The 130,908-nt window shown below is 38.2% G+C and overlaps 6 protein-coding genes and 1 long non-coding RNA gene across 13 annotated transcripts; 5 read left to right on the top strand and 2 right to left on the bottom strand.

Moving 5' to 3' along the window:
• The first annotated feature begins 28,970 nt into the window (after positions 1 to 28,970).
• cmss1 (cms1 ribosomal small subunit homolog) lies at positions 28,971 to 67,489 on the top strand. Of its 2 annotated transcripts, XM_032568798.1 has the most exons (11): positions 28,971 to 29,307; positions 29,701 to 30,015; positions 60,241 to 60,371; positions 63,504 to 63,575; positions 63,689 to 63,827; positions 63,920 to 63,979; positions 64,092 to 64,194; positions 65,157 to 65,217; positions 65,297 to 65,384; positions 65,465 to 65,553; positions 66,788 to 67,489. In XM_032568798.1, exons 3-11 carry the CDS (start codon positions 60,321 to 60,323, stop codon positions 66,869 to 66,871), a joined length of 747 nt encoding a protein of 248 aa, XP_032424689.1. In that variant the 5' UTR covers positions 28,971 to 29,307; positions 29,701 to 30,015; positions 60,241 to 60,320; the 3' UTR covers positions 66,872 to 67,489. The 2 variants fall into 2 exon arrangements, with proteins under 2 accessions (XP_032424689.1, XP_032424688.1); XM_032568797.1 differs by lacking the exon at positions 29,701 to 30,015 and having other exon boundaries at positions 28,972 to 29,307.
• Positions 32,193 to 37,518, bottom strand: LOC116723704 (filamin A-interacting protein 1-like). Of its 4 annotated transcripts, none has more exons than XM_032568794.1 (3): positions 37,362 to 37,518; positions 36,407 to 36,706; positions 32,193 to 34,875 (listed from the first exon to the last, which is right to left on the bottom strand). In XM_032568794.1, the coding sequence occupies exon 3, from the start codon at positions 34,615 to 34,617 to the stop codon at positions 32,422 to 32,424; it is 2,196 nt and encodes a 731-aa protein (XP_032424685.1). In that variant the 5' UTR covers positions 34,618 to 34,875; positions 36,407 to 36,706; positions 37,362 to 37,518; the 3' UTR covers positions 32,193 to 32,421. The 4 variants fall into 4 exon arrangements, with proteins under 4 accessions (XP_032424685.1, XP_032424682.1, XP_032424684.1 ...); XM_032568791.1 differs by having other exon boundaries at positions 36,407 to 36,684; XM_032568793.1 differs by having other exon boundaries at positions 36,542 to 36,684.
• A 136-nt stretch (positions 67,490 to 67,625) lies between the features above and the next one.
• tmem30c (transmembrane protein 30C) lies at positions 67,626 to 72,636 on the top strand. The gene is made up of 7 exons (XM_032568796.1): positions 67,626 to 68,129; positions 68,330 to 68,446; positions 68,618 to 68,725; positions 69,901 to 69,991; positions 70,073 to 70,219; positions 70,326 to 70,538; positions 71,544 to 72,636. The coding sequence occupies exons 1-7, from the start codon at positions 67,932 to 67,934 to the stop codon at positions 71,729 to 71,731; spliced, it is 1,062 nt and encodes a 353-aa protein (XP_032424687.1). The 5' UTR covers positions 67,626 to 67,931; the 3' UTR covers positions 71,732 to 72,636.
• A 49-nt stretch (positions 72,637 to 72,685) lies between these two features.
• dcbld2 (discoidin, CUB and LCCL domain containing 2) lies at positions 72,686 to 95,180 on the bottom strand. Its single transcript, XM_032568795.1, has 15 exons — positions 94,816 to 95,180; positions 89,444 to 89,665; positions 86,903 to 87,040; positions 82,451 to 82,502; positions 82,286 to 82,358; positions 79,786 to 79,919; positions 79,648 to 79,688; positions 79,281 to 79,496; positions 77,496 to 77,620; positions 76,912 to 77,056; positions 75,988 to 76,137; positions 75,806 to 75,899; positions 75,681 to 75,730; positions 75,467 to 75,601; positions 72,686 to 74,517 (listed from the first exon to the last, which is right to left on the bottom strand). Exons 1-15 carry the CDS (start codon positions 94,916 to 94,918, stop codon positions 74,129 to 74,131), a joined length of 2,067 nt encoding a protein of 688 aa, XP_032424686.1. The 5' UTR covers positions 94,919 to 95,180; the 3' UTR covers positions 72,686 to 74,128.
• Positions 95,181 to 96,462: 1,282 nt separating this feature from the next.
• atp6ap2 (ATPase H+ transporting accessory protein 2) lies at positions 96,463 to 101,349 on the top strand. The gene is made up of 9 exons (XM_032568164.1): positions 96,463 to 96,621; positions 97,431 to 97,561; positions 97,670 to 97,798; positions 97,893 to 97,988; positions 98,096 to 98,233; positions 98,933 to 98,986; positions 99,080 to 99,229; positions 99,319 to 99,438; positions 100,519 to 101,349. Exons 1-9 carry the CDS (start codon positions 96,489 to 96,491, stop codon positions 100,711 to 100,713), a joined length of 1,146 nt encoding a protein of 381 aa, XP_032424055.1. The 5' UTR covers positions 96,463 to 96,488; the 3' UTR covers positions 100,714 to 101,349.
• Positions 101,350 to 102,720: 1,371 nt separating this feature from the next.
• LOC116723666 (uncharacterized) lies at positions 102,721 to 104,207 on the top strand. Its single transcript, XR_004340025.1, has 3 exons — positions 102,721 to 102,868; positions 103,618 to 103,707; positions 103,918 to 104,207. It is a non-coding gene; the product is annotated as an uncharacterized LOC116723666 (long non-coding RNA).
• Positions 104,208 to 106,310: 2,103 nt separating this feature from the next.
• Positions 106,311 to 127,579, top strand: LOC116723352 (uncharacterized). Of its 3 annotated transcripts, none has more exons than XM_032568179.1 (23): positions 106,311 to 106,489; positions 108,670 to 108,744; positions 109,812 to 109,877; positions 109,977 to 110,086; positions 110,636 to 110,866; positions 111,856 to 111,983; positions 114,125 to 114,240; positions 116,189 to 116,495; positions 117,024 to 117,184; positions 118,865 to 119,005; positions 119,087 to 119,120; positions 120,866 to 121,078; positions 121,193 to 121,638; positions 122,697 to 122,824; positions 122,993 to 123,109; positions 123,240 to 123,356; positions 124,193 to 124,294; positions 124,381 to 124,553; positions 124,647 to 124,696; positions 124,800 to 124,843; positions 125,263 to 125,331; positions 126,097 to 126,247; positions 126,373 to 127,579. In XM_032568179.1, the coding sequence occupies exons 2-23, from the start codon at positions 108,691 to 108,693 to the stop codon at positions 126,511 to 126,513; spliced, it is 3,099 nt and encodes a 1,032-aa protein (XP_032424070.1). In that variant the 5' UTR covers positions 106,311 to 106,489; positions 108,670 to 108,690; the 3' UTR covers positions 126,514 to 127,579. The 3 variants fall into 3 exon arrangements, with proteins under 3 accessions (XP_032424070.1, XP_032424074.1, XP_032424073.1); XM_032568182.1 differs by having other exon boundaries at positions 106,327 to 106,401; XM_032568183.1 differs by lacking the exon at positions 108,670 to 108,744 and having other exon boundaries at positions 106,312 to 106,489.
• The last annotated feature ends 3,329 nt before the right edge of the window (positions 127,580 to 130,908 follow it).

The following is a 130,908-nucleotide window of genomic DNA, read 5'->3' as shown; positions in this document are numbered from 1 at the left end:
TGTAGTTGTGTGTTGAGTGTTTTTACTTATCTTAAGTTCAGCAATGATTTTAATTGCACACAGTGTTATTTATCTTACTCCATTTTACCTTACAATATCCCCATAATTTACCTTCTGTTGGACGATCATTTTAGACAACATTTCTGTAAATTGGTGGCACATTCTCTCTACTTTCCTTTCTATCATTACATTTTGAAGTGTGGCCAAATCAGTAAAACATTCATCCTCCCTCGTCAGTTTAACAGCTACATTAACAGGGTTGACGCCTGCAAATGAACTAGAATTATCATCCATTGTGCTGCAGCTCTCTTAGAGAACATGTCTAACTGCAGGCTTGTTTAAAAATTTGATTTTTTTTTTCTTTTTTCACCTCTTTGCTGTGGCACCCAGCCAAGAATGTGCTTTCCTCATCTCAAGCATCTTTCTGATAGGATTACCAAACACAAAAGCAGCAGGAGTCCTCTTGACACCGCAGTGAAACTAGGCCCGAGTGAGTAAACAAAGCTAGCCAAATTAACACGGCATAATCGTATGAATTAGGTGGAAAAACAAACACGCCTTGGTGAACAGATTTCCCAGCAATCAGCTAGCACTGAACAGCATGATATGTGAAAAAGAGAGCAAAGTCTACATTTTCATGGTGTTGATTTCACCTCAAAGCAGCTGCTCCACAACCAAAACTGAAACACAAAGAAAGTGAGCAATTAAATAATAATAATAATAAATACTAACCATCTGCCCTTTCCTTCCATTCTGATTGCTGAATTCCATTCTGAAACTTGTTCACTATAATGGAAATGTGTTAAACCTGTACCTCACACCCCTGGCAAAACACTGACCTTACTCCATCTGCTCTCTGTACAGATTGTTTAGACATATTTCCAACATGGAAAAACAATAATTAAAATAAATCAGTAAAAGACCAGCACTAATATGCACCATGAATGGGCAGACATGCTTTCCTGCTATATAGCAGGGTACGTAAATCCTCTTCTATAAGTCTGTGCTAAAACAAATATACATAAAGTTTTAATATTTCAGTGACTATAACGGCCTACTAGTGATTATGGTTTATTATATCATCAGCACATTGAACAATCTTTACCTCAGATGGATATTTTGGACTATTAGAAACAGGTTGCGCTACCTGTTTTTAATGAAGCAGAGAGGAGTTTGAAGTTAAGTGGAGCTGCTAGTAATTATTCTCTATGACAACTTGCACTTCTGTTCCCTGCCAAAATGAACACCTGGCTCTTGGCTTGTTGCTATAATAATAAAGGAGGGGAAAAAAGACTACAGCTGTGCTATAGTTGTATTTAGCAGCTAGATTAATAAAAATCTCCCTCAGGCTGCAATAAAATTGATCAGACAGTTTATTGAATGTTTCTGTATTTCTGTGTTTTGTTTGTACCCATCTGTGTAAAGATGTTTTTTTTATTATTATTATTATTAATAATAATAATAATTTTCCACTTTTCTGTTGAGACAATAATTACTCAAAAGATTAATGGGAAAAGTAAATGAATGCTTCCTGTCAGCCAGGGGAGAAACTGTCATTATTTAGACATTAAAAAAAACACAGACGGTTTAAATTAAGCTCCAAGGTCATCGAGGCAGCAAGGTAACAATACGAGCCTCATATTAACCCAGCCTTTTATAGAAATTTGATAAGCTCAGGGATGTTTTAATTTCCAGCTCAAGCCTAAAAAGAAATGCGGCTGTTATATTGCTACAGGAACCGAAACGAGCTTTCCAACTCCATGTAATTTACAGCTGAGTGAGCGTGTCATTTTTATTAAAATTTTATTTGTCTGTTTTATTTATTTTGGCGCCAGAAAGAAGAGAAAGAAGCAAGTTATTGTTTTAGTGCCTGCACATAAAGCAAACAGACTAAAGGCACGCTCATTTTCAATTTTCAAGGTGCGGTTCCTTGCATGATTAAATATGTTTAAAAATAGGAGAAAAATAGAAGACTGGCATTTTGACAGGTATCGATTTTATTTATTTACGATACACTTTAAAAAAAAAATCTTTTGCATGATGATAAAATAAAAATTTGCATCAGGGAGTTTCTTTACCTCTTGTTTTTGGCACAAAACATTTTACAAACTAGTGTTTTGTCCTTGCCAGGTCATGGACAAAATAATAAAGGAAAATCTATCTTTATAGGCAAGACAACAATCAAAATCTTCTTGTTATTGCTGAGCATCTTCTTGCATGTTTCTGCTGGTATTTTAAAGATTTTTCTTTGGTGATGGAGTTGGACAGCCTCTTTCTATCATCTTATCTTTAGGTCCCTCCACATCATACTCAGGTTTCCTGTCAGAACCCAGGACTTTGATCGGTCTTTGCAGTTTCGCTTTGCTGGACAGCGATCCGAGAGGGCAATCCAGGAATCTGCAGCTGCCTCCCTCCTACTTTGGTTCAAAGTGCACAAATGACCACTGGCACCACTAAGGCTTTGAATCTCAACTTCTTGGCTTCCTTTTTCAAACCATCTATTTGTCTTTTTAATGTTTCTGTAGGCGTTTTTTAATGTGCTCTTGACTGATACGCTCTGCATCTGTAGCTTTGTCTAAAGCAGCGTTTCTTAACCCCTCTCCTCAGAGCCCAGTGTCCTTCAAGCTTTAGCTGTTTTCCTTCTGCCACCCATTTGACTTAAATAACTGAGTGATTAGAAAGCTTCTGGAGCATTCAGTGGCATACTGAGCAGGTAATTTAATCCTTTGAATCAGGTGTGCTGGATTAGAGAGGCATCTAGAACATGAAGGACAGACGGCCCTGAGGACCAGGGTTTAGAAACACCGATCTGAAGGATGCAAATGGTTTTGCTCACTTATGCAGCCAGACGATTGTTTTTGTTTTTTGGGGTTTTTTTTATCTTTTTGCAGATGTAGTTTGTAATATTTGGCACATTAAGGGTGTGAAAAGCTCTGAATGATTTCAGCAGGAGTGTGTACAAATTTTAGATTGACAGTGTATGCTATGCTAAAGGACTGACTTGTTTGCTATCCATTCCTTCAACCTTCCACTTTTCAGTAGAAAATTGTTAGTTGATAATGATTTAACCAAGAAGTTTTTGAATGATGCAACAGGTATTAGATTGCTCACTCCAGAGCCAACACTCGCTCTGCTTTCGGTTTAATTCGTGTAATTCTGCATCCCAACCCTCCCTCCCGCACAGGAGGGAAGAGCTGATTGCAGTGCTCTTCCTGTCTTTTCCAATAAGCCCAGCTCTGCCGCTGCCTCTCTCGGTCAAACACATGTGCGGAGTGACTGTCAACCCGCCAAGGCCCATTTACTCCAGCACACACAGCATCCAAGCTCCCAGTGCAGTCTGCATCACAGCCCCTCCCACCCCGGCTTACTCTCCACTCACATTCACATTCGGAGGCTTTGAACCTTGAATTGAGCTCACCTCCAGCCTCTGCCCCACAGCACCGTTTCCACTCCCCCATCCCGTCCCTCTTCCCTATCTCACGGCTTCCCCCTCCTTCCCTGGGGCTCCTCTAGAGGCGACGCAATAACATACTTTGGAGGAAACCGCTTCCCTCCCCCAGAGCAGCCCAAACTGCAAGCATATTCCCTCCATCACAACAGCAGTGTAGCAAAACTGCTGTCACGCCGAGTTTGCCATGTTAATGTGGCTGTAAGCAACACCAGCCTGGCCTTAAAATACAGTGATACTGTTTTTCAGGGAAGAGGAGGTGTTCTGGGAGGCAAAAAAAAAGCAGGTCTCCTGTGGCAAAGGAGGAAAAGTTTGGGGGAATTGGGGTATACAGTTAATGCACATAAGGGAAGCATTTCCTCTTCTGACTGCTCAGAGGAGAGCAAACTGTGTACAGAGACGCTGATGCAGTTGCTCCACACATTTTACTAAATCTACCCTTTCAAAGGGCTGAGACAAGAGGCTTCAAAGAGCTCGATTGACACCCAGTGAAGCTTTGAACCGCGTCCTTGGACTGCCACGTGGAAAGGCATTCACTCCCTTTAATCACTCACTTACAAACAGCATGTATTAACACAGACAGATAGTCAACATGTCAACATTGTTAAACCTACACAGCTTTCTGCTGAGGCGGCTGACAGGAAGAAATATAACAAGGATCTTGCCATCAAATGGGCACCTACCTCCCGCAGCACTGGCACCACGTCGACGATGTCTGCAAAGCCACAGAAGCGCCAGTAAGCCAATTAGCTTTCACTTTTTCTGGGTCAAAAGTTCTTTGTTATATTCAGTTTCTTTATTCAAGGAGAAAGTACAATGATTTGTTGTGCGCCTAATGTGAAACAGAGTAGCAATGCAGTGTTGTTTTTTTCTGTAATTTACTAGAAACGTAATAGTTTTCACACAGCGATTCCAGTCAGTTTATAAAAAACAAACATCCTTAAAGTGATTGCATTTGTGCAAAAGCTTCAAAGTGTTCAAGTTAATTTTTTTTACACAGTGATCAGGTTGATTAAGAGGAAAATAAAAGAAACTACAAAGGTTGGTGTCACCAAGTCTATATTTATAACATGATGTAAAGCTCAAAAATATAAATTTTACATAATACTGCCTTCATAAGACAGATTTTAGATTGCCTCTATCATCGCTATAGTACTCAGACTTTACCTGAAACTTTGTTCTTTAGACAGAGTAAACTGAAGCTGGATTCACACTTTACAATTATGGGCTGTCGTGGCCAAAATCTTTTGTTGTGAAAGATGATCTCTAGTGGTGAGCTTAAATTGGTGGTCTGTGGTGGTTCAGCTTGATAGATGCACTGACTTAGAGTTCCCACCACTATAGACAGCCTATGACTAATATCTGGCCGTATCTAATATTTCCTGGGAAAAATTATGTCCTGACATGTTCCTCTATGCCACATTCTTCTTTTCCTCCTCCCTCTTTTCAGCATCTATGTCTAACAACAAGTGCATTAACAACCGTCAGCAACTTTTTACTGCAGCAAGTAGTGAAGTCAGGCAACTTCTATGACATGTTCAAGTCCTGTACAATTATTTTTTGATTTGCAGAGTCTGTGCTAGGTTTGATACTGGGTTTTTGTGACAACAAACAAACCAGACTGGGTTGATGTGAAACAGAGGATAATTGTGTTAATTACCTTAATTTTATTAAGGTAATTAGTGTTACCTGGATTATTATTTTTTTGTGGGGAAAGAAAAATAAACTTGAGTTGTTAAAACTTGTATGCTTATCATCCTCCTGTGTGACCCTAGAACAAAAGTAACTTTCCTACTGAATTTATTGCTAATTAAATTAAGTAGTGGTTACAACTATTTGGCAACAATATCAATATTTGGCAACAGGATTTCACTTTGGAAACAGCTTTGCAACATTTGGCAACAGTGCTGCACCAGTTGGCAACAGTGTCTCACTATTTGGCAACAACATCTCAATATTTGGCAACAGAATCTCACTTTGGCAACATCATCGCAACATTTGGCAACAGGACTTCACTGCTTGGCAACAACATCTCACTATTTGGCAACAGCGTCTCACTATTTGGCAACAGCGTCTCACTATTTGGCAACAGTGTCTCAATATTTGGCAACAGCGTCTCAATATTTGGCAACAGCATTTCAATATTTGGCCACAGGGTTTCATTATTTGGCAACAAGGTCTCACTATTTGGCAACAGCGTCTCAGTATCTGGCAACAGGGTTTCACTATTTGGCAACAACGTCTCACTATTTTCTTGTTGCCAAGCTTTGTGATGCTGTGGCAGAATGTTGCAACAATGTTCCAAATGGTGTAGCACTGTTGAAAATTGTTGCAATGCTGTTGAAAAAATGAGAACCTGTTGAAAAATAGTGAAACACAGCATCACACAGGTTGGCAAAAGAAACTTGCTATTTGGTAACAGTGTGTCACTGTTTGGCAACATTATCCACTGTCTGGCAACAGCATCTCACTATTTGGAAACAGGGTTTCACTATTTGGCAATAAGGTTTCACTAATTGGCAACAACGTCTCACTATTTGGCAACAAAGTCTCACTATTTGGCAACAGCGTCTCACTATTTGGCAACTGCGTCTCACTATTTGGCCACAATGTCTCACTATTTGGCAATAACATCTAAATATTTGGCAACAGGATATCACTTTGGAACAACGTTGCAACATTCTGCCACAGCATCACACAGCTTAGCAGCAGTAACTCGCTATTTGGTAATAGTGTGTCACTATTTGGCAACAGCGTCTCACTATTTGGCAACTACATCTCAATATTTGGCAACAGAATCTCACTTTGGCAACATCGTCGCAACATTTGGCAACATCGTTGTGCTATTTGGCAACAACATCTCATAATTTGACAAAACACAGGTACAAAACACTGGAATGAAATGGCTTAATTACCTCCTCCTTGTGTAGATCAGTTCTCCAGAGCCTTGCTAATGACCTAATTATTCTATTCAGGTATGGTGCAGTAGAGGCACATCTAAAAATTGCAGGGCAGTGGCCCTCCAGTACTGGAGTTTGACACCTGTGCTTTAGAGTGTCTTAGCCAGCCTCTGCTTGCATCTACTGTGAAGGCATCACATGCTGCATTCATAGCAGCTAGAAGGGTCATCTAGCGATCGTATATACTCTCCATCTCAATGCTGACAAAAAATTCCTCCCTGGAGTTGAGGAAGAAAGTGTAGGATAGGAGAAACTCCAACACCCTCCTGTTGTGGGTCGCAAACCATTACCTAAAGATGTTGGAGCAATGGAAACTGGCATATGTCCTCTGTCTCTTCTGCTTTCTTCTGCCACAGCCTCACTCCTCTTCTTCTTCTTCTCTTTGGCTGTTCAATTTCTTGTCCTGCTGTTGTCAGAAATGTAAAGCCGTGTTGTGCTCCAGCTACATTTTCTATATTCTTGAAAGTTGATGGTTTATGAGATCCACCTTCAATCTATTTCAAAAAACTGGATGATCATTGGTTCACCTAATTCTTTACTCATTTCCCTTCATTGAAGAAAGTCAGAATTCACCTTAGGCAAGAAAAGATTTAGGGAAAAAATGGTCCAATGGAAATATATAGAAATATGTTTAGCATATAATGACAACTTGTTTAAGCATTTTGCATGTTCAGACTTAAACAATAAACTTATGCCTAAATGTTGTGGAGGTAAACAGAGACCCATATAATTCATTTTGATCAATATGATATAAGGAATTGAAAATGCTAGAAACAGCAGAGAGTTGTGCATAATTACCAAAGAATTTCCAACTTGTTCAAAGAAATGAGAAACAGCTTTTTTGTTGTGCACAAGTGATCCAATAATTTAAAGACTGAACAAGTACAATTATGTTCTGATAAACGACTTACAAAAAAACTGTACCAGGGTTGCCAATAATTGTATTACTGGAGAATTTGTTTCCCCCACTGAATAAATGTTCTCCAATTAAAGGCCCCATTTTTTATTTGTGTGTGTGAGATTATGTTATTACAATGAAAGGTTAATTTATTTGTAACTTTTTTTGTACATATATTTGCCAAGGGCAGCTGTGAAGGCTTAGAGCGGTGTCTCAAATGAAATCCACAGTCTTCAACACATTGCACCACCACAATAACAACGATGTCAAGCTGTTCAGTTCTTAAGATATGAAAGCATGTCAAAAGTGGTTTTATAACTCTCTTCCAAAATAATGAAGGACGATGAAAAAATGTATTTAACAAACTTGTGTGGATTGCAAAACAAGTTTCCCAGATTTATTTTGCGTCGAGAGTCACAGTTTCCTTTTTAATACATGTTAATGTAGAATTTTTGCAATGAACTGAAAAATGTCTTTTATTCTCTGTCTTAAATTTTTAAAACGTTTTCATTAGAGGAAAAGCAAAATATACACAGTTGAGGTGTTGAGGATTGCTCTCCTCTTTGTGCCCTCAAAATGTTGGCAAAATGAAGAAAAAAATAACGGTGACATAACCCAGTAAGTTGATGGTGTGATGGAAAATACACCATTGGTAATTCATGCTGCTGATGAATAAGTGATCTGTTTCAGCCTTGAAGCCCAGCCTTAAAGGCACAGGGCATATGGGGAATGAGGAGGGCACAGATGCTCCTCAAGGCCAGAGGGCAAACTTAAAAGGGACACAGAGACATGGAAGAGCAATGAAGAGAGAATATGAGTCAAAGAGAAACCGGAGCTGTGTACTTTTGATTTCACTGTTCAAACTTACTCTTTGAATCCGACTTCTCGGGTGTTGCTATACTTCGGGGTGTTGTGATGTGCTCGAAATCTGTGTCTATATTCTGACCTTTGATCAAACTAGTAACCTCAGCGATCAAAAAGTGCTCTGCTGTAACAAGGAAGCACACTCCGAGACTCAAAGCTCTACAAAAACCGCTAAAAACACTCACAATCCCAGACAGGATGCAGACGTCCACACTCACACACACGTTTGGCAGTGAGCATCGAGAGGATCTCAGCACCATCTGCTGGTGGCTTTGTTATCAAGCTGCTGCACAGAGTCTGAGGGCAAATAAACAAATCAGTTCCCTAAAATCGTTTTTTTCCATCCTCTCTGCCAAGCCTGCCTCTCGTTCCATTTAACACTTCCTTTAAGCCAAGAAACTAATCTGACTTGATTAGTTACAGTTTGCCACTGCAGCAGTACACTATCTTTTATCATCCGTCAAAAGGAAAGAAGGTGGTTTTGATGAAAATTTATCAAGCACGTCAGAATGGTGGCTGCTCTTAAGAAAAGGCTGAAAATTCAAAATCCCAGAGAGAATAAATTAGCTTTGCTGTTTATTACAAAAAAAAAAATCAATTCTAGGTTGGTATTTTTTATGTTTTCTTCTAAATTAGAGCCACTGAACAAACTATTGTAATACAATAGATAATGTACAGTACCTTCCACATTAAATGGAACCAGTGGTAAAATATATATATATAAATAAAATAAAAAATATCTGAAAAGTCACGGCATGTCAACAACATAAATTAAGTTACATTTTGTTTTAAAGATTTGAGTACATTTCTTTAGTGCCAATTTTCTTTTTCTTTTTTCTGTTTTTTTGCTAAATCACTGCTGGTAGAAATACAGAGGTCCTCATCAAGTCCATTGAACAGGGACAAAGATAAATGGGTTAAATGCCGTTGTAATAAACCGGAGAAACAGGAAATCATGCAGCAGTACTAATTAAACATTCCTGGAAACTTTGATACAATTAAAAAGTAAAGCTTAAATACAAACAAATGCTTAAGTTTCATGGGAACTCTTTAGGCTGCAATTTTTATCAAAAAGGTTACCGTGGTGCCCCCGGGTGCCAACAGAGGTTAGGGACCACAGTCTCCAGCACACAGTTAAAATACTTGAATACTTGAGACCCTCTCAAAATGCGTAGAACTTCATATACATAGTTCAAACATCAAATATACCTTAGTATGCATTAGTACACACAGTGGAAACCATCCTAACATTAGCATTAGCATTGGAAGTCTTAGAGCGATATTAAGATTATATTCTGCAATCATTGGCTATCCCATATCTCAACTCCAAAGGACTCCATCCTTGCAGATATCAATGATTGTGCCCGTAAAGTATAGATAGACAGACAGACAGATAAATAGATTTTTTTTTATTTTTTACTTTTCCAATGTAGGTCAAGTCCCCAAACCTCTTCAATTATTAATATCCAACAGCGCTTCTTTATGTAGAATTGTCTTCTTTTGCAATTGGAGTGCCTGTAAAATAAAAACTTTTCTTCTCCAAGTTTCAGACATTTACTCATTTACTTAGTCATGAGACATCAAATGTCTCGTGACTAGCTATTGTTGTTAAAACAACTGCATCCGTCATTGGGGCAAAGTCAATGACTAGGCATTATGCTGTGGTCTGCCAGTCTACATAAAGGACCGATCGTATGAATCTTATACAATATAATTAATGATTTGTTTCTGTTTTACTAGCTTTTAATGAAGCAATATTTCCCAAAGGTGCTCATGAAATAGCAGGACTTTTGCAGAATGGTGCATCCATAAGAGAGACAAAGATTAATTGAAAGAGTTTTGAACTCTACAGCATGACTTGCAAAAATAACTTTTGGTTAGTTGTTGTAGAACAGAAACAGACAAAGGTGAATTACAGTAAATTACTAGCAGCATATCAACTGGTAAGAGAGTCAACTTGGGCAACCTGGCAGCACTGAATAGTTTTGCTTGTCCAGAACCGCTGTGTCTTGTTTCCATTTGTAAAAAGCTGCCATTAGGCAAAAAGCCACGCCTTAAGCAAAGTTTCTTTAAAAATACATAAATAGACAATGTTGCCTGCAGTTTTTACAATACAAATCAGAGGGGAATAGCTGAACATGTAAAAAATATTTTTATTTGTTAACTTTCCTCTAAAGTTGTCTTTTGACATTTAAAAAGTTCAGACATGATATTTAATTTTCAGGAAATTTTTCTGCGCTAAAAGGGGATAATAACTGCCATCAAAAACAAGATGTACATGGATGTTAATTGTTTGGAGACAGGAAACAGTCATTCAGACCATTTTACTTTTCCTTCAGTATTTTCTACAAATAGAAAATAGTTGCATAGTCTTCTCAGCACACCCCAAAGATTCACATCCCAAGAAATTAAATCTAATTTCAGAAATACTCCTTTCTCAGTCTGAGTTTGATTAATCTTGGCATTGACAAGACATGTGAGGCGACTCACTAAGAAAACATTGTTGGATAACGTTCACAAGGAAATTAAAAAATCTATTACTGCAGAATCTTTCAAATCAAAGACTCCCACGGATTATATTTCTGTGCACCACATAGTTTAGATTTTTATGTGTAAAATGTATCAAAAATCATACATTATTTTCCTCTTGTGTCAAAAGATTATGCACAATCAAGTGTTGGTTCCAATGAAATGCACAAACGTTCGCCAATATAATGTGGCAAAATCTGAAAACGTTTGAAAATTATTGACAGAAATTGTTCTGGGTGCTTTAAGACTTTGCAAATGTTTTAGGCTGCAGTCGTTCAGCTTGGTTACTATCTTAAATTATATCAGCTGGCCTTATGCAAAGCTTATCAGTGCTTGTCTATTGGAGTTGGTACTTATACTCAGCGGATGAAGATAATGATGGCTTGTTCTGATCAGCATGTCCTAGTCACCCAACATCTGAAGGGGTACCATGTTAATTGAGCCGACATCCAATCCTGTCACTTCAGTTGTACGTTTCTCTTTTATGTTACACTTCTCTCTTCACGGTTACGTGAGGCTCATACTCTGGCACAAATTTGTATCCTGAGAGCTCAATGCAAAACTGTAGCAAGCTATGAAGACCCGCAGAGTACAGCAGCCAGACAGAACTTCCACCAAATAACGTATGTTGTTAAAACCACAGCTAGGTCACTTAAATTCAGCTGCTCCCAGAACAGAAATCCAAAAGCTGCTCCATGTATAATGGACTTCCAGCAGTCATCAATGTTCTTATTGAGCAAAAAAATAGAACCTCTTTTTTTCACTACCTAGCTTGAACGCAACAAGATCTCACAGCGCCACTCCTACTGGTCAGACATTTCTTTGTTGTGAAAGAACCAAGACTTTGTTGAAGGGACCAAGACTGTCTTGAAAACATAGTATGCTCACATTACAGAAAATCACAAATAAAGAGAGATGCCTTTTTGGTAGATCTGAAGTAATTCACAATAAGCACAATCCCTGTGGTATCTGCACTTATGATTAGCCCTGGTGTGCGTCTGTGATTTTAGGAAAAAATGTATCATGAATGCATGCTGCTCTCAGTGGCAGCAGATGGTTGTACAGTGTCTTGCGAAAGTAATTTAACGCCTATGTGTTCTGTGAAATGTAAACATATTTTAGAAGATTTAAACTAAATAGTTACAAAAATTAAAAAATTGTGGAATGCATTTTGTATCCAGTCATTACTCTAATGCCCGTTCATATCCTCCATTGCAATCAGTCACCACCAGAAGTCAATTTATGAAGATATTGTATGTTCAATTGTAAAACAATATATCAGGCTTTGAACATCCCACGCTGTTCAATCCCTTTTTCAAAAATGGAAAAGGAAGGCAATATGAAAGGCAACGTTCTCGATTTAATGTTCGATCTACATTCTCCTGTATGGTCATGAGCACCAAAATTAGTTTCTTCCACAGAGAATCTAGGCTTTCCCAGGAATAGGGTGAGAATTTGGTCACTCAGAAGGGGCTCAGAGTGGAGCCGCTGCTCCTCCACCTCCACCAGGGAGACGTCCACCACTGGTGAGTTGTTCTGGGGACGTCCAACCAGGAGGAGATCCACAGGAAAACGTCGTAGGGTGGGGCTATTGACCTTACTCCACCAACACTTTTCCCTTTATCGCAGCGATGCTCAACTGGACTACACAATTGGAATTGTTTATTATAGACACATACTAAGGTGTTACGATGGTCCTGTCAAAGTATATGACTAAATCGAACTAAGAATCTGTGGCGAGATTTGAAAACTCTGATGTTACTAACTGTAATCGAACTATTCTCCAAAGAGGAATGAGAAAATATTTCTGTCTGTAGATTTGTAAAGTTGGTAGAGAGATACTACAGACATGCAGCTGTAACAGCAGCAAAGGCAGTTCCACATTGGTGAGGTTTTTATAGATAAAATATGTTTAAAACTGTATATCATTCTACTTTAACCTCTGAATATTAACTTTGTGTTGGTGTATATCGCAAAAAGTCCAATTAGAATGCAGTGTTTTTGGTTGCAATGTAACCAAATGTAAATATGTTTAAGGAGAATGAATAGTTTAGCAAGACACAGTGTGTCTAGAGAAAAATCAAAACCAAAACAAAAAGGAGATGCAAGACAGTGCTGCTAATAACTTTAATACCCATGGTGTGACATTTTATACCAGGCTGAGAGCAACTCCAAAATATTCTTTTCATTTTTTATTCATGACCTGCGGGACATCCTCACTTGGCCTCTTACTGCTTAGCCCCAAGTCAGGCACGCTTCTGCTCATTTTTGCTCTCTGCAGCATTCTCCCCATTCTTGCATTTTTTTTCAACCTTTAATCAAACTATGTGTGATATCTCGCTCAGCTCCTGCATTTGTGACTGATTACTTATTTGCATAAAGCATATAGAGCAGTGAGGGGGTGGTGGGATGGAGAGGCATTACTGAGAGCATTAGCAAGTATGTGTTTTGATTATGATTAACCATAATTACGCTTTGAAGCAAGACGTGTCCATTTGAGAATTTAGCCTAATTATGCAAATACTGCCAAGATTAGTAAATGGATTGCTTTTCTTCCACGAACAATTAGTTTAAGATTTATTTTCAAACTTTAACCTATTATGTCTCACTAATTAGCCCCCCAAAAAACTCCACCTTAATGGTGTGAAAGTGAAATTAGTCAGGAGGTGGTAAAATATTATTTCCACACTGATTGCTTTGAAATGACTGTATGATTCAAGCATTTTAACCAATTTGTTTCAAATGTTACCATAATATAATTAATGTGAAATAATTGTCTGAGTTTGCAAAAAGCAAGACACTTATAGGGAATGTAATGGTGTTTTAGGGTGTTGTTAGTTCAAGCCACAAGTTGAAAGGATTCAGAGACTGCACAAATGTCATGTCTAATCATGTCTGATAAAAATTAATATTCTGTGATGTACCTACAGAACATCACAAAAAAGTTATGCTAGAATTTATTTTCACTTCTAATGGTCCTATTATTGGATTTTTGTATTTGTTTTGTGATTAACACTTATGCTAAATATTGCAGAAATGTATTATTGTGAGCATAAATTAAAAAAAACTGCTTCACTTATTTTTGTTCTGTAGAAATGTTTAGCAGTGCCGGAAAATGTGACACCGGTAATTTCCTGTTAAAAAATGAAGGTGCATTTTTGTCCATTGTATAAGTGGGTTGGATCTTTTTTTTTCTTCTTCATCTGATAGTTTACTACTACCACACACAATGGGGTTTTTTTTCTTTACTGATTTTATACATTTTAACCAGAACACAGGGCCTCAAAAAGGTATTTACACCCCTATTTGCAAAACAGCTTAGAAAGAGGGTGTCTGCAAATAGTTTTCAAATAGGCCTGATGAATTTAAGTTTCACTGGACCATTCAAACACATAAATATGTTTTGATCAAAACTACTCCATCATACTAAAAGCTGCACTTGTTAGAGTTTTAAGTCTCAGTTTTTTTTTCTCCCCCAAATTGTTTTATATTTCGTTCCATCCATTGTCCCATTTTCTCAGACCAGCTTCAAATAAACTGGACTTCAGTTCCACCACCATGTTTCTTTAAGAACTGAAGAGCAGCGTTAGAGGTTCATGTCATGTAGCATTTCAGTTTTAGTCTCATCCTAACAGCGAGCCTTCCTCAACATGTTTTCTTACCCTTTCATAATGTGTGGTAAACCACAAATAGGTTTTCTAATGACTTTTGTGAACACAAGCCATCTGTATGCCACTCCTCCATAAAGGTAAGATTTGGGGAATACACAACAAGTAGTTGCAAGAGGTTTGCAGTGTACTGCAGTCTGAGCTACATGTGAAAGTCTGAGCTCTTCTGCTCCTCAACTTCTACCTATATAGTCATACATAATGCTGATGCTTCTAGAGAGAAAGCTACCTCAGGTGAAAAGTCTTGGTCTAAGTGACATAGGAGGATGTTTCTTTCAGAAAGTTTTACTTATACTCCAACTCCTGCCCACCTCTGATGCACCCCAGCACAGCAGAGAACCTCTGCAGGGGGATGAACTCAGAGCTGTTGTGAAAAACTCTTGACATGTTGAGAGTGGACAGGAGTGGAGAGAGGACCATCCTGGTGTGATGTTTCTGTCTTCCTAAGCACTACATCAAATCGGCAGCCGCCTCAAGAAACAAACTGACGCATGTTTGACAGAGATTTAGCAACCCCAGATACTGACACCTACCCTGAGCGGTTTCTCACCTGTCACAGGAGGGTGGATTGTAGCAAAGGTGCTGCAAAAATAGAGTGATGTTGGAAGTGGCGCTGCTGCCATCCAAGAAGAAGTGACCGCACTGCAGTAGGCTGGCAACCAAATCTATACCCGCTTGAGGTTTCTGAGCAAAACGAGAGGTTTCATCTGTACTTTAAGGAGGGCAAAACCTAATCTATCCAGTTTGATTTGTGATTTGGTGCAAGACTCCATTGAAACAAGTTGTTTTACATACATCACACAAAAAGACATGACATTTTTATTCTCATTTTTTAAACATTAGGCTATGCAAAACATTTCCTCTTAAGTTCATTTAGAATGACCAAATTTATATAATATTTGCTAAATGTAAGAAATATTAAGAGAGATTATTTTTATATGTTCAGAAGAATATTTTTATTGCTTCCTTCAAATTTAGAACTTCACATAAACTAAAAAATTATTAGTGGAAAGTAACTTGTTACTTTTACTTGTGTTTCTGTAATTAAGAACAATTTGTCTGTACTTTGTACTTTTTGGGTTGTTTACAAAACATACATTTTGTGTTTACCAAAAAAAAAGTTAGGTGGGTCATCCAAAAGCACAATAATCGTAAGCAGAGTGACATATTAGTGCAAATGGACAAAAAAGTCATAGTTGTTCAGTTGCCATCTCAGCTCTATAGACTAATTATGGACAGATCTGAAAGCATGTGTCGAGTGTGGCAGCCTAAATATCTGACTCGGTTCCACCAGCACTGTCGGGAGGAATGGGTCAAAATTCCAGAAAAATATTTTGAGAAGTTTGCAGAAGATTATCAAAAACATTTTACAGCTTTAAAGATAAACTGTCACAATGCGGTAGGAGCAAAATGCAGCAAAGCGTGGCTCATGTTAAGCGTTTAATAAAAAAAACAACTATAAGTATAAAAGATCACAGGAGCCAGGACAAAACACATCAACCAGGAGAACACAGGGAAGCATGGAGTAGATGGAAGTAGACATGAGGATCTGACAAGTAGTGGGGAGAGAATGAGAGGCTTAAATACTGAAGGAGGTTGAGAACTGGACAAAGACCTGAGCTGATGAGGCTTATTGATTGCAGGTGAGAGTGGTTAGAGCAGGAGCCAGGCTGAGGGGCGGGACGAAGGTGACACATGGAAGCTAGGAGGATGCACAAGGGGACACAAAAGAGTGAGGGAGGAAGCACATGGAAGATGGGAGTAAGTAACACTAAAGAAGTATTAAAACTAAAGAAAAACATGATAAGCTAGAAAAAGACAAAGAAAGGAGAGAAAACTATAAAAGAAGGCTGATCTAACAATAATAGAAACTAAGGAACACAGAACTAGAATAACTAGAAGGACTAAACAAAGAAATAACCTAACTAGGATCACTACAAGTGATGGGCATAAGAGAATAACTAAACCTAGAGTAACAAAATAACTAAGAAACAAACTAGAAACACTACAAGTGACTGAAACAAGGAAAACAAGAAGACAAATTTAACCAAAATAAATTAAATGAAATAATAAAACTGGAATGACCCTGAAAGGTAAAATTAAAGTGAACTAGAGAAAAAGTGAAAATCAGAAACACACCAAGAATAAAATCTCAACCCAAAACCCCGAATCCTGACATAAATGTATTCAATACTAAAGAAAACTATGTAAGCTTCTACATTTGAATAAGAATGTATAAAAAGATTTTTAAAAAAACATCTATCTTTTTTTGGCATTTCTATTTGTGGTACATGAAAACATTTTGGTTCTAGCTGGTCTAGAACAGAATGTTTTAAATTATTATTATTATTTTTTCATGTTATCCAAAGAAGAATAAAAATTATATGCCTTTCTGTACAGCATGCCGTATAATGTCTGGTTTCAGCTTCAGTTTAAAAGCAGCATCGTCAAAAGAATTTGAATCCTTATCCGGGAGGAATCTGTTAATACGTATGATTAATGTATATAAAAATAGAGCAATAAAGTTCTGGACTGCACTTAACTGATTTGGTAGCCTTAGTACTTGTGATCATTTTTTTTTCTCTATAGTTATTTATTCTAATAACATTTCAACAACCAATACATTGCAGTGTGCCTCGGGCCATGCAGCTACATTTTATGGATGGATTGCTTCACAATGGAGAATATAAATTCAGAGGTTTGCTTGGATTTGTGTAAATGTCAAGCCTTAGTTGTTGACAAATAATCAATAAAGCAAGTGTTTGAGGCGTTTGGTCTTTTAAGGCCCGAGTTTTTTTTCAATAATGTTCAGACAGAGTTCCACAACAGGAATGGATGATTACTAAGAACCTGACAGTGAACTCACAAAACCTGCTCTCTCGATTTATTGGGTCAGACGTGCAGCACCAAGTATCAGTCCCTGAATATCTTCGCACTATCTCATTACAACCAAAAGGTTAATTGTTTTTATTGCGATTTAATGTGGTAGACCAACTTAAAATATTAAATGGAGGGAGATACATAAATGGCTTTCCTTTTTTATTATCTCTCATTATTATAATAATTCTTTTAATCCTAAAGGACCTAAAACAGATTTTTTTTCTTTAGTTTCCATTGCCTTTCCAGGTTTTTAGAGATTTAGTATCCGACAGTAATAAACAAATAATATCTCTCTTTATTTATGTATTTCTTTCTATGTTTACTTGTTACATCAGGCAAAGCTGGACTCTTTCAAGATTAAAATAATTAGCTGTTTATAAATTACACAAGCTGTCACTTCAAACTTAGGCAAGTTTTTAAGTTCAGCAACTTTTATGTACTAAGTGGAAACACACCAGCAGATGTCATCTTTAGAACTTCATAACAAATATCTGCTGAGATGCATAAATACACAACTGAACCAAGGTCCTTTTTGACAGGTGGATCCCAAAAGTCCCCTCTCACCTTGTTTTTCCTCTCTGTGTCCCTTCTGAGATGTACACACAGAGAAAGAATTATTTGTTTGTGCATCCCTGAGCCTTTAGCATTGAAACACTGTGACTTTAACAATGCGTGTGAGGACAAACTGGCTTGCTTGGCTGGGTTTTACTTCGTACTTAACTACCGCTGTCTGCTTTAAAAAGGATGTGGACTTTTTAAAGCAAGTTTAAACAGTCACTGTTTAAACTTGAATGTCAGCCTGGCTCTTTAAGACTCAGTTACATGATTTTTAGACAATTGTGTTTAACTGGATAGCATATAGCTGAGCTGAAATTAGACCTGATTTTGGTGCAATGTGTTAATGCAATGTGAATGAAGCCCATTAAAATAACTCAACTGTACCGCAATTAAACAGAAGTACAACTATTATTGTTTCATTGCCTAATTGTGTCCTATATTTTTTTTTTTACTTGATAAGAGAGTCAAGAGGATAGAAAACTGCACACTGAAAATGGGGAATGGATTATAATTTAGGAAAGCTCTAGGATCTGACCTTCATGGTTGTTCAGGCTCAAGTGACCAGCTGACTGTGGCTCTAGTTTCAAGCTCTTTTAGAAAGAGCAAACATTGTAAAACACCAGCTTCCACAAGGATTCGTGATTATTTGCAGTTTATTCTCCACATGACAGTCTTTGAAAATTAAGAAGAAAATTACAAATACTTTAATGAAACACAAACTACAATTGTTCTGGATGTGTCCAATAGAATAGAATAGAATAGATTTTATTGATCCCCAAGTGGAAATTGATTAAATGGCAATTTAAGCAAAGTTCCCTAAGCTTTGCCTTGATCAGGGAGGTTTGTCTTTGAATTTTGATGCTGGTACTATTACCACCAACTGGCACTGTAAAAGTAAACTTCTGCAGAATTATGAAACCTGTATCTTTCAGCATTTGTTTCATGTACTTCATAAAACAGATGCTGTTTGTTCTATGCTATCTATATATATATATATATATATATATATATATATATATATATATATATATATATATATATATATATGGCTGCACAGTGGCGCAGTTGGTAGCACTGTTGCCTTGCAGCAAGAAGGTCCTGGGTTCGATTCCCAGCCGGGGTCTTTCTGCATGGAGTTTGCATGTTCTCCCTGTGCATGCGTGGGTTCTCTCCGGGTACTCCCACAGTCCAAAAACATGACTGTCAGGTTAACTGGTCTCTCTAAATTCTCCCTAGGTGTGTGAGTGTGTGTGTGCATGGTTGTTTGTCCTGTATGTCTTTGTGTTGCCCTGCGACAGGCTGGCGACCTGTCCAGCGTGTACCCCGCCTCTCGCCTGGAACGTAGCTGGAGATAGGCACCAGCAACCCTCCCGACCCCATTAGGGACAAGGGGGAACAGAAAATGGATGGATGGATATATATATATGAATGTACCAATTTCCCTTACGATTAATAAAGCATATCTTTGTATTGTAATAAATTCAGCCAATAAGATGGTGAGAATGCTTACAAGCCCACAAGAGAACTGTCGCCATAGTAGTGTCAATGATGACGTCACAGGCTTTTTTATGCATCATACACAAGAATTGTACTATATAAAGACACACAGTTCCATAGAACTTTACCCACTTTTCACTGTGCGGATTGTGCGGAAAACATTGTTTTGAGCAAAACTTGTCTGAATAAACCAGAATGCAGAAACCAATGGTCTATCACCTCAACAATGAGCTCTTTGACATCTTTCAGCAGGAGATCAAGGAGCTGCACCAAGATGTTGCGGCCATTACGATGGAGAAATTCCACACAGAACGCTACTATGAAGACCTTGTCTCAGAGGAGAGGGAGGAGAAGCAGGCCTTGCTTCTGGAAATTCAGGAGCTTAAGGAGAAGTTGGAGAAAGCTGAATCCAAGAACCAAGGCCTGGTGAGCAGAGATGAGACAACGTACTGCCCCACAATACATCAACTCCAACAAGAGATAAAGGAGATGCAAAAGAAACACCGTCAGGAAATTGAGATGCTCACCATTGAGCATGAAATTGATGTCGCTGTGGCTCAGAAAGAGGTAAAGAAGCTCCAGGAAAAGCTGAAGACTGAAAAGAATCTTGGTGCAAAAAGGGAAGTCATCAAAATTCCCTTACAATTCTCTAGCAAAAGTCAACTGGAAATCCAACAGCTTGAAAAAACCATCCTAGAAGAAAAAGCACTAAGGGTCCAGGCAGAGAATCTGTTAGAAATATTGGACCAAGAACTGACGACAGAACAAGAACTTAGAGCCCAAATTGAGGCAGACAAACATGAAGCTGTGGAAATTGCAGAACAACTGATTAAAAATCTTGAGGACGTGGAGAACATGTCCAAAGAGGGTCCCACTGAGATCACTTCAGATGATAGGGACAAGATTCAACTGGAAATCCAACAGCTGGAGAAAACCATCCAGGACGAAAAAGCACTAAGGGTTCAGGCAGAGAATCTGTTAGAAATATTGGACCAAGAACTGAGAACAGAACAAGAACTTCGAGCCCAAATTGAGGCAGACAAGCATGAAGCTGTGGACATTGCAGAGCAACTGATTAAAAAGCTTGAGGACGTGGAGGAAACATCCAAGAAGACTCCATCTGAGATCACTTTGGATGATCGGGACAAATTTGAACTGGAAGTCCAAAAGCTAAAGAAAATGCTCCAAGAGGAGAAAAGACGAAGGGTCCAAGGAGAGACTGAAAATGCTGCTCTCTTGAAAACTGTAGAGTTTCTTCAGCAGGAATCAGACAAAAAACTGCAGAAAGAAAGGGCTCTGAGAGAAGAGACAGAAAGAGGTAAGCTGGAGTTCGAAAAGGTAAGTGATCAACTTTACCAGGGTTTCGAGAAAGCCTGTAAGATGTCGGAGACGCTCTCGGCTGAGACCGTACTCCTTACCAACAATCTTCAGGCAGAGAACAAGAAACAAAGATCTATGCTCAAAGATATCCAGGAACTCACCCTTGTGCTGGAAAAGGAAAAAACCCTTAGGATCAAGGAAGAGAACTATGAGATGGAGGCCATAGAGATTGCAGAGGCTTTGCAGAGGGAAGCAAAATATAGAACCCGGAAGAACAAAGAGATGAAAAAGAAACCCCATCTCATCAAAGTTCAACCGTTTTAAAGTTATGTGAATAGCTCCTTGTTGTTGTTAGATTATTAGTACTTTAATTCATGTAAAAATAACTCTGTTATGTGTTTCTGTTTCAGCTCCTTGTTGTGTTTGTTTCTGTTTAGATGATGAAAGTCTTACATCATCATTCTATGGATTCAAACTTTAATGTAATATAAATAGCTTCTTGTTGTGTTTGTTTCTGTTTTAAATGTTGAACTTTTTACATCATCATAGTATGTATTCAAACTCATAATGTGATGTAAACAGCTGTTGATTGTGTTTGTCTTTTTTTTAATGTTGCAGGTTTTGTGTCAATGTTGCATTTTTATTATGTCCTCCATTTTGTACAAACAAACGCTAAAAAACAAACAAACAACAGAAAAACAACTGAACAAAAGTGGAAAGGTTGGATCTATTCCACCTCTTAAATAAATGTAAATAGCTTCTCGTGTTTGTTTCTCTAAAGTTGAAAGTCTTGCATCATCATTCTATGTATTCAAACTTTAATGTAATGTAAATAGCTGTTGATGTGCTTGTCTTTGTTTTAAATGTTGCACATAAGTTGCATTTTTGTTATTTCTTTTTATTATAAAAAAAAAGCAAAATAAAGGAAGAAAGTGTTTTATTTGATCTGAATGTACGGTAATATAAATTTCTGTTGATGTGTTTGCCTTTCTTTTAAGTGTTGCAGGTTCTACATTTTTATTATGTCTTTATTTTTATTTTTTTTTAAATGCTGTTTACACTACAGTAAGAAACAAACAAACAAAACAAAACAACTAAACAAAAATGCAAAGGTTGGATCTATTCCGCTCCTTTACAGTAATGTAAATAGCTTCTTCTTGTGTTTGTTTCTGTTTAAATGATGAAAGTCTTACATCATCATTCTATGTATTCAAACTTTAATGTAATGTAAATAGTTGCTGATGTGTTTGTCTTTGTTTTAAATGTTGAAGGTATGTTGCATTTTTGTTATTTCTTTTTATTTTAAAAAATTGCTAAAAAAGAGGGGGAAAAGGTATTTTTTTGTTTTCTTTTCTGTTATTTATGTGCATTTCTACATAATTTCAACCACCTCTGGTTTCAGGTGGTATTGTTACCAGATTTGTATTGTAGACAACATCTGATTCACAACCCTCTACCTCGTGAGTTCAATCAAGTATCGCATGTGTGGAAAGAAGTACGACTCTCAGTTTAAGGTAACCTCATAGATCCTTGGGGGCTTCAAAATGCCAGCACGTCTTCTGAGGTTCCAACAGAGAAACATGTCGTTCTGTAACCTCTGCGCTGTTGTTTGCTCCTCAGTGCATTCTCATTATTATTCAGTGTGTGCCCTTAAAGCTTCTATCAGGTGGTGTGACAGTTGGTGAGGCTGACAGTAACTGGAACCTTTGTGATAACGATGTCTGCACTGAGGTACCTTCTGTCTTACCTCTAACCTCCTGACACATCTACAGGAGGGTATTTACTTGGTTATCCCATCTGTGACTATAGACGCAGATGTACACGATGAATCCTTGACAGTTCCCTCCTATATTCACAGAATACCTGTATAGCACTATACCCTGACTTCACTGAAATAAATGTTTATATTTGTTACATTATTGTCCTGCTGTACAAAAAACGGCAGGTTTTAATGGCGCAAATGCATCTTCTAACAAACATACACATGCAAACGTTATGTAAATCATGACTCCTTACTCAAACTCTTAACTAGAGCTATGCAATGCTGAATAAATAAATAAATAAATCCAATGTTAGTTCCATATCAAGATATGGAACTATCTTGGTAATTGTCACCATAGCAACCCAGCTTCTAAAATTGCATTTGCTCTGTGACGTCACGCGAGCAAGATCCCGCCCCCATTTCCGTGATGGCGAGCAGAAAGATGATGGCTGACCACCATTGTCAGTGTAACACGGCATAATCTTAAATGTACGCCATACAAGAAAATGAGACACACTGCTTTGCTACTAATTGTCAACACAGAGACAAATAGATAACAAACATGGTGGAAAAGTTCTAATAATCGTAAAATAAACATCAGGCCTAAAAACGTGAAACTGTAACAGATCGAAAGTTCTGTTTTTTGTGTGGGAAATGTTTGGGTGTTTTTTGGTGTTGAATCCTGACACTCAATGGACTGTTGTCAGTTGCTATGGCGACGAGTCTGCGTGTAGCAGCTGTCACCGAGAGCGAGAAAAAAAAAAGTGGTTTTGAATTGTTGTTCTTCAGCGGTTTTTCTGCGTTATTTTCCATTTTTCCGTGTTGAAATGTCTATATCTCCAGGTTTCATTTAGTTGAGGGGATTCTTCTACCGCGGCAGCGAGGCAATGGATAATGTGAATAAATGGCATTAATAATACAACTCTTGATTTTAGTCATTCAATGGCATTGATAATCTCTACTTGAAGTCAACACGGAAACACACCTGCCAATCACACGTGCTTACCTGGATGTTTAAAGTGCCCAATTGATCTAAAATGATCGTTTTTGTTTTTGGAAGACATAATACCCAGAGAGAATATTGACAGACAGGTTGACCATGCAAAGTGTATGAAAAGAGACTCCTTGGTCAGTATTTAAACCCAGGAGTCGTTCGCTTCAAGGCAGAAGCTGTGTTACTGAGAAACTCTTAATTCTGGTTTGAATTCCTCTAATCAATACTCTATTAGTATGAATTAAAAATGTAAAACTAAGCATTGATAGTACACTAACATAGAACTTAGGTATTTGAATGTATACCTTATCACATTATTACAAAGCTGCCATTTAAGTCAATAGTATAAGAAAACACAAGGCCTTAACAAAATAAAACTCCAGAATTACCCTTGTACTCATTTGGTACAGCTTGTTCTGCTTTCTAACTAATTCAGTCAGTAGTTTTCTGACCACTTGGGTGCAATAGTGGAAGACATAAATTTCATTTTTAGATGGTCAAATAAAACCAGAAGATTGAAAAGTAAATAAATAATGAAAATAAAATATATCCTCACAGGCAAAAGAAGAGTACCCCATGCTAATAAAGCCGAACATTGTGAAGTGCACATCATTGATTCCAATGTCGAAGCACTTATTGAACTGGCAGTACATCAAAAGTATAATACTTTCTTCAAAAACATGGAGGAACTTGATGTTCCACAAGATTCCCTTGATTTCTTCAAATAACAAACCTGAATAGCACACATAAGTTGCTGTCCTGCCATGACCCCATCAAGATATAAACACACACAAACACAAACAAGAGCATCAGCCATAAATTAATATTTGCCGATTGTTTAGAATGCAGAACATCTCCATACGAGTCAGGCCCAACCAGATGCTCATGAATACAGTTGTATCTTGGAGACCTGCGTGGGTTACGTCTGCTGAAGTTTTGGAAAGCTCAAGGTCACTTGCTGTTTATTTGTTCTTGGCACCATTCTTTTTTTTTTTATTCCAAGTATGGCAGACCCTTTTGTTCAAATGCTTCTGTGCTGACATGTACTGCACATTATTAATTAGATTCATTCGACTCATCTTTTTCTGTCTTGAAAAGGGTATTCCTTGTCATTTGGATATGTATCCTCCTGGAATTATTTAGACAGCAGTGGTTAAAAAAATAAAAAATAAAAAAGCATCACACAACTTCCTAAACAACCAAGGAGATTATTAAAAATTCACACTTTTTCAGTGAAAGAAAATAGAACTCAAGGCACATCAAACTCAAAGTGCTCGCCTTTGTTGAAGAAGAATGGGTTTATTTTTAGCAGTGAAACCACCTGAGAACAGAAAGAAAATAGCTACCTTTGTGGATATATTGCAATTAGCACTGAACTTTTTTTTAAAGACATAATTAGTTGATGTCTGCTCTCTCTTGCTCTGTCCCCTCTATTTTTCCTCCATCCCAGCAGATGAAAATCTCTTTGTGAAATAGATAAAGAAAGGAACCAAAAATAACACATCTTCTTGTGATCATTAAAATGAGAAAGTGGAGGAACAGCTGCTTACAAGAAAATAAACACATTAACACCAATGTTCCACAGAGCGCAATCACAGATGCTTGACAAGGCAGCTGCCTGGTTTTAATTACAGTAATGCTTATGTTGTACCGTGTTTCTTCTTTTATTCAACTTTTCTACCCTGTGTTGGGGTATTTCTAGCACATTGGTCTTTTTTTTCTCAGTTTTGCATCATTAGATAACTCAGATTACGACTCAAATATAGTTTGAATGAGTTTTCTTGTCATTTCTGTCAAAATCTCATTCAATAGTTCGATTCTTGCTTTTTAGTTTTAACATCAACATCTCTCCAAACATAAAATAGACATGAAGATAGAAACATTCAAATGTGTTTTACACCCATAATAAATTAATCTTAAAACAAACCTTTCTATATTAATGAAAGAACATTAATTCCTCTTTGAAAATGTTCACCAGAACCACAATTTTTTTTCCCTTTCTTTCAAATTCTTTTCAAATCTAAAAAAAAAAAATTACAATTCAGTGCTTGTGAACATTAGTATATAATTTTAACTTCAGTTAACATAGATAATGCTGGCAAAGGCTTTGTGATTCATCTCAGCTATATTTTTTGAGTGAAAGACAAGCAATTCACTGTGATTGGATTGGAGATTTGTTGTCCCCTGTGTCTCCCGCCCCGACTTAACAGATGTCCTACATCAGTGTTGATTCCTTCTTTTTTTTTTCAGGTTAAGATTTCTTAACCGTGCTGTTGTTGTGAAGCAACAACTGCATGTTATAGCATTAGCAGTGTAGTTAACCTGAAGTCTCAGAAGGCATTCGATTTTCTACTGAGAGTCAAAGTTTTGAAGTTACAAACTGTAATTTATTATTATTATTATTATTATTATTATTATTATTATTATTATTGAAATGCCACTAAAGAAGAAACTCCAGGTTGGAAAATTGGAAATTCCTCAGTTTAATGTTCAATATGACCATCATTAAACAAAGACAAAGCGGCAGCAATTAATTGTTTATTTGCACCTATGGCAGCTTATATCAGTTTAAACCAGTAGCACACAGAGTATTATGCAAATTGAGACAAATGTGTGAACATATTCCTGTAGTGTTGGAATACACAAGATGAATAACAATGTTGTGACAAACTGTGACAGAAAATGAGGTGGAGTCACTTTTTATTTATTTATTCGACTAGTGTTGTGTCTTGAAGTCCAGCTACTTCAATTATATTAATGTTCACGTCGCCAGCACCATTATGTGTGGGACGTTTTTCACATTTGCTGCACTTGGGCCTCGAATTCATCCAGTCTTATGGCAGTCTCAGACTTTGTCAAAATCAGTTTGAAGGATAAACACTTATTTTCCAGGGAGCTAGCTTTATCTCTCATTAAGGAATGAAGACATTTTTTTTATATAGGAGCACAACAGCAGCAGGTATTTAACTTATAAATCCAAAAATGACCATGAGTTTATTGGGTTCAAAAGCATAAGGAGGCCAGAAGCGGTTAGGCACTGTTCTAGATGACCAAAGAAAGGATCTGCCAAATAACTATGAATATTAAGCACATTAGCTCTTTTAATATGGACTTTATCTTTGTGTACACAGTTGATAGAAAAAAATTAAAAGTTTTATATTTAAAGTTGTTCTGAAGACTGTTAAAACCTTATTGCTTATTGCAGCACTTTTTTCTCCTCAGAATACATGGCCAAACAATGGGAAGAGAACATGACAAATGAGCCAGAGCCCAGAGTTTTGCAGGAATGATTCTTAATTACAAACAAAGCTGCCATTTAGAGTCCATTGTCCTTCCTGAAAGTTTGCAGACCATAGCACATTGTGTAAAATACATCCTTCCTTTCTCTCTTCCTTTGTTTTTCCCCTCCCATTTTTGTGGCAACACTAGCCGAAGAAGCATTTTGAGCCCTTTGTAATTTCCACAGTAATCAGTATGTTCCCTTTTTTTCCCCTTTTTTACAATAAAGCTTTAATCAAACATCTCATGCCCTCTTTCAACCAGAAATGCGTTATTCCGACAGAAAAACAAAAAAACGTGCAATTACACCAGAGGGATCTGTCCCTCCTCTGCAGCTATACAGCTGCAGAATGGAGGGCAGTCTTCCAAACAAATACTTCTGTCTTCTCCCATACTTCTGTGTTAGAAGAAAAAGGAGATGTGTTGGAAGGCAAAGGAGCTTCCAGCTGAAACTTTAACAACAGAGGATGTAAAAAATTTGCTTCAAATTAGAAACATTCTGCAAACATAGAGCAACTTTATTGCTGTGTTTCCCTTCAGAAAAGCCTCAGGAATAACATGGAGAGCTTCTCTCCTCCTTTAACTTTTCACAAATTTGGAACAAACATAGAGAAATTTTTGTCAAATTGCTTAGAGTGTTTTTCTCTCTTCGGCTCATCCCACAGATTTTCTGTGCAAGGAGTGATGTTAAGCGAGAATATTGGTTTAGTGAACCATTTTTATAGTAATTTGGCCATTTGCTTTGAATGATTATTCCGCTAAAGCGTCTAACGATGACCCATTTTCAGCAACCTGGCAATGACCAGTGGACTTTTATTTTTGTTGGTATTTCAAAATGTTAATGATGCCATGTACTAAAACTACCTCCTTGTCACCATTATCCACTTGACAACAAAACCCGTGTAATTTAAGTGTCCTCATCTGATTTAACTGATGTCCATCCACCTGACTATCTGTCTTCCTGTCTACGGCTCTTGGCTAAAACATGTGAAACCCTATCAACACACTAAAGTACACACTCCCCTATTACTACTGCTTTTTGTTTATTCTTCTTCTCAAAGTAAGGCTGGATGTGAACATCAATTTCCAAGTTTTGCAACAGAATCTCAATTGGTCCAGATGTTGTCTGAGCCTCACTAAACCACTCAATTGTAGCACCTGCTTTATGTTTAATGTTGGTGTCCCTTTGTAAAGTAAACCTCCACCCTATTGTTAAATCTGTTGCAACTTCTAACAGGCGTTTCTTCCGGGATTATCCTGCATTATTACTATCATTGTGTTGTAAAGTGGGAATGATGTGTTCAGAGTTACATACAAAAGTGTTGTCTTTCAACAACACTTTTCATCCTCTAACTCTTCCATTATGGAAAGATTTGTGGAATGCAGAACTAATAATTGTCCAGTTGACATATTCTTCCAGCTTAACTGTGGATCTCTGTAGCTCTCGCAAAATTACAATAGTAGTCTGAACTGCTTTTCTGATTAATAGACAGGCAGCTCTCGGTAGGTTTGCCTTTATGCCATAATATTTTACTTTCAGAATAATGGATTTAATAGTGCTTCATGGAATGTTAAAAGCTTATAATATTGCTTTATGACCTACCCCAAAAGCACAATGATAGTAAAAAAAATCTTGGGATGGGAATAATATTCGTAAATATTGCAATGACAATATCACTTGTGATGTAAACCTTATTCTAATTTTTTTCTCATTCTGATTGTTGTCATGTGCAGTCTGTGAATGAACATTTTGAATGTAATTTGTGTCCAGTGTGACCATCCATTTCATTTTATTTTTGTTTTAAAGTGCCATTCTAACCTCTCTTTCACCATTATGCGCTATTTTGTTTTTACATAAAATCCCAACAAAAGTGAGATTTGTATTTGAAATTTGACGAAAAATAAAATGGTTCAGAATTAATCAATTAATTAATTAAATATTATTATTATTATTATTATCAATCAAAAGTGTATTTGTTTCTCAAAAGAAAAAAGACATAAATAAGGCTATTTATGTTCCTTACAAACTGACAACAAAATATAAGGCTTTAAATGTGTTCAACTTCTGCTCTTCATATTGACTTTTTACAATGCTATTTGATTTAGATTTATATCAGTAAATGCCACAGGTACAAAACACTGAAATGAAATGGCTTAATTGCCTCCTCCTTGTGTCGATCAGTTCTCCAGAGCCTTGCTAATGACCTAATTATTCTATTCAGGTGTGGCGCAGCAGAGGCACATCTAAAAGTTGCAGGACTGCGGCCCTTGAGGACTGGAGTTTGAGACCCTTTTGAGCCTACCTTAAATTACTGTTTTATTGCGTAGGAAGTGTTTTACGCAAAATCGTTTGTAACGTTTACTGTCCCCAAGCTCGCTTCATTAAGAGTCTTTCTATCGAATGCCAAATGTGATTTTTTTTTACACTTTCGATGGTATTACTATCGATATCACTAAATCTATAACGTAATTTACTAAACAGCGTTTTTACTATGTGATTTTCCTTTTCAAACGCCACGTCATCTGCTTTGACCGAGCTGCCGTGAACATCTCACCGACATGCGTTCGTAGCGGTCTATTCGGATTGGCAGGATCACTAGCACGAGAAATATGGGAGACGATTTAGGGGACGACTGGTGGAAGCATGACGGTAATTATATCAACTTTTCGCTTCATTCGTACGGTATGATGTGTCTAAGCAGTGGTGGCATATCCCGGCTGGCTCATCCTGTCACGTGAAATCTGTTACAGTGGCTAGCCTTAGCTAATAGTGCTAAGTGCAGCTTTACCAACAGCACATAAAGCCATTATTCGACACGTGGAAAACAGTGAGCACACGTGTATTTTACGTTGCTAATTACAACGAAAAACTACTCAGGAACGCTGGTAGTTCAAGTGGTTTTAAGTAGAGGTTGTGCGAAACACGTGTTTCTTCTAAGTCTTTGCAGATAATGCTAACACAAACTACGAAAGTTTCTCCAATGTCGGTTCTCATGTCCTCCGCTCTCATGAACGAGTTGGGGTTTTTTTTTCCCCCACACAGATATTAGTGCTCTGGTTCTGCTCTTCACATGTTAAACTTCATATATCAACAAAGGAAGTTCCCTGCGGCTACTTCTTGCATTGCTCACAAGCTCGCTGCATACCAATAGATGGCAGCCATGTAGTCAACACATCGACCTGATTGTGTTGGACAGCTGGGTGATGTGATGTGAGGAGGATATTGAAACATGAGTCCGGAAGAGTTTTTATTCAGGATAGGTTAATACGATACATTAATGTCACACATGATCCTTGCCAAAACAAGAGACTTGATGAAAAATAGCAGAACATGCAGGAAAAAGTTACTCCAGTCAAGGTATGATCATAAATGTAATATCTTTAAGATTATCAGCTCTTAACAATATAAACACAATAGTATATACTCATAAACAGCCAGTGAGAAGAGCAAAATCTTTGCCATGCTTCCATTTTTTTAAGATTGACATTTGATAAAAAATGTTTCAGTGCTTTTATTTTAACTTAATTTCATGATTTATGCCAGTAAACATATCTGCAGCTTTCTACATGAGCAATATTACTGTCAGATTTTTGTTGAGCTTTTCTTTTTTCTTTAAGGTAACATTTCCATATGATATTGGCATGGTTCCAGGTACCTGCATGTTGTAGTCACTCTTGCTATTTTTTCCTTTTAAAGATGCACAAACCAGTTGTCAGAAATTAAATCCAACCAGTTTCCTCCTGGTCGGTTCTGATCAGTGTTTGACAGGTCAAATACCGTCAATCCCATGTCTTTCATGTCAGTAAATTAACTAAAACTTAGAACTTTGTCCCTTTCATCATTTAATTTGCAATTTTATTTCGACATCAGAATGTTGTGATTGCAAAACACATAAAGAAATACTCTTCACTCTAAAATTTTTTGTTGGATTTAATATTACCTGCTTACCTACCCACCTCTATTACATAATTTGTTCCACATTTTCTTTTATTTGTTTATTAGCCCTTAAAAACAAAAATTTTCAGGCATAGTAGCTTCTGACATTAACGATATTATGGTCATACCTTTGTTCAGTTTTTCATTTGAAAGCATACTTTCATGTAAGGAACAAATATAGCTTCACTTCAGCTAAGGAATAGCTGACTTTCCCGATGGACCTGGTATAAACATACATCACTGCCCTTTATCAAATGGATGAGGGAAGATATCAAAGATGCATGCTTTCTGTGACCCATTAGCTTTACTGTCATCCTTTCTTAACCGTATTTATATGACAATGCTCTTTGAAACAAAATGCTGTAAGTCTGACAGCAAACCGACAAAGCAGAAAATGAGACCTGAAGTCTGTTCATAAGGGCATATAATCAACCTTGAAGTCTCATGAATGAAGCAAAGATTTGCAATACCCCATGTGTCTGACGTCGTTGTTTCATGTGGGTAAATGTTCACACTAATAACAGAGATTTTCAGAAGAGTTTCAGGCAATACCCTGAACAGTCGGATATCTCGTTCATCCTCGCCAACTAAACACACCAGGATAGTTAACTTCTTCTAAATCTGTTACCATAATCTCCGGGAATGCTGCTAGATTCCTTTTCAAAAGTCATTACTTTGCAACTGGATCAAATAAATTAAATATGTTTAGTATACCTTTGATGAATCAGGACTTTGATCGCCCATCTACTAACCCCCTTTTATGTAACTTTGCAGTTATTTTCCACTTGTTTGAAAAGGTTTCTAATTGTTGCTTTATTTTTGATTTAATGTTGTAGAAAAAATCAAATGACATTAATACAGATACCAGACTGACAGATCTTGCTAGAACTCATGTTTTTTTTTTTTTTTTTTTTACTTATTTCAAGCTGAAGGCTAAGATCAGATCCTCTATTTCTGGCCCATTTCAGCATTGTGTATTCATATTTTGATAGAAGAAATTATTTTCTACTCCATATTTAAGTAAATGTTATTGAATTGTTTTAATATTTTCTATATTTTTAACATCACAGTTTTGAAACTTAAACTTTAAGTTGCTATCAAGATGGCAAATTCACATAGATGCGTTGTATTTTTATACAAAAATTAAAATGTTCTTTGAACATTATTCCTGAAAAAATATCTTGCTAGAAAAGTCTCAGCAATAAATAAATTCTTAGATGGTATTCTCAATTTGTTTTTGTCTTTATTAGACATACAATTCTCACAATATGGCAGCCTTTTGTACTATTTAATAGAAAAGTGTTGTAAAAAGAAGCAAAGTTTTGTTTCTTTCAGCCAGTTGATCAGCATTGCATAGCAACAGGTGAGGCAGGGGCTTACTCTGTTCTTTAAAAAACTGGAGAAAATTGTGGTCACTCTGGGGCTCCCTTATGTTTAATTAAATGCTTTTTTTAACTGTTGGTACATTGCAATAAAAAATTATTGTTTCAAAAACTGACACCTTTCAAATTCCTGGTACTCTTGATCCCAGTAACTGTTCTGTATTAAACTAAAGAGCATCCCACTATCGCTAAAAGTACTCACAAAAGTGAATGCAATGGGGGAAAAAAGCGTTTAATTTGCCAGAAAATAATGGTTAATGAAGCAAAGAATTACAATAAATGCATTACATATTTAGTTAGTGACAGTTGTACAAGTAGCAATTAAGATATTTTTAAAGGTTATAAGAAGCAGTAAATGGGTTTAACAAAGGCACTGCTGGGAGACTCTGATGGTTATGTGAGAATAAACAAATACTCATTTTGGTATTAAATTACATCTTTGCTCCTAATCATAAAGACCACTAACAGTGATGTTTGAGTGTGAGGCATGAGCATTAGCAGGGGAGATGGTGATGCTGCTTGTGATCTTGCCAACACCTTTCACGTGACATCCATTGGCAATTACTTGAGTCCTTTGCTCATGGCGAAGGTAGTACGGCCCAACAGGTGGCGGGATGCTTTGGCCCATACCATTGAGAGGATGGATGTATGGGCTCCCCAGATGGATGTGGATCTTGCTATCCTCCGTTGTAATGATGCTGGGACTTGTATCACTGCTGTTGGACATTTGACGCTGCCAGCTGTTGGACCTCTCAGGAGTCTTGCAGAAGACAGCTGGATTTGCAGCTTCTGTTGGCTCAGGAGAACATGTCCTGACCGTGACGATCTGAATGGGTGAGTTGTTGTCAGGTGTTGCAGAGCGGGATGATTTTGGACTGAGCACTCGAGAGATGGGTGTTCCATTGACTGGGGAAAGGGTTCGGTCAGGACTTGAAGATGGACTCTTAGGATTAGCCACAGGTGAACTCGAGCTCTGAATGATGGTAATTCTCTGCTTTGGTGAGGCCCCACTTGTTGGGATAGTGGCAGTGCTAGTGTCTCCAGAAGGGCTGGTAATCTCAAGCGTGGCTGTGCTGATCATGTGATGTGGTGTAACTTTAATTTGTAAGGGCTGCCCTGGTGTGTGCGTCAGCATCATCACCTCTCCGTTAACTGTTTGCTGCATATCCACTTCTGCATGGCTGTTCATGCTGTTATTTGCCGTGTTGAAGTTGTTGATGCTGCTGACAAGAGTGCTTTCTCTATTTGTTACTTCAGTATTTGGGTTTAGATGCTTGTTGGTGTTCACCTCACTTAATCTCTCAATGTGCATGTTGCGAGTTGAAATAAGGCTTTCTCCAGAATCAGTTTGCACTTCTTTGGTGGTCTGATGAAGATCTGAGAAGTGGTTATTGGTTCCAGGCGTCCAGTTCTTCATTTGCCTATAACCGTTGAGCTCTCTCGTCAATTTCTCCATCTGCTGGGCCAGCTCTTTGTTCTTGGCTTCTTGCTGGCTCAGTTTTTTCTGCAGTGTTGACTGATCCATCTGAACCTTGCAGATTGACTCCTCCGTCCCCATCAGCTGCTGGAGTTTCTCCTTCAGGGTATCTATTTCTCTGGTTAGGAGTCTGGATTTGACTTGCTCTTTTTGAAGATGGCAAAGAAGAAGATGCTCCTTGTTGACCTCTTCTTTTTCTCCATGCTTGTAGCTGGAAAGTTCCTTCTTTGCCTCCTCTAGCTCTTCTGTTAAAACTTGTGACCTTCTCCTTTCATCATTCAACCTCCTTTCTAGGGCCTCTAAGTCTTCTTCCACTTTCAGCAGTTCTGTCTCCAATACCTCCTTGTTCTGGAGTCTCTTCTGCAGCTCATCAAGCTCTTTAGTCAGCTCTTTAACTTTGTTGTCCTCTGTTTGGCACAAATGGGTGGTGTTGCTTGTGTACTTCTCTGCTTTTTCCTTCCTGTTCTCAAAGAGGCTTAACTTTTTTTTCATTGTGGTTATTTTACTCTGCAGCTCCCTGTTCTTCTCCTCCTCTGTTTTTAGGCTGTCTCTGAGCTCATCCTTTTCCTTCATAATGTCCTTAATCTTCTCTTCTAAATCAGCCTTAGATCTTAGTGCCAGCTGCCTTTCCTCTCTCAGCCTCTCTGTCATCATTGCCAAATTACCTTGCTCATTTTTCTTGCTCTCTTTCTTACTCACTTTTTCCTCTGCCTGTCGGAGCTTCTCTGCCATACTTTTTCTGTCCTCCACCAGAGCCGCAGTCAGCGCTCGGAGCTTGCCCAGGTCTTGTCTAACAATCATTTCACTTGTTTCTAGCCGACCCTCAACAGCCTCCAGCTCTCTCACCCTAATTCTCAGTGCATCAAGCTCCCCAGACATCATCTTGCTGTACTCTCTCTCTTTCTCCAAGTTGCTCTTCAGAATACTACAGTCCTGTTTGCTTTTGCCCAAAGCTTCCTCCATCCTCTCCATTTCACAGATTCTGCCGTTGAGCTTATCCACCTCAAACTTTAAGCCACGACAGTGCCTGGTCTCGTTTGTTAGTCTGCGGTCAAGGTCTCGACACTGGTCTGCCATCCGTATCAGCTCCTCGTCCTTCCCTTCCATTTCCACCACCCTTTTCCTCAGCACCTCCACCTCTGTTAACAGGCTCGGGACCGTCATGGAAACTTGGTTGAGCAGTTCTGCAGTTGCAGAAATGTGAGCTGTTCCTTTACACTAGGTTGATCAGTGGATGGAACCCCTTCTCAATATGAATCATGGGGATAGTCAAATCCTTGATTGTACACTTCTGTCCTTCCACGTCAATTAAATGTGATAAGATCCTTCAGCTTGGTTAACTCCTCTTTTACAGTTGATATTGCTTGTTCATTTTTCTCTTGATTTTGCAGTATCTTTTCTCCTTTCAATGAGAGCTTGAGTCTGTAGAGGTAAAAATATACATTTCAGATAGGCTTTAGAGCAGTTATCAGTATCAAGGTAAGATGTATAGCAATATGAAATGATCTTCCTGTAAAAACCTTTGGTGAAAATCCCACTGTATTGTGGTCTTACCACAAATACTTTCAACAAAAATGCAAACCATGATCTAATTGCTTTCTTTTCAAAAATAGAAGCTTAAAAATGACCTATTGAGCTATAACGATGTGATCTATGGCATTTATGTATTAAATTTAATACAATACATAGAATTGAACATAAAACACAGTATAAATATCTTGTTTTTTGTAGTGTTGTGGAAGGTGGTAGTGCATGATGGCAGTTGAACTATACTAATATTTATTGCAGCAACTGGAAAATGGGAGTTAAACAGTTTTTAGAGCAAGATTTATTAATGCTACATGGTTATATTAAAAGATTATGAAATAATCAGCTGTGAGCACAGAGACAGTTTAGAGACAGCTTTTGTCATTCTAATGCGAATCTGACACAATTACTGCTGAAGCGGTGTTTTTACTTTTTTCTTCCTTTTTTGTCATTAGACAGATTAAAAGGGAAACCAGAATATGAATTTTTAAACATGGTGCTCACACAGTTTTGATTGACTGCTGTCCCTAAAAATCCTGACAAAAGCAGGTTTTATGTCTGGGCACCAGTTTCTTAAGGGCCGGAGCTTGGCTTTGATGGACCACAAAGAGCAGGTCCTAGCTAATACAGTTTATTACTGGAACATGTGTGGTGGATAAAACAGACATGTTGATCTTTCCAACTACAGTTTTAAAACAGCATTCCAGCACTTTCACTCTCCTACCTGTTGCTGGGCATTGCTAGTCAGCTGCCTGACAACAGACCACTACTCTTATCCATTGTATAAGCTACAAGAAAGACAAATTTATCTGTTTGGAAATATGTCCAAATGTGGAAAACATCAAAAACCACGGTGTGGAAACCAAATGAAAACTAGCCATTATTCTTATTGAAGTAACACTGTTGTACAGTTACAGCTGACCAGCTACAAGCACCTTATTGGAGGGTGGCTACTAGCACAGACAGCCCAACTACCAGCTGGTATTAACTTGTTATACTTGTGAGAGAAGCTCTATTCTGTGCAATAAGCCCTTAAAACTACTACAGAATTCAGAAGTTTATTTTTGATTTTGCTTAAGTCGGTGAATAAAATGCAAAAATATCGAGTAAATGGTAATTTTACTATAACTGTAATTGTTTTGGGAGCAGCTAGATAATATTATCCATATGTTTTACAATGCTTTGTGTATATGCCGTCTGTGGCATATTCACTATCATATCGGAGAAAATCTAATATCTACGTGAGGCTGATTTGTTCATGTTTTTATCGCATAACTCTTAGCCTTTACTAGTCTGGTCATAATTACCTTTTTGGCCTGATATATTCCATCATTCTGTGACAGTTTGCTGTTGTATAAAAACTGTACAAATGCTGAACAACATCATCCATGATGGTTTTTCTATAATACATGCAACATGCGGTTACCTCAGCATGTTTCTTTATTTTGGGGTATTTCTCTCTACTGAGCATATAATCTGTAGGATCTTCTGACTTGCCTGGCAGATGGTCCCTTAGTAGGGAGTGTTAGTTAATTAAGAAGTTCTCTTCTCAAGTACCCACAGCACTGCAGCCAGTTGCCCTCCCTCTGTGGACCTCGAACGTTACCAAACTTGCAGCTTGGAGAGGCAGGAATTCCCCGTTGTTCTTGAAGTAATTACAAACTGGCTACTTCTCATCAATAGATGTCAGTCCTCAACATTTCCCTGGATGCAAACCAGAATTGAACTTGGAATAGAACCAGAAAGTTTGGAAAAATAAGTACACGCAGAATAATTTTCTTTGCTTTTTGCTTTTTTAAAACTCGTTGTTTGTCCATTTGCTGCCGGTGTTCAATTCTAAAGCTCCATAAAGTGCTGGTATTTAGTTCTACTTTTGTCTTTGTTTTTGTAAAAAAAAAAAAAAAAAAAAATAGAATACAAGACCCTGCTATTGCTTATAGGTTGGAAAAATCTCAGTCAGCCATGTGTTCTGAAAATATGAGACTTTTTAGCCAAGGGTAAAATGTGTCTGCTAAATGAAATGCAGGGCTGGTCAGAAAGGACGGCACAAATGTTTTTATTAGCTAGCTGCATACCTGAACCTTCACTAAAGTTTCTCTGAGGTTTAATTTGGCATGTTAGTTGGCTGCAAAAATGCTCAAGCAGAACATTTAGATCCCCTAAAGTGTGAAGATATAGTTCGGTGACAGCTTAAATTCAACTAGAAAATTCATATTCTGTTAGACGCTTTGATTAACTTGTCCTTATCAAATCTTTGCAGTTATTTACTTGTCAGCAGTCCATCTTAAACTATCTTACAAATATAGCAGTTTTTTAAGGAACAACTGAGTCCAATGAAAGTTTGCATGTTTTTTGCTGCATAAATGTGTCTAGTTTCATACCTGCACAAAGAAGTCGTTCTTTTTCCGTCTTTAAAATCCCTGGAAAAGGCTGTTTTCCCGGTGATGTGGACATTCCATCCGGAAAACCAAACATTATGAGAAGTTCTCTGCAAACTGACTCTCACTCCCAGTAAGTCTGTGGCGCCCATTACATCATCAGCATGTCCTTATATGGGACTGCACAAGCTCTAGAGCTCTCTGTGTGTGTGTGAGCATGTGTGTTTTCTCTGGACTTCAGCCCAATGCAGATGAGGTCATCGTACAGTCATGCCAAAGAGGCTAATGGGAAGGACAGAATGGGCTTGTGTGCATGCACATGCAACGAAAATCTTTAAGCACAGTTAACATTTGAGAGGATAACACCTTCTGTTTACAGATTAGAGATGGAAAACACCTAAAGAATGCTGCGTTAAGCGCCAACCCCTACTGTCGCTCATGTAGAAGCATGTGGATTGTATCATGTTGTGTATTTGTGCCGAACTCTCATATGTTTGGAGAAGAGAGGCATGTTTTCTGAGTTGAGCAGCTTTGCCTAGGGCCTGATAACCTGACTGGAAGATGACATCAGCACTTCATCGACTCGCAATTACATCCATATGTTTGTTCTCTGTCTTCTCTTTCTCAAACTTTTCTTCAGCTCAGTGTTTGTCATATTCTTTATCCCATTCTTGCAGTTGCTTTTAAGTCTTGAACTTTCTCCATTTGTAAATCCCAACTTCTGATATTTTTTCCCGTGCCTTTGTTGTTGCAGTGTGTTGGATGAAACATTTTCATCCTCATGAAAATGGCTCGTGGTATAAAGCAAATTTGGGTTCTCTGTGGAGCAAAGAGGAGTGATTATGCTCTCGTTACTCCCACAACCTCAAAGTCCTCTATGTCCCAACAAGAATCCAAAATATTATAATTGACTTGTAATAATCTTGCTTGTTTGAGGAGAGTCCAGAAAGTTTAGTTGGAGAAACACTTCATCATGGGGCTGATCATTTTTCCGTCTGAAGGCACATAGTTGTGTGAGCTGTCTCTGGGAACTATATTGTCTTTTTATTTGTCGAACACTCAGAGGTCCGTGTTTGTCGCAGGGTTATGTCGCAATTGCCGATTTACAAAACACACATTCATTTAAGCTTCTTAAGAGGTTTATCCCCTTCTTATTTGTCTTTACAAAGTGCGACTCTACTAAGCTGATGCTTAATACTGGTATCAAGGTATGCCAAACTTTCAAAAAGTAATATTTTCAAAACAATTTTGAGTCTTATATTTTTTTTTTTTATAGATTCTTGTAATGAGATGCCAAAAAATAATTAAGGTTCTGTTTTTTATTAGCTTTATTGAGTTGATTAATGCAGTGCTGCACAACCCTCACCTGTTGTCACATGGTGCAGGTCAGTTTACTGCAAGAAGTTACAGTTTGTAACCTACAAGCAGCAAATATGTTAGATGGTTGCCTGTAGACAAGCTATCGCTTGTCAATATACAAAGGGCAGAACATAAAAAGATCATGTTTTACACATTAATCAGTTGAAAGCTACTATTAAATTAACTTAAATTTTGGTAACAAGATAACATTAAAAAATATATAAATGGTACTAATATGACTGCAATAAGTTTTTTTTTATTAGGAGTGGGGAAAAAGCAGTAAAATGTCCTACATTATCATCTTACTTTTTGGCTGGTAATTTTACTCTATGTTACACTTGATAAAGCCAGAGAACATTCTGATTACTGCTTTCTTTTCTAAAGGATTTCAATCTATTTGCATGGCACGATGGAAAATTTCTATCAGTAATTAGAACTTGATTTATTGGTAGCCAGCCCTTGCCTAGTTGCTATTCACCGTTTGGGTTTTTTTGTTTTTTATTTGGGAAGCTTCTGCTTCTGCCTTGGTGTCTAATTAACTAGTTATGTAACAGTATTCTTAGAATGGCTGGTTTCCCCCTTAATCCTTTAATTAATTCAAGGCAACTGTAGCAGCTCGTTAGCTGGTTTGACTGCATATATTTGCTCTTCCTCTGCTTTTATAGACCTCATCCGTTTCAGATACATCCAAATGCATGTTTGCATGCTCAGACAGAATTATTCCTACACTAACCCAATTAACATAAAACAAGATCACTCCTTTGTCCAACTGATGAGTAAATTAAACATTTTCCTTTGACTTGATGTTTGAAATTTCTCTACAAAGAAAAGCTCTGGAGGAACGTGGTGAAATATAGATATCTCTTGTTAAGGAAAGTGAAAGATATTCCTCATTCTTTACACTTTTTCATGATCTTTATAGATCCCTTTCGTGTAAATGAAGGACTGACATTTGCACCACTTTTCCTTATCACAAAGAAGTATAAACCTGTCTAAATAATAATAATAATAAAAAATACTCTCAAATATCAGCGATTTGTAATATTCCATTTCTGAGTGGAGGACTGCTGTGTGGTCCTGCTTTTATCTAGTTAATGGTTTAAAATGGTAATCTGGTTAGTGGTTGATGATTTAAAATCAGAACCGCTATTGTTCTGGAGATCCCACAGTCTCTCCAGTTGTTCAGTGACTATTGTGTTGCTTCATAAAAAAGACATACTACAGCTGCAACAAAAAGAAGCAGCTCAGCTCGATAACCTTTTTTGCTTCTGTTAATTAATTACGGTGCATATCAAAGGCTTTTAGGTAGATTTCTCCTTTCCCCAATTTGGCTGTAAGAAAGAATGAGGATCTAATCAAATATTTTTTTATTCACAATTTGTATCCAGGTATTTCACCATTGCACATCAGTTTATGACAATGAAACTACTTTTATGCTTTTTAAAAAACTTTACCAGAGCTTCTTAAAGCTTCCTGGAACATTTTCTTCTGCCTTAAAGGAGCATCATCAAATATATTACTGGCATAAAGAGCCTGAATGCAATGTTTCTTGTACAATTGCCAGGTTTTCCAGTCCAACCTGTTCTTTCTGTAATTGATATTTCATACTATGATATTGCAATATAAATAAAGTATCTGTATACTGTGGGGATGATGCTCTTCAGTTTAGCATGAACACATTTCCTTAAGAAGTTGAGATTATTGAATCTACCTTGAGATCTTTGACTTTGAAATGAAATGCAAAGTTTCCCCTTTGTGGTTATGAACCCGTGCATGGTTGCTAGGAAACAACTTGTGGAAGACGGCGAAAATACCTCTTTAAAATTTATGCCATAAGTGAACTGACCTTATGTTTAGTATTGCTAGTGAATGATGATTTTATTTTTTACTTATTTAAAGTTTATTTTATCAGAAAAATCCCATTGAGATTTAAGGTGTCTTTTGCAAGAGAACCCTGAGAAAATGTTTTAATCTGCTGTAATTTGAGGCTCTGCCAATCTCTTATAGAAAATGTTGAATGTGTCCTGGAACGTGTGAGCTTTAGTGTGTGTGATATATAGAGCAGCTGTGTGTCTCTCTCAAGGCACAGTAAAGTTTACTGTAGAACGAGAAAGAACCAGTAAATGTTTAATCTCCTCTGTTTATCCAAACAAGAATATTCTTAGTCATCTGTTATGCTTTTGCTGTGTTTAAGCATCTGGCTGTCGTCCTCTGGACCCAAACTTAACCAAGATGCTTTTTAGCTTTGTGGGAGCTGCAAATAATTGTTTGAACTTCATTGGATCCACATCTAAGTTATTTTTTTTCAAAGACCCCAGTTTCTAGCTATTCACATGTTAATGGATTTCTGGTTTATTTTGATTTTATTAATACTAGGTATTAATACTAATACCAATACTAAGTTGACTGGAAATAATTGCTTTTTTTCATACTTGCTTTATGGATGTTAATGTAAATTTGATTCTACCCCAAGTCCCGGCTGCTTAAAGAACCAAAGGGCTTTGGTTGTTTTTATGTTTTATGAATGTGTGCATTTAATGTCATACATCTGTAGCAAGCAAAGGGGATGCATTGATTAGAAGGCCACATCAAAAGGGAGGTAAAAACTTGACTGATTTAAAAGAGCTTTGTGGGAGCTGGATAATGTCTCAGAGGAGGAGGTGATTCAGAGCTCTTATGAACGAATCAGGGCAGAGATGTGTTTTGCATGTCGAGCATATGTGTTTGTGGTTATTGCTCAGCAACACACTGGTTTAGAGAAGACTCTGATAGATGAGGCTGGAGCAACCACAACGCTGCACTGGCATTGTGATGCGCGGATGTAATCGTCCTTTGACACGCAAAAGGGATACTGTTGAATAAAGTGACTGTAATGTGTGAAGGGAATGGAGCGTATATTTTGCAGCTGAAACGGGTCATCTGTTCTGCACATGGCACTGAGCTAGGCTGCTGCTGCTGTAGAGAAATAAAACAGAAGAAGTACTCATTTTAGGATATGGGTAAGATGCTTGAAGGTGATTTAAAGAAGTGAGACTTCTTTCTTTGTTTCTTTTCTCCATAAAACACTGGTTTTCAGTATAGGGAGCTAGGTTAAAATGTAGACTTTGCAAAATACAAATGCAGAATTTCAGAGGAGAAACGCAGAGGAGGAGATGACTGAAATAACATGCTGGGGATTTTCAGCCAGTGATAAATATTTGGTATCCTCCCACTACAAAGATCCATATTTAGTTCAGGGTTGATCCAACAAGTTCTCCCTCCTTAACAGGGCCTTTGTTTGGGGGTAGATTCCTACTCGCTTTTGTCTGATTCGGTTCTGGTTCCTGCAGTAGAAACGCAAAGGAGAGAAAACTACCATAGTTACTGAAAAGGTTGCTGCAATGAAAAGGTAAAATCTTGAATATGCAAAGCAGGTAGAGACATACCGCAGAAGGGGGTTTTACAAAGTATTGACTTGGATGTGTTGACAAACCTTTCAAACTAGTATTTGTAAAATTACTTTGAAAACTTTTTGTTTTCCTTCCATTTTACAACTGTGTACTATTTTGTGTCAGTCTGTCACATAAAATCTCAAAAACTGTGGAAAGACAGACTCATTGCCTTCTGCCTTCTTTATTGGGCTAAACTGAAGCACTTGTAGCATTTAGTCGTGCATGTTAGGTTTCCACATTCTATTTAAAAAGACAGAATTCTGGTGAACTTAATCACTCTACAAGCATGGCTATTTCAAGCCCTTAATTGCATGTGTGGCTGCGGTGGATCAGAAAAGCCTTTTCAGTTTGGCACAAGGTTGCAGACAACAAGTCTCCGTCCAAGGCTTCAAGCCCAGCGCGGGTCCAGCCTCTACATGCGTAGATTACAGAGGAGACTCGGGTAGTAGATGAGCCGAAGCAAACCAGAACCTTCAACCAAACGTCCCCGTTGTTGGCCCTTTTTTTAATTAGCTGAGGAGGTCCAGTAATCAGAATCTTGTTGAACCTGGACGTATGCTTCGGCTAACTCTAAATATGCTCTGTATTTAGATAGCAGATAATTTCTGCTCACCAAAAAACCCTCAGTCCATTTTCCAGTTTGGAATAAGGCCGAAGTATGCACTGTGTGGTGTTATTAAATAGCGTAGGAGAGCGGCAATTTAGGTTATGCATGTAATTGTATGAGTGGATGTTTGTGTGTTTACAAGGGAGCGCTTTGCCAGATTGACCGCAGTGTGTAACCAAGTCCAGGGTTTAATGGACTGTGCCTGAGTGGGGTAACTATAAGCTCTGTCTTGAGGTCACATTCACTGTCTTGCAGAGATACCACTGCTAAAAGCCTCTATCACTCAGCCATGACCATCTTTACTGAATAAAAAGAATCTAATCCTACAGACGTGCACATCACCGAGCTTAGCTTTGGCTTGTTTCATTGTGCAAATGTTTAAATCCTACGTCCATTCCTAAAATCCTCAGATGATAATGATGGATGGATTTTTCTACAAGCCATGGCTCACTAAAGTCTATTAATTCTGTGGGAAGCATATGACATAAATATTGTCTTTGCTTGGGTACATATTTCATTTTTTTACCATTTCATGCATAAACCTCTGTCTGTTCTGCTCCAGCAGTGTAGTCAGGCCATTGCTCTCACAGGTGAAATTTGTGTGGCTCCTCTTCTTCTCCAGTAGGGCCTCATAGTGATCTGCAAAGCCTCTCAAGCTTTTACACCATTAGTTTTCATGAACCCCACTACTTGCCATATTGATTGGGTTAAGCCTCCACCAGCACAAACTCAACTCACCTTTAGATAAAAAACAAAACCAGTCAAACAGCAACATTTGTGATAAGATTATAGAGTATCTTCCCTTGATAGTACAAGATTTAACGAATTCAGTTGCTGCTGAGGTCATGATTGGTGAAATCAGGCAAATCATCTAAAGTGACTTCCACGTTATGGTTGGATTGCTTTGAAGGCAGATTCTCTTGATCATTTCCACCAAAACCAAAAATGTTCTATGTATTGGTCCCTTACATGTCTTCTCAAGCATAGTATTTAGAAAGTTGTCCAGGTGTATTTAGCAGATACCTACAATTAATCAGAGCTTTATCTTCTCAAATTATTTATTTTTAAGAGATCTTGTTGAAAAAAAAGTAATATCTTTTGATGAGGTTAATGTTTGTGCAGAAAGGAAAAAATAGTGAGTTGTAATCTGTCTTGTATAGAAGATTTTTTAGTTACATTTTATTTTAAAATCTGCTGGATGGTAGTGTATTTGTAGATTTGCAGTATGAATGCATAATATCAGGAAAAGAGTGGCTAGGATATTACGCAATACTGAGTCCAAACACCCCTTTAAGACTGTGATGTTGGAAAAATAGATGTTGCAATGACTTTGGCAATTCGGTATGTAGGGTGGCTTTAATTTTCAGCGATATGTGAGCCAAGTTATTTATTACTAAGATACTTTCACTTTCATATTTTGCAGTTAGTTATGACTCTTAAAGAGAAAACAAAATTGGCTAACATAGTTATCAGCAGGTCAGAGCTTTAAAAAGTTGCTAATCTGAAATTGACCATGCTAGTATAATAGTGTATGCTAACGCTTACTGTGTACTTTCAACTGTTTCTATCCAATATGTCAGTGTATAAAATCTGACATTATTCCATTGCCTCTAAACCACTTACATTTAAAACATTTTCACATTTGTTTTAAAGAAATAACAAAAAATTAAAATAAGTAGTGTGCCATGGTGGCGTAGGGGATAGCGCGACCCACGTTTGGAGACCTTGAGTCCTCGACGCGGCCGTCGCGAGTTCAACTCCTGGACCCGACGATATTTGCCGCATGTCTTCCCCCTTTCCTGTCAGCCTACTTTCATATAAGGGACACTAGAGCCCACAAAAGACCCCCTGGAGGGTTTTTAAAAAAATTGTTCAAATAATCTAGCTGTACAGATCTATCTATAGTGATAAGAGATCCACCATGTGAAACACCTGTAGAGCAACCTAACAAATTTGTGCAGTAATGCAACTACACTATATGCTCTTTTGTCAGACTGTAATACATTCATCTCATTAGATTTGATTATTCACTCCATATGGTGCCTTGTTTCACACGACTGGCTGCGGGTACCTCAGCAATTGATTTTATTGTGAACATCCTGTAAGTGGTCCTGCTGAGCCAGGAGGGAGTCTCTCTGCAGGAGGGCAGAGCACCATCTCCTTTCTGCTGAGTCCATAGTGGGGCCCCCAGGAAAACCTAATCTGTCTTCTCTGATTTCAAAAACAGCGGTTACCTCATCTCTGGCTTGGTGTGAGAACAGATTTCATTACATTATTACATTACTTTGTGATGGCAGCAGTTACAGAATGTTATTTTTCTTTCTTCCCCCCCCCCCAGAATATATAACATGAACTAAAAAATGAGTGAACCGTCCTACTTGAATCTCTTTCTAGAATACTTAGAAAGAAAACAAGACTTGTTTTCTCTTGAGTTGCTGCCCTCACACTTCTCTCTGTTGCCTTGCATGCTTCGGTTTTTAAAACATTTTATTTAGGAACCTGCATGACGAGGTAGCAGGTCACTGAAATGTAATATTTTTAGAATCCACTTCATTGAAATGAACATTTTTGCTGCTGTTACCAAACTGGAAGAACTGGAAAATAAGGAACTATTGATAGTGTCATTTGGCAACAAGAAGGTTGTGTCCCAGTGACCAGTGAGGTTGAACAAAGCCATGCATTAAGTGGTTATTGTGTGACTTCTATGAGTTATGGACTAACTAGTGCTCTTGTCATAACAGTTAGTGTTACTGAGATGAATAGGCCTGTCTGTGCCTAGCATTCATTTGAGCGAGGCTCATTTACTTTCTGCACATTTGCAGCAACAACTATTAGTCTGAAAGAAATAAAATATGGGATTCCAGATTTGCTGGATACTGGGTGTGTGTGTGTGTGTGCGCGAGACATGTGTGTAATTGAAGCAAATTTCATCAGATAAACAAATGTCTAGCAGCCAACTTTCTGAGATCATCCAAGAAGGCATCCAGATTCATATTAGCAAAGGATGAGGTCATCTTTTTCTTCTCTTCAGCTTTACTGCATTTGTTTAAGCTCCTGGCCAAGAATGCCTGCTGTTTCTTAGCTGTTCATCAAGGTTTTATAACATGTTTTATTTTATTTTGTGGTCTGTTACATGTTTTAGCTGCATCTTAAACTTTCAGAATGAAACAAAAATATGGTTCATACTTTTGAGTTCTCTTCAAATATGTAACCTTTATTTGCATTTATCTAGCCCAAGGAGCAACCCTGAGTTTCTTTAATCAAGGTGAGAACGGACATGTCATGTAGAAACTCTGCAAACTAAAAGCAAGATTTGTGCCACTAGCTCCTACATAAGATATACTCAAAGGAAGGTGTCTGTAAAAGTGAAACACGTGCAACCTTGAGAAGATCGGAAAGTAAAGGCCATTCAAAAGCTTGGATAAGGTTTTGAAGGTGAGGACAGCAGCTGGTGTCAGAGTTTCAAGAGCCACCGTACTCAGACGTATCAAGACAACAAAATATGTCATTAGTCTCTCACCTGGGTTAAAGAGGAGGACTGAATTGTTGCTCGTCTCTTAGATGAAATTAAATGTATAATTTAGGATTCAAGATCCCAGGAGGAAGGATGGGAGCCACAGAATCCTCATTGTTTTAGGTCCTGTGTGAAGTTTCCAGTCAGCGATGACTAGGGTTGCCATGTCATATGTTGCTGTTGTCTCAGTGGGGATTAGCAAGCTGAAAGTCAGCCCAGCTGTCGACCAGGAAATTTGAGCACTTCATGCTTTCCTTTGTCGACAAGCTTTATGGAGATGCTAATTTTATTTTTCAGTAGGGCTTGGCTTCTACCCACTTATCGTTGTTGATTGGACAGCAAACCAACTAGACCTAAAGCACATATAGAATCCATAAAGTATTATAAAGAGGAATCGGAGATATATCAGACTTAACAATGAAATTGAGCTGAAAGCCACTATCACTATCAAAGCAAGCTGCTTCCACTTGCTTCTTTAAGACGTAATCTAAGCCTAAGACTGATCACCTCCATATCACACTGCTGTTATAGTCCAATTTTCATAAAAAATGAATTTAGGCTTTTCATTGGTTGCAAGCTAAAATTAATATAAATGACAGAAATGGTCAGAGACCAAGGTTCTTGACAGGTAAAGGTCATCTTGCCCTCTCTAGCTTGGAGGGAAGTTCCTCCCTTAAGTGAAGGAGATCAAGTATCTCAGGGTTTTGTTCATGAGTGAGAATGGAGTGGAAGATTGATAGACAGATTGGTGCTGCTGCAGTAATGCGGACGATGCAAGGGGTTGTTGTGGTGAAGATACAGCAGAGCCAAAATTTAAGATTCTCAATTTACCGGTCAGTCTATGTTCCTACCCTCACTTACAGTCATGAAGTTTGGGTCATGAACAAGATCCCAGATACAAGCAGCCGAAATTAGCTTCTTCTCTCATGTGGCTAAAAGTTCCCGTACAGATAAGGCAAGGAGCTCAGTCAACCAGGAGTAGAGACACTACTCTTTCACATTGAAAAGAATCAGATGAGCTGACTAAGGCATCTTTTCTGGATGCCACCTAGAAGCTTGTTTTGGGGGTTGTTTCTGGCATGTCCCTAAGGGAAAATGTCCAGTACCTGCCCAATAATATGCCTCTCAGCAGACCTGGGAATGCCTCTGACTTCACCTGCGGACCTGGAGGCAGTGACTGGGAAGAGGGAAGTCTAAGCATCTCTGCCGAGACTGCTGCCCCTGCGACCCGGTACCGAATAAGCGGATGGAGCCAAGTGCATAAAGAAATTAAATTAACAGAAACAAATACTTGAAATGCATCCTGAACCTGATAATGAGTTTCACTTACTAGAACAACTTTACCTTAATGTTTTAATGTATTAGGATGCATCTGTAGGTGGAGGTGACAGACATTTTTTAGGTACATTCTTCACCTTTGGGCACTTTGTAAATTAATCAGGAGACAGTTTGGTTTGTTAAAGGAGCTTACATCAATGTTGGTCTGGTTGATAATGGAAATTGACAGAGTAGTTGCATAATTTTCATGGCTTTTTAAGAATTTAAATTGATTCATATATATTTATTTTGCTACCATCAGTTCTACAGGAATCATTGATAATTATAGGTCCATTTAGAATAGAATACCCTGCAAATTGATTGAAATACAGGCATTTGTGACACATAACCTTCACTGTATGTGTGATGTGAACATTAAATGACTTCATTATTTTTGAACAAAGTGAAAAATTATTCCATATTGATTCCATGTATTTAGACAAATGTAAGAAGAACCAACTTCTTGTGTTACTTTGTTTTAAATAAAAGCTGTCAAACATTTGAAACTTTATCCCTAAATAGTTTAAACTCAACATTAGTGAATTTCCGTCTTTAGGAGTGTTATGCTGGTTTTGCTTTAGCTACACTAAAACAAGAGCATTAAAATAAACACGTCCAAAGTATGAGGTAATGTAATACCGTCTGGTAAGTTTATGTTTGACACTTGCAGAGTACTCTTTTGTAATAGCCCTGTTGGGATGCTTGTTTTGTGTGGCCTAAGCATTGTTGGTGGTCTTTCCTTTATTGCATTAACAAGTCTATAAATCAGATTGTAGCCATAATTGTGGAAAGAAACACTGCAAACATTTGGTTGAGAGTATTGTCATGAAACATGGTCCACATGGTTTTGCAATGATGTAAGTTGTTGTTCTGAAGGAGGCTCTTTTTTTTGTTGACCAAGACCCCATTAAAAGCACGCTTAAAATTAATTGGACTTATTGTGCGGCTATATTTAAAGTCCGATGTTTATTCTAACACTTAGTGGTAGAATACACATGCATTACATCATAGGGTTGCATTCACGAATATAACTAAGCTTTATAAGGAGACTTGTGAAAAGTAGAAACCTTTTCGTAGTTTCATATTTTCTCCAAAACACTTTCATTCATAATTTCTTTTAGAATAATAATACATGTTGGATGGCAAAAGACCACGCTGATGGCCTGTTTTCAGTGTTAAGCTAGATCTAGTCCTCTAAATATGCCCATATTAAATTATAGAATTAATAATATGATTACATTTTTCAGAGTTATTACAATTCAAAGAAATTAGTAGCCTTACAATTTCACTGAACTTGAGGAATAGTTTTCTTTTTATGTAAATCTGTAAGATTTAAATCGATTGTTGAATTGTTTTGATTTGGCCCATGGATGCTGTCACAGCTGGTGGGGGCTGATGTTGTTTATTGAAGTAGATGGAATATGGTTGTTTTGGAGCAACGGAAGGACACATGGACATGAATGCACAAAGGAATGTTCAATGTATGATTGCATGATTTCATGATTTTGACAATTTGTAATAAAACAGACAGAGTTTGGGGAAGAAAACGGCGGTCGTTCTTCGTTCGCTAAAGCTGTTCTTGTTTACAGGCTTCCCACTCGGAAGAAAGGAGAAGAAGAGACAAAACAAAACAAACATCAATTGTTACAACTGTTTCAATACAGCTGAGACATGTAACATAGGTATAAAAAATATTTTTTCTGAGGTAACAGCCTGCGATGTCATCGATGACATCACGTCCGTCCCTGACTGTCACTGATGACATCAGACCGACAAAACGAACGTGATGTCATCGATGACATCGCAGGCTGTTCCTTCAGAAGTACTTGAATAAGACGACCACGTGGTAATGTGAAGGCCTGTGAAGGCCATCGCTCCACCACGTGGACGCGAGGGCCTGTGAAGGCCAGGGATCCTTCAAGGACCTGGCCTGTGAAGGCCCTCGCACCGAATGTGGACGCGAGGGCCTGTGAAGGCCAGGGATCCTTCAAGGACCTGGCCTGTGAAGGCCCTCGCACCGCCACGTGGACGCGAGGGCCTGTGAAGGCCAGGGAACCTTCATGGACCTGGCCTGTGAAGGCCCTCGCACCGCCACGTGGATGCGAGGGCCTGTGAAGGCCAGGGATCCTTGAAGGCCCTGGCCTGTGAAAGCCCTCGCACCGCCACGTGGATGCGATGGCCTGTGAAGGCCAGGGATCCTTGAAGGCCCTGGCCTGTGAAGGCCCTCGCACCACCACCTGGATGTGAAGGCATGTGAAGGCTCTGGCCTGTGAAAGCCCTCGCACCAGCACCTGTATGCGAGGGCCTGTGAAGTCGTGTAAAAGTAGTCGAAAAAGTTGAGTACCTTTCTACCGTTTCTACTCTCTGCTCCTTCCATGCGTTGCTCTAGGGTGTCCCTACGCTCTTTCAGGTCTCATACTGATGTTTCCAGTTTTGTTAGAGCCAAATTATAGACAGCGTTTCACCAGGAGACCTAGAGTGAGGAGCCCCGCCCCTTTCCCCCTTGCGCCTCAGACAGAGTTTGGGGAAAAAGATGGCCGTCGTTCTTCGTTCGCTAAAGCTGTTCTTGTTTACAGGTTAGTAGTGTGAAGCTGGTGGAAACTGTCCCCGCTAAAATGTAAATTTACAAGTTCATTCGGTGCTGATTTCGTAATTACTTGCCAGACGTGTTTAGACGTTCGAGGGAAAAAGAGTGATTTTGTTTCATAATTACGGTTTGTAGCTATAACGGTTGTAAAACAGCCGTTATAGAAGTTTGCTACATGTATCTAAACTTCGATACACTCTCCGACCCAACCTTATTAAGATTTCGGTGGTATCCTGACGGGTTGTGTTATCTTTTGATAGGAAGTGTTAAAGTTACTCTGTTACATGTACCGGAAATCAGTTCTCATCAGTTTCAAACATTTATTATAGACGTTACCACTTTTTCCCTACTACCCGGTAATTGATTCTACTGTACTAGCTTAAGCTAGATCTAGTCCTCTACATATGCCCATATTAAATTATAGAACTAATAATATGATTGCATTTTTCAGAGTTATTACAATTCAAAGAAATTAGTAGCCTTACAATTTCACTGAACTTGAGGAATAGTTTTCTTTTTATGTAAATCTGTAAGATTTAAATCGATTGTTGAATTGTTTTGATTTGGCCCATGGATGCTGTCACAGCTGGTGGGGGCTGATGTTGTTTATTGAAGTAGATGGAATATGGTTGTTTTGGAGCAACGGAAGGACACATGGACATGAATGCACAAAGGAATGTTCAATGTATGATTGCATGATTTCATGATTTTGACAATTTGTAATAAAACAGACAGAGTTTGGGGAAGAAAACGGCGGTCGTTCTTCGTTCGCTAAAGCTGTTCTTGTTTACAGGCTTCCCACTCGGAAGAAAGGAGAAGAAGAGACAAAACAAAACAAACATCAATTGTTACAACTGTTTCAATACAGCTAAGACATGTAACATAGGTATAAAAAATATTTTTTCTGAGGTAACAGCCTGCGATGTCATCGATGACATCACGTCCGTCCCTGACTGTCACTGATGACATCAGACCGACAAAACGAACGTGATGTCATCGATGACATCGCAGGCTGTTCCTTCAGAAGTGCTTGAATAAGACGACCACGTGGTAATGTGAAGGCCTGTGAAGGCCATCGCTCCACCACGTGGACGCGAGGGCCTGTGAAGGCCAGGGATCCTTCAAGGACCTGGCCTGTGAAGGCCCTCGCACCGAACGTGGACGCGAGGGCCTGTGAAGGCCAGGGATCCTTCAAGGCCCTGGCCTGCGAAGGCCCTCGCACCGAACGTGGACGCGAGGGCCTGTGAAGGCCAGGGATCCTTCATGGACCTGGCCTGTGAAGGCCCTCGCACCGCCACGTGGATGCGAGGGCCTGTGAAGGCCAGGGATCCTTGAATGACCTGGCCTGTAAAGGCCCTCGCACCGCCACGTGGATGCGATGGCCTGTGAAGGCCAGGGATCCTTGAAGGCCCTGGCCTGTGAAGGCCCTCGCACCGTCACCTGGATGCGAAGGCATGTGAAGGCCCTGGCCTGTGAAAGCCCTCGCACCAGCATCTGTATGCGAGGGCCTGTGAAGTCGTGTAAAAGTAGTAGAAAAAGTTGAGTACCTTTCTACCGTTTCTACTCTGCTCCTTCCATGCGTTGCTCTAGGGTGTCCCTACGCTCTTTCAGGTCTCATACTGATGTTTCCAGTTTTGTTAGAGCAGCCTTTGTCTCAGCAAACACACTCTAATTTTCTTTCCACAACTCCTTTGGTTCATGCAGGACTTCGGCTACCGTTTCATTAGCTTCGTTAGCTTTTCTTCTCTAGCTAGCTGTATTGTTAGCCTGCTGCGGGTCTTTCTTCTCTTTGGGCGCTTTTTGTTCAGTTTATTGTTTACCAACGGTGTTTCTTGTTGGCATCGTTTTCTTATTTGCTGTTTTTTTTAAGGGGATGTCCAGAAAATTATGTAATTTGTCAGTTAATCATCAATTTGTCAGTTAATCATCAATCTCACTGGAGCCTCCACCCAATGCAGCCATCTCAGAGCATGGCACCACTGGAAGTCTTCAATACTTATTTTAACTAATGTATTTTATTGTTTTGGAAAAAATTTTAATTTGATATTTATTTATTTTTTTGCCAATGACTCTTTCATAATTTTTCTTATTTTAAGAATTTTTAACTGATTTTAATTATTTTCAGTTTAATTATTTGTATAATCATTTTCATTTTAATTACTTTCTAATTACTGGTCAGTGGTTTTTATAGTATTTGCTAAATGGCTACGTGACAACAGACGAACCTCGGACATGTGAAGACAGGGGGCATTTTATAAACCTCATTATGATTTTTATCTGGATAAATCGTGTTCAGGATGCCGCAGCCTCTCCTATCTGTTTTTCCTCACAGCAATTGAACAGTTGGGTCTGCAGAAAAGTATTAAGAAGCCATTTAACCACAAGCTTAAATAGGTCAAGAATGTTGCAATGTCATTTCTAACAATAAAACATCTTGAAAAGTGAATGCTGTTAATGAAATGTGTACAAGAAATGTGTGAATAAAGATGAACAATTTTACAAATTATGCCATAAAGTCTTTTGTGTTCCAGTTTATGTTTTGCTTAAACCTAAGAAATGTACATTTTTGATCACACCAGAAACAGTGCCCACCTTACATTGGCTTCCCTGTGTTGTCAAGGGTTTTCCTCATGTAATTCTTGTAAAAGCTTAAAAGCTTTGGGTTATTTACACAGCCTTGTATCTCTGATTAGCACCTGCTGTGCAACCTCCTCTAGAGCTCCTATCACACTGTGCCAGCCAGCATTGGCTTTGCTCTAACACGTGGAAGCTGGTGTTCCAATCTAACGTAGGGGATTAAACTGCACAGATCAATCTTTCGCAAAGAGAAGGCAATGGAATTTATTTTACATACTTAAACAGGGAGGAATTGGAGAATAATTTTATAAATCGGATGCATACTTCAACTCTTATTGCAATGGAAATCAGTATATCAAAGCAATGGTCTCTGACCATCATACACTAAAATAACTGGCATTAACTGTACAAACATATATGATCAATACTAGCTACGCACCGATAGGAATATTTGAGCCGATATCGATTGCTTTTACTATCCTTTGCAGAAACGCCATCAAGAGTTTGTATTGACTGGTAATTGGTTTTTTCACTGAGGAGGAATTGTAGCTCATACTTTGCAGAATTGTTTCACACATGGGAGGTATTCAAACTTTGAATGGCCATGATTAAGAAAATGCTACAGTATCTCAGTTGGATTGGAAGTCCAGAGTTTGACTAGGCCACTCCAAATCCTTTGTTTCATGTTTTTATGTGAAGTAATGGCATTAAAATCCTGAGTAGCAATTATGTCTCCATTAATTTTGATAAGTTGGCCAGATCTTAAAACTGCAAATCACTGGACCATCACCACCACATTGAATGCAGATATAATGTTGTTTTTCTGAACTGCTTCAACTTTTACTTCAAATGTGACTGGACACTCACTTTCTAGTAGCCCATGGAATATTTTCTCAAAAGTCTTAGATCGTCAAGAGGTTGTTTTTTTTAGCAAATCTGAGACAAACTTTTGGTTATTACAGCTGATTTTTGAACACAAATGATTTCAGGACCGAGGCCTAAATTATGACTGCACTTCTCTGAGAGCAGAACTGTTGAAAGATTGTGCCTACACTTATTGTCACGTTTATGTTGCAGAAACAATATAGGGACCATTACTTTCCCCTGTTGTTCTGTGTAAACAAAATAATTAGCTTCTCCAGTTTCATTACTGTTTCAGATTATGTCTGAGCTCAGCAGCTTTAAAAACAGAATTTGAGACTATTTGTCAGAAACAGACCCAATCAGTTGCTTCCTGAAATGACTTGATTGATCCTTTTTATGCCCCTTCGGCATCATTGGCCATCCATTAAAACTAATCAGCCCTATTGATTTCCTATAAAAGATTACTGGGTTCCCCATTTTGTTGTATGTGATTTCTCTCTACACCCATAGACTTTTATTGATCTATGGGTATTTGAGCTGTAACCTCTTTGGACTGAGTGAGACTTCAGTCCTATAAATGTTTTTCTGACTCTACCATTTGGAACACAAAGAAGACACTGAAAGTTAAGGGACTTATATTGCCTTTAAATAGATTACTGTCATTCTTGTGAGAACACTAGATTAGTGGTCGACCGATAGTTTTTCTTTAGCCAATACCCCACATTATAAAGTGAGTGCTGGCTAATTTTACTTGGCTGGGTTTTTTCCACTTACTTTCACATGAAACCTGCAGTTAGAGACTGAAATTAGCTAGTTGGAAAAACAGCATCTGAACTCTATTCATGGTGACATTTCAAGTGGCTCATGCTTGTTTTCACAACAAGAAAGGCAATTAGCTGCCAGAAATCCCTTTTTTTGTCAATAAATGTATATTTACATGTATACCTAATATTTGTATGTCTATATTTTTGTATTCAACAATAATTTTAGGAGACTTAGGGTTTGGTTTCATTTGGCGAGTAATTTTGAAAAGTTTCACACTTTCATTTGGTTTGGTTCACTTTTACACTTTCAACAGCGGCTGTTTTGGGGTGGGACGACAGAAAGGTCCCTCGTATTTTCTTCTTTCCTCTCAGATAACAATGTGAGCTTGTTGGGAAATTCTCTGAGATAATTTTAACTTAAACATTGAAGTTGCTAATGTCTCTTTATGGCCTGAACATTCTATGAAAATGACTTATGCCATACCATTTGATGGCTAATCATTTGTAAAGAACATTATCTATTGATGTGTATCATTCCTAACCGTTTATCTGATATGCTAAACAGCTTTTGATTTGTCTTGTGGGCTAGACAAATTGAATTCAAAGAAATTAGATACAGGAGCAGTGTGTTGAATTTAGCTACATGTAAAAACACATTTGATGGTCTGAGGCACATGAATTCACTTTAACCTTTAATTTATAACTTTGAACTGCACGTCTTCATTACCCCCATAAAATAAATGTGTAAGCTGCCACTCATTAGTAAATCTATTTCTCTTGCAAGTGTATCTGCTGTTAAATGAAACATGTTTAAAGAGTCAGCCTAATCGCCTTGTCTGCACCTTATTCTCATTTAAACATTGGTCTAACACTGCAAAGTGCTTCGCAGCTCAGTGAACACAGAATATCAAAGTCACGTGGTTTATATTGTCTATTCAAGCAGCTGGCTTGTACCTGTGGAAGGGGCAAAATTTACTAGAAAAAGGTCAAACATCTGCTTGACTTGATTACATAAACTTAGGATTGGCTTATATAAATAACTTTAACTTAAGATAATCGATTGCCTGACATTTTCATGTCATTGGATGTCCATGCATCCATTTTCTAACACCCTTGTCCCTAGTGGGGTCGGGAGGGGTGCTGGTGCCTATCTCCAGTGAACGTTTCAGGCGAGATCATTGGATGTCATCTTCACTATTTTAATTTCTTTAATAATAATATTTATATTATTCTAAGATGAATTGATTGAAATGACCATCAATAATCCAAATGGGAATTTAAAAAAGCCTTACCTACTGTTTTACTCCCTTTTTGTGTCTGTCAAGCAGGAAGTGGAAACTGTATCATGGTACGAAGTTCTCTTCACCTCAGACGTAACGTTCTGCTTCCAGTTATCCTCACTTCTTTGGTCTTTGATAGTTTCTCCAAAATCTGTTCACAGTGAGAGTGAGAGAGTGGGAGGAATCATTTCCTTGGCCCACCAATAAAGGGTGTGGTCTTTAAGGATGAAGAAGAGGAGCATGATGAGTGGATTATTGTATCAGGCAAACGTCTCTATAAAGAAACAATATACCATTATGTGAAAAATTAAGATACCCCAATACAAATTTTGTTTTGTATTTATTACACTTAAGAAAATGTACGTTTACTCATTAAACGAAAGATATGAATAAAAATGTGTTTCCTAACAGGAAAAAGTTATGACACCTAGTAACTAGCTTTCCCCTTTTGGTTTAAATAAAGGTCAATAGAAATCCAAAAGCCACAACAGTAAAAAGCCACAACGTTTTGCTAAAACAGAAGTTATGAAAAACTTGTTAGCACAACTTAAAAGTACATAACTTCAGTGAGATGCTTCTTGAAGTCATCTACTAGTCTCTGAGGAGGATGACTCCATTTCTCACTTAAAGCTGTGAAATGTTTGAGGACATTTTCATATTCAGCTCATTTTAGATCACCCACAGCATCTCTGTGAGATGGAGAACTGGATTCTGACTGTTTTCAGTGAGTCGGGTGGATTTATTGGTAGAGTTGAGGACAACTCATATGCCTTAAGAACATTATTCCAGATCTTCTTGACCTGTAGATTGTAGATTTTCTGTAGGAAAATTATAGTCTGGTTATGTTTTTCTAAAAGCAAAGTTTTTTTCTTTGCAGAACAACCCATAGGTCTGTAATGACATTGTAAGCTTTTTGGTGACTTCTTTTAGCAGCTCGCAGTCTGCTTTCATTGTAAACGTATGTGAAAAGTCAGACCTGGACATGATGATATCTATTAATATATTCCACTTTTAGACTATTTTAAAGGTTTTGAGACTTCTTTAAATGCTTTACCATACTCATAAACTGCTCTAGTGTTTCTGGAGGCCTCAGGTAGCCCTTTTTATCCGCCCACGGTGTAGATTTTCATTTCAACAGCTAGGAGCACATCAGATTAAATGTCTGAGGCTTATACACAGAAAACCTTCAAAAATACTGAGTAACCACTTCCTCAATATGTAGTCACAATGTGATTCAGCTTTGGGTAATGTTTGCCAGTAAATGAGAATAAATGTGGGGATGTTTGGAATTATTTATACTTAAATATCCAAATGTCCAGTTACGTTAAGGACTGGATGGACATCTTATTGGATGTGCCAATTTTTATCATACAAGTGCAAAGAAAAACTAATTCTCATATCTGCAAGTAAAGACTATACTAGTCTTAGTTATGTTACTGAAATTGTACCAAATAAGTGAAAAAAAAAACTTGAGAGGAAGGAAGAAATAAAAACCACAGTTGCAAAATAGATTAGGAGACATGGATCAAAGGAACAAGCTGGAAAATTTGCATCTGATGTTGGTTTGTAGAGTGCCTTTTTCTTCAGGATGTTCTTGACCTGAAGCAGTGATCTGCTGTTGCAGATCAGTGATATGCTCAATTTGCTGAACCACATTCCACACATCCTGATCTAGCTGCATGCATCATCTTTCCTATGCATTTAGACTTAAAAGAGCCTGACATCAAAAGCATATGTGACATATAGGACTTCAAAGATAGGTGATAAATATATCCTCTTCTCAGATGGTTCAAATAAAACCCACTCCCCAGCAGTGAGGGCACTAACCCAGAGACAGTCAGACTATTGTATGAATCAGAACAAATGTTGCATAAACCACATAGGACTTTTATTTCCCTTTTTGTATTCACAGGAACCTTGTATTCCACTTCCTTAAAGTCTGATTATGATACCGCAACCCTGCATGCCCAGGCCCTTTACTTCAAGGTTTTTCCACATAGGTTATGGCACATGTGGGTGCTTCCCATAGATATTCGTGCTTGGAAAAGGGTTTTCAAAAGTATATTTCAGCTACAGTTGTACTGTACTCTTCCTAACCTTCCTGGAAAAGTTAGCTGTAGACTGTTGGAAAGGAGCCCCGAAAGCAAATATTGAACTTCACATTCAGAAGTAACAGTATGGCGATTGTCTTAGCCGCCATCAAACAGGAGGTCAGAGCTTTACCCTCCCTGAGGTGCTGATTTGGGCCATAAGAGTTTGGTTGTTCAGTTCACGTCTGTTGTGGATCTGGAGAAAGCTTATGGCCGATTCTCAAGGTATTTTGATTGTTAGATTATGCAGGTGTTCGAAGTTGCAGAGGCACTTTAAGGTCCATCTTGTCCTGTTATGAGCAAAGCAAGAGCTTTGTTCACATTTTTGGCACAAGTTGAGCTTGTCCTCAGTACAGGTTGGTGTCCATCAGAGCTTTCACTAATCCTCTTTATGATATTCATGAACAGAATTTGAAAGTTTAGACTATGTTCACCCAGTAGCTCTTGATCCTGAAATCCAAATTTTCTGCTGAAATTGAATTTCTTTTGCATGGTCGTTCAAACCTCAATGAAACGTCTGTGTGAACGGTTTAAGTCCCCAAAGTTAACTGCCTGAGCAGAAGAAGAACGTTGATGTCATACCATAGCGCACTGTCTACAGAAGTAATAATGGATGGAGCCTTTTATGGATTGATTTTTAAGTTTATTCAGCACTGGGAACTGACAAGGTTGTCACAAGATCATAACACAAAGGAAGCTAATAAAAAGAAAGCACAATTAATAGAAATGGCCTTTTGTGGAGCATTGAGTGCAACTTCTGTAGAGAAGTCTGTTTGAATGTGCAGTCAGAGCCAGGAGTGGTGGGATTATGATGCAAAGCACTTCACTGACACAGGCTTCTTTCATAATTTCATAATATAATTTTCAGCCATTGCTTGATTTACCGTATCTGTCTTCTTCTGGTGCAGAATTATGAAGCATTTCTGACATCACATGAAAACTGGATAAAATCCAACATGGCCGTTCAAGCTGTAGACACTTTGAAAACAATCAGATGTGTATCCGATTTAGTACCATGGGGTGAAAATATCTAAATTGGGACATTCAGACTGTGGTGAAAAAGTCGGATATAGGTTGCATTTACGCAACAACAAACAAAGGTTCGTATTTGCCTGCTATCTGAACGTAGCGGTTTTCAGGTCTCCTCTTTGCTTTTTGCAGATGATGTGGTTCTATTGGTTTCCTTAAGCCATCAGTTCATATGGCTTAGTGTTAGTCAGTCAGCATGAGAGTCACTTCCTCTTAGTCACTGGTCTGTCTACATTCAAGCCTTGACCTTTTGTCATACGATGTGGATGATGATGGAAACGGTGAGACCCCAGATGGAAGTAGCTGGTATTTGCATCCTGTAAAGAGCCACTGCTTTCTGCATCAGAACAAGTCAGCTGAGGTGGTTCAGGTATCTGATAATAATCTCTTCTTGAAGTCTCTCTTGCAAGATTTTTGTGGGCACAAGTCACTGAAAGGAGACTTTAGGAAACACTGAAGAGACTACAAATCCCTTCTGGCCTGGGAATACCTTTTAATCCCTCAGGATGAGGGAACAGGGGGATATCTGCGATTCCCTCAGCAAATTGCTAAAAAAGACATGACTGGGTGTCATGTTTTCTGACCATTATTTATACTGATAATGGTCAGCAGCTATAGAAAAGTACATCTGTACATTGTTCCAGTGATTGTTTTCCAAAAGAGGCTATAAAACTAATTTGGTTTGCCTGAAAAGGGCAAAAGGTGGTTCAAAATAAAATTCTACTGTCAGCATCATTTGGATCATGTTTTTTTGAAAAGTCCTAAATTTTAAATAGTGATCATCATATTGAAACTTCAGCTGGTGATGTTTTTTTTAAACTTTTATTTAGGTTGTGGGGGGGGGGGGGGGGGGGAACATAAGTAAAGGAACAATAAAGAGTATTTTCTTTCCTTGATTGGAAAAACTACCAGTAAAACAAGCTGCCACCCAGAAAGGTCTCTTTAGTACAACCAGAAAAAAATGAAGTTTTCATTTTTAAGGTTTTGTTTTTATACACTGTTGACCAATTGTGCACTTATTCTAAAAGGTGTAAGCATGACCTCATAGCATTAGACTAGAAGAATGCAGTGAGAACGGGTAGCAACAGGGAGGCTAAATATAACCAGATGCTTGGTTTGAGATTTGCTACACAGTTTTATATATAGACCTTAGGTAATATTTGATTATTTCTGACTTTATAGAGCACAGGAGAACATTAATAAATAACTAGAGCTCTCTGTGATCTATTGTGTGGATGTTGGATAATTGTTTCAGGGATCATGTTGCATTCTTTCAGTGTTGGTTTAACCCCAGAACAGAGAATAAACAAATTCATTAATTCATCCACCACATAATTTACTTATATTCCATCAACAGTTTTTCCTCCCTCTGCTGACCCAGATATGAGTGCACACTATTTCTTGTGCAGGTTTTAATGAAAAACTTCTTCCAGCTTTTATTATACTTTTTTTTTTTTTTACAGATGCAGTTGAGGCAGATGAAGAGTCAGAGCAGGAGAAAGAGCCAGCAGAAAAGGCAAAGACAAAACCAGAGAAGAGGAAAATGGTGACAGAGAAAAGCCCTAAAGCCAAGAAGAAGAAAAATAATGATCAGGTTGTACCCTTTGTGTGTCAATACCACCCATTCTGTTTTTTCATCATAGGAGCAAATTTGTAAAATAAATGTACAAATTAAAAGGAAAAAAATACAATTATTTGTGTGCAGCCAGAATATCAACCAGGATATTTAATTACCTTTTTAAGATAACCAGCGTAAGGCTTTTTTTTTTTTGTCTTTTCTTTTACGAGGATGGTTCACGGATAAATAAATTGCAGGCATGTTCTCTGCAGGCAGCTATGTCAGCATGACTGCTTTTGATTAAGTTTTTAATTGACACATTTTCTTATGAAAAATAAGTACTACATAGTGCAACCTGAGTCAGATCTGCTCCAGTAAACACTGACAGTGCCTACCAGAAATCTTTAATGTTAATGTGAGTTTTATAATTTTGTGCTAATAAAATTCTCTGTTTTAGAACAAAACATCAACATGCTCATATATTAAATTAGTTGGAGGTGGGGACGGGGGGTTCTCAGTGATGATTTGTTTTGTATTTGTTTCAATTCAAAAATAATTAGGGAGCATAACAGCAGAGGAAAAAATGCAATGACTGTTTTTCAGCACTCTGGTGGTAAATAAGATCAGTTTCACATGTAAGGCTGCCCAAAATTAAGAAAATCTGGGCCAATTCATTGGTGCAGTCCTAATAATTATCAAATATTTCACTTTGGAAAAGCACAACTGGAAGAGAAATACCTTAAAACAATTACAGCTATAATTGTAGTAAAAGGTGTAGTAAAAGTATTGTCTAATGAAGGCTTAATCCAAATGCGTGCCACACTTTACAGATTTGTTCAAATTTAGCAAAAGATATACCATTTTCTTGGCACTTGGCAGCTAATAATTTTTGTGTTGCTTTAATCTTTAATCTTTGTGTTGCTCTGTAAAATCCCCCCTAAAATCATTGCAGTTTTTCTGCCGACTTGACAAAATACAGAAAAGTTAAATGAGTATATATATAAACATAATTTCTAGGCTTTCTGGCTGCTGAATGAATCAACATACACTGCTCAAAATAATTAGAGGAACACTAAAATAACACATCCTAGAGCCCAGTCAATGAAATATTTCAGTCGAAAATCTTTATTCTTTGCATAGTGGAACACGTTGAGAACAAAATAAACGCAAACAACGTAAATCAAAAGTATCATCCCATGCGGGTCTGGATTTAGAATTGCTCAAAAGTGGAAAAAATCACATCACCGACTGATCCAGCTCCAGTGGAAATTTCTTAAGACTAGTCAAAATGAGGCTCAGTAGCAGAGGTCGCATTAACGGAATATTTTCCGTATTTGACCGGTTATTTTTTTAAACAGAAAAATTTGAAGCCCGTCGGTCATTTGACAGGTTTTAATTTACACTCTGGACTGGTGCAGACATTATAGACTTTAGGCAAAGAGTTCATCGCAGAGGCAACTAAAACCAATCAATAATAAAATCCTTTCTGAATGTCATCTCATGAACACTAAACTAAATGGGTCTTTCTGACCGGGAGCTGACAGTGTGTTGAAGAATTACAAACCGGACGCTTTGGAGCGCATCTAGTTAGGAAGCGTGTTCCAAACCTTTGGTTGGAATGGTGCGTTTAATTCCAGTCTCCATTACATACAGAACAGAGAAAACTAAAGAGAATGCAACGTTGAGCTAATCCATTTATAGTCTAAACAGAGGAGCCGGTAGTTTATCTTGAGGAAATAAATAAAGATTCAGAAATTAATTAGACCGTAGACCTTGCGCAGTCTGCTGCACAACCAATGCGGACGCGGCTCCGCCGCTACTAAGAATTGAACTTAGCTCACCCTGTAGTTTTAACAAATGGAGCTGGAAGACATTACCCTCTCGGACCAGAAGGGGAGCGGCGTTCAGAAGCACGGCAGACATAACATCTCTCCGTTTCGGGGAAACAAAACCACGCAAAAAAATACTCGTAAAAGCGCACGCACGGACCGCGCAGAGGGTAAAAATGTTTTGAGTTCAATTGATCGGTTTGGATTAGACAGATCCAACTGACTGATGAACTAGAGCAGATGTCTCTGCAGACCAGGAGGAATTTGTGACGCTGTGCGTTCAGACCCCAGCGGGTGCAGTGCTGGTAATCTAAGTGGAGCCGTTTAATTTCATTTATTATAAGTTACTGGGTCCACAGTCATGGTTTTTGTCACGGAGAAAAAGTTAGATGCGTTCATCTGCTTTATGTGTGATGGGATCTGGATTCACGGTTCAACTAGGTGAATATCAACTAAACCACATAAAAATGCGACTAAATAGCCGATGTTAATACAATTATAATTTGACGGGTAAAAATAGTACATGACCGATTTTTTTATTTTTATTTTTTATGCTGTCGGTCAAAATGGCGGCGAACAAAAATGTCTAGCAAGACCTCTGCTCAGTAGTTGTGTGTGTGTGTGTGTGTGTGTGTGTGTCTGACAATGTGGCCCCCACCTTCCTGAGGCAGCGGATGTTCTCCTGAGCGATCTCCTCTCAGTCCTGGATTAAAGCATCAGTTCTTTCCTGGACAGTCTGTGGTGCAATGTGGCGTTGGTGGAAGGAACGGGACATGATGTCCCAGATGCGCTCGTATTTTATTCAAATTTGGGGAACAGGCAGGCCAGTCCATAGCATCAGTGCCTTCATCCTGCCAGAGCTCTTCAGCCACACGATGCATCACAGGAAACACAGGCCCCACTGGCCGTTCTCCTACCTCCGGCATCCTCTGGACACTGTGCTGACAGACACACCAAACCTTCTTGCCACAACTCGCATTGATGTGCCATCTTGGATGAGTTGCACTTCCCAAGCAACTTCTGTGGGTTGTAAAAAGTGACCAAAACATCAGCAAGAAAGGATGAGAACAGAGAAATGGTCTCAATAGGGCTGGGCTATATGGACTTAGAGGTTTAGCATGACATTTTGTGGTACGATTGTAATAAGTGACAATAACATGTGTCACTTCTTTTAGTTAACGGTATGACTGTGACTTCATGACACAACAATTGTAGCCCCACAAGCACAAATACTGTTCTTGTGTCTTCATAAATGACATTATCAATTTCATTAATGTCGTATGTAATTATTTAGTCTAACAGAGTCTAACAGATGATTTTTTATGTATTGGTTTTACAGAAAGGGTGTATAACTCCTCAAAAGAAAGAAATAGAAGATCAGCAGTCAACTAAACCCCAAAAGAAGAGAAAAGTGAGTCTGGCGACACCTGCTGTTGTAGTGGAGAACTGCTGTTTCACACACTGCTGCACTGGGCAGTGACAGTCTTTGTGTAGGAATATTAGTTGAATATGTTTCGTTTTCAGAGAAAAAAGAAAACTATCACAGATGTTTTGGCCACCTCGGAGCCAAAGCCGGGCGGTGCAGCTGACCTGCAGGACCTGATTACTCGGTACTACTCAGACAAGCGCTCCGTGATCGAACTGGAAGAGCTCAAACTGCAGAGTGAGTCTCAGCCATTTCCCTTTCACCGTTCATCTTCAGTCAATATCTGCTGACCCACCGAGTCACTGAGGTCGCCTCGTGTCATTCCACAGACTCCTGCTTTCTATCCAGTAATGACTTGACACACACACTCTCCTCTTATCTGAAACAAGGTGAGCCAGGTTCTGATCTTTGATGAATTTCCTTTTTTTTTGTTTGTCGTTAGATGTTTACAGCCAGACTCATGTTTGACTTCGATTGCTTTTTTTGTTTTCTTATTTTCAGTTTGTCCCAAGTGGGCAAAGATCCAAAAGCAGCATTCAGAAAAGAGTTCAGTGGTTATACTGATTGTCTGCAGCTCTGCACTTCGAACTATAGAACTCCTCAAGTAAGTAAACGTGAGGTTGGACAGTCAGAAATTACACATACAGTGTCTTGCAAAAGTATTCATCCCAAATAATTTTCTGTTCTTTATCAAACCTGATGGGCTTTAATAGAAAAACTACTTTTATGCTGAGGTTAATTTACACAAAGGTTAACTTATATTTACAAATGAAGTGCATGTAGAAGCATTTGGTTGCCCAGGATTTTATTGAGGGGTATCACGTTTACAGTAGCTGAATACGTCATATACTCTAAGGGCATTTTTACAGTAGACTTGGTTTGACTGGGGACCAGAATTGCAGTATTTGTTACATTTTCAGCTGATGTCAAATAATCCAAACTTCGGTAATTAAAAAACTTGTTCACCCTCTTGCCTGCGGTGGCGCTGCACCAAGAATGATTGAAGGAACCAACATGAGAACTTCTGAAGAAGACATGAGCAACTTCTTCATGAAATGTAAACAAAAATGGAGCGGTGAAAGATTTTAGTGGTTGTAGGATTTCTCTTTCGTCTTAGGTAAAAGACAACGAGCCATTTCTCCCACTGGCACTAGACTCGCATGTTTATTTTGGTTGTATTTACCCAGAATTTCCTGCGCTACAGTCCGCTAAAGCTTCTTTTGGAGCAGTCTCCAGGCCGCTTCGCATTCACATATCCATTCAATCCGAGCCAGAGTTCACTTTAGTCGAAATGAGACCTAGGTTTTCAGGCAGAGACCAGAGTTTGCATTTTTCGTCCGCATCAGAATTCGATTATACTTTCACACCTCCCTAAACAAACTGGACTTTTTGGCAACTGAACTAGAGTTTGATTGAAGCGGATTAAACAGGGCTGGTGTGAATGCACCTAATGGTGCACCTAACCTTGTGGTTATAAGGTGACAAATGTCAGAATTAAACAAGTATGAATATTTTTGCAAGATGCTTTATGTTTGAATTCTAATCTCGTGACTGTTTCGATTGCAGGCAGCTGACTGCTTTCAAGGGCGAAGCCAGAGCAATGAAGCTTTTTGCTAAGCACATCAAGGTATTCATTCAGACATATTGGAAGAACGCAGGTTGTCAGTCATGAAGGGGACAGTTGGCATTATGTTTTCTCTGGGTAGATAGAGGAGCAGGTCAAGCTGCTGCAGAAAGGCATCACACACATCGGAGTGGGAACACCAGGCAGGATCAGCGCTCTCATTGACAAAGGTTTGTGTGGACATAATGGTTTGTTGAAAACCACCTCGGACATCCTGAAGCTGTTTCAGTCTCATCTTCTTTTTCTCCAGAGGGTTTGAGCCTGCAGGCTTTGAGGTACCTGGTTGTTGACTGGAACTGGAGGGACCAGAAGCTCAGGCGGATGGTGGACATTCCTGAGGTGAGCTACTGCCCCCTGCTGGATTGAAACGATAAACAAGTTTTAACAGAGTTGATATTTGGATGGAATTTTAGATCAATATTGGGTCAAAAATGGGATTTTGATTATTGATAGCCTTTGAGTCAGGACTCTTTTCTTTTCAGAAGGCAGGAGAAGCAGCAATCACAGTATTTCCAAACATTTTTTCCCAGGGCGTTCTCGTACTTCTGCCTAGAAAGAAGCCACAGTCCTCCCCAGCAAGTTAATGTTTATTTATCAAAACATACATCCCTGACATTTTTATCAGATTTTATTGAACAAAAAAAAAATAACACATTGAACAAAGTGATGTTGGTTGATGTGTTTACAGACTGAACAAAGTGGGAGTTTTCAAATTGGATGCATTTAATGACCGAGAAAAATGTGAGAAAGCAAGTTGAGAAACATTTACCTTGACATTTCAACATTTGCCGCTCACTTTTGTGAAGATGGAGAGGTTTTTTGATAGCATTTTAGGTCTGCGTCTCATTTAATGCTGCATGCTGGTTTATTAGTTGAAATTCAGATTTTCTTTTGTCCTTTATCACCATGGGCCCATTATTAGTGTCAAATTACACCAAAAAGACTAGAGTGGTCAAATGACTGGAGTTTCTTAGAGAATAGTAGCATAATTTCAGGCCTTTTCCACCACTAGTTGCTGCTCACTGCCAGACAGCTGACTGAAAGAAGGCCAGTACCAGCTTGGGTTGGCATCAGATGGAAGAAAACACAATCTGGTTGTGGAAACTAAAGAAGAACTCAGTCTTTTTAAAGTTGGAAACGTAAAAGCTGATATGCAGCCGACTGCATGCTACACCAGCAGATAGCCTTACTAATTAACTGCTTTTAACTTATATTGGATTATTTGTCTGTCAATGTTATATTCAAAAGAGAAGGACAACAAAATCTAATATATTTTGTACAGAAAGAACTTTAAAAACTCAGAGTAAATGTATTAGTTCATTTTATACTTTGAAGTAGTTACAAATAATAAATAAATGTAACGGAGGTAGGAATAAAAAAATCTAAATATATTTTTTACTGTAAATGTCTATATTTTGTCTCAGACTAGCTTTTTTTTGTACCATAAAAATCTGATGCTGGCCAATTAAAACCTGTGATAATTACAATATGTCTTTTATTTTAGAGAAGTATTGTTTCAGAGTGCTGTCCAGATTGGCGGTTGAACGTTTTGCATCATGTTTGTCCTTTTTAGATCAAACTGGACTTCTTGAAGCTGCTGGAGAACGAAGTCCTGGCGGCTTGTAAAGAAGACAAAGTCAAAATTGGACTATTTTAATTGAACATCTATGTGATCTTATTGTTTTTAAATGATCACTGAGGGGCCTCACACTGTTTGTTTCCTACTGTGTTTATGTCTGCTTCTCATTTATTCTATTTTTGTTAGACCAGAGTTTCTACGAAGTCTTGAGAAGTCTAGGAAAGTATAAAATATCTTGTTGTTTTCTAGGTCTGGGTTAGTATGGAAAAATGTTTGGGTGTCCAGATTTTATTCCCCATTTAGTTTTCTAAAACGTTACAGCCCGAGTTTGCCTCTCAACCACTTTAAATCAGACTTTTAAGCTGGACCTGGAGTTTGGTGTAATTGCTATACAAAACTTTGATACTGCTGTTTTCACATTTCTACAAATAGAAGTAAGCATATCACAGAATCTGTATTTACTAAAATCAAGCAAATGGAAGACGACTTCAGAGTGATGTTTCATGAAAATCTAACTTCTATAAAAACAGTTAAAGGCACCTTCCTTGTACTTTGACTATAATAGCTCAAAAGCTTCATAAAAATGCAGAACTATAAAAAGAACTATGACATTGTGGAGTGGAAAGGATATACGAGCCGTTTGTGTAAAATGCACGTCAAAGTGTGATGCGTGGAATAAACTAGCTCAACATAAAACCTCCAAACTGTTGTCTGTGCTTACAGGAAGTCCCTCTTGAAAATGTAAGATCACTGGATTACGTCAAACAGGAAATCATTTGTCATAGCAACTTTAGAGTAATTCAATTCTTTCTTCTTTTTTTTTTATCAGCAAATAAGAGGCAAAACTCTTATATGGTTACAGTCGGATAAAACAGGAACTTGTTTCAGGAAAAAAGTACTTTAGAGGTAGTTGAACAATGAGACAAAGGTAACAGAAAAAGGTAGTTGGGCAAGAGATTGTGGTTAATAAATGACAGGTTGCAACTGACTCCCCACCCAGAAGTTCCTGGAGTGAGTGCTGTGTGTGTGTTTGATTGCACATAGGTGGATATCACTGAAGTTAAAAAAGAAAAACAAACAGGAAAAGAAGACAGAGCGTCGTCTTCTCGGTTGCTGTTTTCAGCCGTCGTTCCCACTCATGGGGAAAACCAAAGACAAGTCTGGGCCTCTGGCTCGGAGGCCGGACAACTCGGCTTTCAAGCAGCAGCGGCTCCCCGCCTGGTCTCCCGTGCTAACCGCCAACACTGTGCTGCCTTTCTTCTACCTGCTGGCTGTGATATCCATGCTGCTCGGAGTGTGGCTGCTTCTCCTTGTACAGAGCACGCAGGAAATAAAGGTGAGCATAAATAACCCCTGGTTTTTAGTTCTCACTTTGATGTGTAGAAGAGAAATATCCGCCAATCTGTGTGGGTGGAAGAGGCGCAGGGACGGGAAACTCAGAGCACTGAGCAATAAAACGGGGAGTGACAAAGATACACAGGAGCCAAGGTTAAGGTTTGAGTCCTAATTCATGTCTGTTGTTTTCAACCCTTCCAGCTGGACTACACCGATCTGGGAAACTGTAATGAGTGTTTCGACCTGCGTCGAAATGTGAGCAACGCGGCGCAGACCTGCAGCTGTCGGGTGGAGTTTTCAATTGACAAAACATTTAAGGTACCGACCCTGTGTGCTTGTTGGGCATACTGACATCAGTCCCTTCCATGGCTCAGCTTTCAAATTCAGAATACAAATTGCATCACATGTATAATTTTTTTTTTAATTAATCATTTACTGTGTGCGCCTCAGATCAGAGCACTTTGCTTCATATTTTGGCTCTCTTCCCAGGGCGATGTCTTTTTCTACTACGGTCTCAAAAACTTCCATCAGAACCTCCGCAGGTACATGGACTCCAGAGATGACGCACAGACGGTGGGATGGATAAAAAAGTTAAAGGTATCTCTATTTGTTTTTGCCACGTTAGAGGTTATTATTCTCATTCTGGTACCAGCATTGTACATTCAAAAGCTGGAAGTTTCCCTCAATTTTCTTAACTCCGGCTGGATGGAGAACATGTGTGAACAGCAGTTTTCAAGGTTTTCCAGAGATTTTCAGAGTTATTTAGGTCCGGACTTTGACAAGGTCATTCTAACACGTGATTATTCTTTGGTCTAAACCGTTCCATCCCATATTGCTCAGTGTATCTTACTATCTAGTTTGCTTAACATGCTGTAACATCCAGGCCCGTTGAAGCTGTTGAACTTGTTGATGGTCTGTTTCACTTGCGCTGAGAGATTTCGTGACTGCATGCTGCGCATTCACGCTAACCGCTTCCACATGCAGAGCTTGGAGTCAATTTATGTAAGGTCTTTCTACAGGCTTAAAAAAAAAAAACGGGGAGAAAAAAAAACAACCTGCATCTATTTGTGAAACAACTCTGGATCCAATTTTCTAATAACAGCTTAAGCTCAAAATGGGATTCTAAACATACAAACGCTGCAATTTAAAAATTCCTTAAAAGCCAACTCTGTATTTTCTTAAAGGTGGTTCATTTGAAAATTGATTAGTTTGATCCTCATTTGGTTTTAAATCAATAACCTGATTAGAAGAATTACATAAACGTATTATATAGTGAACAGAAATATAATGGTGAAAACTGGGTAGCTTCTCGTGTTTAGCCTGCATATGTAATAACTAGTAATTTCAACAGTTTTGAGTAAAAAAGGGCTAGAGCTATCACTTAGAGAAACCTAGAAGAAACCAGTTTTAATTGAGGAAATGTGGAGGTTTTAAATCGATTTAAAAATGACTGAAGTGAGGCCGAAGGTGTGACTAGAATAACCTGGGAAAAAAAGACGTCACTTCTGTCACCGTGAAGGCTCACTATCTCCAGGAACATCGTTAGGCAGTGATTAAATCCTAGATATACTCTTGCTAATGTGGCACAACCTGGCTTTTGGAATGTCACCTTTTGTCATTTCTAAACATTTTAAGTACAATAAAAGTTGAACATGCTCTGTGATTTACAGAATATTGGGGGGGGGGAAAAATGAGCAGTTCCAGTGCAAAATTGACTAAAATATTAATTTATTCTTAAAGAACTTGCATTAATTTCTCATTTTCTTCTGAAGAACCCAAGTATTTATTGTGAGCCGTTTGCAAAAGATGAGGACGGAGTCCCCATCGCTCCCTGTGGAGCGGTCGCCAACAGTATGTTCAACGGTAAACACTGCTCACAACACTCATCAGCCAACACGTCGTTTATCTCTGCTTCGGCCAGCTGACTGTCTTTTCTCCTCCCAGACTCCTTCACCCTGACCTATCACTCCTCCAGCGGCCGTCGTGTTCCTGTTCCTTTGCTGCGGAAGGGCCTCACCTGGTACACAGACAAAAACGTCAAGTTCCGCAACCCAAGGACGGACAATCTAACTCTTGCTCAGGTGTTTGAAGGTAAAGACAGACGATGTAACCTCAGTCTCGGGAAGTGCTTTCGTTTCTCTCACGAAAAATGCAAGAAGCCGAGCACGAAGGTAAACCTGTAGTGTTCCCTCTGCAGGTACGAGACAGCCTCTATACTGGCAGAGGCCTGTATACAGTCTGGACCCACATGACCCGAACAACAACGGTTTTATCAATGAGGATCTGATCGTCTGGATGAGAGAGGCAGCTTTCCCCAACTTCAAGAAGCTTTATGGGATTTTGAATAGAGCAGACGCCAACTTTGAAAAAGGGCTTCCGAGGGGAAACTACAGCATCGATATATCCTACAGTATCCTTTGACTGCAGTTTTCATGGGAAACCTCCTTCAGGCGCTTGTTTGACGGTTCAAATGAGAAGAAATTAATCTCGCAATGAATTCATCTTTAGTTGAAGTTGCATATTCAGAGACTCAATCATTTTCTTGCATCACATTATTCCACAACAGAATCGTCTTTATTTTTACTTTGTTTCAGCAAGCAATGTGTTAAAAAATTCTTATCCACTCTTCACAATGGCAAAGACAAGACAACGCGCACATGAGCTTCATAAGTCAAGAAAAATACTCATAAAAAAACCTTCTTGTCTAAAACTGCCCACATCTACAAGTCTGAAAGATGAAAAAGTCTAAAGCATGAGGGATTGTGAAAAAGCTAAACAAGGCCGAGGCATCCCTCATAGTGAAGTGGTTGTTAAAAAAATCTCCAGAATAGCAACAAATGTTGATGTTAGTTCACCAAGTTTCCACAACATCCAGGGATGTATGATTTTAGGAAAACATTCTGTTGAAGTGTTACATATTATATTGTTGTTACGATTAAGCCGTATTTTCCTAAGTGTTTTTTCCGCAATCTTTTTTTTTTCCATAGTTCATTCAGCAAGATAAATACATAATATCAGCATTCAAAATATGACCTTACACCATGTGTTAGCCAAAACAGCCCAACTTGATAGTGGCAGTAAAGCCCAGACTGACATTTTGTGGCTCTGTTAGCATTTGTTAGACAACACCTAGATACATGTAAAGTGTTACTGGAGAAGGCAAAAGCAGGTTGTGCAAAGTACCAACTGCAGGGACACCAAAAGGTGTAACACTGCTGATTTTAGTTTCTTCAGAAGTTCTTTTCCTCCTGCTGAATTAATGTGCTCAATGTAACGAATGGATTTTTCTACATTGTGGAACCGTCAATTATTTGATTTGATTTTCTTTCCCCAGAAGCGCCACAATTAGTGGAAGGTGCCATATTTATTTGCATGCTACCTGCTACAGATTAGCCTTGACCTCCTGCCTCTTCAGACTTCCCTGTGCAGCACTTCCAGGGCAGAAAGGAAGTGGTGCTGACCACGCTGACCTGGTTCGGAGGCCAGAACCACTTCCTGCCGATTGCTTACCTGGTAACCAGCAGCCTGATCCTGCTGATGGCCGTCGTCCTCACCGTGGCCTGGTGGAAGTTCGGAAAGGATGGGAAGAACATGAAGGAATGAGGCATCGAGGCGTCAAGATGCTGAGGACTCAGACTGATGAAGGAATGAGCCGATACTCATGCTGCTGAGAAGGTTCGCAAACCAGAAATGGGGGAGACAAAGTGAAAAAAAATTCATGGAGTTTTAATGCCAGTTTAAAAGAACTATCAACCAGTTTATCCATTTGCTTTATTGTGCAAATGTTATAAACTAGTTGTTTTAAGAGGAAGTAGTCATGCTGCATTTTAGATCGTAGCGTTTTTTTATTTAAAGACGTCCCATTAGGGCCTTGCTATACTGGAGCAAAAGGTGTCGTAACATGGAGTTTTTCACATCTTTTTGCTAAAGAAAGTTTAGTAATTAAAGCACTTATTCTGTTGTATTTTTTAAAGAAAAAGAGTAATTTGGGAGATGTGAATTGTGTATTTGGAATAAAGTCTAAAGGATTAGAGTTAAACTGAAAATTCTAGTTTCTAAGAGATGAGCTGATGACTGGTCCCAATTTTTCAGCGGTCAGAAATAAAAGTAAATATTTTTTTTTCTTTCAGTGAACACATCGCTAGCTGTGATTTTCAAACTGATGCACTAGAATCTCACCGTTTAAGGAAATATTTCTGTCCAAAAACTATACTGAACTTTGAACTTAGTACGTTGTTTTTTTTTTTACTGATATGTTATGTTCAGAGTATAAATATAAAATTGAGTAATTTTATAAACTTGTTGGCTCTTTGTGCAGAAACTCTTGTACTGTGAAAGGTAAAACTTTTCTTTTAATTAAGGCTGACACACCAGGTGCTTTTTAATTTATTCCAAAGTGCAGAACCTAATTGTTTGTTTTGAAATAAACACCAATTCATATTAGAAAATTCTACAAAGAAACTCTTATGTGAACTTTTAAATAAACGTACTACATTTTGACACCCAGATTTTGCAGTGACTCCACCCAGACACAGCAGAAAATAGGAAAATATTGAGTGCTGTTATGTTTTTTTTTTTTAGTAGCAATCAAACAGGTTAAGCCCTTAAAGTGGCCACCAAAAGCTGATTGGTGCATCTCAGATTCGCATTTCTCCATTAAGTGGAAGAAATGCACCTTCGTCTATCGCATGAAATACAGCATCAGCTCAGTTAAATGCTTAATTATATTAACTTGTTAATTTAATACGAAAGCCAAGCTGTTATTTATATTACTTAGAAAATTGCAATGACAGAATTTTCAGTGAAGCACTAAAGAAATAAACATTTCTTTAATAAAATAAAAAAAACCCTCTTTATTCCTTCCCCCTCCCCAAACAGATTGATTCCACTTATTTTATGCAACCAGGGAACTTTAATCTCCATAAATCACTCTGTGGTTATTGAACACAATCAGCGCGAGACACTGGCACACCTTCCCACAGCTGAGGCGGCTGTTCTGTGACAATAAGAAGCAGCTTGACGCACGTTTGTCCACCATCTGCCTTCCTGTCAGCCAGTGTTTTGCTCAGATCAGTGCCGCAGGAGAGGAATGCAGTTTACTGGTGCGACATCTAAACGGTTCAGCCACAAAACGGTTGGACACTCGGACGCCGATGAACACAGAAGACGGGACCAATTGATCTGAACGCTTCAGGACAGATGCAACACCGACTTAAATACTAAATCACACACTACCATTTGCAACAACATTACACTTCTCTAATTTAAGACTATTTTTTTTAATGGTTGTGATGATGGCACGGATTTGGACCACAGAAGGCAAGATTTGGTCTCCATCAGGAAAAGACATGGGTATCATGGGTAAAATACTTCATGACAGAAGTTATCTTAAAAGATTTAAAAAAAGAAACTACTTTCAGCCATCACAGTGCAACAGATTGATCCGCTAACAGTGAAGGGTAGAAAAGGGGGGGGGGGGGGGGGGCGCTCGGCAATCAGCAGGATGTGAAATAAAACAATCTGATAATCGTCTGACCTAAAAGGATCGCAGTGATGTCATTACAACAACTATTAACAATTTCAAGTCATGCTTTAAAACATCAGTACCATAAGGAGGCGACATGGTGCGGTTCTGAAAGATTTGAACGCAAGCGACGTAATAAAACATGCAGTGATTGGATGGAGAGACGATCGGAGTGGAAATCACAGCTTCAGAAGAGAACAGGTGGACACATCACAAACAGGGACAAAGTCTTTCACAAACAGTAGTCAGCTTCCTCCTTTCCGTCACCAACACATTCATCGTAGTTTCAGTGATAGGACTCTAAAGGCACCACACAAGCAGTTTGTAGCCTTGCAGAAAAGTTCAGGAAATACAGACATCTCCAGCTGAATCTGAAGCTAAAAGGTAGTGTTCATTCAAGACTCAAAGCCAGGTTCAGAAACCCTCCCAGCTGGGTTTTCCTTCCCCAAACTGGGCTCGTCTGGCCTGTTCGGCGCTCATCCGGCTGGCTTTGGAGGACCTTTTTGAGGGACCTGGTATGTCAGATCCTGAGTGGGCATGGTCTGACCATTGGCATTTTTAGGTGTGTCATAGACAGACCCCCCAGAATGGCTGCTGTCTGTCCATGTGAGCAGAGAGCTGGGCCCAGAGCCCATAAAATTAAGCACTTTGGAGGGCAGGTGGCAGCCCATGTCCACCACGATGGGAGTCGCGTATTCAGCTCCTGATGACGGCAGCGGCTCTGCGTAGGGGTGGTAAACGTCGGGTGGGATGGGAGCGTCATACAGGTCTGGATCCGAGTAGCCCGGTTCCGGCCCTTCGTCTGGTTTAAAGGTCGACCGTGCACCCAGTGTGGGCACACCGCTCACCAGCGGTTGGGCATACTCTGTAAACAAAATGGAGGAATAAAAGTTATTTTTGGTTTGTTTTGGTGCATTCTCTGTGTTGGAAGTTTAGAGCTGCTCCTATTTTGCAATACAACAAAGGTGCATTCACACCAGCCCAGTTTGGTCTGCTTTAATGGACCTCTACCGCGTTTGTCTACAAGGCCTGGTTGGTTTAGGGACGTGTGAATGCCCTTTGCTTGATTGCCTTCTTCCCGTTCAGCATCTGGTACCATCTATTTCTCAGATAATAGTTATATATGTTTCCAATAGAACAAAAAGTTATACTTAAAGGTTAAAAGAAGAACTTATAAGATGCTTATTTGAGATCACAAACTGCAGTACAATACTGTTTAATCAATGTGGACATAAGGTGATAAATACTCACCCTGTGAAAATCGGTTTGCCCTTTTTTCTGCTTCTAACAATTTTTTTATCAACTAGGTTTAAAAAAAAAATACTGCCAATCTTAATCTTTAGGGAAACAATATAGCTAATGTTCATCACTTTAAATTGATTGAACTTGATTTAAACTGATGATGGTTTAAACTCGCATTGATTCAAATAACACCAGGAGTCTAAAGATTCTTTCTTTTGGACTATTGCGTCAGAGTTAGGATTTTCCTCATGTTGGACAGAAACTGATCGGCTGAATATTTTGCATAAAAACAACCATGATGTGGGACATTTACCCACCTGCGGTACTATGTAATTCTGAAAAAATTAAGGTATCATATTATGCAATCCTTCTCACAGAAAGTGAGGTAGTAATGTGAAAAGATGGCCTCCAGGGGGCAAAGACAGAGGCTGACAAGATATATTCTTGTACAATAGTCTAAGGAAATATTAAGCTTAAACGATGTTAACTTTATAAGAAACTTGTGCCTAGAACATCTAATTAGCCTTAAAAAGGATCAGATTTTGTTTTTCCTTGCAGTGAACAGGGCGTACCTGCAGGTTCAGCGTGCAGTCTGGGAACGGCGCTCCGTCCCGCCAGCCGGCTGACCTCAGGGGTGCTGTAGCGAACCGAATCCTCCGTCTCCATCATCTTGGAGGGCAGCAGCTGCTTCATGCTTTTCCACCAGACTGCAGCACACCAATAATGAGTCGCGGAGCTGCAATATAACCACACGCGCGGCTCGAAGTGACAAAGCGGTGACAATACCTGTCCGATCCCAGTAGGGAATGTCGTATGTTCCTTCTGCGCTCTTTTTCCTATACGGAGAACAAAAGGTCACTAAAGGGGAGATGGCACGTTTAGGAGACGTGAGGAGATACAAAAACGCGCACTTATTCCTCCAGTGGCAAACGCAAGCCACCGTCAAGATCAGAGCAGTCAGAACCACGACTGCCACCGGTACCAGAACTGCCATCAGCACCACATCTGGGAGTGAAAATATAACACTGAAGCTGAAAACAAAGATTTACTACTGTACGGATGGGAGGTCTCACTCTGGTCAAAGCTACCTTACCTTTGCCGCAGTGGGGAGGCATCGTCGTGTTTCTGATGTCTGGCGTGTGCGTGGCTTCGCTGAGGTGAGGCGGGTGCTTCGTCTTCGCAGGAGGTGGAGTGGAACCAGAACCGGAGGTAGTGAACAGTTTTGTAACAGCTGATCTGCCACCTGAGCAAAAGGATGCCCAACAAAATACATCCATGAATTGAACTTTTTTTTTTTACTCGCTGCAAAATTAAGTTTCTGATAGTTTCTGTATCAAATTAAACATGTGGTACTTAAAAATATAAATAAATAAACCTTGGAGTTTTATACATCCTGCTAACAACAGTTTAGTGCATCATTAAAATCCTTAATTAGTCCTAAAACAAGTGATTCATTACAGGGTGGTTCAATTAGAACAAGTTGTTCTTTTTAGCTTTGGAGCCAAAACAAAATAGACAGAATAAAGTTTGGATATGTAGATGTTTCGCCATACTCTCTTTTTAACTAAACTTGCAGTCACTCGCAAAAGTATTCCCACCCCTTAAACTTACTGGCTTTAAGACCACAAATGTCGAGGTATTTTACTAGTATTTTTATGCAATAAAGTAGAACACAATATTGACGTGGAAGAAAAATTCTCCATCGTTTAAAAATGTTCTTCACAAAAAAAAAGTGACTAGTGTCATGGATTTGAATTCAGCAAATGCATGGTGTGTGTGTGTGTGTATTCATACACGTTCACCTGACAATAAATTTGTTGGAAATGTTGAAAAATCAAAATCATTTGATACATTTTCTTCCCATTCAGAACTATACACTACTTTTTGCTTTTATTATTCTTCCTGTAGCACCTTTACTTAACCAGGATGTCTCATTGAGACCAGAAATCTGTAAAATACTTTTGCCGGCTTTTTAACACATTGAAGGGATCGTTGGTGATGAACTAACTTCCTTTACCTCCAGGAAGGCAGCCAAACAACTCCAGCTTTAGAGCAATCCTCTGGTTCCACAAGGTGGGATTTATCCTCACAAAACGAGCCTCGATTGGAGGAATGAAGTTATTCCTCACCTTGTCCTGGTAGTCCATGTTACCTTGGAAAATCTACCACAAATTAAGAAGAAAAAAAACATGACAGCTGAAAGTCGGAGGTGGCGCAACAATGAACAACAGTTATTTCCCCACTGGAAAAGCCGATAGCTACCATCTCCCACACAATGAGGGAGTGTGTGAATTCCCCACAGAGAACCGTCACAGGCAGCAGCTCCGCCACTCAATCCATATCCTTCCATTATTAATACCCGACTCGCCCATTACAGCACTTAACTGCGACCACTGCCTCCTCTCATTTCCTACCATCCACATCTTTTAGTCAATATCAGCTGCTGGGGGAAACAAAGTACTCCTGCCGCTTTAAGAAATTACTTTACCCATTTACTGTAATTTGGAGGGGAGAAAAAAAAAAGAAAACATAAAAGCAAATGACGTAATGGCTGAACAAGCAGGGTTTATCAATTTCTCCTTTTTTTTTTTCTTTTTGTACCTTGTCTTGTGAAGAATTAGTTTCCCTGTGGAAATGCCACTCCTTGCCATCTTTACTGAACAGAACCCGGTATGCCTTCACAAAGTACTGGTACTCGCTCCGGTCGGAACCCGTGGTGACAATAGCTGCAGTGACGGACAGAGAGGAAACAATCAGATTACAGGTGAAGAATAAACAGGGCTGCAAAGTATTAGAAAACCCTCAGATTTTCAAACCTTTGTTAATAAGTAGGATCAATGTATGTGTGTCTGATTAGATTGAACTGAGGTGATGTGTTGTGAATTGGAGCTATATAAATAGCGTTGTAAATATTGCCATGAAGACATCAGCCGTGATCTCCGCCTTCCCTCTCCTATGTGAACATCTGCTTGGGATATATTAGCCAATAATTATTGTCCTTTCCAAACAGTCTGTTGTGATTTAAATAGTTCTGATATATTTGCTATATAAACTGTGCAGCTTTAAGACTAATACTATGTTCTTTATTTGGACTGAAAGCTGAGCTCCATGTCTTTATGGAAGCAGCATTCATACACAACATCAATATGAAACCTTAGCACTAAGCCTTTTGTTTGTTTAACTAGAAAGTTAATGGTCCACAAACAACATATTGAGTTAATAATGCAAACCTTTGCAGGGAGTACTCTCATTTTGTGCTGCTGGATCAGAACCAGGTTTAAAGCAGAGATTCAAAATACATAAAGAAGAATCAGGAGCAAGGGACAAAGTCAATAGAGAAGGCAATATTTTTAAAAAAATCGTATTTGAACTCAAGAAAGCTGTTTATCAAAGTTTTTAGGACCTAAAATGGCTTAATCAGAGAATAAATCAGGTTTGTATGTTATTTTCTGTCATGCTTTTACAGAGTCATAAAACCCCGATGGCAGAAAGGCGTTCTGTCTTTAAACGTAGCAAGACCGTCGAGAAGCGACTCAACGGGACGAGTAATCGTCATGCAAGTTGTGGGTTTGATTCCTGCTTCCTGCCACAAATCAATGTGTTCTACATTAACACATACCGACACATGTTCACTGTGCAAACTCCCATCATTTTATCAAGACAACTTTGTCTGTAGCTCATAAATTAACATTTAAAAAACAATTACATGCATAGTCAACTTAATTCTAACATACTTTATTTAACCCAAAGGAACATTAAATGCTGCAGTAGGTCATTATCAGCCTAGCATCTTCCAAGACACATGGTGAATGGTGATGCGGTGGATTAGGACGGTTCTTTGGTAGCAGTCAGTTTTGCAGCGAATGTGAAGAGGCCTCTGACTGAAGACTGTTGCTGTACGACAGTGTTATGACATGTTAACAGCTCATTATCTGGGGAGCAGAAACAATGTTCCAAGGCAACGTGTCCTTGGGGACACCACTGCTAATCCACCTCATTTGCTTTTGCTGCTTCTATTTAAATCTCTGTCTGACAATATGATTGAAAGTGAGGAAGAGAGATTGTTGAATCGGATATGATCCATGGTTTGAACTGCCTCATTGTCTCTCTGCTCTAACTTCATGGAGCCTCCTTTTCATCTCCTCTGGGATTTGAGGTCATAGTTCAGGTTTTATTTGAGCTTTAAAAGATGCCAATCAGCTGCTCCTATTTGCAAAAACAATACCTTGTTGCTACTGTTCCGCATCGTAGCAAATGTCCGAAATGAAAAGAGCAAAACTCTTTCGAACAGCAAAAAAACCGAAGGGAATAATCAACTAAAATCATTATGACTAAAGATCTTGTTAAAGCCATAGAGAGATGAAGAGCAACAGAACAGAGATGTACCTGTGATCCTCTTCTCCCTCCTGAAGTCAACCTGCAGCCACTGCTGCCGGTCGCTGAGTGAAGGAGCCCAGGGAAGCCCGGGCTTCTTCAGACGAGCTCCCGACTTCCCCCACACGACGTGCTCACCAGCGGTGGTGTTCCAGTCCCACACGGACGAAACGCTGAGCTGAGAGTCCACTACACCACCAGATTCCAAACCCAGAGTCCCGGAGCAGCCTGAGAGGCGTCCATAACACAGAAGGAGGCTTAGTTTAAAACATGCTTTTAATTGGTGTTTGGAAAAGTGCGCACATACTTTTTTTGTGTGTGTGTATTTCTATATGCGTTCTAAGCTCCAAGCTTTCACAAGAAGAAAACAAAAACTCACCATCTGTTTTGAAGGTGAAAAGATTCTTTGATAAAATTCCTCTGAAAGAAGACGAAACATAAACTACGAATGAATAACTGAACAGGAATGAAGACGGTAGAGATACGTTTTCTGGGCTGCGGTGTCTGTATTTCTCACACAGTGGAAGTGACGTTATTAGCCAGTGTTGCCTCGTAGTGAGGAATGCCTGTGCTGCTCACCACGGTGATCTTCCCGCCCGCAGCATTGGACACCGCACCTGCATGGATAGCCGCCACACACAATGGGGACGACTGCAGGGAGGAGCACAGGAAGGGAAGACAGGAGAGACTGTTGCTAGGCACCTTTACAGCACAGATTCGTATCTATTCAACTGTGAAGAGCAAACGAATTACAGTTTTTCAAGCTGGTGGAAAAAAGGGCTTCAGACAGATGACAGATTGTTTTGGGTAAAATATCTCCAAAGCAAAACTAGCACTAAAAGAAAAAGAAAAACATTCTCTCGTTGCCACCACCCTCCATGACTGTTAGCTTCTCAGTCACTGTACAATATGGAGACCAAGTGTAGAACAAGTCCATCCAACTAGCCAGATATGTTATCGTCATGCAGGGTGTTAATGGGCGGCACTACTAAAAGAACAGAACACCAAATACTGAGTACATGCAATTGCTTTTGTGATTCAATATATTGTGAAGTTCTAACCAAAATATTAGATGAATGATGCAGAGCTGAAGCTCGTAATCGTGATTAACCGATTTATTGAAGTAATTGTCAACTAACTTGGTAATCGATCAATTGTTAACTGGACTACACACGCTAAAAAAAAAAAAAAACTGTTGCTCAAAGAACACCAGAGGAGTAGGTAAGACAAAACTGCACAAAAACATATATTTGCAATTAAAAAGAACCTGCTTTGTCTCCCCTTAACTCCTTTAATGTCATAGTTTTAGCTTAACCTTGTTCAAATTCTATAAAGAAACAATAACTATCTCCTGTTAAGCATCTTTTCCTGTCCAATTATAAATCGGCTCATCCAATGCAATTACAGAGTAGTCCTTCACTGTATTGATAAATCAAGCATAAACCTTTATGCCCTTTAGATCCTTTGCTACAACTGATTAAGTGTTTATTTAAGGAATGGTATGTTATGGCAATTTAGGTAATAAAATGTATATTTTAGGTAATAAAATTTACATTTTCTTATTTAAAAAAGGAATTGAATTATTGCTTTGTATGCATTTTATTGTATTTCTCATTTTGTATTAAAAAAAGGGCCATTGTGACAAAGTGAAAAATCAACTGAACGTTGCAAATTTTTTATCTGATTAATCGCCTGTCAAAATAATTGATTACTAAAATAATCGTTAGTTGCCGACTGTGGATTAATTCTAGGATTATTCCACAATCAGCCATACAATCTGAAGAAAACCTTTGACACAAAAAACTGTTGAGGTTTACTTTAATTAAACCCGATGTTCCTGAGTGAAGCAACGACCAATAAGAAGTTTACGTTAGCCGCTACAGCTCCACTGCCAGTTTTATGCAGCGCTGCGGTGTCCGCCCCGCTTTACAGTGTGATCACTTTAACCTTCAGACTCGAGCAGATAAGTGACATCATCCTGATTCATCAGCTTCTCTCTGTGCGAAGGACACCAGGAGCCACTGATGGGAATGAGTCACGGCCGACTGCATTCCTGTCCAAACCTGCTTCCACATCACAAAGCAGCTGAGAAAAACCCAGATTGCCCTGCCACCCCCACCTCTTCCAGAGGAGGAGATCCTCCATAAGAGCAGCTGCTCGAGCAGGAGTGAAATTTTATTACGGGAAAAAAGACCCACAGTGGAATTCACAGCTGAGAAGATTGTGGGAAAACTGGTGACCCGCAGAGTGACGAGTACACATGCAGCATGCTAGGATTTATGCACGAACGCAGCAGTAAAAAGGCTGCCACAAGCCATCAACACCTTCGCCGTGACTCTTAAACTTCCCAAAAGTCGCATGCCACATCCTGGAGAGAGGCTTAGCAAACCGCTGCGACAAGAATCACGGCACCCTGCCTCCAACGGAGAAAACCGCACACTTAAGCGCACACGTAGAAGCGGGAGAGGGTGAAAGACACCTAGAAGAATGAAACGGTAATCTGGGTGGAAAGACTAATACAACGAATTCACAATCACCATTCTGGAATCACACACGCCCTCCAGAAAGCAAACCATGAATGAATCACATGCAAATAAAAACACCCCCGGCGTCCACACGCAACGCGTTCCTCGAGCATTTTAGCAACATTGACTCATTCGGCAGGTTTTTGTCTCTCCAGAAACACTCAACACGCAGCTCTGCTCAGCGCTCTCCTGCAGCTGGACTGGATTACAGGGTTATTATTTTCAGCCAAACTATTATCTAACCTCCCTTTTACCCAGTGACCCTGCCCCTCCTCTGTTCCTGTGGGGCGCCTCGCTCCCTGAAGCGCACGCCCCCGCTCTCCTCCCTGTCTTCCCATCTGTCAGGAACACCCTTCCCTCCATCTTCCAGCAAAAAAAAAAAAGCTCCAAGAAAAATAAAACTAATGAGGTCATCATTAGGAGACTAAGCAACTGTGACCTGCAGCACAGGGGTTCTGTGAGGTCATCAAACCAGGACGTGGCTGTACTCACCTCTCTGTATCCATTTGGTGTCGTTCCAGAAATCTTCTCTGTAGATGTCAAGCAGCCTGCAGGGCAGTATTTACTATAAAGAAACAAAACAAAAACACCATGAGTATCAGTCTGGTCTTTGAACAAAAAACTAAATAAAATCAACGCAAAGCAAAGAGCGTTCACCTGAACTCTGCCTCTGGGAAATCGGATCCTTTGTCGAGGCAAGTGATTAAATCTGCAAAGAAAAAACAAACGGCATCAGAACTGGTTTCTCTGCATGTCGCTGCAAAACGAATGTTCTCTCCTCTACACAAAGCAACCACCGCTGTGTTTTCTGCAATCAATTGTCTGAAAATTATAAAGTACAGCGCTCAAAATAAAAACCATTGTTTTCCTAAACCGGAAGGGGTTTTTAGAGAAACTTCTAAAGCACAGAAGTTTTTTAAATGGATTAAATTTTTCTTGATCACTCGGTAAGTGGAGAGACACAGCACCTCGCAAAAGTATTCACACCTCTAGCTTTTTGTATCTTGTCATGTTAGATCAGGGGTGTCAAACTCCAGTCCTCAAGGGCCGCTGTCCTGCAGCTTTTAGATGTGCCACAGGTACAAAACACTGGAATGAAATGGCTTAATTACCTCCTCCTTGTGTAGATCAGTTCCCCAGAGCCTCGCTAATGATGTAATTTGTCTATTCAGCTGTGGTGCAGCAGAGGCACATCTAAAAGGGCAGTGGCCCTTGAGGACTGGAGTTTGACACCTGTGTGTTAGATCCACAATGGATGGATGGAGAGCCTCTGACCATTAGTTTTGAAGTTTTGCCACACATTGTGAGTTTTTGATTGCGTTGTGATCTAAATCTTTGGATTTACCTCCATCCATCTCCCCATCAAACCCAGTCAGATTCACTGTCATTGCTGAAAGACAGAATTCCCATAGCACCATGTTTCAAAGTGGGACTAGTGTGTTCACGGTAATGTGTGTGTGTGTAAGGGAAAGAGCAACGTTCAATGGCTGACCTCAGGACCTTTGCTGCATGCCTTTCCCATTTTCTTTCACCAGTTCTTGTCTGAACACCATTAACAAAGTTCGGTAGTGTCACAAAATCTCTATAAATATTCAAATTGAGAAATACTATTTTTTTCTCAAAGGGAAAATAAATGTTGTTTAATGTTGTCCATATCATCCTTGTGTCTTCAAAGAGTGGATGGTGACGCTGTGAGCAGGAAGGATCTCTGGTGACAGTCAGTCTTGCAACGTATCTGAATAAGCCTCTGACTAAAGACTGTTGCCATATGACAGCCTCAGGACTGTTATGACATGTTAGCATCTCAATATCTGGGCAACAGAGACAATATTTTGCATTACTGTGTGCAGAATGGAACCATCAGTTGTTGGCAAGCACTGCTAATCCACTTTAAATCTCATATTAATACGGCCATAACAGACAGACAGAGTTTCCAGTCTGGGATATAATTATTAAAACATATACTGTATGTTCAGCATTTGTCTTTATTAACTCAAGTTTATAGTCAGTAACTAATGCTTTAGTTGAAATATGCAGACTATGGGTCCAGGTATAATAAACATGTCCAGTATATCCTACAAATAAAGTTTGCTGTTCACTGGATTATATTTAATATAATCCATGAAAACCTGAGTGGTTTATATAAATTTGACCTCCAATAAGTTTGAATTACCTTCCGATCCATGAGTCCAACAGGTTATAAAAGCATTTAAATGCTTTTCTTTCTATGAATTTGAATGTCATGGAAAGAAAAAGAGGATTTTATAAATATCAGAAAAATTCACTTCTGTCTATAGAAATCTAAATGCGAGGGCCGTACAATTTCAGAAAAATATTTAGATACCATTGCTGAAAATGTTAGCGGTAGAGTCAACGGTCTTGAGTCACAGGACATACTGAAAATGTCTGAGTATGAGTCAAACTTTTGCCTGACCAAAAAGTCCTGCGAAGGAAAAAAAAAAAATCCATACATATACAATGTAAGATTGAATAGTTCTGTCGAGGCAAAATTTAAGACCTGGGAAAAACCTATTAAAGGCCAATTTACTTTTTTGTTACAAAATTTGAGATTTTACAAGGATGCGTGGACAGCATGTGAAATATTATACCCCATCAAACATAGCATCTATTATAATCGAGATATTTTATACATTGATCCTGCGGTTCGACATCTTCAGAGGACTTTATAATGAAATTCTGTGGGAGCCATGTCAAATGTTTCCACATAAGGGAAGCATGTACAAGATGACTCAAGTAGAAAAGTGACTGAATGACCTCTATAAAACATTTTGGATTGGACCTGAAAACTCCCGCAGCTGCTCGCATGTTAAAAACAGACTTGCCAACCAACTTCAGACGTCCTGGATTTGTCCTAATTGTGGCTTCAACTACATCACCCAAAGGAAAATAAATCTGAATCCATAAATCCGAGGAGATTCAATTTGAATTTTGAACCCGACGTGAATCTTTCCATGTAAACTCTGAGAAACAACAAAGTAGCCCTGCGAGCCTGTGGGAGTACAATGGGTGATCAAACACACCAGTCATGTCTCGCAGGATGACGTGGGCTGCTGGGAATGTCGTGTAAACTCTGCGGTGACTTGCAGCCTCCTTCTGTCGTGACCACATTAATATGATCAAAAACGGTACCTCAAAAACAAAGTTAAGATGGAAAAAAAAAAAGAAAGAAAAAAGCCACCTCGCATCGCCATGGTGATTGGTTAACGTTTTGTTCAAGCTGCCCACCCGCACACACCTGAGTGATCATTTTCATGTGAGGAAAACACATGCATCAGCTATGTGGTGGGAAAAATGCCACCCAGTGTGATTCAGTCGAGCCACGATGACCGTTGGATCTAAATAATTGCGGATACTTATTTCTTGAGGCTTCGGCTCGTCTCTTGCCTGTTTTTTTTCCTTCTTCTTAAACCCTAGAATATTTCTGAAACTTACTGACCAACATGTGGACTGAGATAAACAAGATACTTGTTGGTCACAAGTTTTTAAGTTCTCAAGTTTTGGATGCAAAGATGTGGATGTATTTAAAAGAAAAACCTCAAACATTTCCTGATGTGACATTATGGGACAAATCTGAAGACATCAGACAAGATGTCAGGAAGAGAACTGTGGATTTCTACAAGTCTGGTTCATCCTTGGGAACAATTTCTAGAAGATGCCACATTCATCTGTACTAAGAAGGTCTAGCTACCACTCTGTCCAGGAAGGAGGCCAGTAAAAGCTGAAGTTGGTAAGAGAGCTTCCATTATCTAACGAATTCCTAACAGACTTGGACTAAGAGGTCACTCAGAGAGGAAGAAGTCATTACTACAAAAGCAATTTAGAAAGCAAGATTAACGTTTTCAGATGGACTTGGTGCTAAAGAACCTAATCTTTAGAGACATGTTCTAAGTTCTAATGAACTTAAAGTAGAAAAGTTTTGCCCTAATGGTTGTTGTTACATTTGGGGGGAAAAAGGGAGACAGCAGTAAGGATTGGAACCGGGTTTTCTGGAGGTTTCACAAACTCAAATTTAAGACTTTTTAAGACTTCATTGTTAATTTCCACCTGGGATTAATAAAGTATGCTCATATATTCATTAGGATTGAATTTTAAGACTTATATCTCTACAGAAATGTACAAAAGTCTTCCAGCCAACTGGAGATAAATTTGCACTTGGGTGCAAAATAGATATCTAACTAGCAAAGGTATATTAGCAGGTAGTTAATAATAGCCTCAACAATGCAATAAAGATGTCAGCATGCGACTCAAACCTTTGCCTAACAGAAAATCCCACGACAAAAATACCTATAAGAGATTAAATATTACTGCCAGGACATTTTATACCTGTGATTAATAAATTAACTTACTTTCTTAAAGTGAATTTAAGATGTTTTAAGGCCAAACTAGTTTAGTCACAAACTGGCATTAGGAACATAAAATCAATGTTTTCAAGTGAGTATCATAAAAGCCTGATCTGCAAGAGGTGTGTCTGAGTACAGCCGCCTACAACCCTGACCTGGTTATACCAGTCCAGCTTGTGGACGGATACCCAAAACATTTGACCCGTGTCAAAGTTTGAAGGGAAAATTCTGCCAAATAATAAATAAAATTGCAAATCTGAAGCCGTCGTTCTTGCATTCAGGGAAACAGGAATAATCCTGGTCATCCTAACTGATGTAATATAGGAAACCTTCAGTCACAGCTTATGCCAAGAAGTGAGAGAAAATGGTTATATTCCTTTTTACGCAGTGTATGTAAACATCTGGTTTCAACTGCACATCTGATAGTACAGATCAAATGACATACAGAGACAAGAAAAATGCAACAAGCTGCCAGTTTTTAGACAAACCCATATGTTAAAAGATTTGTGTATGAGTGTTTTTTCAGGACACAATACAATTACTTCACAGTCATAAAAATAAAGCTTGGGGTACAGAAAGAAAACAGCTGTGACTAACACAGAAAATCCTAGCAACTCTTACCTCCAGGGCTAAAACAAAAACGGAACCAGGCTCAGTGCTCAGGTCTCTTAATTAAAATGAATGCCACTGGAGAATGAAGACAAAAAAAACAGAATAGTGTAGAGCAAGCCAGCAGCAGCCTGCATACCTGAGTGTTCAGTGGTGGAGTAGGACAGGTAGAATCCACGTCCTGTACGGTGCATCACACTCCTGAACTGGACGGTGACCTGGTTGCCTGAAGACTCGATCAGCTCATCAACCTTCTGATCCAAACCACAGTATTTCACTTTAATGCAAGAAATGAAAAGCACAGTGATTAGTGATTAGAGTATACACAGTATACTCGATAATGTACTTTTTCTTTGTTTTGTTGTAATACAGGCGTAACAAGTGATGCCCTATGTAATCTGGTTAATTAGTTAAGGTATCGCCTCAACTTGCCAGCCTGCATTCACTCAGCTGCTTTACAGACATGATGTCACAATTTTCCAAATGTCATTTTAAAAAACGTTACCGCTCAGCTACCACTCCTTTAGTTTGTTTAGTTTATACACCATGACCAGAGTAACCAGTATCTACACAACAATACGCCTTTATTGCAAGTGAGAAAACTGTAACCCCCTTTCAGCTGTGCAATGCGCAGCAACAAGTGGGGGAAGGGCAGCACCTCACTATGCTATGCTCTATAAAGCTGGAGAAAAAACAGGTCACTCCAGGGCATTTTGCTTGACGACTCATTAAAGTTACTTCAAATTGTAGGAATAGCAGGATGGAAAATATGTATATTTTGTTAAGTGACTTTTTTTTAAAAACCTCAATATTCATAACGAGTCCAAGCTTTCGCCAAGCTGTGTGACAATGTATTCAGCATAATCAAGCAATCTTTTGGGATTTCCTCCAACCACTTCATCCAGTGTGCCATCAACCACAACAAAATGAAATCAAACTTAAGCCTAAGTTTAATTCTCGGCCCAATCCAGATCAAAACTTATAGCAGAATTTGTCCTAAGACAGAAAAAAAAATTATATTAGCACAAATGAGTTCAAACTAAGGAGCAGGACTTTATACATCAGGTTAAGTTGAATAAAAGATGACTGACTTCCAAGTTTCAAAAGCAAGCTCCAACCATGACACTCCCACCACCCAGTATGAGGTGTTCATGCTGGTATGGGGCCAGTAAACATTCCACTGTAACAAAATGAGCAGCGTCACTTTTCCTGTGTCACAGTTTTCTGGTTGATCAGCATATTTTCACAGTTACTTTTCTCTCACTTTTAAAGGATTAAGCCTAGAGGCCTTTTGATAAAACATGAAATGTAAAGAAAGCAAGAACTACACAGCTCGCAATAATCCATTAAGCAACATTAGTAAGTTGTCCGCAACAACAATTCACTGAGACTCTATAAGACCCGAATTTCAACCAGAATATTTATTATCTCCGATCTAGTGTCGTTATTGTTGGCTTGTTGTCTACTCAAAAGTCTGGTGTCAGGTCAGACTGTTGTTTTGAATCCAACGCTCGTCCTACAAAACATCAGTTACTTATAATTAAGAAATAAAAATACATACAGACGTATATTAACTATTAATTAGCTCCATTTCAATTACTTTCCTTTAAGACTGTGTAGCATGTCTCAGAAGTGCAAACACAGACTGCGGTTTATAATTTTAGTCAATGACAGTGACTGTGGACAAAGCTACCTAAATTCAAATGCTTGCATTTCTCTCTGACTGCTACAATCCTCTCATAAATGGCTGCTGCTTTCATCCCTACACACAAAGTGGGCTTCTGTGGTTCTGCTTGTGGAACCGCCGAGAGCCCCATCCATTATGGTTTTTGTGTGTTCTTTAAACAAAGGTGAAAGCAGCTTTAAGTATCAGTATCATGTGTCAAAGTACACCGGGCTGCTTTGGGCTTGAGGTTAGTGGTTTGTTGTCTCTAAGTTAATCTACCCCAGATAAACTTTATAATACATTTAACTAAGAAAGAAAGTAGACTTTCTGTTTAGAAACATGACCAGAGTAAAGGTTGACCACGTTTAGTTGGGTAGCTTCAAATATAACCAGGGCATCGTTCTACTTATTCTTTGCTCAAACCAGTGAGCATCAGCACTGTGCAGTTTGGTTTCTTTAAAATTAAGCTTTGGCTGAAAGTTCACAAGTTTAACAATTAACCAAAAACATTACACTGTGCACACCAAAAGTGCTCATATCTCACGATTTAGTAACGTTGCAAGCTTAAACTTCAATGTAAATTTATATCTATCCATCCAAACATAAAAAGTATGGAGGGAATTTGCATCCATGCCCCTTAACTTTGAAACTTGGGATTGAGAGTAACAAAAATAATACTTTTAGTTATTTTAATGACGGCAGACCAAAAACTGATCATCCCAGTCAAAAATAACTTCAAAACTATTTAATCACCACAGAGAAGCTGCTGAATGTCCCTAAGTGTTTCCATTTTTTGCTTTTTTTCTTGACAAGCACACAAACAAAAATAGCTATACAACTTCACTTACAGCAAACATCAAGATATAGATGCACCACTTTTAAACTAGGACAAAAACCTGCCTGGCCTGAAGCAAAGGGTGGCTTTTAGTCATTCCTAAAAGTCACCCTCTAATCCTAAAACTTGATGGTTAAAAGTCTGTTTCAGAAAACCAGTCAGTATCTTTTTTCTCTCACCAATCTCAGTCTTTTTGGATCCGATGCCGTTGTAGAGGCGGAGATAGTTGACCTGGCAGTCACTGTCTCCTAAGTCCAGCAGAGCAAATCGAAAGTGGATCTTTCCACGCGGCACAGTGATCTCCCACTCACACACAGTGTCACTCGGGTATGTCCTCGGATTGTCCAGAGAGGACAGCGTCCCGCTGCTGGGGCCGAGCACACTGGGGCCGCAGCCATCACCTGCAGTGCAACATAAATACTCACATTTATATTTACAAAGCAAAGTAAAAAGAATATATAATTTTAAGATGCTACATTAACTGCTACAAGCTTAAAGTTTCCTGTTTTTGAGGTCAGCCTTTCTAGTTTTAATCAATCCTTCTACAAGAGAAGAAAGGAGCAGAGGAAATAAAGGAAGGGCAGGCAAAAGCACTAAAACAAATAGTAGAAAAAAGAAACAGGGAAGACAGGCCAAAAGGGAAGGAACAAATGAACAAAGAAGCAAGAAGAAGAAAATTAAAAAAAAATTATGGCCTGATACTGAGTGACAACATTTGGACAATGAGATAGCACATAAGGTGAGGAAATTCCAGTATTTTTCAAGATTCTTGTCTCTCTTTACTGCTCCACATGTGAACAGAAATAAAATCAAATTTCAACTATTTCCTTTTACTGGCAATGTAGGAAACTGGAGACTCCATTATTAGCCCAACAAATCATTGAATTTTCACCTTTTTCCGTCTCTTAAGACCATCCACAGTCCTGACTTCTAATGCAACCCTGGCTTCCCCAGAAGGTCTTCAATGGCCAAAAGTTTTCAGACTGATAAAAACCTTCACTGCTTCAGTTTTTATGGCAACACCTTATGTCATGTCTAAGTTGCAGTTCAGGAAGTTGCTATTCAGAAAAAATACCCTTTTCCCCCAAAATGAATGAAAACTTACTTAATTACAAAAACATAGGCTGCACGCTGTGTTTTGGCCAGACACAAATGACCAGTTATCATCCTTTCTGTGATCTCATGGTCTGCCTCGGAGGAAATTATTAACCACGAGAGCTAAACTGATAGTACTCTGTCATTTTTATTGGATTAGAAGGGCAAAATGGCTCCTTAAAGTGGCTTGAAATCATTTTTCCTATGGTGAACCATGGCTATTTACAAGACATCACATGTTGTAATCAATTTTCATGAAGGTAGTTTGAATATATTGTTACAAGAAAGACTGCACACCCATCAACAAATGATCCAACTGCTAAGAAGCTTCAAAGCGTCCATGTGCAAGAACCGTCGCCTAAACAGGATTCAGCTAAAGGATTTGGTTGCCACCAGTGTAGAGCAATGGCAGCATGCTGGTATGATTGCAATTACACAGAGTAAGGTAGACAATGCTAGGGAAAGCAGACACAGAAGCTGATCTTCTCAAAGTATAACATCAAGGACAGACTGACTTTCTGCACTAAGTACCAGGACTGAACTGCAGAGGACAAAGGTCAAGTTATTTTCTCTTAAAAGTCCCCCCCTTCGGACTGATTGGGACATCTCAGAAATTGAGGAACTTTGCCAGATGAACCAGAAGCAATACAATGACAAACAAAGCTTTTCCAAGCACAATGTATCACCAGGTAGCTCACACTGACATTTTGGGTTCAAGCCCAGGAAACGTCCCAGATGAATCAGAAACCATCTTCCACCCCATCACTTGTGCAATTGTGCAAGACACTTAACCCCAAATTGTCATCAGACCTGCATAGCGCCATAAGAAATTGTGTTTGTTGTAGGTGCACCTGGGAGACTCGGATTCCAATGTAAAGGTCCTTTAAGTGGTCCAAAGGGTTAGAAATGATTAGATCATCTCAGTGCAATTAGATCAGAGGAATCTACTCACACAAACCTTTCAACCTGGAAGTTTTCCTACATGATTTCTCCTTCCGTTCCTTTTATCTTAAGTAATTTCTGAGAAATTAAATGTTTGAAGCATTCTGAAACCTGAACACCCTCTTTTGTACATCTACTCATTATCTTAAAAACCTGATCCAGCTGCCTAGAGAAACCAGGAGCGATAACAGTGCAAATAGTTTGAGACTTTAAACTTTGCACTAGCTCACAAATCTTGACCTCGGTTTTAAGACCAAACAAGAAGACTCAGTTACACATTTCTGCTCAGAACAAACATACTTTACTATTGATGAGGTTAAAAGAGACAGATACACATCCCTACTGTGGCACTCAGTACCATGGATGTTCAATTAAATGAACATAGGATCATACATTTGTATTTTTCAATCTGTAGAATGTAGTTTGTCTTGATATCTTGAATATTTACCATCACTGCTTACGAAAAGAACAATTACTAAGAAGTGGTTACAGCGGTTTGCAGAAATGCCTCTGGTTTCCTGAACCACAACGAGAACAGATCAGAGTACAGAATTTGGGGACAAATCAATATGAAACCTAGTAGCTATAGAAGACTGTTTATCTTTTAGAAAAAATACAAACAAAAAAAACATTTGTGCTTCACTGACATTCAAATGCAAATCTATTAGATCATCGTATGGGAGAATTGCAAGTTCACAACCAAACTTGTTTGTTTAATCATTAAATGTCACGAGGATACCGGTGTCCTCATGGACTTCCATTTAAGTGTAAGTCGATGATTAGGGGTTAATGGACCAGAAAAAAAAACTTGTCTGAAGAGTGAAGTGGAACAAAACATCTTAAAGCTGAAACAACACAGAAAGACTAGTTGTATTTCCCTATCTTCTTAAAAACCAGTTGCAAAAAACATTTCTGCATTTTAAGCCTTGAAAGTTTTCAATCTCATAATCAGACAGCTTATGGTTGCTGGTTCCCCTACTCTCAATCCTATTCGACAAATGAATGAGCTTAATAGTCAAACCTATTTTGTACAGGCAGGAGGATTATGGCTGAAAACCCGAACATCTACAAACAAAACTGAAGAGTTAGTTGGTCCTCAAACAGATGGGAACATTTTTGAAACTTCATGCACACACGCTGGAAGACTATAGTGAAACTTTTGTTCGCTGTTGTTACTGACTTAGGTGGTGTGCTCCATTTCAGTAGATCTGCACAATGCATTGAATGCAAGTCATCATCTCAATATTGATGCAGTTTATATTACAATTGCAAATGACTGCTTTGATGCAGTATTTAGTGGGGTATTACATTTCTATTGAGATGCTTTAATGCTCGGTGTGCCAAAAATATTTCCAGTCGGTTGGATGGACTTTCACTGCCCTTGATGTCGACTTTGATAAAGCGGTGGAGACTTTGTAGTGATGGGAAAAAGAGAAAGAAATGTGGGTTAAGTATATCTGATATCCTTACATTATTCAACAATAATAACAGCCCTATTATGAAGTTGGACGTTTGATCATTTCCAAGAATATAATGTTAAGTGATAAGCTCAGCTGCTAGACTGAATACAATTAGCAGTAAAAGGCTAGTTTATTTGTAGAGCACATTTCAGCAACAGGGCAATTCAAAGTGATTTGCATAATGAAAACATAAAACATCAAATAAAGCATCCCATTGCAGGCCCAGATCAACAAGCTCCTCCTGCCCATGTGTTGCCCTATCATACTCATCTACTTAGCTGGGTTGAAATTTTCTCAATAATAGGATATTTTGATAAGTATTGCTTTTGATCGGTACTGCTTTTAAAGGCCAATTACAAATTTTGCCTTAATATTTAGTATCATCAGCGTTATTGAACGTAGTCTCTCTGTTTGTCAATGTCACAACATTCTGTGTCCTGTCATCCCAACAGTTGCATTTTGAGCCATGAATGTTGAATAAAAATCACTCTTCTATACCACTCAACACCTGTTAACGGCAGCGTTTAGTCCAACCAAATTGTTTAATTTACCCAAAGATGAGTAGAATATTTTTAAACCCAGCTAATTTGCAGTTTAATGTTTTTAACTATTTACTAAAAAAAAACAAAAACTATCTACTGTTTTGATACAGGGGGACATCAAAAAGACTATCAGAAGTAAATTACCTGACTTTTATCATAGCCACCAACAAGATAGAATATTCAGAAAACAATATTAACTGGAACATTTAAGATGACATCTAAAAACAGTTTTGCATTTAGTAAGTGATTTGAATAACAACCTTTCACAAGTTTCAGAATTTGGGCCGTAATCTTTAATCAAAAGAAGATACCATGAGAAATGCTATGGTCTTGAAAATGTATTTTTTTGTAGTTCAAAAGGCTAGAATATTTATGCTTAAGGCTCTTACTATGAGGAATTGCAGCAGTGCCATCTCAGTTTATAATTTAAGAACTTAAATTGCTTTAGGCAAATCACCTATTATTTAGCAAATCCTACTGAGGAAAAACAAGACACCCAGGTACAATGCTAGTAGTCCACCACATTAGCTTTAGCTTATAGGCTGTTTTCACAGGGGTTTCATTTTAAAACTGTATTACAAAATGTACTTTGAGAGATGTTGCTATGGTAATTGTTTGAACCTTATTCTGGATTCCCGGCTGTGTGATAAAACTTTGCAGACACACGCCATGGTGCTAAGTGAATATTATGCGAGCCTTGAGTTATGCAAGAGCCCTCTGAGTGGACATTATCCAGATGAGCAGAACAAAAACACGACAATGACTCAGAAATGTTACTGAAAAACTGCAGAGTGAGCTACATCTCACATTACGCTCTGTAACACCAGTAATCATTCCTGAAGTGAGTGTATATTTAAAAAGATTGCTAAAGTCAATAAATTAATGACAAACTGGGCACACGTGTTTATCCCCACCCCCAAAGTGTTAGGAAAAGCCAATCCATCAGTGTAGTTTAGTTAAACTTGAGTTTAGCCATCCTTTTATTTGGGTCCAGTTTTGTGCTTAACACATAGTCCTCTGTGATGTGTATCAATCATTTCATTTTGTTTATGGCAAAGAAAAGACCATAAACTTTTTAAATGGCGTCATTCTTTAAACCAACCTATAAAGGCCTAACAAATGGTAAACTTTAAATGGTAACCAGTTTATTGGGGGACTAAAATCAGAAACACGTTGCTGCTTTGACAGTAAAATCCTTGAACGCCTGCTGTTCATTTGTTGTAAACATTTGCAAAATGAAAACGTCAAGTTTCAGGAACCGGTTCGCCTGGTTTTTTTCCCCTGAGCAGTTTTCCACCAAAAACACCGACCTCCACAGTGCGCGGCGTGAAGCAGAGCCCACGTACACACACACACACACACACACACACAGACACACGGCCATGTAAGGCAGGTTTCAGTTAGCTGGACAATAACACTTCCTAAAAGCCCCCCACCCCCCAAACAACACCTTAAACCGGGATGCGTTCGTGTATTCGCGGTCACACGGGTCTCCTCCGGTGTGGCACCAACCTTTCTGCCCTCGACAGCCCTCCGCGGTGAGAACGATGAGCACGGACAGGACGAGCACCCCGGCCCCTGTCGGTCCCCTGCCCACCATTACCGCTCTGCCCATAGCAGCCTGCAGTCTGAATGCATACTGCTCGCTTCTGGCCCCAGCTGCTGCTGCACCGCTTCAGCCTGGACGAGAAGGGGGGAGAGAAAAAAGAGGAGAAGACCAAATCTTTATCTCCTGGAAGGCGGGTAAGCGCCTGGTTTCCTCCCGTGGATGTGTTTTTGTTTAGTTGAAAATTTAATGGTGGTTAGCGACACGCTCGCTGTGGAGGAGGTCACTGCTCTACACACACTCAGCCAATCTGTGGAGATACTTCCTACACACACATACTCCGCCTCCGGATCTGGGAATGGGATACCCGAGTCCCCCAAGTGGTCTGAATGATCCCACACAGCCATACAATGCTGGGAGGATTCTCATCCAGCTGAATGGGGGGAAACGAATTATTGTGTTTAAATAGTTGGACTAAATGGAAAAAAAAAAAGTATCATAATTTAAATACAAATATGGCATTCAAATAGCCGGACTATCAAAAAACTAATGAGCCCCTGAAGGAAAATTTAGAAGAAAAAAAAAACTAATCAAAAGCTAAACTATCTAATAAAACTTTTAATAAAAAAAATTGTATTTAAATAACTAGACTGTCTAAAATAATTGAAAATTAAGGAGAATATTGTAGTAGTTGAATCAAATTTAAAAATATTTAAGTACTTCCACTGAAACAATGCAAGTGCTTATACTTAAGTACTTTGTTTTAGATGACAGATTTCACATTTTATTTTCTTTGAAAATGTTTGCCAGTGACCCCACCCCCATTTCAAATTATTTAACCTTTAACGCAATCCTTAAGGATAAATCACACTCGGAACTGATTGTTATTTACTTTGTTTACTTTGTCACAACAACCACAGAATACATTTTATTTTAATGGAAGTATATAATCACGATGTTTAAAGTACAAGAAAAACAAGACCCCCCTCCACACCAGAAAGAGTCTGAAATGTGCATTTGCATTCAATGGTACTACTCAATGGATTTGAGCACCAGATGGCTGAGGGGTGTTCAAACTTTGGGAAATTATTTTATAACCTTACAACTGTTGCTCTTTGGTTTATATGACGCCAATTGTTCACTAATATCCTAAAGCAACCTTCAAATGCCTTCATAGAACAACTGTATCTACATTGACATCAAGTTACATACAGGTAAGTGGACTATTTAGGAAATTTTCGAAGGCATTATTTAGGTAAAGGAATGCACCTAATTAAAACGGTGCATTCCTTTTTATTTAGGGGTATCAGAGTGAAGGAGGCGGCACTCTTCAGATTTCATTTGTAAATCAGTCTAAAAACCATGTACTCTTTTCCATTAAGGTGCTACTGTTATTTTTGTCGGTGTTCCACTTTAACTGGAGCGCTCCTAGTTCCGACTTCCGAGGTGTATGGAACGCAGCAATATAACCAAGACATAGAAAATACAGTAATCTAAATAAAGAGATATAAACATTTCACCCTAATAGATGGTACAAAAAAACCCTGTAGACAGCATTTCTCTCTAATATTTTATTATTTTTTAGACAGCTGGTAGTAGCTGGCTCGTCTTGCTGCTACAAACTACAAACGCTCCCATCATGCTTTGTTCTGCCATGACGTCAGGTCAGCTGACCGTTGCTGTTCTTGGGAGAAAGATGTCGGTGACGACCTGGCGAACGATGAAAGCTGGTTTTACCTTTGCGTTTGCTCTCTGTTGCCTTGCCTTAGCAGGTAGGAAGTGTCCGACGCTAAACAATCGACACTCGTAGTTTCACAAACCTTATTTGTTGTATTTCTAACACCGCGACCTCATGTGTGGCCTCAATATTCAGCTGACTGGTCGCTACTCAGCCCAGGAACATCGTTAGGATGGTCATTTAGCTTTTTTTTCTGTTATTCCCATGTTTTGCTTGATCTGTCAATGAGACTCAGAAAAGTAATCCATCTAAATACCAGTGCTTTTGGAAAACTATTCAGCTCCGGCTACATGAAACTTATCGAATAGCTTAACATAACTCTCGCTTTTTGCTAGTCGCTATGCTAGCGTTAAGGTTAAATGTGTCATTTACTCTTTAAAGTTACAATTATATCCATTGAAAATGTTTATAATAACGTGATGTCTAGTTTCAGGTTATTAATTATTAGCCTGTGCTGTCATGTGACACTCTGTTCTGGGCTACTGGTTCCTCTTTAACTTCCATCTTTGCTGCTGCTCCATGTCACGAGTGTATTTCTCCATCCACGGAGCTGTTAACATTGTTGCCAAGATTTCACATTGTCTTTGGTCTGCAAATGAGGCTACCTATTCTGTTTTGATTATTTTTACTTAAAATTTATGCAGGTAGTGCAGTCATAGAACTATTACAAGGCATGGTAATTTTAAATGGAGCATTAAATATTATTGTGAGAGCTTTGTAGCATATTCTTAGGGATAAAAGTAGCAACTGCTTAGCTAAAATTAAACAATCAGGTTTTGCAAAATCTTTTTAAAAAAGTGTCTTGTTTTGCTTAGGCTGACAAGAATCTCCATTGTTCTCCAGGTGTCCGTGGAGACAGCTTCACGGTCCTTCAGGCTCCCGAGTTTGTGTCGTTCCAGAAAGGAGACTGGCCGGTTTCTGGAGAGAAAGTCCCTGATGTGGTGGCTCTGACTATGGGATTCTCTATTCAAGAGGTATCTTGAATAGAGAAAACATAACTCTTGAGCTTTGCTTTCATAGATGCGTCTTGAGATCACAATGTTGGTAGCCTAAAAAAATGCAATATGTTTTTATTTGCCCAGGATCTGCTGTGGCCTGGCCTCCAGGCTGGTCCATTGTTCCAGCGTCCCCGGGCTAATGTGTTGGTGGTGGTGAGAGGAGCTGACAGCCTGGCTCTTCCTCAGACTGTGGCTTCCTACCCCCTGGAAAATGTGAGTCAAGCAATTCTTGGACGCAAATAGATTAAAATCTACAGTATAATGAGAATACGTTTGCTCAGTGTGCTGCTGGCTTCTCCTCTCTCAGCCAGTACCCTTCACGCTGGACAGCGTTGCAGAGACGGTCCACTCTTTGTTTTCCGAATACACCCCCGTAGTTCTACAACTGGCTCCAAGTGAGGAGGTAAAAAAAAAAACAAAATCAGTTTACACAAAACAGGGAACAATAAATACCTTTAAATATGCTTATTTATTTTTCTATATTTTCGCCTAATATTTTGTCCCCTGCAGCGGCTGTACATGCTTGGCAAGGCCAATGCTGTGTTTGAGGACCTTCCGGTCACCTTACAGCAGATCCGCGCACGCCTATCCCAGGATGGCTCTGTGCTGACTTCTCTTCCCCTCAACTCCCTAAGCAGAAATTCAGAAGTTGGTGTTTAACATTTGCAGTACACGTTAGCTACATCTTGTATAAAAAAATTTTTTTAAAAATACTATAAGAATGATTCGAACCACGGTTGAAACAATTAATCATGTTAAATTGATTATTAAAATAATTGTCAACTACTTTAGTAATTGATTAAGTTATAACTGGGGAATACTGACTCCAGAAAGGCAATTTGCTGAAAGAACAACATACTCAGAGAAGTAAGTCAAAACTGTTATATATATACAGTCTGTATAAAAACCTAAATGTTTTCCACCCAGAAATTCTCAAGTGCCATGATTTTAGCTTCACCTGGTTCAAATTCAGTTAAGAAAAAGAATTCCTATTAAGCACATTTCTATCTAATTATTAATAAGTTAATCCAAAAACCAAATGATTAAACATTCACTAAAGGAATGCTATGCTGCTGCTTTTTAAGCAAAAAACAACAACATTTTTAATTTAAAAAATAAGTAGGATTATTGGTTCATTTGCATTTGTTGTATTTCTGAAATTTTCTAAAAGGGCTTACATGGTCAAATAAAAAAGCTACAGAATGTTCTATTTTTTTTATTCGAATAATCCATTACTAAAATGATCATTAGCTGCAGCCCTAATTTGAACCTGAAAAAGATTTTGTCTGTATGATTATGTTCCAACCAAATGTCACACCATAACCTTTCTACTTATTTTGGTCCTAGGCTGATTTGCTCTTCCTGTCTGAGGTACAAGTACTGCACGATATCACCGCTCTGGTAAGCTGCCCCAAATGTCGCCGACCTCTTTTTTTTCCATTGTAGAAAGGAAACTGGTGAATCAGGTTTGAATCAGATCTCCTCCTCTCGCAGCTCCAGAGGCACAGACATCTAGCCAAGGACTTCTCCCCTGATCTGTACTCTCTGGAGCTGTCCGGCTTGGAGGAGCTGAGTCGTCTTTATGGCAAAGACTCTCCTCAGTACCGCGACGCCACGGCCATTCTTGCTTCTGTCCTCCAGAAGGTAACGAGGAGATCTGAGGGAGTGAAACAACTGTCAACATTATCTTTAATTTACCTCAGTTTTAACCATGTGTTTGCTTTTTATTACAGTTTGGAGAGGACATGTATCGACTCTATGGCAACAGGGCTGTAGTGGAGGTTGTTACTGTGAAAACCTTTGAAGCTCCTTTGACCAGAAAGTCTCGTTCAATCTTGGAATCTAAACAGATTGTAAGTCGGAAAGGCATGCATAAAATTGAAAGCAAAAATTACACAATTGTAATCAATAAGCTACTCCAAACATAAACAAAATATCTGGGAGCATTAGTAGTTATTTATAGTAGCAGCTTTATGCTCTTGCTTGCTTTTTTTATATTTCTGAAGTAACATTAAAGGAAATGTTGTTTTGAATATTAAAATGCATTGATATTTCCTGTCGTCTGTACACAAAAGCACTCTGTATAATTTTACACTGAACAGAGGCGTTTAACACTTAGTTAAACGCCTCCATTTCTTAAAATGGATTTTAAGAAATCCATTTTTTGTTTAAGAAAACATAAAATAGGCTTTGTGCACGGTTTTCTGTGCTTTTGTATCACAACTACATTAAATTAAGAAAAGCTGGAAAGCTACAGTAGGTCAAATCTGGATTTAGTTATTCTGCTACAATAAGAATAATCCAAACACAGTTTATGCTTTGTGAAATTTTTAGTTAATAAAAAATCAAAAGGAATTGCTAATTTTCCCTAAATTATTGACAAGGTATGAGGGTTGTCTTGTGAGCTCATGACCTTGAGCACACCCAATTTAAATTAAAGCTATTTCTTCTTTTTTAAATTTAGTCTCCAGAGTTCTTTGTGTACATCATATGGAAATGTGATATATCATCTGATGTAGCATGTTGTGAAATTTTAATCATCTGTCGATCTTCTCAGTTAATATGTAAGCAGTTTTTATTGCCAATAAGTGCTTGATTAGGTTTACCGAGATAGTGATCTGGGCGTGTCACCAGGTTGGTCTTAGTGGTCACTTTTGTGCATCCAATCAGGATTAACATATTCAGCGACAGCCTGAATAATTTTGTCACATAATAGAATATTGTTTAGTTTGCCGTTATTGATACCTGTGAGTGTTGCAGTTTGAACACAAACTGAATATTATGATTATTATGAGTGGAGGATTTGTTGTAGATTGTTTTGTCAGACTGGATCTCTACCTAGTAAACGCTATAGAGCCAACGGAACTGAATTAGATAAATGTGTCTACATACGCTTTGTGTTTTACTTATTTGACTGGGTTGAATATTTCCAGAGTAACCCGGGCAGCCCCTACAACCTGGCCTACAAGTACAACTTTCAGTACGCTGTGATCTTCAACATTGTGCTCTGGCTGATGATCGCTCTGGCCCTCGCAGTCATCGCCATTGCTTACAACCTGTGGAACATGGACCCGGGATATGACAGCATCATCTACAGGATGACCAATCAGAAGATCAGGTTGGATTAAGTCCTGCCAACACCACCCCTGCTGCATCCTTACAGTTCTCTGGTGAATATTTGTGTTTGTGTTGATGTCTTGTGTTGTAACTGTATCTGTGAAAGTTCGGTGGGAGGAAGAGCACAACACTGAATTGTTTCTGAGTTTACAGCACTGATATAAAATGCTGACAGTAAATTATATCCAATTAAATCATGGCAGCATTAAATTGGTGCCCGTTCAGCCAGTCTTTAGCAATATTATCCCATGGAGTGTACACTGAACAAATATTGCCTTCCTCCTTTCAGCTTCACAGCTCCAATCATTCCTTCCTTTAACTTCAAACATTTTTCTCACTGGTGATTGCAAGTCCATTTTTGTTGTAAAAAAAATATGTTATGGAGAAAGTAGATTTGTCTTTTTGTTTGTTTTGCTGTATGGAACTGTCAAAGGTTTAAGTTAAAGAAAAATCTATGTGTATATATTGAATATGCGAATGTATGAGAAAGTATGGTGTTCTTGTTTTGCTGTGCTTTTTCTTCAAATAACAGGTATTTGTTGGACTGTGTAGAAACTTGACCGAGATGTTTGCCATTATAATTAAAATGGCATAAATGAAGCTCTGTAAACTGCAATAAATGCTTAACAATAAATTATTACATGTATTGTGCTAGTTTGAACTTATTGTAGCAGGTTAAGCTGTGACGGGAGTAAAAAAATAATAAATCAGCACTGTTATTTAATTTTTACATTTCTTATTGATGCAGCATTGTCAGGTGTTTGAGAAAAATGGAACATATTTTTAATTGCCTAACATCTGCAGAAAAGTTAAGATTCATTACAGTTTTTTCAAGTTTTTTTTATTTTTTATTTTGGTAACTGTTTTACAGCTAATGAAATCTCCAGGTTTCTCAGAAAATTAGAATACCACACGACTGAAATGAAATTGATTTAATATGGAAATGTTAACTTGTTCATGGAACAATTTGTTTGAGGCACTTTTGGTATGAATTACTGCAACAATGCAGTGCGGATGGAAACAATTAGCATGCGTCCTTTCTGAGGTGTGAAGGAAAACCACATAGCCTTACCAACAGTTTCAACTCGTCTATATTTTTGGGTTTGATGTCACTCATCTTCACATTGAAAGATTTTCTGTGAATATTAGGTCGTATGCATTGACCACAGTGATGCTAAGCAAATGTAAAATTAAGTATTTCTACATTCAGCAGTGTGGATAGGTGTCAAGTTCTGGTGAAAATGGAAAGCAATATTTCCATAAAGCTTGACAGCAGAGGGAAACTTGGAGTGCTCTGAAATGTCCTGGTAGATGCCTGCTGTGACTTTCATCTTCTAAAACTCAATGGATCAACTCCAGCTCTAACATGGCTCCTCGAATTATCAATGTGGAAACTCCCACTGGAACTAAACCAGTTCGGTTTCTGTGCCCCTTCTCTCTCTCTTCCACCAGATTCTGTGACTTTGATTTTTAAATAAGATGCAAAACGTAATTTGGAATGCTGAGCATGTCAAGTCCATTTTCCATAAATGCCCAGGTAAAACTATTTTGAAGTTGCCTCTGGTTCAGGGGTAACTTAACACAAAGAATTAGACAGTAAAAGAAAAAAGAGAAGAAAACTCACCTCCTCATTTTTTGCTGGTATCACTCTTTGAACAACGATTGTAACGAGTACCAATTAAGTTTTATATATATATATATATATATATATATATATATATATATATATATATATATATATATATATATATATATAAATAATCTTCTAGTTTTTTAGATGCACTAGATAATTATAGAACACGTAGATGTTAACATTGTGTAACAGTTTATATGACTTCCCCACAGAGTCCACGGCTCATCAATGCTGATTATGTATCCATTTATTACGAGTGTATCTCTTTAAATAGCATTGTTGTGTCTTACGTTGCGTAACGGCTCAGCCAATCACAATCATATTGGATTTGTTAAGCTCCGCCTCTAGAGTTATTCTCAGTCTATGATTGGTTGTATTTCTTCTATGAAGCGCTAGTATTTATATTGAGTATTTATATGCTCGGGAAGAGCTGAACTGAAAGAGGGTAAACAAGTCTGACAATTGCGACTCTGAAGTTCATCGAAACTGCAGCGTACAACACCAAAGACTAATGGTCTGACTGCTGGTAAAAGGTATTTTTTTATTATTATTCGTGTATAAATTAATGACCACGCCCGGAAGAAAAGTACAGCTTTCTGTTTACAATTTTTCCTTAGCACCAAAATTTACGTTTTAGAGCTTTTTTTTTTTAGAAGCTAAAATATGTTTAAATTCTTTACAATTCAATTCTGTGTATTTAATATGGTTTAGAATTTGATGAAGTGAAATAAGTTTTGAAGTTGGATTTTCGTGCTGGTAATAGTTTCCTTCTCGGACAATAAAACAAGGAAGCGCTCCTCTCCGTTATCAATTCTAGGATCTTAACATGCTTCCGCTCCCAGTTTGATTTGATGCCCTTTTTAAGCCTGATTTGCTAATCGCATTTTATTTCGACCGTATTAAAGGCTCAATTTAAATGGTTTGCTTACATACAGCTTACTTATATGGTTCGAAATTATCTTAACACATTTTTTTTTTCATTGTGGAGAACAGATATGGGATGACTCAGCTGTTCTCTGTCATATTGTAACCCGAGCACTGGGAGTACAGTGTGTCTCCCTGTTGCTCATTTAGTTTAATTTGTGTATCGAAGTAAGGTGTAGAAATGTTTTGAAAAATAAAATCTCACTGACCTAAGCTGAGTTAATAAAAACTGTGAGCAAAATGTTCATATAAAAAAAAAAGTAAGCCCTGGAAACCTTGCTGACATTTATTGTTTAAATTAGGGGGGAAAAAATGACTGTTTAAAAAAAAAAACATATTTGTACTTCTTACTCTCTAGCTTGCGCCTACGTGGTGAGGAAGATCAGGGCTTCTGTTTCTGAGGGAGAGCAGGAAGAGAAACCCATCCGTACACCATGTAGTGCAAAAGGTAAGAAACTGACATCAAACTTGATTTTCTGTATCCTTCAAAGAAGACAATAATTTTTTAAAATCCTAATCTTAAATGGGCCACTTGTTTAACATGCATGTAAGATTCTTGCCTTATCTTATATGTATATTTTTGAGAAAAAAAAATAGTTTTCTTTGCTATTTTTTATCTGTGGTGACATGTCATATCTCGCTTGTGTTTCACCTGTAGCTCAAAGCAAATCGGGGCGAAGATCAAAGTCTTCCTCAACTGCTGTCCTGAACCTGGGACACGATGAAGGAGTCGACGGCGATGTGGCAGCAGCAGCAGCAGGGACGTCTTCAGGGGCACCTGTGCAGAACTGTGGCTCCTGACGTTAAATTTCTGACTGGATGCTGGGACTGTGGTCAACTCACTCTCAAAAGATAATTTATATATTGGAATTATGTTGGATGCTTCACTGCAATGAAGGAACCACATTAATTGGATGGCTGGTGTTGTTTTTGACACAAATCTATAAACTGAGTACTAAAAGTCTTAATTTGAATACTTTCCAGTTTTTCACAGTTTCCAGTGTCCAGCTCAGAATGTCCCATAAAACGGCCTTTTTCACCGCAGATGTTTTGACACCTCCTGAAAACAAGTGCAATTAGTAGCATTAGTCGTGGGAATTTCCCCTTTGTTGTTCTCAAGCACGACAGAATGTAATGAGGGCATCATGTTGGTTAGAAATGATAGGGTGTGTGGGTAGTTAGTGTATTTCCTGTGAAAAAGGCCTACATTCATGTACTGCAGCGTTTGACGGCTGGCTCACCAACCTCTGCACCCAGAGACTGAACAGGCCTGATGTTCCTGCTGTTACACCAGTCAACATAATTATGTTAAAAAGCTCTATTTGGGTATTTATACCTGTGTAATAGACTTATCCATTATATATTCATGTCAGAATAGGTAATATGCACATCATTGGATAAAGTAAATGGAGTGAGTGAACTAATCTTAAATTTATATTTAAATTTAAGATTTAAATATAAATTTAAATCTTAAATTTATATTTAAGATTTAAATATAAGTCTTATATTTAAGATAAATTTATTTGCAATAAATAAATTTATTGCAAATTTATTTGCAATAAATTTGGAACTGCATTGTCATACACTGTGTAATGCATTTAATTTCTTACAGCTAATCTTAAAAATAAAAGAATACAAAGTCTGTTCTGTTGGCTTGTTTGGTATGAAGCATGCCACGGCACAGAAATGGTTGTTGAACACCGTGCTAGCAAACAACCACCATGAAGCTAGAGAACAACTCCAAAAGCAGACATAAATGAGAGATGATCAAAAACGCTGTGCCAGCTTTGAGATGCAAGATCACACCATGACCCTGCCACCTGATCCTGAAATAGGTAAGATAAAAAGCATGGGTAACCACCAAAGCCATTCTGATTTAGAAAACAAAAAAAAAGATTGCTGGGTTTGTCACGCCATCAGTCTTCTTTTTTTTGTTTGCATTACAGATAAAAAAAACCAAAAAACTTGTACTGCAGAATAATTACGTACTTGGTCTAAATTAAACAAATTTCACTTAGACAAAATGAAAAAAAAATCACATTGTTCTCGTCTTTATGCATGTACTTGGTGAATATTTTGAGACTTAAGTTATCCTTCTCACTTTGATCTTTTTACCAGAACTTCAACACAACTATAATGTAGATACTTTTTTTTGGAAGTGTCTTTTTTGTGTGCACTCTAATTAGTTTGCCTTTATATTCTAGATTTGATGTTGAGAAACTTTATTTTTAGCTGCTTAGACATAATCCCTGTAATGCATACAAAGCACTGAGTAGCACATATCAAAATAACAACCATGTTAGAGTGGCATACTAAAACCAAAACCTATGACAAAATTTCTGGATTTGTTTTATGCTACCATTACATAGAGTGCAATGAAAAATAGCAATACCTTGAAGTCTATTCTTGCACAATTGATTTGAATTTTTTTTTTTTTTAAAGAAAAGATCTAACATTAATTTTTAAAATATGAAGAGTATTTTGTACGTTTGTTAATAAGTTCCCTTTTCTTTCGGTGCAATGTTTTTTGTGTATTCATTTTTATGTCACTCGTCCAAAAATAGAAAAAGATCTTATGGTGTAGGAATAATACCTTTCTTTTCTTTTCTTCGCGAATAAACAGCATTATGAAGAACAAGAGTAAGACAGGATAAAAATAAAGTTCTTGAGAAATTTAAATCATTGTATAAAGGTGCTGTGCAATACAACTATACAAATATGCACTGCACTTTTCAGATTTTCAGTTGTTAAAATTTTTGATAATCAAATATTCTTTCTTTTTAAAAACCTTATCGTATGAAATACCACCGTATGGCCAGGAGGGGCCAGTAGAGCTTTTTTTGGACACCAAATTTATATGTCTGGTCTTTGACCCCCCGACTCAGTTCGACTTTCTGGAGCGACTTAACGCCACTGATAGCTATTTTATTTAGGTTAATTCATTCATTAATTCATTCTTTTACTTACTATTATTAATATTATGGGTTGGCGAATAGTTTTGTTTTCTGGACACAAACCTTTTCGGAATATTTTTCTGGGTGCACTTCCTCCGTTCACCGGATGTTGCTGCAGGAACCAGAAGCGCCTGTTGAGTGCAGAGTCTAGCCCTTTGGAGAGGATGTGTGTCGTCTTTTCAAGGAAGGTGCGACAGGAAAACACTGTTGAAAAAGCTTTTCTCTCTATTCTACTGATATAAAGAAAGACTATCAGAGGAGGCCCTGGCCTGCAGGGTAAGTTTTGTCTCTACTGCAGTTAGCAGCGTGGACAACATTTAGCATGAACGCGGCAAGCTACCTCTGCTAATTTTAGCTTCGAAGAAAAAAAATACACTTTCTGTAGTTTAATTGTGTAGAAAATAAACTATAAAGCACATCACGTAATGGCTGCGAACGTGTGCAGGACTTTAACACTGACGTCCGGTTTTTCAAAAATGTGACACACGTGTTAACTGTGCAACACAAACATGGGCTCCAATGACAAAAGGAACATTGACTTTCCTGGCTAATTTTCATACCATGCGATGTCAAGCAAGCTGGTCATTTCAGATCAATTTTATTGCTTTTGATGGTTTCCCATCTATTCCCGTCCTAGGCTTTTACATTTTTGTATTCATCACATAGGTTTTCATCATACCCTTCTTTACTAAAGTTGTTTACTTTCATGTTATTTGTCCAGTGTAATCTCAAGAGAAGTAGAGGGTAGCATAATTTCCGTATTTTTCTAAATCAAGCATAAGTGTCTTCAGCCATAAAACCAGGCCTACAGAAAATGAAGAACTAGGAACCTTTCATAGGCCTTGTTTTACGTCACTGAGAAGATCTGGTTAAGATATAATATATTAGAATTTCATGTTGAGGCAACAGTGTCAATCTGTTATATCCTTTTTTTCAGAATGAGATCAATTTACACTGGACTTTAACTGAAGAAAAAAAGAGGAACTTCCTCTTTATCTTATGCTAAATCATCTTTTTTTAGTCTGTACCATGTTATAATGTCCTTCCCTCATGAAAGACCTCGCCAAAGTGTTGCATTGACTCTTTCATGCATGTTTGAGAAATCCTGGACTTCTGTGTGGCATCCAGTCGGGGGGTGCCTCACCGCTTGCTTATATTTACCCAAAGCTGAGCTCCATCATAGATCTAAATTCTGCGTTCAAGTTGAAGTCAGAAGTACAAACTTCTGACTTCCCAGTTGGAAAAATCAACTGGAACACCCTCTGAAGTTGGATTTATCTCTGTGACAGTGTGAGCGACTCCCAAAATTGCACTATATGCCTAGAAAATACATAACACCGTTCCTTTAAATCCAGGTTAGAGTATTATTGTTTAAAAGAAGTAGCATCTTTGTCTAATCCAGATGAGAAATAACCAATTGTTCACAGAAGATGCACCTGACCTTCAGATAAAATTTAGACCCTTTAAAGCTTGCAATTGTTTTTCCAAAAAAAAAACACAAAAAAAACAAACAAAGCAAAAAAAAAAGACTGTGGAAATTATCTTTCTATTTCATGTCTTGTAGTCCTTTGGAAAAAAATAATTTGAGCTAGTCAATATCAGGATTGACTGGTCAGATCCTAAAGAAAACTAGAAATCTTTATCCTGAAGAGAAAAAAAACTGATCAGTACATGTCTACATATTTGTGTTTATCTAGTTTTCATAGTAGAACATAGAAATAAAGTGCCTACACAGAGAAAACTTGTAGTTACAAAACTTTCTCTCTAGAAATGTATAAATAATATCATCCAGGATGTTTAATTAAGGCATTTGTTCAAACACACATAAAGAAGATATTCTGTCACTTACATTAAATCAGAAATTTATGATTACTTGGCATAATTAATTGTATTTAATATTAAAATTGCACTGGATAAGTCACAAGAGTTGCATTTAAAGAAACTGCAACAGAGTCAAACATAATTAAGAAACAAAATCTGAATATCTTTGGCATGGATTAGATTGGTAAACAATTATGTATTTTATTGCAACTGTTCTCAAGTCAGATTACAGCTTGACTATTGTAAGTTTAACTACTACATCTTCATTTATTTTCACTCTTTTCTTGCAAGTTATAGCATGGACTTAACCATATCACCTGCAGATTGTTTAATATAAATCGACTTGAACAGAGTAAATATCTGCATAGAAAATAAAGGTTCTCCAATTCTCCACCTCAAACTCTTATTCTCTCTTTGAACTTTTTATTATGTCTTCATGTATCTTTTTACTTTGAGGGTGAGCTAGTTAGTTATTTAGCTAATCAGATCACTGGCAAAGCTACCAAAGTAAAAAACAAAAAAAAACCACAAATCTGATTTTGATCATATTGACAATCACTGCATATCTAATTATACTATTCTATGTTTGCCAGAGGACAGACTTATTTATTATGTCCTTTACGTGTGTCTTGCAGTGCCTTATGAAATCTTGAACGATGATGGAGCGAAGAAGAGCCTTAACTATTCCGTTTGTTGACAAGGAGAAGCTGGTATTTGTTAAATTAGTTCTTGATTTTCAGTTTATTTAGTTGCATGTTACCTTGTCCGTGTATCTGAGCCAGAATGTCCTGCTGGCCTGCTATGTGGCTGTGATTGTCTTATTGTAGTTCTATGTAAATAACCAATCCTACTCACAGTTTGTATCTCTACAAAGTCAATTGCAATGTTATTTCTGTCATCTGGTTAGGTTTGTCAGTGTGCTGTTTGGAAAAAAAAGCTTAAAAACATTACATTCTGCAAAATAAAACATGGAAAGATTTTTGCTCTTAAAGCTAGAACCGTATATCTCCAGTATGACAAAATTAAGTAGAATTAATAGAATTAAGCTGTTATTTATGTATTTACAGATCAAAAGCTAAAGCTCTGTATATTTAGGAAAAAAAAAACATATCGAATATGAGACTGGATTGTAAGTAATTGAAAATAAGTTCAGTCAGAGGACAACTCTAAAGAAAAAAATCTTTATATTACATCTGCAAATAAAAATACAGGAAACTTCGATTTGCAGAGTATTTTTTAATTGCTTATATTGTTGTTGTTTTTTTAACTTTGCTTTGAAAATTTTAATGAAAAATTTCACTATATCGTCACAAAAAACCCTCATAATTTAAAACAGTATGTAGAAAATAATTAGTTTGGGCTTCACATGGAGGCAGCTAATCCTTCCAACATGAGACAAAAATTAGAAAATGTAGAAAACAGACAATCTGTCTTGAAAATCAAATTAAGCAGTATTTGTATGTCATCATCATCCTTATCAGGAATGGATGAGGATGATGATGGCGCATCTGTCCGCTGCTGTTGTGACTGGACCTTCATCTAATTTGTCATCTCCGTTGTTTGTACGTGTTGCATATTTGCTCTTTACGTCATCATGTTGCCGCTTGAGGTGAACTGTTTTTTTCAGTCTCATTTTTATCTTTATACATATTCGGGGTTTTTTTAACCTATGTTTTTCTGCCTTTTTTTATTTTATTATTAAAACACTTCTTAACTTTGCTTTCGCATGTGATTACTTAAATAAAACTTTCTTAACTAATCACTGTCTGTATTTCAGATGGAAAACCCCCTGAAAATATCCGTGGCGTGCCTGTCATCAGAGTGCGGGAAGTTAGAAGCACAGGTACAACAACGCTGCGATTTCTCCGACCACTTCAACATATTTCATTATTGATAGTGGTCAGGAATATTTTCCTATATTTTTTTCTTCTCCTCTTAACAGGTCCCCTGGACTGCATTTTCTGATTGTAAATTAAATTCTTGTAATTCAAGTCACAGAAAAGGGACCAAGATGTTCGATCACACCATTTTAAAATGTTCGGATATTCTGAGGTAAACAAGCCACACAAGTAATATTATGGTTGATTTATTTTAAAGGAAAATTGGATATGCCTACTCTGAAAGATTTCCCTGTTGTATACTTAATATAGTTAATTTTAACACAAGTTGGACAGAAGCCACGAACAAAAAAGAAGAAAGGTTCTCTGTCCAGATGAGATAGTAGAGTTTGGTTTGCATGAAAAAGTTCAAGGAGTTTTTCTTATTTTAAGCAAGGCACTATATATATTCTAATAATCGTATTTTGGTTAATCGATCATTGCCTTTTCAAGTTAGAAAATAAATAAAATATTGGATAATTATTTTCAACTTTAAGTTGGATTCGTTGAAGGAAACATTGTTTGTAAACAACATGACTTCAATGCCATGTTATCATGACAACCCACATGTCTAATCTGCATTTCTCAGCCCCTCCCTGTCCTTTTAGCCGGCACAAATAAGGTTCTTTCTGCCGTAAAGTTGAGCTTAAGCTTGAAAATGTTGATGAGCCACAATGTTGAAGGTGAAAGTTTTAGGAAAACAATTCACTTCTGTGTCCTTTAGGAGGAAGCCACGTCTTATCCTAAGAGATGTCTTAAAGACAGAATTGGGTAAGGATTATATAGAGAGGATAAAAATGAGTAAAAACAATACACGGTGGTCCAGTTCTCAAAAGGATAATGGCCGGCGCAAAGAGGAAGATGTCCCCTGCAGAGAAACTAGGCCCAATCAGTCGGATGACAAGAGCAAGAATGTAACCCCTAAAGGCAAACGGAGAACCTCCACCTCTCAAAGGTAGGCTGATGTTTCAAAAATTATTACCTGAAATGTTTCTAACTTCGGTTCAAGGGGAAGAATCACATTCTGTTAAAAGATGGTTGGCTTTATGCGGCTCAGTGTTAGTCCACATATTCATCAATTCATTTTCACACGTTACCATTTTTTAATAACTTTCTTCCTCTTTGTTCTTCTGAAAAAAAAAATCATACCCATGAACTTAATAATTTATACTTTTGGAATTTAAATATTTTGAGTGAATTGTAGAGACAAATATTCATTAAAAAAAATGTGATGTATAGTCTAATATAAGTCTGTATTTATTGTTAAATATTTAATATTACACCCCATATATTATTGATTTTGGTTTTGATTCCTGTTTGGACCACTTGACTAAATGAAACCTGATCAAACCAGATATAACTCTAATCAATCCTGTGCTGCTTGATGCCATTTATTTAAGGTAAAAAAAAAAAAATCTTCATAAAATCCTCCGTTTTCACTGTGGGTGAGAACTGACACATGATCTGTGTGAAATGCCCCATGGCTGACATCTGCTGTTTGAAACAACTCAAATTGTTTCGTTTCTTCTCTGTTTTGTTTAGTTAATGCGGATGTTCAGCAGGATCATGATGTTTCATAGGGAAAGGTCAAGTTTGTATTTGTTCCCTGAGTAAATATTTTTGTTTTAAGATCATTCCATGTTTGGTCTACACTAGGCATGCGTAGAATGGAGTTTTCCCACAACACACTTGTTTCAAAGGAGTTTATTTCACCATTTGGTACAAAATGTATGGAAACAACAACAACAAAAAGAAAATAATAAGGATTTGAGTTTTGAGATTCTAAAAAAAATGGACAAAAAAAAGTGGAAATTAATCTTTATTCCCTAAACTGGTTCAGTTTTTTATTTACTCACAAGTTTGTGGTAACTTTTAAATCGACTTTGATTGTAATGTGGTGGATAAAATGTGCTGAGGATAATTCTGGATATTTTATCTTTATAGACCAACAACTAGAAACAGAAAACCACAGAACACTGAAGAGGAAGCCAATGAAGAAAACCAAGATATCAAAGAAGTGATAATCGGCAAAGTCAATGAAGAGAAAGACGAGACGTTTGCGGAGGTCGTAGGTGGGTTTACATTATCTGTGTTATGTTAACAGTGTATAGATTTCAAATTGTCATTGTGAAGTGTAGCCTTTAAAATTCCCTACCCTTCCTTGTTGATTATTGACTAAATAAATCCTTAACAAGAGAAACTCACTTTCTCACGGTATGCTGGGCTATAAAAACCACTTAGTGGGCTAATGAGCTTTTCAATATTGAAGCTTTTTCCAATTTCAAAAAGGTGGATCATTTAAGCTGTCTATATGAACTGTGAAATGTGAAACCTGAACAAAATTACAGATGTCAAAGGATATTTTACTTCCAGGAAGATTTTGTTCTGACAAAATAAGATATTAAAGGAGCATCAAATTTGAAATACTATACATTTCAAATATATAGTATTTTTAACCTGTTATTTTTTAAACAGGTTAAAAAAAATAACCTGTTTAAAATTGTTTATACCCTTCCCAATAATCAATTAAATCATCTTTATTGGCTCCAAAAATAAAACACCTTCTTATAATTGCTGAGTAGCTTTTTGCATATTTCCACTGGCATGTTAACTATGTTATAATGAGCATCCTCTGGGTTTATGAGTAAGTTTGGATTTGATGCCTCTAGTTTTATGCGTTCTGTTTATATCCAAGCAGTTAAAGGTGAAAATCATTGTCAGGTTTATTAAGCATTTTGTGTCAGAATAGAACAGAAAACTGCAATGCAGGGGACAATGTGTTGTTCCATTGTTGTTTTTTATTAAAGGGCAGAAGAAATGCAAACATATTTACAAAACAGTGAGAACTAGCTCTTTGGCAAGTAACTGAAAGAGACCGACATCAAGCCTTTTCCAGACAAAGTTGTAAGAAGAAAACTAACCATAAGTTTAACACAGTCATAAAACGTTTGATTGTTGTAAAATTTTCCACTATAGTGCATATTTCTGTCCCTTTTTCTGGCTCTTTCACAGAAACGGAAGCTACAGAAAGAAGTAGTAGCTTCATTTAGTATGTCTTTGTAACAAAGAGCGCGAGAGAAGAGAGATCAGGAAAACACAAAGTTGTCCCCACTGGCGTCATGTGGATAGGATGCAAATGTTTTGCAAATATTCCATGTTTGTTGGTGCAGCTAACCCTTAATGGCGCTGAGCAGCACAGTGAAAACACGTGTTCAGATAAAATTATTGAAAGTGAAGCAAAAGGGAAGACCTCGTTAAAAAGGCAGGTGCTAGAACATCAATTATCTGGACCTGGTTTGGGTTTAAAGTAGGACTGTCAAGGTTAATGCATGCAATTAATCTGATAAGTTTAACATGCTAATATTATATAATGCAGATTAATCACATGCCTTTTTTGACCTAAAAGGCTGTCTCCCACAGAGGGTTACGTAGTTCACAGCATCAAGTTCTTGTACTGCTTTCAGCAATGTGTGCCAATTATTTATCCCTTGCACGACTATACCAACACTACCAGTCTGAATTGTTGTTTATTCCAAATTCTGACTCTATCATTTGAATCTTGGAGCAAAATTCAAGACTCGTAAGACCAGGCAACGGTTTTCCACTCTATCGTTCCAATTTTGTGAGTGTGTGTGAATCAGGAGTGTCCAAAGTCACAAAGTTAAACTCCAGCAAGTCGCCTTCACCACATCTACAGGCTGAATTCAAAGGAGATAAACACATAAATAATACAAAAATCAATTAAACTGGTGTACCTAATAAAGTGGACGGTAAATCTAGTCATCCAGTTAAAATGAAAAACTGCTGGACTACAAAGATCTTTGAAACAAACCATCAAAATTTTTGTTTTGATTTGGTTCAAAAACTGTAACTAATGAGAGAAGCTGCACACTGGATCTACTTAAAGCTAAATCTTTTAAATAAAATCAGAAAAAAAACAAATAAATGCTGACAAGGAGGAAGAGGTGGGCCAAGTCCCAGGAGGAGCTGGGGCATATCATCCTGTCAGAAGACGAGATCCAGGCGTTTTCTGGCCCAATCAGCACCAATTACCTGCTGCTGTGAAACACAACAAATGACATTGGGCCACAAAACCATGTGTATGTTTAACTTGACTTCAGCCAAATCTTTTATTTATTTATTTCTTTTGAATGATCAGAAATGTTATTTTTATGTTCCACCTTAGATGATTGCGTTTCTGTCTCTCATGCAGACTGTGGGTTGTCACTGAGCTGGGAGCCAGCTGGGGATATATCAGCCTCTGAGGAGATTTCTGCAGATTTCACGATGGACAACTTGACTGGACCAGAAGATATGCAGCACAGTTTGGTATGTACAAGTTTTTAAAACTGAAAATAAAACCACTTATACAAGGCTCTCATCAAGTCAGTCTCAGTTTAAGCTAGCTGTTCCCAATGTTTTGGCTCCATATGACAAACAAGGTTGTTTGGTTGAGTCTGTGCTTACTGAGATGTCTGCCTGTGGTATTATTCTGGTGGAAACTAAATGTATTGGAACCTCTGGCTTAATTAGCTAAATAGAAACCACACTTGTGAACCTTAGGCAAATTGTCTGCTGCCAGCTTTGGATGTTACCCTCATGTCTAAGGCCTCACAGAATGTTTTCATACCATTCATGCTATTTTTTTCTTAGTTTTTTTGTTTATCAACTGTCCAGTACAATGTTTTATTTATGGTGTCTGGATATTAAATATTTGAAAACTCTCACCTCAGTCCATGGACCCACAATTGATCAGTCTGTGCTCAACCTAACATTTGTCATACTGATCACAACATGGCTCTGTTTGAGCTCTCTCTGCCATGTGAGAGTATAAAGGCTGCCATTTACTTCTCTGCTGCCATGAAACAACATGAGCAAAGTTCATGTTGTTAATACAGAAGAAGTGATATACTGCTTTTATGCCTCTTGGCAAAAGCATCCTGGACACGGGTTGCCTCTTAAAACCACCTGAACCGTGGTGCGTTTTAACACGTCTCGTGCTGCCAGCAGGTCTGATGGCAAGCGGAAAACAAGTGCAAAGAGAGTCCTGCTAATCCAAGACGGGCATACATATTAGGAAATTATTGGTGGGGAAAATCAAAATATTTGTAATTAATTTCTTTTCTAAAAACAGCTACAGACAGCCCACAAATTGTCGTCATATTTTCCGCTGTTTTCAAGCAGTTTCAGCTAAATTAGTTGTGGGTCATATAAACTCTTCTACCTGGCTCTTAATTGATATTCCCCCATCACCTTGCCAAATCTGAGAGACTACTGGACTATCTGTCCAAATAAATGTTAACACACTTTTAGACTGCGGTGTTGTGAGCTACTTCTAAACTTGGAGTTGAGCAACCGTTGCAATACAGCTAATGTGGAAGCTTCAGACCTTCCAGTCAGATCTAAATTCCAGTTCTTTTCATTATGGAAATAATTTTCTTACTCTAACCTATTACGTCAAGATTTTCCAGACTGATCTTTAAACCCTTTAATGGCACTGAATCTGAACATTTAACAGTTTATAAAGGGCACTAAAGACTTCATTCAAGTGGTTCAGATCCTGATTTTCTGACATATTTGTACTTTTCTCCTGACTGCATCAGGTCTCACTATCCTCCAATACTTTCTTTTTTTTGGTGTTTCGCAGGGATCAGATCTTGGGCTTATTTGTACCTGATGTGTTCTTTCTGTGGTATATTTTGGGAGAAAAACATGGCAATGCATTCCTTTTTTAATGCAGTTAATTCAGATTTATTATAGATTTATTTTTTTAAATATTTTGCGTGACTTGACTCCCACGTTATCCATCAGATGTTTATAAACCTATAGGCCACAGGGTTCAGGTTTGCTTTGCAGGTTCTACATCCTACAGCTTACACTAATGCAAACATTGAAGCTTGGGCGATCAGACCTTGTATTTATTTTTCTAGCCTCTGCATGTTAATCATTAATTCCTGTTTTAATTTTTTGATGCTCTTTTAGTATTTTTTGTGAACTTTCTTCAAGTTAATTTTTAACTTTATTTAGTTAGTGTGAAGAATTGGTTGACCTCTGTTCTAAAATGTAAACAAGTTTACAAACAAGTTTTAGATTTTTATTTTTATTAGAACAATTCTTTTCTGCGTCATTTGCTGTTCGTGCCAGAAAACGTTGAGCGTGTAATTTTATATAATGTCTCTATTATTTTATAGGTGAAACGGTTTATTAAAGTGTTTCTTTATTTCTTTTTTAAATAGTCCTCATTGTTAAAATTGAATAAGTCTTTAATCTCTTACAGAAGCGTAAAAGGAAGGATCCCAGCCTGCAGTGTAATGGGACGAGCAGCCCTAAACGTCAGTGTGACATCGTGCTTTTTCAAACCGAAGAAGCAGGAAAAGATGGAGAACAGATCCCAATGTCTGTTGGTCATTGGGAAGACAGCGAAGACGACGTAGATCTAGAGAATATAGACCGTTGTATTGTACAGTTCACTGTTGGGGGAGAAGATGTGTTGGAGCCCCTGGTTCCAGTCATCCCTGAAGGCATCATTTTCAGCAACAAGCTAAGCCTATTGGCCGCAACTGAGACCAGCACGTCTGATCCCAGTGAGTAAGCAAATATGTTATATGATTCTCAGAACTTGTTGACTTTTTTTTTTTTTTTTTTTTTTTTTGCACCATATGGTTTTAAACAAACGAGTCATTACAGCACCAGGTATTGAGTGGCATTTGGACCAAACTTTCTAAGCATAAGCGGCTTATATTTGTAAGACTTAAGGATGCACGTGTGGATGAGAAGTCAGATTACCGTAGATGCCGACTATCGACTGACTTTTTAAAGTAATCTGGACAAAAGTATTAGTTTTGAATAAAAGGTTAAATATATTTAAGCTTTCTAAAGGCAGTAACCTTAAATGTTTCCATCTGTTAACATTTTAACCTCTTCTGTTTACTTCAATCTGCTGTTTTATTTCTGCATCCAGCCTCTGATTACAAGCGTCTGACTGCATTACAGCTCATTTTCCCAAGATGCCATTTCAAATAAGGGCTTTTATGTGTTCAATTTTAACTTGTAAATGAGTAAAGTAGTAGAAGCCCTAAGGAAATTAATTAAAAATTTTCCCCCCATTTCAGTTGTGTTGTCCAGTGATGACGAAGAGAACAATGACGATTCTAAATGTCGCAGCAAATTGGTCGGAGAAATGGCCTCTGAGGTCGACGCAGTCATATATAGAAACTCCTCTAAGGAAGCTGTGTCCCAGCAGGAGAAGGCTTTAGACGCAGAGGACATGCAGGTTGGTGCAGCAGTTTTCATTCAGTCCATGCTTCCTCTGTACATGAAGGAAACTTCATGTTGTTGACACAGGGCAGGTCTGTTAACTGAGCTAAGTTAATGTACAGCTTAAGATGATTTTGCAATGGTTTTTTTAAAGACTTTACAACTTGAATCAAAAGAAGTTGTATCTGACCTAAGGAGGATCGTGGAGATATTTATATACATATCGGATTTTTTTTTTTTAACACAATCTTGATATTTTGAGGCTGTGATTGTGTCATAAAACAATTGTCTTTAGCCAGGAGGTAAGCAGCAACTTTTCCGATTGTCCCACTGAAGTTTTCCATCTCTTAACATCTGAAGAAATGAGGAACTTATCTGTCCATAGCATTTTTATTTTTTTTATTTTATGGTTGATCTGGATTGCCTATATAGTGCCACAGGGGCTTGATTGCATTGCAAAATTCCCCTCCTCAAATGGACTGAATTAAGGTCGTCACAATTCCTTGAATGACTCGAGTACCTCGTTTATTAAAATTCCTCGAGGAAAAATAATCTGCCTCGAAGCTTCGTTAAATTATGTTTTATAATTTAGCGCACGGTGTTCCGCCCGGGTCATTATTATGGCCGGGTTTTTATCGTTTTCGGGGCAGCAAAAAGCATCCTTAAATTGACTGGCGCGATGCCTGGAGTACAGCAGCCTTTCTCCACCCGGAGCTGCTGGTCCAGAGCAAACGGCGGAGATGAGCGCGGCCGGTATATTTATACAGGCGAGCCGATAGACTGAACACTGCTGTTCTGTAGTTGATGCTTAATTCAAGTGTAGCTTTGCGGACGAACCGATAAATAAATTTCATATCCTCCCGGTCTTAACAAACGAGTGGCAGAGCGCATCGTGGCGGTACATAGATGGATATGTTTCTCTGTGTGTGACGAACGATGGTGTCAAATCCTGACGCTAACATGGACACAAAAGCTGTAAATGGTTGGGCAAAGTGAGAGTTCATCTATTAAACTGACTGAAGATGAATACATAAATTTAAAACTGGATTATAGACATTTTTATAAGCACATCTCTGTGCTTGCCTCTTTATTATAAAATTTAATCTAATTTCAGGTTTTTGTATAATTTTTCTTCAAAAGTGAGCTATTATTTTTACAGGTTAATTTTCCAAACTACAGAAAAGTAACTATTAGGGAAGCTCAAATATGATAAATTGGACTGATGTAATATTGGACCTGCTAATCACTGATTAAAGTCAATCAAGACATTTTGGTGCATAAAGAATTTAGACTGATTGCATCTTCAATCTTCAAACATGTTTGCACAGTACTGTCTGAAATATTAAAATCCCAGTTCCTTTAAAATCATAGCTGTTTATTCACATCATAAAAAGTGTCTCTCTAAAGAGCTGAGATGATGAATTAGACATCAGTGTTTTACTCAAAATTGTACATTCAATTTTCGTCCATAATCTTTGTAAAGTCTACACCATACGCTTTTAAGCAATATCGACTGTGCATTGTGATCTTCTGTCATTTGTGTGTTTACCACTAGATGGCGCCAAAGTAATGAATTAAAGTAGTTTTGGAAAACTGCAATGTTAAAATGCAAACCTAAGTCAGGTCTTTGTGCCTCTGGTAAATCAGGATGTGATAATTATTTGATCATAACTTTGTTTTTTTTGTTGTTGCTCAGGTTTCGCAGCTACTGATTGAAGAGAATCCACCTTCAGCACCAGGTTCTCCTGCCTGTGAGGTGGACTACTCCTCTTTGAGCGTGCCTTTTTTGTCCATGTACTGCGGCTGTTACAAAGTAAAGTCAGCTGGAGGCCTCATGGTAAATCTAGTGGAATAATGCGAGGTTTTTACATTCAGCTTCTGTTTCATAAATTAACGGTTTCTTTCTTTCCCTTCACAGATTTCGAAACATAAGATTATCATCCCACTTAAAGGTAACTATTTTTTTGATCCATGCGTCTGATGGTCTGCTCCTCGTCATTCAAACTTCTTCCCTTAATTCATGACTTGTGCCATGACTCCTTTGTTTGTGTCCCTTTAAGCTGGTTTTATTGGCCTGTGTTCATCAGTCTTACCTGTGACCTTTGCTCCAAATTGTTTCAACCTTGCCAGTAAAGGAACCTGTTTTATCTCCTTCTGGTCAAGCTGTCTGTGTCCCATCTTAGTGGTCTATTTTAGTTAATTGTTTTTGTTCTCGTGGATTAGAACTTTTAAGACCCCACCATCACTTTCAGCTGAATATGAAATTTATAAAAAAAATTTTTAAACTGTATCAGTTAATGCATCTAGGAACATTGCACTGATATGATTAACTATTTAAGGCATTTATTTTGGGGGACAGGGGATCAATCAGAAATCCCCCAATAGGTAAAATTAAGCAACAGTGTTACTGCTTGAATTGGCATTTAAAAGCATTAATTTTTATTTTATTTATTTATTTTTTGAACATCAGGAGGTTTTACCATCTCTATGTAGAATCATGGGTTGCTTGGTGTCTCAGATTTAAAAAAAGGAGTAAAACAACTTGTTTTGTTTTTATTTTACCAAATACTTCTTACAAGTTTCTGCATGTCTATACACTTGTAATTAAGAACTATAAACCAATGTCAAATTGCAAGGCTCGGTAATTGAAATGTTATCTGCACATAATTAGCGGTTCAGTGTTGGTTATATTAAGGTGAAGATGCACATCTTTTACTGATGCATTTGTAAATGCAATACAATGAGGTTATAAGAGTAAAAACGGAAACTTGATATTTTAAAAAGGGTTTGTCTTCGCCAGTTTTTGGAGTCTAACTCCGACAATGAATTGCATTGTGTACTGAGGAGGAACAATCCTATCAGGACGTCTTGTCCCAGACATTGATGTTTAACATTGGGCATCTGCTCAAGATCTTATTAAAGGGAATAAATCAAATGGCATTTATATGCCTGAAAACTCGGTAGCTTTAAAGTTTTATCTGTAATAGACTTAATTAACTTACTAGTTTGTCAGGATTCTGCAGTTTATCCCTTTTGTTTTTCTTTGAGTTTCTGCCTTAAAATGCATCTCCAACACATGGTCAGCAAAGTTAAAATGCTAAAATTACCTCCTGAAATCATGTCGCCTAAAACACAAAAAGCTTATTTATTTTTAAACTTGTCTTACTTGACACATAGAGCTATAGTCTACATCAAACCCATCTCTTGCTTCTGCTGACATCGCTCCCTTGAGTTGGCTATGTGAAGTTCTTGGCTAAAGTTGGCACTTTTTTTTTTTTTTGATAACTCATTGATTATCTTGACATTTTGTTGTAGTTCTAGAAAATAGTTTGGGGAAAACTTACTGAATACAATGTTTTACCACTTTTAAACTTGGTGTTTTGTTTTGAACGTCATAAAATTTTATGAGTAGTGTTTCAGCTGCTCTCGTCACGGCTCTGTTTCCTACCTTGACAACCATGACCGAGCAAAGCAGGTCACATGATGCCGAGTCACTGGCCAACAAATCAACAGGTGTTAGTTAAAGGGATTGTTTAAAATTAATATGTGGATCAGGTTGGGACATACTGTATCTAAAAGATGAGAATTAAACTCTTTTTCTTTCTTGGTTTAACCTAAAGACTGTATTTGTGTGTGATTCAAATTTTAAACTGCATTTAAAATTGATTAATCTGACCTGATTCCTTCCTGTCCTCAGGCACAGGTGAGCAGCTGACTTTTGAGCGCAAAGAGCTGAGGAGGTACAGCGTTTGGGATCAGCAGGAGCTGGAAGCGCGAGAGATCCACTTTGGAGACGAGGATCCTTCACCGCCTGGTGTCATGCTGTTCTTTGTGACTGAAGCTGCTGCTGCTGCTATACACCAGGAACTTTATCAGCTGTGTGTTAGTGAAGATAGACCAATAGATACTGGTGAGAAGGGAAGGAGATGTAAAAAATTTAGTTTATGAACATGCAATATATTCGCTAATATTTTTATTTATTTATTTTTAATTTATTTGATAAATGAATGTTTCATTTTACCAGGAAAAGCCAGCCCCTTCATACTGCTGACTCTCAAAGATCCTTTGGAGGGAATGGAAGGAGCTTTGCTTCGCTCCGTGTTGGACATCGACTGCATCAACAGAATGACGCACGAAAACAGCATCGCAAACAACGGAGTTGGACTGAGCAGTTTATTGGACATAGATGCTCCAGTGCTTTCTATGGATGAAAGTATTAAGCTAATTACAAGAACTGGAGTGGACTCTCATCTGCTCTCCATACTTGGAATTAAGAGCTCAGATTCTGATGTGAGTGTAGGCCTGGACAGTTCTCATTACGAGGACGAAATCCCCACTGCCCACATCTGGATGGATACCAACTGTGAGAAAGATGTGGAGCAGGATCTCGAGATGGCGGCAGAAGATGGAGAGACGGAGGCTGAACCAAAGGAGGACCAGGAAGATGAAGAACCAAACACTCCCTCTGATGCAAGTAGTTTCTAACTTATTTTACTTCACTTCTTTTTGAAATAGTCTGAATTTTTAGAAGATTATTGCACCTGTTAGGTATGGGTCAGGAGGAAGTAGTCATGGTATGATTTCTGAGAAGAAATATGAGATGTTTGCAGGTTATTTGTTTTGAGCTCTGTTTCTTTACACATTTTAACCTTTTAAAATATTTCAACTTGGTCATTTTTGCTTTGACATTTTGAGGCTTAGGTTTTTGCTGCAACTTTTCTTTTTGTCTTAAATGTTTTGTACAGAGGTGATATACCTTTAGATTTGCTTGAAAACTTCAAATCTGCTCAGAACTTGGACACATTCAAAGATTTTAAGCCTTTAAGTACCAGCTTTATGTCACTACAAAAAGGAGGTGAGACTTTAATGGTTATTCTATATGGATTTGTCAAAAATTCCCAACAAAATTGGCTTGGAAATACTTTTGTAGTGTCAAATACTTGTAACATTTTATGGTAAAATGCACCTCTTATGATTGTATTATCATACCATGAATTCTAAAATGTTAGCAATTCATTTTGAAGAAAAGTAGTAAAAACTGGGAATATTCATTGTAGTCCACCAGATTCAACCAGATTAATGAAATTCTTGTAACGTGTCACATCACCAACAGGGTGTCCAGATGGCGTATCTGGCTCTACAGAAGAGCACTACTGCAATTTCTTTTGCGACTGTTGAATGAATTTGAGGGTTTCTCCTGCTACCACTTAAGGCATTGCTTAAAAAGCTCAATATTAAAAGTATAAAAAGAAATTGTAACCATCATGTCCTAAACAAGCTAAAAGATTTGGTATTCGAATGGCTGAAATTACACAAAAATGAAAGTATTAGTGCTAAGATGCCAAAAATGTACAGAAAGGAAATAATTTGGATGTTTTACAGGTTTCTGAAATGAATGAAAGGCATATGTTTCCATGATGTTGTCAAGTTTTTTTTACCTGTTATTTTGAAACAATTCAGCCTAAAGTCATCTTAAGGTTGTAAACACAAGTTTGAAAACCTCTAATTAGATACATTTACTCCCACAGAGCAAAAAGGAGGAAGCCAGGCCTGTGTACACAGTTTGCCATCATAGAAAAAATGGATCCTACTCTGTATCTCTTTGTAAACCTGACTCCAAATGGAGTAAATATAAGCATCGGGGACTGACTCAAAGGTAAGTGACATCACTCCCTTTACATCCTTATGTTGTCTGGTTAAAACAAGTATGTCTGCTGCTGCTTTCTAATTGTAATGTGTGTTAATTTGATTATGAATATAGATGTTACAGCTCTGTAGTCTGAAGTTGTAAAAGCAAACTACTGATCTTTGTTTTTATTCATAGATTAATACAGTTTCCTCCACCGCCGTTGAAAGGGGGAATAACTGTGACATTGGAAGATCTGCAGTGCCTTGATAGTGGGCAGTACCTCAACGATGTCATCATTGATTTTTACCTGAAGTAAGTGATTTACCTTGAAAGTTTGGCCTATCAGGTGATTTTTTATTTTTTTTGTGTGGTGAAAAAAACTTTCTGAATCAGCCATTGCATGAGATACATACATATTTATATAAAAAAATGTTTTAAACAGATACCTTATCCAGAATGCATCTGCTGCTATTTCTGAGCGATCCCACATCTTCAGCAGCTTTTTCTACAAGCAGCTGACGCGCCGGGACAACGCCAGCGAAGGAGGCAACAACGACTCGTAAGGGAACCAGTGTTGCATATTTAGACTAAAAGACTTCTTATGTCTGTAAATTTTAAACATAAGGTATTATAATTCCCTGAAAGATTTTAAGAACTCCTTTTAGGAGTATTTGTTTTTAAGAAGGTAAGAAGTTGCCCAGTTCTTTGCATGGCCAACAATTTCTATAAACTGAATGCCAACTGAAGCTTTTAATTTTATTTTTTATTTTTCTAGCAGCAATTATTTCTTCAAATTGTTTAAATCATCTAGGAACTTTAAATTGGTAATATACCTCATTGTTTAGAATGAGGTATATTATTAAATGGAGAAAGATTTACATTTGTGGCAAACATCATACATGCTACGAATAAAAATCTGGTGGCCTCTGCTAGAAAACCAAAACTCAAGAAATATTTCAGACATAGAATCGAACATCTTTCATGGCCATCTCAGTCCTCTGACCTAAATGCAATAGAAAATCTGTGAGGTTATCTGATGAGGATGTAAGAGTTGCCTCTAGATGATCTGAAGAGATTGTCCAGAGGAATGGGACTCTGTAAGCTCCCAACTGTGTGACAAAACTAAGTGATGCTCTATTGACACAAAGATATCCAAACTTTTACCTTTTAAGTAATTAATTTTCACTACTGAATACATTTAGTCAAGATAAAGGTTGGGGTTTTCTACATAATTTAATTTAAGATTATGCTGCTGCAATAACAAAAATGCCTTTGTTTCAATTCTTGCTATAGATTTAAAGCTTGTATTGTATTTTTTTGGTTTTGCTGCCTAAATGTTTTGTTTTACAAAGCTGTTATAAATAAGAACTGTTTTATAACTTCTGTTTAATATAGACTCAGTTGTCAGAGGCAGAGGCGGCACCAGCGAGTGAAAACGTGGACCCGAAATGTGGACATCTTTGAGAAGGACTTCCTGTTTGTGCCTGTTAATCAAGAGTAAGCACATAACTCATGAAGACATGTGTTTTACATCCATTTGTGTACAATGTGTAACCTGCTGCTTTACTTTTTTCTCTGTCCAGAGCTCACTGGTATTTAGTCGTTGTTTGCTTTCCTGGGCTGGAAGAGCCTCTGCTGAAGGACTGGGTGGGAGAGTCGGAGGGTCAAGATGAGGCCCAACAATGTAAAGACTCTAATAATCATTCAGAAATCCTGGTGAGATTAGACCCCAGTGACAGTATGGAAACAGAAACAGGTAGGCAGGCATACCTGTAATGGGATCAGTATAATAATGAGACAGTGAGTATCTGCTGAAGCCAGATTGATTTTTATTTTTGTTTGTTTTTAGAAAACAGTCAGGATGAAGTGACCAAAGACCCACTGTCTCCTTGTCCAGTTGTAAGAACTAATTTTATTGTGCTCAACAGAAATGCTTTATAATTTCTAAAAAAAAAAAAAAAAATTCACAATTTACCCAATATTGTCTTTCTTTTCTGTGTAGAGTTGCACAGAACATACATGTCTGAGACGGACCGTTTGCAGAAGGTGAGTTTATCAGCCACCTCAGCGATACCTTGATACGCAAACCTCAGAGCAGTTTATCATCCACTTATAAACTATAATGTGTTTAATATTTTCCAGTTTGGTCTTTCTGTCAAGGCTTTTTGTGTCTTTCACTTTTCATATAAATGTCAACTACATTTTGTTTGGGTCAAATATTTTGCATTTTGTTCCTAATGTCGTATTGTACTAAACACTTTTGTTGCTATGCTAACATTAGCTCCTGATTAGGACAATGGAAACATTTTTCATGAAGAAAAGTTCTAAAAAAGTGGCTTGTTTTGGATTTATTGAACAGGTTGACTTTGATTTTGTTCTTTGGTATATTACTATATATAAGAAGAAGCACAGTTAAAAGCTGGATGAGAACTGCGATCACAGGTTTGCACGTCTTTCTCCTGCAGGCCGTGCATTCTCATCATGGATTCTCTCAAACTTTCTTCCCATGAGCGGATCTGCAAACTCTTACGGGAGTAAGTTTAATACTTTAAACCTACAGTGAAGGTGTTTGTGAGTAGATGGGGGAAGGAGGGGAAGCTTTTCTGTTCTACAATCGGACATGAAGAGGTTAACTTTGCTAAACACTGTTGACACTTTAATAAGACTAAAATTGAAGTTTTGATAAAAACACCAAAGGCATCCAATGTAAGTCAAAAAGATTTTCTTTTCACTATGGTGGAGGTTCTGTGATGCGTGGACTGGTTCCTCTACACTGCCTGGCACCGCCAACCCTTTGGGCAACTGTTTTAAACCCTCAGGCAGTTTAAACAAATCTGGTCAAGTTTGTTAAAATGCTAAATAATGGGTCCTTGACATGGTCTTTTATCAGATCGGCACAGAAGTGCTTCACCTGGCATGAAATTTACTTTCATTTGTAACCATCTGGGCACAAACCTGAATAAAATGGCTGAACTTCTTCATCAACATGTGATCCAGCTCTGCAGAGGTCTGAATGAGCCATTCACTTGACTCAGGGATGTTGGAGAAGGGATGTGTGGGGAATCCCTGATCTAGAGAAATTGTAACAAAAGATGGGTTCTTTCTCCCCAGGATATTTTGCTGCAACTACTTCTAAGCATGGTTTTGTTTCATACGGTAAATCTTCTAAAATCAAAGTTTGGGGTTAGGAAAAAAGCCCAGTGTGGGTTTACATTGCTGCAATAAACAATTATAAGGGATATTTGCCAGGAGGTTTGGTTGCTGTGTGTTGAGCTGATAAGTGTGTGTGCTCTCTCCAGGTATTTGCAGTCAGAATGGGAGGTTCGTCGTGGATCATCAAGGGAGTTTGGTTTAGATCAGATGAAAAGCTCACATTGTCAAGTTCCACTACAGGATAACAGCAGTGACTGTGGCCTTTATCTCCTTCAATATGTTGAGTGCTTTTTAAAGGTACAAAGCTTAAGTTTATGGCCCTTAAATTTATTGGATAATCTGATATGCTTTGAGAAGAATATGTCATGCTTTTTGTTTTGTTTTTTTAAGGTGAGCTCATAAAATGATTTGTTGTTCTGCAGGACCCTGTGGTGCATTTTGATTTACCTCTGCAGCTGCAAAAATGGTTCTCCCGCCAGGTGGTTCGGAAGAAACGGGATGAAATCCGAAATCTGATCCTTAACATTTACCGGCATCAAAACCTGGACAGTAAAAACACATGAAGTAGCTCTGCTGCTCAGCGAATCACATTCCTGAAGTCATTATAGAGCATTGCTCATAATGAGCAAAAGACATTTTATTTCAGTGTAAACTGGAACAAGTTCCTCTGAACATGATTATTTCAGCCCATGTCTTTAACCAAACCAATAACCGTAACTCGAAATATTTGGTAAGTAGAAATCAAAAATGTCTGTTCATCCAACCTATTAAGGCCTAAAGATTTGCAAACCCTAACAGGTTGCTGACTATTTTTTTTTTCTTTCGAATTCTCAGTGACTTTTATAAAATTTGTATTGAAGAATTAAACAGAAGCTGCATTTAAATATTAGTTTGAAAGTGAAAACAGGACAATGTTAAAGTGTAACTCATGAAGAAAAATTGAGCGGTTGGACTTAGTTTACCTGGTTTGTTGACCATTGTTACCTTACATGTGTTGGGTTTGTTCAAGTTAAAGATGATCTGATTATTGTGATGGGTTTATTCCATCTGTTTACCAAGATTTAAACCTCTGAATTGTAATAGGAAGGAAACGATTCAGTTGGCAGTCACCTCTGTGCTGTGAAGCAAAACGTTTATTCTGTGCACAAGTCTACAGGAAAAACCAGTACTGGTCCCACATGAAATGGTGCAGTCAATATAAATTATACCCAGTTACCGCTTGGCTTCATTCTCTGTACAGTAGGGTTAAAACTGTATATTTTGGTACAGATTTTAGAATTGACGACTTGGTGAAGTTGAACTTGTTTTCTTGCGGTCAAAAATTGTTAAAAGCATTAAAATCCCAACCTAGAGACATTGGTTCAGTTTGCTTGTTTTGATGAAATGTTTAAGACTTTAGCCCCAGTTTGCTGCTTTTACTGCTGTTCGAATTTGTTGTAGGACATGACTTCTAATTTTATTTTATTTTTTTTCCACATTCTGGCTTCTTGTTTTATATTTATATTTTTAAGTCGGCTTCTGTAATTGAATTAGTTGTTTAGGATGAATGTGTGTGATGAACATCAGTTAGCTCAACCCCTGAATGCAGTTGGTTTCTGTTGTGCATTAAAGCTTCTTGAACAAACTAAATCCGACTGTATGGTATTTTTAATTTGAAATGAGCAAAACCCAGTGAAGATTTAAAGAAATCCACAGATTTAAGAGTATTCTATTGCGTAATAGTTTTTCCAAGCTTTGATAACTTTTATTCCCCAATAGTGTCTGAGAGCTTTTCTTTTTACATGCACTGTACTGTGGCAAATTGAATTCTTTAACTTCCTTTAGCCAAAACGTGTTTACGTTGTAGTGCTTGCTGGAATAATCTGTCAAGTGTTACATGCTCGGGTATATTTAGTCCGTCTGATTTGAAGATCTGCCTACAGAACTGTGCCATCCATTTAACTGAAACATTTGTCTTGCAAAAGTTTTCATACTCAGACATTACTCACATCTTCTAGGACAAACACAAATTCAGTATATTTTATTAAGGTCTTATGTGAAAGATTAATACCCTTTAAATAAAATCTTTCTAAACCAGTTGCCGTGGGAAGCCATGTAACTGGTAGACGCGAACAAGAACAACTAGCGACCCGCTTTATCTCGAGAAGCTGGAGAATCCGTCATCGATTTCAAGGTATCTGTAACTTGTGTGCTCAAAACAATTTGATTATGGGAGAGTGGCAAGAATGTTGAATGTTGAACGTTGCATCTCTTGTACGTTAGACAAAAACTGAGTTGAAAATTGTTACCCTACTTTGAGAGACCATGTTTGGTGAACAGCTCACCACCACGAATGCAGCTGATGGAGTTTGAATAATTTGCGAAGATTGGGTAAATGTCGTTCTTTAGCTGGTTTGAGTATTTGTGTATACACCCATAATAAATCCAAACTTCTACCAGTTATTTTTTGGAGATCTTTGTGCCAATTCAATCCCAGCCCATACTTATCTGCTCTTTTCTTACTTTTTTTTTTTTTAAATTGCTTACATGTGTATGATGATAAAGCCAAGAAGAGACTGATCTGTTTTACACAAGCAGGATAAAATCTCCAAGAAGGGTTAGGCCCAAGTCAGGAGATTTTAGTTATTTTAATTTAGGAAAAAGTGTATTAACTTATAGCTGCTGCTCTCAATTATTCTTGCTTTATTTGTTTTATGATGCGTTTAGATTGAAATATAGTGGATTTAATGTTTTTCCAAAAGGCTCAAACAAGCCTTTATTGAAATAACAGCACCTTACACACACACCTCTCTCATTCTCAAAGATAACCCTCCTGCAGCTTTCCGTTTCATTCCCTCTTTCCCCCTTGCTGTATGTCCTCTCTTCACAGCTTTGCTCCAGTAACTTCTTGACGAGTTTTTCTAACAAGCTTAAAAACAACAGGATTAGAGAGAATTAAAAAATCCCCTTCTCCCTACAGGCCATCTGTCTGTCCACCTGAGCCAGGGGCTGGACTCTTAGCACGGTGACACACACACCTTTCAGCCGCATAGTGAACCAAACCAGGGACGGGCTCTATTGTCAAATGCTTTCTCATCATTATTGGTTTTCCTTTGGCTTTGGAGAGTTTTGAACTATGCAAACTCTTAAGCAGCTATGTCGTCACTTGAGAGGAAAGACATGTCTTCTTGATCCCTTTCCGAGTCCACGGATTTAAACCCAATCACGGATTTAACATGAGCAGCGCTTCCTGGAGAAGTGTTTTCTTTTGTGCTCTCATTAGCCTCACAGTCATAATTTTGAGCAGGCTCTCAGGTAAGGAATTAGTAGTATACCAAATGTTTTCTGCATAGTCATGTGCAGCTTGGAAAAAAAAGAAGGTAAAGGTTTTGAATATTTATTTTTTTCTTCTGTGATTGTACAGATGCCACATTGGAAGGCTCCTCTATGGGATACCTGGGTAAGCCTTTTTCTCAGGAACCAGCGGGGTTTCCTCAAATCATCCGGGTGTCTGATGTGAAGGCATCTCATGACGGCCATGCTGTCACCTCTCGAAGGAAAAGGAATATCTTTTATCAGGGCGGACTCAGACTGTGTGGACAAGAGACTCCTGAGGAGGTCGTTGCAAACCATTTAGGCTATTTTCACCTCAGAGGTACGTTGGCTGGGCTTTGTCTGGATACTGAGAGCTGTTAGATCTAATGATATATACTTTTGGAAAAGTCTATGGTCCACTCACAGGGTCACTTTACCCAAGCGAAACACAAGAGCACACTCAACTTGTGCCATCTTCACAAAATCTGTTCCTCAGAAAGAAGCACACATCAGCAGGTGGCAGCTTTGCCTACTTGCTTTAAACAGTGTGACACATTTTACCCAGATAACATCAAATGGAAACGGGAGCAAAACTTTACAGATAAAGAATCTTCAATAGTTGGCGGCAGTAATGATGTATATGCAACTTAGGGTTTTTGTAATGTATGGATTGCTTTTATATGTTTACAAGGGGGTCTAGAAACAACTATAGGGTGCAGTTATGAAGGTATATAGAGGCCTCATTAAGAGGGGAAAGACAAGAGAGAATGCCCTTCTAGTAATGTAGATATGTGTCTATCTTCATAAATCATGAGATGACTCAAAGCCATAATTAAATGTCTAAGATAAGTAGAAATGTGACTTTATTGCTCCATGAGGCCGAGTTTTGGGCCAACATGCATCATGAGAGGATAACAATCACCGTTTCAGAAGAGGAGCAAAGCAAGGCATCTTGGCCTCTGTGACAATCAAATTTGAGGATTTCTATACATCCTTACCTTGGATGCTAGTAACCATGGAGACAGTTGTATATTCAAGGACGTTTCGAATTTTTATTGTTACTCTTCAAAGGCTCCACAGCTGAGCGCCTGGCAGTTCAGTCTGAGGGGCTGACTGAAAACGTTCAGACTATCAGAGAAACCCTAACATAACAGTGTTCAGTGCTGCAGATGAGTTAAAAACCATACATGAAAATATGAAGCTACATGTCTAAGACAGTAAAGATTTTGTATAGCAGACAATTGGTTCTTTCAATCCTTAAGTTAAGAGAGAGCTGCATGCTGCAGATCGTTATGAATACAGAAATACAGCAAGCATCCACTGTAACTAGACGCATAAAAAATGCAAAAAAAGTTTTTTTTCTAAGAAAGACAATCTTATTTAATGTTATACAATTTTTGGCTGTAGCAATCATTTTTAAAGTTACATCAGTAGTAGAAGTAGATGTAACACTTTATTTGACGGGTTGTGTATAAGACTGTCATGACACCGTCATAAACATGAGTAAGTCTTCATGAATATTTATGACTTGTCATTAAGTGTCATTCGGTAAATCATGACTCTTTTAATACAAAGTTGACATTATTAAAAATGTTTTTGTTGTTACAACTTGACATTAACCAAGAAATCATGATCTGACATAAATTTGTTATAAAAGTATTACT

The sequence above is a fragment of the Xiphophorus hellerii genome, chromosome 7 (genome assembly GCF_003331165.1).
Source record: "Xiphophorus hellerii strain 12219 chromosome 7, Xiphophorus_hellerii-4.1, whole genome shotgun sequence".
Lineage (NCBI taxonomy): Eukaryota > Metazoa > Chordata > Actinopteri > Cyprinodontiformes > Poeciliidae > Xiphophorus > Xiphophorus hellerii.
Note: the sequence above shows the minus strand (reverse complement) of the source record. Positions and strands in the feature narration are given on the sequence as shown.

Coding starts and splice junctions, on each gene's coding strand:
- cmss1 (XM_032568797.1), top strand. CDS start 29,268: ATGGGAGACGATTTAGGGGACGACTGGTGGAAGCATGACG. Junction 60,372..63,503: donor AGAAGAAAAATAATGATCAG/GTTGTACCCTTT, acceptor TTGGTTTTACAG/AAAGGGTGTATAACTCCTCA. Junction 63,828..63,919: donor GGAAGAGCTCAAACTGCAGA/GTGAGTCTCAGC, acceptor GTCATTCCACAG/ACTCCTGCTTTCTATCCAGT.
- LOC116723704 (XM_032568794.1), bottom strand. CDS start 34,617: ATGACGGTCCCGAGCCTGTTAACAGAGGTGGAGGTGCTGAGGAAAAGG.
- tmem30c (XM_032568796.1), top strand. CDS start 67,932: ATGGGGAAAACCAAAGACAAGTCTGGGCCTCTGGCTCGGAGGCCGGAC. Junction 68,130..68,329: donor AGAGCACGCAGGAAATAAAG/GTGAGCATAAAT, acceptor CAACCCTTCCAG/CTGGACTACACCGATCTGGG. Junction 69,992..70,072: donor CGCCAACAGTATGTTCAACG/GTAAACACTGCT, acceptor TTCTCCTCCCAG/ACTCCTTCACCCTGACCTAT.
- dcbld2 (XM_032568795.1), bottom strand. CDS start 94,918: ATGGGCAGAGCGGTAATGGTGGGCAGGGGACCGACAGGGGCCGGGGTG. Junction 89,666..94,815: donor GGGCTGTCGAGGGCAGAAAG/GTTGGTGCCACA, acceptor GTTGCACTGCAG/GTGATGGCTGCGGCCCCAGT. Junction 74,518..75,466: donor ACTGCACGCTGAACCTGCAG/GTACGCCCTGTT, acceptor TTTTGTTTACAG/AGTATGCCCAACCGCTGGTG.
- atp6ap2 (XM_032568164.1), top strand. CDS start 96,489: ATGCTTTGTTCTGCCATGACGTCAGGTCAGCTGACCGTTGCTGTTCTT. Junction 97,989..98,095: donor AACTGGCTCCAAGTGAGGAG/GTAAAAAAAAAA, acceptor TGTCCCCTGCAG/CGGCTGTACATGCTTGGCAA. Junction 98,987..99,079: donor TGCACGATATCACCGCTCTG/GTAAGCTGCCCC, acceptor CTCCTCTCGCAG/CTCCAGAGGCACAGACATCT.
- LOC116723352 (XM_032568179.1), top strand. CDS start 108,691: ATGATGGAGCGAAGAAGAGCCTTAACTATTCCGTTTGTTGACAAGGAG. Junction 116,496..117,023: donor GACCAGCACGTCTGATCCCA/GTGAGTAAGCAA, acceptor CCCCCATTTCAG/TTGTGTTGTCCAGTGATGAC. Junction 125,332..126,096: donor ATCTGCAAACTCTTACGGGA/GTAAGTTTAATA, acceptor TGCTCTCTCCAG/GTATTTGCAGTCAGAATGGG.